The sequence below is a fragment of the Emys orbicularis genome, chromosome 23, assembly GCF_028017835.1.
Source record: "Emys orbicularis isolate rEmyOrb1 chromosome 23, rEmyOrb1.hap1, whole genome shotgun sequence".
In the NCBI taxonomy this organism is placed as follows: domain Eukaryota; kingdom Metazoa; phylum Chordata; order Testudines; family Emydidae; genus Emys; species Emys orbicularis.
Genome location: NC_088705.1, coordinates 5,926,920 through 6,048,815, shown reverse-complemented (window position 1 = coordinate 6,048,815; position 121,896 = coordinate 5,926,920). Strand labels below are relative to the sequence as shown.

The window sequence follows — 121,896 nt, the reverse complement described above, 5'->3', positions numbered from 1 at the left end:
GGCCCAGTTCGCCACAGGTAGAAGCACCTGTTAGGGCAAGCATTGACGGTGACCCTCCCTTACTGCAGCTGGAACAAGGGACCACCCAACCGGCTCATGAGGAGCCCTGCCTCCTGCAGATTAGACACCTCGCCTGGCACGCAGAGCTGGTCCTGGGAGCAGCCATTTGCCATTCTCCTCGGGGGTTTTTCCTTCTCGCCCCCCCGTGATGAGAAGGGCAAGACCCCCACACTGGGTATCAGCGCTCCTCCACACGGCTGCTTTTCAGAGCTTGCCTCCCAAGCCCCAGGGAAGATCACAAGCCTTGCAACTCAAACGGTGACTGCTGGGTGTCCCTCCCTGCGCTGGGGCTGGACTGGTGTCAAAGCTCAATGCGACGCGGCTGCGGCTCTGAGCACGGAGCACCTGCTACTGCAACAGCCTGAAATCAGAGGAGGGGGAAGTCGAGTTTCGCACATTTGTCATATATTTCCCCAAGGGGAAGTAGGTTATTTCCCTTGTGTTTTACAACTGCAATTAAAAGAATCAGCCGCTAACACCCGGGAGGGGGGGGGGGGAGGGATAATATACATTAGAAAAAGGAAACAAAATATTTTGAAGAAAAGTCCCCAAATGGTCTTTTTTTTTAAATAAAAAAAAAAGGCTAATTTTTTGTTTTCCATTTTTTCCCAATTAAACTTGAAATTGAAACATTTTCATTCCCCCCTTCCTCCCATCTTCTAGGGACAAAATGGGGGGTTGGGGGGGTTTGAATAGATTGAAAATTTCAAAAAATTTGGATGGAAAAAAATTCATGAAATTTTGTTTTCAAAAGTTTTCCCATTTTTGAGCAGCTCTAGAAGGAGGGGGGGGAAGGAGTGAAATGGGGAACCTTCCCCCCCGGAACATTTTCATTTTCTTTGGTAACAATTTCTAAATAACAAGAAAATCATTTCTTTTTGAAACCTGCCAAAGACAATTTGAAAGCTTCCCATGAAGTTTCTTGACCGTTTTCCCACCAGATCTAGCGAAGTTCCCAAGGATCGTGGTGGATTCTCCATGCCTGACGATTTTTAAATCAAGATTGGACGTTTTTCTAACAGATCTGCTCTAGGAGATATTGTGGGGGAAGTTCTCTAGCTTGGGTTATCCAGGGGGTCAGAGTAGATGATCCCTTCTGGCCTTGAAATCTATGAACGGGGTCATTTTTCTCCCTCTCCCCAGCTCCAGGGAATCCCTCCTCCAAGGCAGAATTGACCCAGGCTGGGAGGGTGAGAAGGGATCCACTAGAATAACAAAGAGATTAATAAGAGCTTGGGTGCGCTTGCATCTCTAGGGCTTTGGCTGAGACACTGAGGGGTCGTTCCTTGATTGAAAGAAGGTGGAAAAGTAGTGTTGCTTGTCAGATGGATTTTCTTATGTCCCTCTGCAGACTCCCCCATAAGCAACGTGCAAAACAAACCAGCCACCTGTTTGCATTCTAGACACATTGGTGCAGCTCAATCCTTTCTTATGGACAGTTAAGCGGAGGGACAGCTGTGGGACGTCCGTTAGACTCAGCTGTTCCTGCCCAAAGGCCCCTGGGCCTGGCTGGCATCCTGTCCCCAGTCACCACGCCGAGCGCTGTAAAAGGAGTCGTCCTCCCAAGACACCCCGAGAGGTTTCTGTTGCCCAAGAACAGCCTGGGCTTTTTTTGTAACATGCCAGGCGCCTCCACACCACATTGCTGGGCGCTCCGGAGATGCCTGCAGTGGTGAAATGAAACAGGCATCAAAGCATGCGTGAGTCGAACCAGTTGGAGGTCAGAGGTGGGCTGAGAGAGTTGTGGTGACACAGGTTCAAATCCTGGCAATCTCAATTCAAGCATTTCATCCCTCCCAGCCAGATACACCAAGTCCTGGGCAATTTAGCACACAGGCACCTTTCAGACAAGGGCTTAAATATATACTGACTCTTGGTGTTAAGTGGATGCTAAGATCCCATGGCACTTTTATAAAAACCTAATGGTTTGTCCCAGCCCAGTTATTACCATTCACTTTCTGTTGTGTGTGTTGCCTGCTGTCCTCCACCCCAGAGACAGCTGCATTTCAGTGGTGCTGATCCTGCAAAAGGCTCCTGGCAATCCCCGTCACCACCTGACGGGTTCAGTGAGGCTCTGCCCAGACAGAGCTCCCTGCAGGATCGGGGCTGTAGTTTGCAAAGCACTTTGGCAGGAAAGGCTCTACAGAAAGCATCAGACTCATTATTTCACCCATAATATCCCAACGCCCAAGCGCCTGGGGTGCACCACTCGAGTTTTCCACTCTAGGATGGCTCTCGGTTTTTTCTCCCAGTACAAGAGGGAGGCTATCGGGGTTACTTCAGGATACAAAATACCGTCACTCAGCCAAGTTCAGCCAAACAGCAAGACCGCCGTTCATCTTCAGTACCCTCAGCCGTAGGGGCAAGGCTTACAGCTTGTGAAACTAGCCCAGTGGAAATATTATTCTGATTCATCATCATATCCTCTACAAATGTTTTAAAAACTTAAACACCGACTGTAAACATTCAAGAGGGCCTTCTTTTATGAAGAAAAAAACCCCCTGCTGTCCGACCTGCGTGGGTTCCTCGGGGAAGCGCGTTTCCAAACAGCACTCTGGGAAATCTGAGCCAGCTGACATAAATCAGCATAGATCTGCTGACAAACAGCAGCTGAGGATCTGGACCTTTCGAGCCAGAAGGTGGGGAAGACCGGGAATGATTGCCCAACGTTTTCTGGAACACAGGGTCAGAATTCCCGGGCAGGCCTTAAGGTGGGATCAAACCACAATTGCAAATGCAAGGGGCAAGTTCTGTTCTCAGGAGCACTTCTGCCGCAGACACTAGCCCCATTCAAATGAGAAATTAGGCACAATTTTTTAAAATCGTGCGGGCGAGCAGCCATGGGAACAAACGACCCAGGGAAGAGGGGACTCGCGCTCTTGACATCTTGTCGGCATTTTTGGAAGCAGCTTTTGTCAAATACAAGTTACTGGACTCAGCACAGGGGTGAAATTTAACAGCCTATGTTATGCAGAGTCAGACTAGATGATCTAATGGCCCTTTTGGTAACTAACTCTCCCCCCCCCCCAACTTTCAACAGAGCTAGGTGGGTGTACAAGAGCCGCGCCTGCCCGTTTAACACTATCTATATGCTTTAGACACACACAATCCAGCCACGCTACAAGTACTACAATGACACAGTGGGCCGGACTGTTCACTGCCCTGAATGTCAGTCATTTTGCACCCCTATGAAGTGTGACCAGTCTGACTCAATAGTGTTTTCACAGCCCTTTGCACAGGTGCAAGGGAGCAGAACCAGGGCCTGTTTTTTTTCCCAACACACACCACACAATGTGTTTTTATACAGCTCAATCCCCTAATAACCTACTCAGCTTTGCTCGTGTGCTTTATATCTCCTCAGAAACAAGCAAGCGCATGTGGCCTTATCCCATGGGATTGTTAGAGTTTATTTCTTACACAGCAGTAAGTTATGCTCTTTGTATATCTCCAATTGCTTTGCAGGCTGTTGAAGCAGTTCCCACACAGTGATCATCCTTATCCCAGAGGGTGACCTTAGCACCAGACTTTTGCTTGGGGAGGGTCACATAACCTGTGCTGACGGCTTGCAAACCTCAGAACAAGGGCAGTTGTCGTAACAAACTGCCCACTGAGAAGAGAATGCTGATTCCCAAGTGTCAGCGACAGTGGCACGTTCTCTCGCTGTGTGGTTTGTGCTTAGCTAATCACTCCCGAGGAGGAAGAAAAGTCTAAATTGATCCTACAGACTCCTTGTAAAGAAAGAACCCAGCTAATGGTCATTTTTCAGCCGAGTGTGAGCATGAACGCGGAGATCAGAGGTAAAAGCATACATCACAAACCCTTCTCCCCCCCAGTGATTAAATCAGAAATTATGGCCAACTCAGAAGTCTACATGCTAAGTGCTTTCTTTTCCCTAGCAGGAGAGGCAGAAATAGCATTGGTTATCTTCTGCCAAACCCCGAGATCACATTCTTTTCTCCCTCCTCAACAGGAGGGACGGAGTGGTGCCATCTTGAAACCGATCAGTGTGTCCAGCTAATCAAATTACCCAATACCTTGGCAATGTGCAATGCCAGGTGCAAAAAGGCAGCTACATCTCTTCATTGCGGCCACAGCCATTAGCGTGCAAGGCAGACATTCTTCTATGATCCAGCCCGGCCATCGTTTTAAGTCTTGCTGTAACATTTAAAGTCATCCTCTCTTAGTTCCCAAGGCCAGAAGAGACCACTAGATCATCTAGTCCAGTGGCTAGTTTCAGTGTCTAGTATATCGAACAGTATAGACACTTCATTGTATGAAATTTAATTTGTACCGACTTCGCTAGTGCTTTTTATGTAGCCTGTTGTAAAATTAGGCAAATATCTAGATGAGTTGAGTATCCCCTGGAAGACTTCTGCATACCCCCAGGGGAATGCGTATCCCTGGTTGAGAACCACTAATCTAGTCTGATCTCCTGTACAACCCAGACCAGAGAATTTCATGCAGATATTCCTGTACTGAGCTTATTGCCTTGCTTCGCAGAGCTACCAAAAGGGATGTACAATTACCCAGTGTTGGATGAAATCCAGGCAGGCTGTGTCCTAACGACCTCCTGAAGCAGCTAATTCCACACGTGGACTGAGTAGAGGGGTGTTTCCTGTGATGGGCTCTAAACATACCACCCTTCCATTTACAGGAGGGGTCCCACGTTTTCTCGTAAGGATGAGGGAAGCCAGCTGTTTTCAAGTCTCCTCTAACTCTCCTTTCCAGCTAGATAACCTCACCTTTTGCCACCTCTGGCTTTACCCAAACCCCACCTTGTCGCTGCTTTAAAGCTGCCCTTGTTTGGGTTATTTTCGAGGTGTAGTTTTACAGGTGGGATGATGTTTTTCAGGCACAAGTTCCCAGCAGGACTTAACATTGTGCAATTTCTAAAGCACCTTTTTCTTCCACTGGAGTTCATACCAGCTCCTGTGCAATGGGGTAACATTTTCACTGAGCTGTCCGGGCAGAGTCCTACATCTTTCCCCAGAGGATGCTGCAGTTCACAGTGCAGAGATTATTTTTGGTAGTATACGTTTCCTTAGGTTTCTCCCGGTTCAATTTCATTTGCCATTGTGCTTTCTTAATCCTCCCTGCCCCCCAGCCAATGTCATTTGCCTGGAATCTCAAACTCCCTAGGCTTGTACTGCCCAAGAGAGTCGTGTGTTGCAGCTAAACCTCAGAACTGACTCTCCACTGCTCAAGTCACTAAAGGTGAGATATCAGTAGCACTCAGCATTGACCTAGCTCAGATCATTGACTTCAACGGGAGCAGAGTTAGGACAAGGCTGAGTGTTTTTGAAAACCCCAACTCAATGTATCAACACTGGGGGACCTCAGCATTCATGGTCCTCCACTTCAAGGAGCTTGTTTCCTATCATTTAAACCTCTTTAATCCAGGCTCAGACTGTGCTATTTACCCCAATCATTCTTGTCCTTTATTGGTTTTAAGAGGCCTTCTCAAAAGCCTTTTTGAAAAAAATCCAGTAAACTAGACCCCTTGAGTCAGCTCTTAACTTTTACAAGGTGCTGGGACACTTCAGCGAGGCACCATTTCCTCTTATAGAAGTTGTTTGACCTGAAGTGCTGTGCTACAGTATCCTTAATTACACGCTAATTCTCCAGCTGTGCTTCTTGGCATAAACTAAATGCTGCTCCTTTGTTTTGCCAACTGAGCTGCTTATGAAGCAAGTAACTTCTTTTTGCCGTCATCCCAAACACTTCACTTTCACGCTTAGCTGGGCTTATAATGGCCAGGACTGGAACAGCTATGCTGCTTGGGTCAGTTGCTCATGGTCACCAAGTTAACCAGGATGCTATCAATTTCCAGCAGCTTTCTTGGTGCAAAGATTATTGCAAGAACACACCTGGCCAGTGAGGGAGTGAGAATGGAGGAGGAACCCTCTGATGTGTCAGATGTTGAGTACAGACAGAACTGCCATCCACATACCTGCTGAATGAAGTTCATCTATGTAATTATATAGAGCACAGTACATCCACAGACACACGTACCAGGTTAACTTCCAATACTTCTACATCTCCTTAAGCAGGACACAGACCCATGCAAAATGTGCACAGTTGTGTGGTGCCCTCTAGTGGCCAATCTTTGGACATGAAGCATTTGTTCAGCTCAAACAAGTGTATGTGTGGAATTATTTGCTCCCACCTATTTTCAGGTGATTCTTCTAACAAAAGCAAATTTTTAAGACCGCTAAAGTTGACCCTGGATTCTTCAATCAAGAACACTGGTCCAAGTCATGCTTCAGCTGAGAAAGCTGTGACAGGTTACAATAAAAGCACCAATTTTAAGGAAGGCTTCAGCCCCCAAATGTTTAATTGTCTACACATTTAAACTTAATCAGAGGAAAGTCCTGGTTCATAAGGCCCAGAAGGTTTGGACATGCACCAAACCTCCTCTGACTCTCTAGGTCAGATCAGATCGGTCTTCAGGCCTATTAATTTGTAGCAGTCAAGCATTGAAACGACTGGAATTTTCTTTCTTTGGAGGCGGTTATCTCTGAAATTCCCATACGTCCAGGGCTATGCCTGAAGGCAGATGCCTACTCTTAAAGTTCTACATGCTAACTCTGCTCGCTGCACAGCTGAGTTTGAGATTGTGAGGAAGAAACAGCTGGTCTCACTGATGTTATTGAATTATAACTGGCCACAGTCCATTACAATCCAAGTGTTCCATCACCTAAACTGCTCAGATTACCTGCTGAGCACAGTTTTAGCCACAGTTCTCTCATTTTAAAAACTGGGTGAATTTGATGCTTTTAAAAATAAGAAATTTAACAATGAGCTACAGCCAGACAGTGCAAGGGAGAGATTCCTTCACACAGCTCTGCTCAGGCACCTCACACCAACCTGAGGCCTCTCCTGAGCAGAGTCTGCCAGTTGTAGCATGCTGTTAGCTGTGTCAACATCTAACAAGGGACCTGGTTAGGATAATCAAAATTGCGTCCATCTTTTGGACAAGATATAAACAGAAGTCCTGACCACATTTGAGCATAAGGTTGTATTTAATAAAAATGGAGCTTCTAGCCCAATTCAAACACCGACAATTACATCTGTCTCCCTAAGTCCCACCCGCCCCGTAGCTTCTACTGGACAAAGGGCATTCTTAACCTCTTGTACTGAGCTGTCATGCAGTGTTGCTATGCACAGTTAAATAGCTGTGTTCTACCCAGCTGCATTTCAGTGGTGGATGATATGATCACGGTGTATAGTTTGTATTCTAGTTTATGGAGTGTGTGGCCATCTTTTGATGTGAAAGGCATGATACAGAAGTAGAGTCATATCAGTTATGTCTCGCATTTGAACCACATCTCCAGGAAGCAAGATCCCATCTAGCCCTCCCCACCCACTGAATCCCTTTTCCTGCAGTTTCATTTCTCATGGCATTTTGTAACATTTTTACAGGACCAGCCCTTAAGAGCTTTAGTAGGAGGCTATCACCTTGTTGGGTTTGTGCTGGTTACTTTTGGTGCTCATACATATGCTCAGACACTGAGTAAAAGAAATGTAGATTATCTAAAAAGAAATTTATTGCATTTCATGCAGCTTATAATACATGCATTGACTGAGACTAGCGCAATGGTTAACAACTTCCCCCCCCCCCCCCACCCCCCAGATTTCCTTTAGTGTTTCTGGAATAGACTGGGACAAGTTAGAGCCTCTACTGTCCTTAGAAAATATGTTCATTGTAACACAAGGAATGTTTTATTCCCCCAGAAGCTGCAAATATCCAATGCCTAGGCTTACCAAAAACAGGGAGGGGGGGCGCGGGGAGGAAAATCTCCCAATACACTCAAGTGCACACACACACACACACACGCGCACACACACACACGCATACCCCTACTGAACTACCAAGTTGAGAAACCTTAGTCTAGCTCTATTCAGAGTAGAATACAAACAGAAACCTGGGAATAAAGCTGTTATGGGAAACAAGATGCAGGACCTTTTTACAAATCTGACCAAAGAAAAATGTTCTACATCGTTTAATAAGCTGCTATCGATTTCATTTTGTTTATTTTCAGTTTTATAGAGATGAACAAGCAGCTAAGTATGTTGACATATTGATTTCTGAAAAAAATAAAAATATTGCATCCTTGTCAGTTTCTGTTGGATATTTGCTCATACCCACCAGAGGCGGTGTATAGTGCACCAGAGATCAGAGCCTACTATAGGCTTCATATCAAGTACAGATACACAGAGGGAGACGTCTTCATCAGAGCCGGTCGGAATGGCAGAAGTCAAGCTGGTGTGTGTCAATTTCCATGCTGACAGAATACTCACTACGGTGGGCTAATTCAGTCCCCTGCCACCTGAGGCGCTTGTCCATCAGAAGTCTGATTGGTGGACTGAATAAACATGGGCTGGGTGATGTCCTGACCTGCAGGCATGGTCACTTGCTGAATCTGATAGAGTTGCTGGAAGAGGTTGAAAGGGGATGGAAAAAAAGGTAATCAAGTGTCAGCAAGATGTTCAACTATTAATAGCATGCAGCCTGTGTAGCCCTCAGATTTGACCAATGGTATGAATCCACACACAAAGCAAGTAAAATATGCTCAAAAAGTTGGAGCATGAATTACTCTAGGCCTTAAATACCAAAATGTGACCGTATAATGAAGTAATTTTATGAACTTCTGATGCCCAGTTGGAACCGGACAGACTTTGTTTTATATGTATAATGTTATGAGAGCTTGATCCCTGAACAGATTAGGACTGAAAAAGCTCCTACTGATGATTTAACCTTTTATAGGTACCAGAGTCGGTTTGTCAGGTTACTTCTAATCACCTTCATTTGGCACTCTGTATCCAATTATTGCTCAACCACTTAGACTTGAAATCCTATTACATATTCCAAGCAGACAGAACTAACTTTTGTTCTCACACTGGATACTATTTTCACAACTTGTCTGAACAGAGAGAGACAGTGTCCTCCAACACATTTCCCCAGCTTATGGCTCAGTTTGATTTATTGAGCCTTTCCTGCAACCTGGTTTGTATAAATAAGCAATTCAAGATATAGTTACTCCCAGTTTGCTCAATACCAATTTAGTAGTGATTTCTATTTTCTGTTAGTCTACACTCTGAAGTTTGATCAAGCTGCATTTCATATTAGCCCTATCTTCAACAAATTGTAATACAAAGTTTATTTATGGCAAATCTACCCCTCACTGGATCCAGTCTGATGTGTCCATTCAAAGAACTTAAAGAAATTATTCCATCTACTTCATGTGCAGCATTTACGACAAATGAATATAAAGAGTGTGCTAAACTATCATTAAACACTCCCTTCACACAGACAAATTGAGAATACACTGCCCTCAAGTTGTTCTACTTCAAAAAGCTTTCCAGTGACACACTGAGAGGTTACACACCAAGTGTCTATCCTTGTTTATTGGCTTAAACATTTCCTAGGATGCTATCTTAATAAGACACAACATCTTATTTCTAGTAGCACCTGGGATGAGATTGATAGGGCAAAAGTTAAATAGCTGATCTGCCATATTCTCAAAGAGCTGGGTTAATTTGGAGTAAATATAGCAAGATAATAAAAGGACTTCACATGAACTACAAGTTTGTCACAGTTCTCATGAATCCTGGTTGCTAGGTCCATTTTGGGAGTGGTAGTGACTTTCTAATCTCACTATCCCACTTCTTGTTAGACACCTAGTACTAAAGACCAAGAGCTTTCTTAGCTCTGACTTCATGGACACTGGCTCCTTACTGATCAGTCAATCGTCATGAGTTCTGAGATAGGTACCTGTCCATCTGTGAACTGGCTGAACTGCTGCTGTCCTTGCTGGACTTCTGTTTGTGTAATCTACAATAAAGAAATGACACGGGTGATCAGTGAGGGAACATACCTGCTGGGTCAACAATAAATTAACAATATTTTACCCTCCCACAGCACCTTTCACTGGTGGACCAGCATGCACTTTACAGGTTTTTTTGTTTTTTTTGTTTTAAATTAAGCTTCATAACATCCCTGTGTGGTAAAGCAAGACAGATTAAGGTCCTTGCCTGGAGTCATATCAGTGAGTCAGTGGAAGAGCTGGGAACAGAACCCACGAGTCCCATCTCTCATTACTTACCTCTGCGCTAAATTAGTCTCCAGTACAAGCTCACAGAAATGTCAATTTTAAACAAAACATATATGAAACCACACACAAAGTAGCATGGCAATGAATGCTAGTTGAGAACAAAGGGCACTGTTGGAGTCAATAATTAAAAAGCAATGCAAAGCAATCTCCCCTTACTTTCATAAGCAGTACATGGACACTCAGATTACAGATAGGAAGATGAGCAGTTCTTTCAGTTTTTGAGGGTGGATAAAATAAGGTTTAGCTACAGTTGTCTGACAAGAATATGAAGCATCTTAGCAGTTGTGTTGATCTGAGCTGTGCTGCTCTCATTGAAAACCTTATTGCCCCATCTCTGGAGCAGTTCTAGCTCTGAGGAGAGTTACTGCCCTGTCCTCCTAGTCAAAAGGAACTGAAGGAAGAGAAGAGCATAACAGATGAAGCATGAGAAGCATTAAGCTCTACCCCACAACCAGTGCAGGCTGATAACCAAGTCAATGGCTGAGTTGTAAAAGCTCCTCATTTAAAAAGTGGTGAACGTTTTCAGGAGTTCCAAGAGGTATCTTACATAACAAAAACAGAGATTTCTGGTATGACACTGGAGACTTCTGTCCAATGCACAAGGCCAACTATCCATTTAACATGCACAAAATGGACATGCCTGAACGTATTGGAGGCAACAGAATGAAAAACACATCTACTGACCCCTAATCTGGCTAGACAGTTGAGAACTCTGTCATGTACTCATGTGAAGCTGGTCGACTTCAAGTTGATTCCCTTTGTGAGTTTTTGATATTGAAAGAGCTTTCTTTGAGCGTATCTCCAAACTAAGGCTATGTCTACACTAGAGACCTTACACTGAGCTCTCTGTCTACATACTTAAAACCACCCCCAATGAGGGGCAGTGGCTATGTCGGCGGGAGAGTGTCTCACACTGTCCACACTGGCTCTGTCGGTGTAACTCATGTCGCTCAGAGGGGTTTTTTCCCCACACCCGAGCAACATACGTTATTCCGACAAAAGTGCTAGTGTAGACAAAGCCTAAATCTTTTAAGATTGAAACTTGAATCCTAACTCTGACACTGCTACAAAGAAGCACACACGTGTGTGTCAGGTAGATTCTGCCCTTAAAGACGAAAGGAAGAGATGAGAAATTGAGGGGAGCTGTTTGGTGCCCTTTTGCTCCTTCAGCTCACACTCCTTGTGGAGATATATTCGACAGATTTCTCTTCTTCTACCCAGCATTAAAACGGATTGGTTTATGTGGCACCTCAGAAGTGCATGGTATTTTGCAATGCAGGTAAAGGCAACATGTCCTGCTTCAGAGAGATTTTAAGAAAACAACACAGGGATAGGTAGAAGAAAGGAAGGATGTGGGATCGGAAAATGGGATCATTAGGAAGCTAATTGTATCTAGAGGGTAATGAAGCAGGGTAGCTCTCTTAATTTTTCAGATTACTAACATGATTAGTTTTATTTCTTGTGACTACAGGTGACTGGGCGAGGGTGAGAAGATAAAACATCATGTCTTATGACAGCCATATGCAGTCCTAGTAAGAGGCACTTGATCATTTGTAGTGCACTGGGAAAAAATCCAGGCGCTTACATTTTGAAAAATTTAAGAGCCATTCCTGAATGATCTGCCACTTCTCCCATATCTGCTTAGGAGCGCACACTCACCCACCCTCAGGGATGAAGAGTCTTTCTGCTAAGAGCCTGAAGCACGGATGTCAATAGACCTTCAATGCAAGAGATGTGCTTCTAACATTAAGATTGCTCCAAAGGACACAAAGAGATCACACTCGTGTCTTTCACTCTCGGCTTTGTACCTTCTCTTTTACCCTATGCCCACACAGCTTGCCAGCCCTCTCCTTTCATGAATCCTCCTTATACTGGTGATCTTTCCACAAGGCCTGAACTGTTTGTATCTTGTGGCATTAAATGGGCAGTGCCTGGGCCTCACCATAGGCCTTGTACAAGTGCTGTGAACATTTACATCACTACCCACATTTACATGAATGAGATGGTTACTCCAGACTTCCACTGTGCTGTTTTGTTTTATTTTTATTTATTTTTTTATGAATGCAGTAAGGCATAAAAATCAGGAATGCTGGAAATTGGAATCTCAACACATGGGAAGAATAGTTTAATAGTTAATGACAAGTTTTTGGTATTACAGTACATACCTGCTGTGCGTTGGCTGCAAGCGTCTGGATCTGTCCCTGGACTACCTGGGTGCCTGATACCGGCTGAGCTAAGCGGATATACTGCAGCTGGCCAGCATTCAGTTGAACCTAGAAACAAGGTAGGGAAAGAAAAATAAAAAACAGTGGACTGTGTAGTATGAAACACATAAACTTGCCTTCTTGTTTCCCCAACAGAAACCAGAGTAACAGATTATACTTGGAGGATTGAACAGATGCAGTGTTGAAATTAATAGTTACATGGATTCTGTCAAAGAAAATACAAAGAACACTTTACCACTGCAAATTCTTAACTAAAACTTGAAAGAGCCACCTTAGCATCTCTCTTTCTACAAGGGGAAAGTATTTAGAAAGTAGCACACTGAAGGTTCTGATCAAGTCTTAGAGAGCCCTTATATTTCCTTTGCAAATACAAAGAGTGATCAGGTTAGTTCTTCTGTCATACAAGTCATTCGTACAAATAAGAAAACTACTTTACTAGTGAGCAAGCTGCAAATAGTGACATTCCTATTATGTTCTTCCCATCATTTTCCTTTAGATGTTTGGTAACTTTTCACCTTCTTAAAAATGAGGGAACAACAGCACTGGCTAGAACCAGGAATACTGCAAAGGCTTCCAACACAATTCTGCCAGTGTACTTCAGTCCTGACATGACAAAGGCTGTAATATTATCATGCCAATGTTTTGTGCTTTATATTAAAATACAAAACCTTCAGTTTAATATAACACAAGGTGAGAAGTTTAAATGTTGGCAAGTCAGAAAAAAGTTACCATAGTAACATTAGTTCTGCTCTCTTACACATTCTGCATTTTTAACTATATTAACAAACACTGGAAAAGCAACACAAACGAAGCAAAACATGGAACACGGCTGAATTAATGTTACTACCAGAACTGCAACTTTTTCCATTAACCTACTTTTGAACATTTAATTCAGAATCTTAAGGTTAAATCGTTATATGCAGCTTGCATTTTAATTTACTTTTAAACAAGGGGGGCGGGGAGGGGGGGAATCAAGAGCCATTACAAGAGCATAAAAACTCCTTTGCTTCACCAGTGACGCTGGGAAGCTCTTGGAACAGAAATTATCGGGCTTGCAGTTTACACAAACTCTGCTGACTTCACCAGTTGTGTCCAGAAGCCCCAATATTACTCTTGAAGCAATAGCCTCTGCCGCAGTTCTAAACTCCATACGAACATAAACATTTCAATACACAATCTGTTTCTGCATTAAAATTTGCCTGCAGAGAAGGTTCTTTCTATTGAAGGCTTCCCACTTCGATTTTTAACTGCAATATTAATTTAATGGGTGAAACAGATTTGAAATACTTATGAAAAAAAAAAAAACAAAACTTATTTTTGGTTCTGCAGAGAACAAAAAGGGCCTAGAGCTCATTGACATCTAGCTAATGTGAAAATTTCAAATAGTAAAATTCAGCTATTTTTGAGATGTGAGCAAAACATTAACATTTACCTAAAACGTACATCTCCCACCTTTTCTCAAAGTTTAAGAAAAAAAAATAAAAATAAAAGCACAAGACAACATATGAGCTGAGATCAACAATGGGAAATTATAGCCAGAAAAACATTTTCAGAAGTTATAAGCAGGTGCAAACCAATGGGGTTATAAGGAACATTCTGATATCAAGCTTTTAATTACAGTGGGCACTACCAGTTTTATGACACCTTATATCAGAAATGTAAGTTTTTGTGCATGTGCAGTGAGAGACAAGAAGAGACTTTCAGTGGAGCCCTGAACATGAGGAGCCATTAAAGGGAGATACTGATGAGGCCACCAACAGGATAGGAGAGAGCTCCAGGAAAGCAGCATAGCGAAAGTGGAAGAGGCTAGAATAACAGTGCTGACGGCAGCATAGACTAATGTCCTATTAAAAACCATCTGAAGAGAGTGCATTTGTTGCTGCACTTTGTATTCCTACACTGTGGCCTGATAGATTATCTATCTGAAATATAGAATGGGTCTCTCTGTACAGTAACTGGTGCTTCAAGTCAGTGTGGATCCCCTAGAAGGTGTGCAGGAGCCTCACGTGCACAAGGCAGAGTTTTTTGGAATAGCAATGTTTGTCAGGGCCATGCATGCACCCTATCTTTCCTTATGTTCCTATGTGAGGGTAGAACCGTGACAATCCCTCAGTTTCCTCACAGGTCAAAGTGCACATTTCTGTGGACTCAAATGCAGGGATGGATGGCAGGGCATGGGATCCACAACCACAGTTACTGTAGAGTAACCATTCTCCCTCCTTTGAGGATGTGTCAATGTGGATCCCACTGTAGGTGATTAGCAAATAGTATCCTCCCTGGAAGGCAGGAGTGGGATTTTGGCAGTGCTAGTCAAACAGCAACTGCAGTACTGCTCTTCCAAAATCAGCATCTGACCTGGCTGCCATGTCAAGGGCATAAAATTTAACAAAAGTCAGTGAGTTGCTCTACCTTGCAGACCTGAGTCTGGAACATTCCTGAAGCAAACAGAAGATGCTGCCTGTGCCCTGGGGGACTGTGTCTTGATGTTTGGCGGAAGAGGCTTGCCAGCCATCTGATAGCTAGTAGAACTGCTCTGTGTGATCCTCTTGGAGATTCTTTGAGACGAGATGGCTTGGCCTTTAGATGGGCCAGAAATGCCCACAAAGTGGCAAGGATGCAGCCAGAAAGGTTTGGTTCCATTAAGGTAATAGAGCAAAGCTCTGGACACATCCAAAATATGTAACTTCTTTTCTCCCGGTGTCAAGTGCAGCTTCAGGAAGAAGACTGGCAAAGTGATCAACTGGTTCAGGAGGAAGTCTCAGACCACCTCAGGAATGAACTTGGGGTACGGTCTCAACAGTATCATGACCTATGGAAAGAAGTTAGGCAATCTGGCCATGAGAGTGTGGAACTCGCTGACTCTCTGATGAGCTGATGGCCACCAGAAAGACCGTCCCGATGGTCAGGTGGTATACTGAGCACTCTGACAGTGGCTCAGAGAGGGAGGTTCCATCAGTTTTAGGAGGAGGATGTTGAAATCCCATGTGGAAGTCAGGTCCTTAACTGGAGAGGAGAGAGAATGGAACCCCCTTTCTGTATGCTCATTGGGTCTAGCCACCACATGAGCTCTTACAGTTCTTGAGGGAGGACTGTGACTCTTCTGTTCAAGTGATGTCTGGATGGGGAGTATGCAGGCCTCAGCTGTAGCTTAAGGACCAAAAGTGAAGCCTGGCAAGCAGTATTTTGTATGTTCATACCCATATGTGGCCACAAGTACACCCCACTGTCACTGGGTTTGATTTTAGGTTGTTTTCCAGCAACTGAAAAAATCTGAATTTGTCCTCTGGCAGGTAGGCGCTGGACAATCAGGAGTTGATCACGGCTCTTATGGATTCTATCATTCATGATGATGTAAGGGATGACTTCTTATAGCTCACAAGGAGTCCCAGTTGACGGTACAGGGAAAAGGCTGTTACAGTCTCCTGTGGGGTTCTGCCTCTGATCAACCAATTGTACAAGTACAGATAGATGTGGATTCCATGCTGCCTCAAAATGCACTACCACTACTTGCTAAGCATTACTCTCAATGCCATGGAGAAGGGCTGAACCCTCTATTGGTAAAGGTTGAGATCTCTGGGAGTATCAGGTACTTGATGGTAGCTATAAGGAAGTATGCATTGTGATGGGGAAGCCTAATAATAATTAAAATAAATATTTTCTGCTTCTGTAGAGCCTTTCCGCCAGCAATCTCAAAGTGTTTCATAAAAATGCTTTATAAAATAAGGAAATATTATTACACCTATTTCACAGATGGCAAACGGACACAGAGATACTAAGTGACTTGTTTAAGGTTGCAGAATCAGACTCAAACAGAATTGAAATAACACGTTTTGCTGAAGTATAGGTAGTAAAAGACTTAAGGTTTAGGCAATAAGTGTTATATTAACGGTTTCCTAAGCATACCTAATTATTTTTTCTCCCAAGAAAAAATTCAGGCAGTGGTAGGTAAGTAAGTAAGTAAGTAAATAATGTATGTGAAAGGGCTGATGTAACAGAGTTTGATACAAGACCATGAGAGTGTTACACATTCCCCCTGGTGGAGTCTTACCGGAATTTGCTGGATTTCTCCTGTGTTGGTGATTATCTGCTGCATGACTTGCATGGTCTGCCCAGTTCCACTCTGAGCCTGCTGCGTTTGTCCTTGTGGCTGTGCCTGGACGATCTGTACCTGTTGACCCTCACCAACCTGCATCGTCACTGGGGTGGTCTGAATTCCAACACAAAAAGGAGCACTGATTGACTTGTCTGAAAGTAAGTGGAATCTCAGAGATTTACAGCCAGTAACCAGAGGCTCTTTACAGACCTGCTTTCAGCTTGTTGATATTTCAAACTCGACCTACTTCAGCATTGTGACAACCTGGAAAAAGCATATTCTCCTGATTCTAAGTCTACTGCCACCAAGAAATAGATAGAGTTAATTTTAGTTTTCAACAAAATCTGTATTGTTCAGTTTTAAACAAGATACCCTTATTCGCAGAAGTTCATGTGCATTTTTGCCAGCAGAGATCTATCTATCTTACGTACTTAACTGGCCCTACTACCATAGCATCTGAGCACCTCACAATCTAATGTCTATATCCTCAGCCCCCATGAGGAAGGGAAATAATATTCTCCCCATTTTACAGATGGGGAACTGAAGCACAGAGAGGCTAAGTGACTTGCTCAAGGTCATGCAGGAAGTCCGCAACAGAACAGGGATTTGAAAAGAGGTCTCAGGAGATCTAGGTTAATGCCCTAGCCACTGGACAATCCTTCCTCTACAAAAGGGGCCCTTCCAAAGAAGTGAACAAAAAAGAGCCACAATGGCACCTATATACCACTAGAAATACAGCAATATTAAATGTGTGCAAACATAAGAACAAAACTGTCTGGAAAAGTAAGGTTCCTGAGGCAGGCCCCATGTTAGCTCTTAAAATGCCCGTACTATGCCGTATATACTATACTGATGGTACTTTTAAAATAACATTTTCCAGCCTCAATGTGAGAGAAACAAGGATAAGAAAAAAGCCAGTACAAACCGTAAGATTTATGTAGTTAACAGCATCCATATAAGCACAAAAATGCATTACAGCTTCACTTCTGTCATGCAGCTGCCATCGCTCACTTCAGAATAATGGTCCAATTTAGTCCCATGAATCAACAAGTCGTACATTTGCTTTTGAAAATACAGGGACGTCACTTCCCTAGTAGGTAGGCCTATGCAATTCAGTATTTCAACAAAAAGTACTTTAGTTGCAATCCATGTAGTTCCTTGTTCCTCTGGGCATTTTACAGACAGCAGGGGAGATGTCAAGGTGCTTACACAATATGGAGTTATGACATCAGAAGAGGTTACTAACATCCTAGTGTGTAGCATCAATGCTGTTTTCCCCAAAGGCTTTCAGACACATCAAACATTTAATTTCCTCAAACATTTTGGATAAGGGAGAGGAGGATGCTACAAGATTTATTGGGAGCTTTGGTTGAGCAGCGACTGGATAGACAAGGTAAACACAATCCTCCACCCTAAATTATACAACACCCAAGACTGTTCAGCTAATCAAATAAACTAAGTGGCTTATTTTAAGACCTAAGAGGCATAGCCTCATACAAATAAAGCCCATGTATATAGATCTAATGTCAAGTGCTTATAAGTCCACACAGCAGGTACACCAGGCAATGTACAGTCATTAGCCGTTAGGATAAAATCCTGCACTGACAAGTGGATGATTAAATGACCAAATAAGTCCCTCTCCATCTCCATACACTATGGAAAAAAATGCCACTATTTCAAATGAGATGGAAACCTTCTGTCAATAGTCCTCTTGGTCTCTTTCAAAACAGTTACATAACAACACTGAAATTAATTGAAACTGTTATATAGGTTGTAAAACCAATTTACTTAGTGCAGAAAAAACCTTTCTAGCAAATCACCAGAAAGACATGAAGTTTTTCCCTCCTTCAGAGTGTTCATGGGAAGGTAAATACAGCAATTGCCCACTTGTTACGTTTTCAAACAAGCATCTATGTGCTTTCTCCTGTTCTGCCCCTGATACTTGGGAGGAGCACCCTGTGCAAAGCTACCTCATTATCCTCCTTCAAAACTCTCCTGTTCTGTGAGGCCTACAAAAAACTTGGCAACAATCACACTGCTGGTGTGCTGAGACCACAGCCTGTCATGCTGACCATATTGTCTCGCTTTTTATTTGCATCCCCCATCTATATCCACCTGTCGCCTTGTCTTATACTTAGCTTGTAGGCTCTTTGGAGCAGGGACCACCTTTCTGTTCTGTGTTTGTACAGCACCTAGCACAGCAGGGTCCTGGTCTTTGACTAGGGCTCCTAAATGCTAAGGTAACACTAGTTACTACTGGTAACATCCAGATGTGGCTTTTCATCCCCAGGGTACAGCGAGGCCTTGGCTGGCTAGGTAGAACTGTAAGCCCTCGTGCCGTGCCTGTTCACTGACCTGTCCTTGCTGAGGCTGAGCAATGATGATCTGTCCTGGCTGGATGGTAGTAGTGGATGTGGTGGTCTGTTGTCCCTGCTGTTGCCCCTGTACCTGTACTGCGGCAGGCTGTTGAGCAAGCGTGAAATAGTACTGGACAGGCTCAGCAGGAGTCACAGCCTGGCGCACCTCTTCCTAGAATACAGGAGGGGGGAAAAAAAGACTCTGCATTTTGGCTGAAATCCACTTCCATAAACAATGCTCAGTACAATGGATTCTTTAATGCTAGGTTCTAAACCGTTTAAGCCAAAGGAAAGTAAATTCAAACTGCCCTGTAAGGATAAATCAGATTGAAAATAATGGGTTTCCACAGACTTTTACTGAGCTACACAAATCAAAGCATTTCAAATTTCTAAGGTACAACGTGATCACCCATTTCATTATGAAAAGCAAATGAGCAAACAATTATCATAATTAAAACCCATGCAATTACAGTGCTTGGCAGTAAATTCCAGCAAGGCCTGTTATCTTAGCACAGTGCTAATTGGAAGTGCACCACGAAGAGACATACAAAAGCATCGCATGCCACTGAAGCCTGCTCCTTACCCTACGTGCTGAACACAAACCTCAATCTACCTCTTGCTGTGACACCACTGGGAGTTTTAAAAAGAATCTGATTTTATAACCAAACCATTCCAGAATTAAGCTATGTCTACACTGCATTTTCATCTGTAAAACTTTTGTCAGTCAGGGGCGTGAAAAAAAACACCCCTCTGTCCGACAAAAGTTTTACCGACGAAAAGCGCCAGTGTGGACACTCTCATTGGGGGTGTTGAGAGCTCTCTCTTGCCGACAAAGAGCGGCGACTCTGCGAACCTTACAGGGGCACGGCCGTAGCAGCACAGCTGTGTCCCTGTAAGCTGCGCAGTGTAGACATAGCCTTAGAACGATAGGACAAGTGATGTTGTTTTGCACGGTCTGCTTCTGCTGACAACTGAGATATCTCAGCTTTTGTCGAAGAACTGAAGATCCTGCTCTGGTCTTTTTGTTTCAAGTAAAGGAAATGCTGTACCTTTTCCCTGTTCTAGTTGATCTAAACATGGCCTTGGGAATATAGAAACAATGCTGATTAATGGAATTTCAGGAACAGAAGTAGGAATACTGGATATTATACTAGCCAGAAATGAGCTAACCCTTTAAAAAAAAAAAAAAACCCCACACATTTTAGCTCTTCGGAAATAAAGATTGCTCCTACACTTAGAATTAAATGTTGTTCCCCAGATGTTCAGTCCATGGCAGAAGGAGTAAACAACCCTCTCCCAGCTACCTTGAGTCCACAGCTGAGAGTGTAGGATGTTTACACGTGCTACAGCATGGCAGATTCCACATCACTAAAGCCTGTTGGACTCCCTGATATTAAATAAGGGCTGCCCATAGATCAGTATCAATTACACCTACTTGAGATGCCAATTAAAACAAAACAAAAACACCCAAGTGAAACAAGATCAAAGTGTATAGTCTGAACGGCTGAGGGCTTAATAATGGCATACAGAGTCTTTCATCTCTAAATTGCCTGTTCACAGTGATAATGACTGAAAGTTGTTACTATTGGATGGATTCTTAGAGACCTATGTAAAATGAGCCCAGTTCCTAATAAACATCACAGGGCTATAACTGACACTAAGTGGCACCTTTTTTTGGTCAATTTCAAGCAGGAGGAAAGGTTGAACAGACCACGGAAAACAAGCTGTCTTCTTCCATCACTGAAGTAGATTTCCTTCAGGTCAAAGCTGAGATACAGATTGGCAAAGAATGACATGGAGGAAGCATGCAATATTACTGACTCTAGTACCCTTACTGTGGATAGAGACAGAATCAGAGAGACAAGGGTGTGTGTGTGAGGAAGTATCTTTTATTGGACCAACTTCTGCTGGTGAGAGACATGAGATAAAGACAGAATTGTCAATCCTGCACTAAATAATATATATATTTGATTGAACTCTATAAAATGCAAGTGTAGTGTATTATCAAGCCCTTTCCTTAAATACACACACTCTTTTCCCAACCAAAACTAAAACATTACACAGCCTGTTGTAGCTAGGAAAGAAAGAGCTGCTGAGCTTGAATCTTGGTGTGAACAGTAATGTCAGCATCACCCAATGGTAATGCAGACAAAACATCCCACTGATTTAGTTTTACAGTTCCTCTTTCATGAGTGAATTCACTGGAGTATTTTAACTTGGCTTCCTCAAGCTCTTTGTGAGCAGTGTGAGGATCTTTGCTCTAAAGTTAGAACATATTCCATTTTGTTGTTGAAATCAAGTCTGTCCTGATCCAGTCATGAAAAATCCATGCACGGGGGGACAGCTGTAGCAGTTTCTTTACAGCAAACTACTTAGATCTCCTATTCCAAGGATTGCAACACTCAAATTCCTAACTGAGCTCTTGAACAACATTTAAATCAACTCTGCACCTCAATAAAGCATGCATTCTAGGTTAATGTTTTATAGTGCTCTGGGCAGAAACTGATTTAAATCTGAACTTGTTTAAACCAGGCTGTCTCTTTGGCTATGTCCACACTTGAGGCAGCATTGTAGAGTACAGGCACTACGCACATGGCTACATGCTGCAGCGAAAGGCTCTAGTGGGGTGGCACAGTGGAGACAGGCTCTGGCAATGGGGAGCTGCTGAAGCCTTTTCCCACTGCCAGAGCCTGTCACTGTGTCAGGGAAAGTCTCCAGCATCAGGATGCTACACTGCTAACAATATACACCCTGGGCGTATCTACCCTGGGGATTCAGGTGTGTAGGGCACTCTACTCGCCTAAACCTTGCCTCGCTGTCTACACTGCTAGATCTATCCAAGACAGCTGGGCATGCAGTGTTTGTACTCTACACACTACCACAAATGTAGTCATACTTTTTCTTTTAAATCCGTAACTTCAGTTACCACAGCAACACAACAGTGACAGTTTCTCCCCCAACTCTTTGATGTAATGAACAATAACTTGTCAGACAGTCTTAGCTGTGGCAGAGATAGACTACCAGTTTTAGCCTTAGCAATAAATAAATAAATGCAAGCCCTTCAGCCTACAGACAGCTACTCTTCAAAGTTGTTGAACTTGATGTGTTTTTCTCCACTGAAAATTCCTTCCCTACTTTGTCAATTATATCATCCACCAAAGCTCTCCCGCCCCTGAACATGGATTGCTAGTCATCCAGCAGTGTTCACAGAGGCAGGGAATATACAGGTGTTAGGTGTTAGGCTTTGAGAAATTGCAACCTATTTCAAAACAAATATTGATGTAGTTTCAGTTATTTATGCTGTGCAACCCGGATGGGAAAGCTTTGGCAATACTGATCAAAAAGAAGAATTACCATGGATTATACAGTAACAATGTTATTTGCATTTGGTGAGATAATGTACTATTGAAGTGACTTCATATTTTGGACTTAGGCAGATTACAAATATGACTTCTACAGAGGCTGCTTTTTCACGGTGAAGTGAAAGGTCAAATGAGTGAACAATGCTGTGTACATATTTTGGGTGTTTTCACTATGCTATCTGGATAGGGCCATAAAGGCACCACTGTGTAGAATCACAGAGTAGGGGAATTGAACGTGAACTCTTAGGAATCTTGATTGGCTTTTGTTATCTCAGGCTGTTACTCACTGCTTTTAGTTTCAACATGTTTATGCTGAACCAATTTTTCTGATTTTGCCAGGTTTCCTGAGATGCAGGCCCCCCATCCTCCAAACTGGCATGCACAGATTTTTCTTTGCTAGATGGCTCTTGTTTAGGGTGCATCTTTGAAAACCTGTTCTTTACATACCACAGTAGCAAACAAATTCGCTTCAGAGGAATCATTACTTTGCTATATTGTATAAGGATGAGCAGGCAGCTCTGTGGGAAGGGACTGAAGGAACCTGTGCAACGTTCTCATATGTGACATTCACCATGTGAGCAAATATATACAGAACATGGTCCCATCAAACATGTACAGAAATCATGGGAGGTTGCTGATTTTTTTCCCTATAGCAGATAATCTTCTAGGTCTTTCCTGAGTGAATAATTTCTAATAAGTGATGTTCTACTACCACTCTCAAATACTAGTATATATAATGGGATGAGGTTAGCAGCAGACCTTTTTCTGTTCACAAGAAAACCATGCTTTTCCAAGAAATGACAGGGAACGTGGTTGGGCCCAGATGACAGGAGGTCATCAAGAAAAGGGTAAATATGCAAGCCCAAAGGTTAAGGCTCTATGTTGAAAGTGCTGCTCTTTGTATCCAAAGTGAAGGAATTTTCTGTATATTACTCGCACTGGCATGTGAAGGTAAGCCTCCTTGGAATCAATGGATGACAGAAAATCTCCTAGTGATACATCTGCTGGGATCTACGTCAAAGAAAGCAGGCTGTTTTATAGCACTTCTGGGAAGTGTGAGAATAAGTTGGAGCAGAGAATTATAAGGGTTATCATGGACTTGCCACAAAGCTTTAGGCAATCTCAAACCTTCAGAAGTTGCAGTTCCAGATAAGTAAATCATTTGCTCCAGCACCTACAAAACATTGGACCTAATTATCCAGAAAGAAAGGAGTGACGAACTCCACACAATTTAAAAGGAAGTCAGGCAATGATTCCAGGAGCTACTGAACAAGGTACTGAATGAAGCATCATCTGTAAATCTAAGAATTACCTAGAAAGCTTTATGGCATTGGGTGTTAATCTAGCTGTTTAGTCTACCAGGCAGTTTGTAGAGAAGGGAGGTTCAGTAGTCTGACCGCTGGACCTAGATGAACAGCTACATATATCTACAGCTTGGTACAACAGTGGAGGAAAATAAGCCTTTTAGACAAAAGGTGATAAACTGGTCTAGCAGAAAGTTGGATTTCTGAAGCAGCAAAATTGGTCTTGAGCAGAGAAACCAGTGCTTCTTAAATACAAACCTGTTACGTTTCAAAGGAGGCCTGGTGCTCAGGATGACTGTGGCAGCCTGCCGCTGTAAACATCCGACTGAAAGCTCCCTTCTAGCACCTTACAGCTTCCAGTCAAGGATGTTTACAGTAGCAACGACTGCCCAGAAAAATGCAGAATGTGGTACTTCTACGGGAAGCAACATGTTTCCTTCTTCTCCAACAGCCTTGAAGTGTTAGCTCAACAGGTTTCTAGATGTTTAAGCATTCTTAATGTTAGCAACTTTTGTTATTTGTAACCTCTATTAGCAGCCTTGTCAACCAGCAATTACGTAGATCAGTCTCATACCAGTTTTCACTTTTAAATCAGTTACCAGTAGGTGCACAAGTTTTGTTTTCATCACATAACCTGCTCAAGCGACAACTGGACACTTGAAAGTGACAGAATGAGGAAATGCGAAAATGAAAAAAAAAAAAAGCTTCAATCTTTTTAATAACACCCCGCTCTTATATAGGGTTTTCATCAGTAAATCTCAAAGATTTAAAAAAAAAAAAAAAAAAAAAAAATTTACCAGGAAATATCATTACCCCATTTTACAGTTGGGAAACTGAAGCACAGAGAGGTAAATGGCTTGTTAAGATCATCCAGCAAGCTAGGAGCAGAGCAAGTGCTCTACCCACTAGGTTGTGCTGCCTCCCCATGGACATTACTTTAGAGGGGCCAAATGACTGCCTGTATAGAAATTATTACAAAGAAAAGCCAATTACAAACTTTTAAGGAGAAACGTTTACAAAGACAACAAATTTGTGGACTTCAGTGGTTGAAGGAATGTGGATCTTGAGCTCAGATTTCATTCAACGGGAGGAAGTTTCTGGTGTAACCACACACAGACACAACTGTGCCTACTGAGAGGATAACCAATGTTCCATTTTATACAATCCCCACTGGAGTGTTCAGTACACGTTAGATTTTAGATTTCTAAAATGTACCCAATTACATCTCTGAGGCACTGGCAACAGCAATGTTCACATTGAGAATACAGAAAAAACTAAATGTCTAAGAGATTGAAACAAATATTGAACACAAACCTACAATAAACTGTACTTGCCTTATGTTTGAACCTCACTTTATATTACTATTTAATATCAGAAGTATGTAAATAGTGGAAAAATCAAACTTATATGTAAAGAATAGTAGTAGCTGTTTTCCCAACTCACCTGACGTTTTGGAGGTTTAAGTTCATCCCTTGGAACAATATCGATGAGAAAGTCAAATTGATCAAACTTTGTAATTGCCATGGCAATATCATTCCTCTGTAACAATTCAAAAACAATGGAAATAATCCGTCAGTTTTAAAACTATCTGTTTGGTTGCGGAGTAAAATAAAAGTTGGGAATGCCCATCATATGGAACTGAATTCTCATCCTTGAAGCCCCAAATGGTCCCATTCACATAACTAGTACTATTAATTCAGAAACAGCAGAGGGCAGGCAAGCAGAATGAGAGAATCATGCAAACCGTGAGCCACCACACGCAATAAGATGATCTGTAATGGCAAAATTATCCCCTCACATCTCAGAGAGGAGCTCTCCCTTCGACCTAGGTAATCCTCCCCCCGAAAGGCAGTAGCTAGGTCAATTGAAGAATTTTTCCGGGGGTTAGGTCTGCTTCACTACATCACTCCATGGCGTGGATTTTTCACAACCCAAGTGACATAGGTTTTCTTAGAGTACACTGGCTCCGTGGATGAGGGAAAAGCAGTGGACATGTTATTCCTTGACTTTAGCAAAGCTTTTGATATGGTCTCCCACAGTATTCTTGCCAGCAAGTTAAAGAAGGCTGGATGAATGGACTATAAGGTGGATAGAAAGCTGGCTAGATCGTTGGGCTCAACGGGTAGTGATCAATGGCTCCATGTCTAGCTGGCAGCCGGTATCAAGCGGAGTGCCCCAAGGGTCGGTCCTGGGGCTGGTTTTGTTCAATATCTTCATTAATGATCTGGAGGATGACGTGGACTGCACTCTCAGCAAGATTGCAGATGACACTAAACTGGGAGGAGTGGTAGATATGCTGAAGGGTAGAGATAGGATACAGAGGGACTTAGACAAATTAGAGGATTGGGCCAAAAGAAATCTGATGAGGTTCAACAAGGACGAGTGCAGAGTCCTGCATTTAGGATGGAAGAATCCCATGCACTGCTACAGACTAGGGACCAAGTGGCTAGGCAGCAGTTCCGCAGAAAAAGACCTAGGGATTACAGTGGACAAGAAGCTGGATACGAGTCAACAGTGTGCCCTTGTTGCCAAGGCCAACAACATTTTGGGCTGTATAAGTAGAAGCATTGCCAGCAGATCGAGGGACGTGATCATTCCCCTCTATTCGGCATTGGTGAGGCCTCATCTGGAATGCTGTGTCCAGTTTTGGGCCCCTCACTACAAGAAGGATGTGGAAATACTGGAGTCCAGCAGAGAGGCAACAAAAATGATTAGGGGGCTGGAGCACATGCTTATGAGGAGAGGCTGAGGGAACTGGGATTGTTTAGTCTGCAGAAGAGAAGAATGGGGGGAGGGGGGGATTTAATAGCTCCTTTAAACTACCTGAAAGGGGGTTCCAAAGAGGATGGATCTAGACTATTCTCAGTGGTACCAGATGACAGAACAAGGAGTAATGGTCTCAAATTGCAGTGGGGGAGGTTTAGGTTGGATATTAGGAAAAACTTTTTCACTAGGAGGGTGGTGAAGCACTGGAATGGGTTACCTAGGGAGGTGGTGGAATCTCCTTCTTTAGAGGTTTTTAAGGTCAGGCTTGACAAAGCCCTGGCTGGGATGATTTAGTTGGGGATTGGTCCTGCTTTGAGCAGTGGGTTGGACTAGATGACCTCCTGAGGTCCCTTCCAACTCTGATATTCTATGATAAGAGAAGAGGCTGTTCTTGATTTAGTCACAGTTACACAGGAACTGGCTCAGGAAGTAAGTGCATGGAGCCACCAATTCACAGTGAACTTAACATAATACGTTCAATATCCTCTCAAAGGGATAATTACAAGAGGTAGTGCTATGACACTGAACTTCAACAAGGGGACTTTTCATTAGAATAGTCAGAAACAACCTGAAGGAAAAGTGACAATATTACAGTGTACCACCAGAGAGACTGTTTAAGAACATTTTAGGGTCGCAAAGTGAGCATAACCAAGCAGTTGGGGGGAGGGAGGGAAGGAGTTAACTAGGAGTTCTTAGGAGCATATTTGAGAAAAATGGTATCCCAAGTGATGTTAAGAGATCAAAGTTGACATGTAAGATGGCAATTAAGAGGACTAAGAGGAAGCGTGAAGAGCAAAGAGTTAAAAGATACAGGTGGACTGCAAAGTACATTAGAAGAAGGAAAGCCCACAGGAGAGTCAGTGAGCCTACCAAGATGAGAGGGTGGCATTGGAGACCAGGGATACTAAAATCCCTCCCCAAACTACTTATGGATTCGGAGGGTGATGCAGATATACATACCATGGAGTTACTCTCTTCAGGCATAGTGTCAGATTGAGGTATTTAAAAACAAAACAAAAAAAAGGAACTAAAAGAGTGAAATTGTGTAAGTCACCATTACTGGACAGCATTTGTCCAAGTTCTGAAGATACTCAACGACAAAGCAGCTGAATTTCTAACAAACAAGGTAATTTGTCATTAAAAACTACTTCTATAATAGACGACCATATGATGACCAAAGCTGCAAGACATCTTTAAAAATCCTGGGTCTGGTTCCAGGAATCATAGAAAAAGGAAGGGTCTTATTTGGTATTAGGAGAAATTCACTGAAGCTAGTATACATGAGCACAACAGGATTGAGATATTTGCCCTTTCTGATGTTACCTAGGATAAAAATTAGAAGGGCTATCAATCCTCACACTTCAACTTATCTGAGGCATTTGAGGGCATGTATCACCTTGGCATCTAAGTGCCAACAGTAGCCATGAAGAAAGTAAGGGAAAAAAAGCATTTTCATCTCTGTTCCACAGGTATAGTATATTTTAAAGGGGCACTGTTACAGCTGCAGGGTATTGCACCTATATCCCCTCCTCTGTGGTACACCCCAGGAGTTCCTAGTCAGGTATCCAGTCTCTAGCCATCACCTGTCTCTGGTCAGGGACCCTGTCTCACTCCCTTCTGACAGGGAGTTTTAAGGCTGCATAAGGTTCATATTTAGAAAGTAAAAGGGGTCAGAAAACACGGACTTGGCAGTTCAAGGTTTCATGGAAATAGCTCTCCATTACCTGCAGAGTCCTCCGCTTGTTATCTTCAGTGTGTATCCATGCCCGTAGCGTCAATTCTGTTATGAATATTTGAGCAGCCTTGGCAAACAGCACAGGAGCTTCAGCACTAATCATCTGTAATGAAAAATGTGCATTTCATTCACTCATCAATCAATGTACTACACTTGATTCTATCATAGAAGCTTGGTATCATATTAACAGATAAATAGTCCAGGGATGAATAAGATGGTAGTTTGGGAGATTAGGGGATTTCCACATTACATCTGAAGGCCATCTCATTGCAAGATGTGGAAGTACAAAGGGCTACCAGTTTTCAATCAAGCACTGTAGAGGAATACTGGTCAGTTACAATTTTCCTGATAAGTTTATTTATTGAAATATGAAGGTTATCAGATTTTAATTTTGCATAGCTCACTGGCTTACCCTATGCTAACACAAAGTTTTGGTCAATCTTACTCTTTAACAACAGAAGTGAAACTCCACTAACAATTCATATGATAACCTGTGAATGGAAGGCCTGTCTAATAGTTTCTTCTTTCACTTTGATGGAGGATAATCTATCCCAGCAGCTCTCACTACTTTTCAAGCTAATTTATCGTAGATGATATAATATGTATTGTGGAAGTTTAGGTTACAATTAACATTTTAGGGCCAAGTTTTCAGCACCTGTTTTAACTTTATGCTCACAAAACCCCTAACTTGCAGGAGCATATGGCATCAGTAGGTGTGAAACTGGGTAGTCAGTAATCTACTAAGCTTGCACATGAATCATTTTTATATGTGCAAATTTTGTTTGTGCAACGAGGGCACAAATTTAGAGGCCAGGTTGAGGCCTCATTTAAAAATCTAGTCCTTACAGTCAGAAGCTATCAATAGTCATTTACAAAGTGACTTACATACTAGGGTAAAGAATACAGGTAGAGTAAAAACGGATTGTAAAGATTTAAAATAAATAAATGACTCACAAGTCTCACCAAATTTCGTTTTCGTAACAGAATCTGGCTCGAATTCTCTTTCTATCAGAACTGTTTCACTTTAGCTACCTTTGTATTAGGCTTATTTCCCTGGATAATCTCCTTCCTGTTAAAAACTGGCCACCCGGAAACAATATTATTTACTTTCCATCTCCCTTTTCCCGTCATTACAGGGAATTTGGCATTAATTTAGTTAAGGCACTGAACTGAGACTCAAGAGGCTTGGATTCAATCTGGTTCAAAGTTTAAAAAATGTCTCTACGTTAACAAACGGAGCCAAAGAACACACCTTTTTCACTGAGCGTATTTAAATGTTAAAGTCTCCCAACCTACGGGTGGTATTCACACAAAAAAGGATGGAAGTCATTGGCTCCATGAACTCTCTTGGAAATTGGCATCCCATAAAAATCTTCTAATTTAAGGCAAAAAGATCATTGGATAAGTAACAAACAAACAAACAAAATCCCTGATATTTGCAGTAGGTTTTTTTGTTTTTCCTGTTATATGAGTAGATGTGCCAGATTTCCCCTTAGACCTATGCATGCCCTTATCCCCATATGGATGACGACTACAGAACTTGCCTCCATCACATGCCAAATAAATACTGATTTCTTAGTTTGCTTGTTTCAAGGGTTCAGATCTAAAATTTATGAAATAGCAAAGGCCACACTTCTGTGATAAAATGTAAAATATGATGTTTTGTACTAATATTTGAAATACCTTTGTAGGGCGGTTGCTTTTTTAAATGTCACTATGTTTATATTAAATGATTTTGTAGTTCTGTGAACGCAAAAGCCACAGAAATAAGGAGGAGATATGAAAACAGAGACAGAAGCTAGTCATTACTAGAACTGGGAAAAGACTGAAAGTCATCTGGAAATGCTTTATTCAAGACATGGTCAGGAAATTTGTTTTTAATGCAAAATGTACAAATTATGTGCCCTGCTATACAAGCTAGTTAAGTAATGAAAACAGTTGTCCAACAATGTATCTGAAAAATACTGTGAAATCTATCAAGCTGCTAACAGCTGCAGCCGCCACAATGGTGCAGTCAACTAATCTCCGTAAGGCATCCTGAGCACCTCTTCTCTATAGGTCAATAAATAATCTCCAGACTTTAATGTGTTGGGAGGAAGGATGATACTGTGGGTAAGGAACTGATTTGGGACTCAAGAGTCCGATTCAACTCCTGGCTTTCCTACAGCCTTCCTGTCTGACCTTTAGCATGTCAACTCTCTTGCCTTGGTTCCCTATATGTAAAATGGAGATATTACTTCCATTCCTCTCAGGGTTAACTCATTAATTTTTGTGAAGCACTTAGATACTGCGGTGACAGTGGCCATATAAGTACCTAGACAGAGAAGGCTGTATGAGGCACCTAACTTGGCCTACTTCATTTGACACACACATTTATCATTTTAGAGCACTCCTCAAAAAGAAACGATCACTCCAGTTTCTAGGGGGCTTTTCACAGCACGAACTGTGAAATTGTTCTGATAGCTGATGGGGTATTTTAATTCTTCTACAGATTTCAAGAACAATACGGTTGTTTTTCTTACATACACTGCAACCCAGAGAAATGACATCTATAGTGCTCATCAACAGGGTTCATAACCGTATGTTTTGTTTCACAGCGTAAAAGACCAAATATGAATTTACCTTCACATCTTCATCCAGTTTCATAATCTTCTTAATACGAGCCAGTGGGAGTTCCTGCACTCTGAAGTCTTTCTGCAGAGAGCAAAAAAAAGGAGACTTCATAAACTGTTCAACTACACATAATTCAAAACGAAAGTAAGAGATAAGTGATGTTCAGAAGAATTCAAAATTGGCCCTTTCTGCTTTAAACAGTGTATCTGTCTCCTCCTGTAAGAGGCAACGATTTTTATTCTCCAAGGTAATGTAACTACAAACACTTGATGTTTACCCTCTTATCCACTTTTCCTAGCCATTCAAATTGTTATATACTAGATCATTTCCCCCTCCATCTGCGGAATGATGCTGTGCAATAGATGGCATAGCTGCTGCCTGCAGTACAGGCGCTGGGCCCTGGAGCAGGCAGAGCAGGCCGCACTCCAAGCTCAACCTCATGGATCTTGCTCATTTCTCCCCCACCCACCCCCACGACAGACTGTGCAGAAAAAGGATAGCTCATGGAGGCGAGAGGCCAGGGGAAGACCTCTCCCCTGCAGGCTGGCGACTAGGGGGCAGCTGCTGGAGTTTGCTAGATGACTAGGAACTAGGAGGTTGTGAAAGTGGAGAGGGAGGACTGCACAAACCTGCCAGTGGGAAGCGAGAGAGAAGTGAGGTCTCTGGGCAATGTGTGTCAAGGGGAGAAGAAGTGGGGATCAAGCAAAGGAAACCAGGACCTGCATTTCTGTGCACGCGCATTTGAGGTGCATTTAAAGTTGAATTTTTAGCACACATTCGGCATTAATGGGAAGGGCTATTAAAAAAAAACCCAAAGACAAATAAAAACATGATTTGTTCTTTAAAAACATGATTTGTTCTTTAAAAACATGATTTTTATGCAAATGTCATGATTTTTTTGAGTTTTGACTCAATTTTTGAACTCTTGGGGTTGGCAAAACTACTAATTGACTTGGTACCGCATGCCATAAAATATAAAATTAACATGGCACACATTAAATGGTTAAAAACCGCTCACGTGACAGATCTCAATCTAAATGTCGACAAACAATCATCATCAAAGAGGTCCCACAGGGATCAGTTCTTGGCCGTATGATATTTAACATTTTTATCAACAACCCGGAAGAAAACAAAGCCATTACCAATAAAGTTGGCAGATGACAAAAATTGGGGAAGAGGACAGGTCATTGATACACAGCGATCCAGGTTGCTCAGTAAGCTTGGCACAAGCAAACAAAATGCATTTTCATAGGGCCAAATGTAAAGTTGCACATATAGGAACAAAGAACATAGGCTATACTCACAAGATGTGGAACTCGATCCTGCGAAGCACTGATTCTAACAAGGACTTGGAAGCTTTGGTGGATAATCAGCTGAACGTGCGCTCCCAGTTCAAAGCTGTGGCCAAAGGGGCTAATGCAATTTTTGCATGTATAACTAGGGGAATATCGAGTAGGAGCAGAGAAGTCGTATCACCTCTGTATTTGGCACTATGCGACTGCTACCTGAAAATTGTATCTAGTTCTGGTATCCACAATTGAAGAAGAATGTAAATAAATTGGAAAAAGAGTTCAAAGAGCCAGGAAATATGCCTTAGAAGAATGAAAGCCTCAAGGAGCTCAATCTATTTAGCCTAACAAGAGAAGGTTCAGAGGGGACTAGATCACGGTTTACAAATACCTACATGGGGAACAAAAAATTGACAATGGGCTCTTCAGTCTAGCAGACAACTGTCTAACTCACAAGATCCAATGGCTGGAAGTTGAAGCCAGACAAATTCAGATTGGAAATAAGGTACAATTTTTTTTATTTTTTTTTAAAACAGAAAGGGTAATTAACCACTGGAACAACTTCTCCATCACTGGCAATTTAAATCAAGATTGGATGTTTTTCTAAAAGATATGCGCTAGTTCAAACAGGAATTAATTTAGGAAAGTCCAATGGTCTATGTTATGTGGGAGGTCAAACCAGATAGTCACAGTGGTCCCTTCCAGCCTTATTATCTAGAATCTTTGAATTAGTTATGACTTCTGTGCAGATCTGTGAATCCTTTCCAGGAAATCTCATAGTGATAGAATTCTTCTCTAGGTCCTGCCACAGTTGAATAACACCTTATATTTGGTTATTTTTAGGGGGGAAATCTATTTTATTCCTGTAAATAAGTACTATGGCTATTAGACATTGCATATATTGTGTATTTATTTTGGTTTAAGAGAAGCATGGCATGTTGTCTGGCTACTACCCAGCTAAACAAGATTTAGGAATCGATTCTTCACCTTTTCTTTTTCCAAATTAAGCATCAACATTTTCACCAAGCCTCTTCTAACTTAATTCTGAAGCTGTAATGTATCATTAGTACTATTTTCTACAGTTTCTCCAAGATTAGGCTGCATTTCTCTGTGTTTTATGGGAAAAAAAACATTCTTAAACTGTTCCCCTTTTCCCCAGAATTCTAGCTGAAGTGTGCACACCACAAAAGCACAAGAACAGAAATAAAGATGGTCTCAAACAGCAGTCAACCAGAACAGTTTGTACCTCAGGTAACTGCTTTGACCCCCCCTCTACACAATACATGTAAATGAATTCTCAAATTTGTCCCAGTCCACATATGCTGCAGCACTCAGTGTGTTGGCTTTACTAGACATAATAATTTCAGTGCCTGATTACGTGCAGGGTGGCTAGATAGGACTGTTTTATAATTGTTTTTCCCCTACAGTCCTTATTAAAAATTTTCATTCAGGCAGAAGCTTACAACTCGGCATTCAACATTTTTCTAACTTGCAATGCAATAAATAGATTCACATGACAGCAGTGTTAAAAATTAAATTGCCCATACTAGGTGAGCTGTAGAATAAACCCTTACCACATGCAGATGAAGACAAACTATAGCTCTTGCACATAAGAGCTCAGTGCACGAAGGGATCAAAGTAATTAATTCTGGTCTCTGCATATAGATTGCTACATCTGTTTCTTGAGCTGAGACTGTATAACATGCTGAAAGGGGAAGCTTATCTTTAGACTACTGTATCAGGACAGGGTTCTTCATTTCAAATGGACCATCTTCAAATTGAGCCCTTTTGTTTTCAGCTAATTTAAATTAAAACCAGAAAAGTCGGCATTTAGGACAGACTACTGTAATGTCGTAGTAGAGATGTCAGTTGTTCTTGAAAAGGCATTTTTGTTATATGCCCTTATTCTCAGAGGCTTATCTTTTAAGTGGAAAAAAATCGGGCGGTGAAATCTTTCTTGTTCATTCTCAGCCTATAGACGAAATTTTAAAAAATAAATCTGACAAAATTCTGTTCAGCTCTGCGTTATTTAAGCATTTGAAAAGTGTAGGGTTTTTGTGTGTGTGTGTTTGTTAAATATTGTGCACTTTGTGTTCAGGTTATTTTTAAAACTTCACACTTGCCAAATTAATTCTTAAAGTGGGTATAATACCTTTGAAAGGAAAGTTTATCAAAATTCCACCCTCAGAATCACATCCATAATACCTGCGAACTTCAACAGGAATACGCTTATATAATAACGTAGGATAGAAAATCATGAACATATTTTATTTGAAAAATAGGAGATAACACACCAAGATGCACTGGTCTAGCTATGCACAAGCGAGAGCATGGGTATACTGAGCCCTAAACTGCCTATTACATTGATATTGGTGCTTAGATATCAAAGTGAGAAGTGTGTAGAAATATCATCGATTAAACTAAATTGGTCTAGAGAACATTGAATATTCTGAAATAAGTAATTACTGTAGAAGCCATAACTAAATATCCTGAAATTTGTGCATTTAAATTCTAACCAATAATGTTGCACAAGTGTACTTCTTCCTCAGTGGATTTCACAACTGTACAGGAAAACTGGTAGGGGAAAGGCAGAGGCCCTACTACCAGTCTGTTTCAAAGTGATGTAATCAGGTGAAGGAAGAAGCTAATGGATTTCCACTAAGGGTACGTCTACACTTACCTCCAGGTCCGACGGCAGGCAATCGATGTTCTGGGATCGATTTATCGCGTCTTGTCTAGACGCGATAAATCGATCCCGGAAGTGCTCGCCGTCGATGCTGGTACTCCAGCTCGGCGAGAGGAGTACGCGGCATCGACGGGGGAGCCTGCCTGCAGCGTCTGGACCCGCGGTAAGTTCGGACTAAGGTACTTCGAATTCAGCTACGTTATTAACGTAGCTGAATTTGCGTACCTTAGTCCGAAGTGGGGGGGTAGTGTGGACCAGGCCTAAGTATTGGGGAAACACCTAGCCCTGATCCCCCCAGATATACTTTGCAACAGAAAATTTTTTTTAGCCCTGGCACTAAAGCTATAAGTGTTGCTACTAGTGAAACTTAAAAGATATAAAATATGATTTTTTGAATGTACCAAGTCAGCAAGCAAGTTTCAAATAAAATATGACAAAATGTAAGCCCTATTCTGGAAACAGAAAATAAAAATCAATCTTCCATCTACAGATTTTCCTTAATTCTGGGAAACATCTTAACAGTGATATATATTGTTTGCTAGAATGTGGCAACTATGGAGCAAAAGTGTATACAAATTTAGAAGCACTGTCGCCATTTTACATTATGGAATTCAAACAGCAGTAAGTACATTCTGTAACACATATTCCCAATCACTTGATCGTCAGTTAATCAAAGGCAGCCAGTATCCTGATAGAATCCACAACCATTCATCTACATTTGTTTCAAAACTGCTTTTTTCCAAAGGTTTTGAATACCTTTGAAACCTTCTAGGAAATTAAGTTACAACCCTCTATATGAAACAGGTTTTGATTCCATTTTTCTCTCCCCTAAAAGGTTTTGGTTTAATCTGGAAAACTATTTATAATGGATTACTATTGTGTCTCCATAAACTATGAAATATGTAAATTTGATTTCATTATCGCTGACCTACATCCCAAATGTTGGTAAAAGCGTACATTTAGACAAATCAGCTCACTTCAGCTACATGATGATCATTTTCTAACCCCCCAGCTGAGCTAGGAAGCTTCTTGCATGGGGCCAAGTTCTGCCTTGAGATACTTATTCACTAATTCGACTGTTGACTCCAAAGGGACTTATCTGTACATATCTGAAAGAAGAATTTGGCCAAATGTAGTTGGTTTTTGAAAATATTTTACTATAAGACACTGAAGTAACAGGTAACTCCTGTTGTACTAAACATTTTCTTAAGGTTTTATCACATTGTCAAAGGACACTCTCTTACCACTGTTAGATTTCGAATCTCCTCCATGACCCGAGGCCAGAAAGACTGCAGGCTTTGCTGAGCATCACTACTGCCAGCGGCGCCAAAGCCACCATCTGTGGACATGGTGATAACTGGGGGAGGAGGAGGGGGGGAAAAAAAAGAAACATTAGTAGAGATGGAGGAGACAATAGAGTCAAAAAGTCCTAGAGTTTTTCCTGAATCACTTTGCAAAAGTCTCCAAACAAGACAAGACTATCAAGTTCACACAACAGTGTGTGAAACTACCTGTTCTCTCCAAAAAAAGACTCCAACATAGTTTCAAAGATCTGAAGGTTGGCAAGAAGTTAGTCACTCCCTTTTATTATTGGAATGCACACACTATAGTTCTATTAAATGTCTAGTCCAAAAAGGCTATTATGATGTCCACTGAAGAATTAAAAGACCACCAATATCTTATCAGATCTGAAAAGCCTGCAAACTTACTAGAGTAAACACCAATCAAGAACAGGGTGAGCAAACAGGAGGTCATCTCTATTTTGGCTTCCATCCACTATGAGTTATCTACACTAGTACTGTTTTTTAAAAATTAGAATCAACTTAATTCAACAAAATCAAAGAAATTGTTATGCAGCTACTACTTTGCATTAGCCCACACTACTGTAAATCACAAATTTTAAGCTGAAGGTGTCTACTTACCCTTTTTTGTATTTTATTAAACTGTGCTTGTCATTTGACACTCTAGAACTGAAGTTTGGGAAGCAAATTCTGTTAGACTTTAGAACTATTCAGAATCTATTTCATGGATACCTTATAAGAGACCAAACTGAAGATGTATGCTAACACTTGTAATTGTGATCAACAAATTTACAAAATATACAGCAACTAAATTACAACCACAGTGGAGAAGAATAGGACTGACAGGCAGATAGCTATACAAAAGTTAAAAAAAATATCAAAAAAAAAAAAATATCGAACTTGGGTTTACATGCCACTGAAATACTGGGCCAATCCCTGTACCCTTCACATGCAAGTACCTCCTGGAAGAAACTGCAAGATCAAACCCTGTATGTGCGACTAAAAAAATGTAAAAACAATGAGGAGTACTTGTGGCACCTTAGCCCACGAAAGCTTATGCCCAAATAAATGTGTTCGTCTCTAAGGTACCACAAGTACTCCTGGTTGTTTTTGCTGATACAGACTAACACGGCTATCACTTTGAAACCTAAAAAAATGTATAACATTTAAGCCAGAAGTGGCTAATGCTGGACAAGCCCAAATATGCTCTTAAAAAGCACTTTAATTCACTCAGGGTGAAGTGTGATTCCTCTAGAATTTCTGACAATCTAACAATCTTTAACACTCTAGCAAAAGAATGCTTAAGACGTGCTGTGTTTACACACTAGAATCATTCCAATTCTGATGGCATGTATGAATTACAGAAATGTAGAACACTGCAAGACAGAACTTGTTATTCCCCAGGCATAAGAAGTGTTTCAGGGAATGCCAAAGGAGTCACTGCTCACTTCCCAAATGAACAAAGAAATTAAATGTTATGCTAAATGTTCTCTTGGGTCATCCAAAGTCGCTTTGATGTTTCCATTTAAAAAAAGCCACTCCTAAAAGTTCAGTGGGTTGTGGGGAGAGAAACTATGCGCTGCTTTTCAAAAGACAAATCTCAACATATATATGTCTGGTGATATAATGGGAAAAGGCGTGGGGCAAAATTTAGAGCTGGCATATTAGGCACAATTCCCATTCACTTCTGATCCAATGCATATAATGGTTTATTTCTGTCTCTTCAAGCTGAAGGAGGAGCAAAGTAATTTTGAAGTTTTATGCGACGTGGTTTAGAATGTTGTCTGGGGGAGATTACTGTGGGCTTTAGACCCGTTGTGCCAAATACAATAATTACTCTTCATAAAAGAATATTGTTAGATAAGCCTACAGTAGGACATTCATGGCTAGTTAGGTACAAACTAACTAAACAGTATGCTCATAAATTCAGGACATATTGAAAGAAGTGCTGTGAATGGTTACATTTAATTTTTTTAATTTGTTGGGGTAGTTTGACAGGGTATAAATACCTACAAAAATGAGATTAACCTATAAATATTTGGCTAGTATCCACAAACTGTTGCAATAATGGTAAAAATCAAGGCAAAAGCAGTTACAAAATTTCTCTGGAAACAGAAATGACCAGCGGGTTATTCCGTAATTCTAACTGCAGCCAATTTTCATAATTAAGCCACCTATGAATGAAAAATCTTCAAATATTTAAAAGGAAAATAAAAGTAGATAAAATATTTTAACTAAGTCTTGTAACTGAATTCTGAATTTGTGCATCTCTGCTTTGTCACATGAACAGAAATATAGATTTAGGAATGCACAAGCTAATCCTTGAAATCTGCTCTGTGATGGCAATATGCTCTATGTAACTGAACTCGCATATCAATAACACTAAGACGGGACAGGGACTTTCCCTCAACTCATGATGCAATTCACTCAAAAGGCAAAACCAACAGTTATTCAAGCTTATGCTTCAAAGATGATTTGCATTCAAATCCATTTAATACCACAGTGAATTACAACAGCAAGAAACAGAAAAGCAAAATAAAACAAACCAAGAAAAAAAAACACCAGCCACTAGGAAAATATTTCTAAAACCTACATGGATATTACTCAATTGTTTTATCTAATGCTGACTAAGCCTTACAGAAATACTATGCAGTAGCTAGGGTGACCAGACAGCAAGTGTGAAAAATCGGTACAGGGGTGGGGGAGTAATAGGCACCTATATAAAGCAAAGCCCCAAATATCAGAATTGTCCCTATAAAATAGGCTACTGCTAGGGTGACTAGATATCCCGATGACCAAAATATGGATTTAAAAAAACCCCAAACAGTAAAAAGTTCTCACAAACACTAAAATCAAACCAGAAATGTTTTCATGATTTGCATTAATGAAAATACTTTAATTAAACACTGTAGCATTGCTTTTGTGAGTGAGAAGAACGTTAGTGATAACAGAAAGTGAAACTGACAATCTAATTAGACTGTCCAATCTCAGCAAAATTCTGAAAGTAAGTAAAGCGCAAGATAAGTAATACACCCAAGATAAGTAACACACATACAAATTTTTAACACCCTTCCCCCAGTTTTATTCAAGGTGGCATTTGCAAAAAAGGTAAAGAATAGATTAATATCTTGAAAGTATCCTTTTAAAATTGCTACTGCCATATAAAATACAGTAGAACCTCAGAGTTATGAGCTGACCGGTTAACCACACACCTCATTTGGAACCGGAAGTATGCAATAAGACATCAGCAGAGACAACCCCCCCCGCACAAATACTGTATAATACTGTGTTAAATGTAAACTACATAAAGGGAAAGTTTTAAAAAAAAGATTTGACAAAGTAAGGAAGCGGTTTCTGTGCTTGTTTCATTTAAATCAAGATGGTTAAAAGCAGCATTTTTCTTCTGCATAGTAAGGTTTCAAAGCTGACTTAAGTCAACGTTCAGTTGTAAACTTTTGAAAGAACAACCATAACGTTTTGTGCAGAGTTACGAACAACCTCCATTCCCGAGGTATCGTAACTGAGGTTCTACTGTATGGACTTGCTTTTATGACTCATTATTTCTGAAAGTGAAAGCTGTACCACATGAAGAAAAGTTGAGATTCCTGAATCTTTTCCTCTCAAAATAGAAATGACAGCTTTTGATGCAGAAAGCATTGAACATGACTCTATCAAACTGTATATCATTGCTCATATCAGTAATGAAAAGTAGTGCAGTTGTTTTGTTTTTGATTGAGAATCCACTCCAACTAGACTGTTCAAAATGACAACGAATTGGTGAATAAATTACTACATATTAGACAGGAAGGACAAGGAAATGTTAAAGTTACACTAATGAAAAGCTTTATCCTCTATTGTCTGCATCTGCTAAAGCAAGTTTTCCCTTGTATTCCATATATACCTATTGTACAAATTAGCACAAGATATTGAAAGAGCTCAAAACCAGTTTAATCTAGTCAGCTAGAATTTAAAAAAACCCTTAACAAGTTAAAATCATATCTTCAAAGTAAATAAATACAAGACCAATATTTCAGAATGCAGAATCAACAGCCTGGTGGTTGACTCAAAGATAATTGCTACTTTAAATAACTGCTTAAGATAATTATTAGGAAACTGCAAAGAGAAGGCAGTTTGAGGTTACTACAGAGCTATTAATAATTATCTCCAGTAAAAAACATACAGCCGGAAACATGATGCACCAATGGCTGATGGGTCTGTGAAGGAATGCTATGCTGATAGAAACTATTTAAAACAAACTTGGATGTCTGTGTCTTCTAGGCAGGTTAGAACATCTTGAAACATTAATACAAGCAGTCATTGGCATAAGAAAAAAAATAAAAATCATGTTTGACTTAGAAAGTCGGGCTGCAAAAGGAAAAATAAGACGAAAGCAGGGGGATTACACCGATCTAACCATTTTCCTTCAGTTTAATTAGGCCAAGAAAAAAAGAAAAAGAAAAAAAGAGATCAGTGGGGAGAAAACTGTCATTTCTCAAAATACACAACATTTTATCAAACAGATGAGTTTTGTACAATCTGCAGAACACAGATAGGTTTAAAGAAATAGTTTACAAATCAGGCTTGTAAGTGCTGGAGAGAGAGATATGGTTCTACTTCAAAGGATACAACATCTGCCTATGTCAGAGAAAGGATCAAGAAAAATATATTGATTTAGCTAAACTGCTATACAGAAACTGATTTAGTTAATTTTGTCCACACAAGAAGAGGACTGCACACACTGATTTCAATTTACAAATTCCTTATGTCAGACTTGATTTAAAGTAAATCGATATAAAGTAAACAAACCAAAATTAAAATGCCCACACAAGAAGACAGTTGCACTGATTTAACTACGTCAGTTTCTAGATCAATTTAGTTTTAACTGATACAAATTTATTGTGCTGACAAGGCCTAGGATTTCATTACATTTTGCCTCTCTTCCCTTGAAAACTCCTCTCTCTGGGATGTACTGCGAACCCTTGGGATCCTCATATTCCCTACTTTAAGCGCCTCTCTGCATTATCATTGTCACTATCCTTTTAGCACAGGACATGAGTGCACAAAAATGTCCAACAATACTGCTCTTTAATGTGGCCAGCGTAATCACTGCTGAAAAATACAAGGCCAAAACCAACCTCTGTATCATCAGGTTACCATAATAAACAACATTTTGCATTTATACCACACTTTTTCATCTAATGAACTCAAAGACTTGATCACCTTTACAAACATTATTAAATCTTACAACCAATCCTACGAGGCACAGAAGTTCTACTTATTCTCCAATTTATAAAATTGGGGTTATTTTGGAAAACGGCCATAGCGACTCAATGCTTCATTTTTTTTGCCCCAATTTTATAAAGGAAAAAATAATGAAGCATTGAGTAGCTAAGGCCGTTTTCCAAAATGTTCTCCAATTTTCGGTACCCAAATTTAGCACTACTGTAAGAGGGGTAAAAAAAAAAAATCAGGCCAAAGATATCTGCAGTTGAGCACCCAAGAGTTAGGCACCCAAATCACAAGCTACTTTTAAAGATTTTGACTTAAATACTTCAACCCAAGTTGCACAGCAAGCCAATATCAGAGCCTGGAATAGAACTTGATCTTTCTGGCAGCTGGTGCATGCTCTGACTTCTAGACCAAATGTTTGAATTAAAACCAACATAAAATGACCCAAAATAGTAAAAGGGACACACACTTCCACAGGGAAAAGGTTATAGTCTTGCAGCAGAAGAGGACTGTAATTTAATTGGAAGCTCTCAGTGTGAAAGAGACCCTTAAATTCAAAAGCAGTGTCAACAAGAACCACACGCCTCTGCTGACTAGCATCAACAGCATCAAGAGAAATAAAGAACACAGCATAATTAAAATAAATCACTAGAGTTTATGGGGGATGATAGGATTTTTATGATGCTATACTACATGAAACTAGAAACTTATTATCCCATCCCATGTTTTTGAAGAGGGATAAACTCAGACTGGGATGATCAAATTTCAGAAGACTAGAGGAAATTAAACAAAATTGCTTGCCCACGGGCTAATAGCTTCATCTACAGATCTCTAGATTGCATCTCATTCCTGTGTGAAAGGTTTGTTTTTTTCCATTTTGCATTTTAAAGCTGTATGTGAAAAACATCTGACACCTTAGAGACTAACAAATTTATTTGGGCATAAGCTTCCGTGGCTAAAACCCACTTCATCAGATGCAGTATATATAATACAGCACATGCAAAGATGGGAGTTGCCTTACAAATAGGCTACTTCCACCTGAATTGGCCTCATAAGCACTGACCCCCCTACTTGGTAAGGCAACTCCCATCTTTGCATGTGCTGTATTATATATACTACTTACTGTATTTTTCACTCCATGCATCTGATGAAGTGGGTTTTAGCCACGAAAGCTTATGCCCAAATAAATTTGTTAGTCTCTAAGGTGCCACAAGGACTCCTCGTTTTTTGCTGACACACACTAACATGGCTACCACTCTGAAATCTGACATACAGTAGCTCTTCTATTCATGAGGAAGACAAAACGTAGTGTTATAGTGAAACTCAATCTACTGAATAGTCACGGAGTTTTTGTATGTCTGAATAGCTGTTTACGGTTCTGCTTTTGCTCTTTATGGAAGCTTCATGTATATAACTGTGGTATGTATCCAATCATTCAAATCAGCTTCTGTACCAGATGACTGGAGGATAGGTGATGTAGTTACAGGCCAGTAAGCCTAACTTCAGTACCAAGCAAAATGGTTGAAACTATAGTAAAGAACAGAATTATCAGACACACAGATGAACACAATTTGTTGGGGAAGAGTCAACATGACTTTTGTAAAGGGAAATCATACCTCACCAATCTATTAGAATTCTTTGAGGGGGTCAACAAACATGTTGACAAGGGTGATCCAGTGGATTGAGTGTACTTGGAATTTCAGAAAGTCTTGACAAGGTCCTTCACCAAAGGCTCTTAAGCAAAGTAAGCAGTCAAGGAATAAGAGGGAAGGTCCTCTCATGGATCAGTCATTGGTTAAAAGACAGGAAACAAAGAGTAGGAATAAATGGTCAGTTTTCAGAATGGAGAGAGGTAAACAACAGTGTCCCCCGGGGTCTGTACAGGGACCATTGCTGTTCAACATATTCATATACGATCTGGAAAAAAGGGGTAAACAGTGAGGTGGCAAGATTTGCCAACAATACTAAATTATTCAAGATAGTTAAGTCCAAAACAGACTGCGAAGAGTTACAAAGGGATCTCACAACACTGGGTGACTGGACAGCAAAATGGCAGATAAATTCAATGTTGATAAATGCAAAGTAATACACATTGGAAAACATAATTCCAATGACACATACAAAATGATGGGGTTTAAATTAGCTGTTACCACTCAAAGATCTTGGAGTCATTGTGGATAGATCTCTGAAAACATCTGCTCAATGTGCAGTGGCAATTCAAAAAAAAAAAAAAAAAAAAAAAACCACAACAAAAAACAAGCTAACAATGTTAAGAACCATTAGGAAAGGGATAGATAATAAAACAGAAAATATCATAGTGCCACTATATAAATCCATCGTAAGGCCACATTGTGAATACTGTGTATAGACCTGGTCGCTCATCTCAAAAAAAGATATAAGAATTGGAAAAGGTACAGAGAAGGGCAACAAAAAATGATTAGGGTTATGGAACAGCTTCTGCTTGAGGAGAGATTAAGACTGGGACTTTTCAGTTTGGAAAAGAGACGACTAAAAGGAGATATGACAGAGCTCTAACATCTTGATTGGTGTGGAGAAAGTGATTAAGGAAATGTTATTTAATCCTTTCTCATAACACAAAAACTAGGGGTCACCCAATGAAATTAATAGGCAACAGTTTAAAAAAAAAAAAAAAAAAAAAGGAAGTACTTCTTCACACAACGCATGGTCAACCTGTGGAACTCATTTCCCAGGGGATGTTCTGAAGGCAAAAACTATAATGGGGTTCAACAAAGAATTAGATAAATTGATGGACGATAGGTCCATCAATGGCTATTAGCCAAGATGGTCAGGGATGCAGCACCATGCTCTGAATGTCCCTAGTCTCTGTTTGCCAGAAGCTGGGAGTGGACAACGGGATAGATCAGTCGATGACTGCCTGTTCTGTTCATTCCCTCTGAAGCACCTGGCATTGGCCACTGTCGGAAGACAGGATACCGGGCTAGATGGACCACTGGTCTGATCCCCAGCATGGTCATTCTTATGAATCTCTAAAATCATATATGGAGACAATAATCTCACCATTTCAAACTCAACCTGGGATTCCTTGGCCTCATTTCTGCTGAGAAAGTTATATAAACCGGACAATCCTGTGCTCCCCTACCTGCAGGATCTGGGTGCTTGCTTATGGGTCCTGGAACATCTCCCACTTTATCTAGCCTCCTCCTAATAGGCAGTACGAGTACTTAGCATGTATACAGCACTATAAATCTTCAAATCACTGTACAAAACTCACCAGTTAATTTTCATCAGACTCCAATACAATAAGATTTTTCCATTTCACAGATAGGAAAATATGAAAGAGAGGTTAGGCACCTTGCCCAAGGCTATAAAGTGAATTAATGGCAGAGCCAGGATTGGCCATCAGGAGTTCTTGGCTTGTAGTCTCATGTTTAATATGCTACTAGGCCAGGCTTTGAACTCTTCCATTCTTATTTTCTCACTTTTTTTCTATTTACATTAATGTTCAGTATCTTCATATAAGATTTCCTTTGTCATCTAATGTATCCAATGAGTTTTACTTTCTGAATGCACCGTTTTTGCATTTTGAATTGCGCTACTGTATTTTTGCATTTATGTTGTGAAGCATTAATGAAATGCTACAAATAAATATTCTAGTACACATATATATTGCATGATTTCAATGAAAGCAGCTTCAGGAATACAAGATTACTTTTATATCTGCATTTTGTTGTTGTCCTGTCACATTCTAGTATATCATTCCCAAGTAAAAAAGGAACAGGAAAACATGCCTGAGCTGAAAATGGTTAGTGCTCCAACAAGAAAGATCATTTTGCCTCAGGATGCTGTTGGTGTTACAAAATCCACTACTCACAAAAGGTCTTTCTATCAGGAAGCTCAGTTGCAGAAAAGGAAAAACAATGTAGAGCCCATATTTCATGCTATTGAAGAATAGTGCCTAAAAAGGAAGAATAAAGAGCATCTCGCCTACCACACAACACAAGAAACTGGAAGCCAACAGAATCAAAAATATATTTGCAGTATCAGAAAGTGAGCCTATATTTGTTTTGTCAACATTCATAATTATCTTTCTGATCAATATATTTTAAAAATGCATCAGACTAAAAGTCCTCAGACTACAAACTTCAAAATAGATTGCTGCAGTCTCCACAATTCAAGGGACAGATTCAGATATTAGATATGCAGAGCCCAAACTCGTGTATCAAAAAATCTGCTCTCCATAGTAATAAATTATGTCGTCACAGGCACTTGAGCATGACAGCATCAAGAAGAGGAACAATCTAGCAAGCAAGAAATATCCTCACAAAAGGGTACATGTATTTTAACAAGGTTTTAGTAAAGCACGTTTCTTTAAAGTTTGTCTGAGCATGACGATTGCTTTCCACATATGAACTGGGGAAGCAGCACATTACCCATAGCCAGATACCGCAGCAATTATATTTTAATTGCAAAGGCCAAATGCCCTACCTTTAACAAGTCACACTCAACCCATTGACTGCAGAATATAAACTGCGAGCTTGAAAATGAACGGCATGAGATGACATTTTACAGTCTCAGCAACAATAAGAATGTCTTAGCTGTACTGGGAGCTAGTTTCTGGGCCACTGATCAATAGCATTTGTTCTTCTACATGTGCGTTTGCCCTGCTCCAGTCCCAAGGGCTGACTGTGATCTTGCTTTGAAATCATCCTTTGAGAAACCATACCAATGGTCTGATAACTGCTTCCCAAAGTGCCTGAACCTGCTGTACATTTCTCTGCTTCAAGGCCTACTCAAGAGGACATATAAACTTTCAGCCTGGCAGCTGACCCACCTATCAAGAAATACTATCAAAGCCTCAAATGTATCCATTTACCATTCCAAATAACAATTTTTAGGACAGAGGCCAAATAATATAGCTGCAGCAAGCTGACAGCATAAAGATACAACAACTACAGTCACAGAAAGAAAATGAATCCTATGTGCTTGGGGGAAAAAAAAAAACAAAAAACCTCAGATTTTTAACTGGCTTTCATGGTGAGAGACTTCACCACCCAAACACATTCAGTCCCTGTCCAAGCTGGAGCACCATGCCGTAAAATGGTTGTAAAGCAAGGTTCTGGATAGCATTACAGAACTATTCTGACAACAGTTTTTAAACAATGGTGTAGATCGCAAGGTTAGTGCTGCAATGTGGACAGATTTGCTTCCAAACTAACAATGCTAGAGTCTATCAGTTCCATCCCTTTCTCCACTTTCCACTTAGTTGGGTCCTAGCTTGGACTATGTTAGTAACTGCCCGGCCTTGCCTAACACTAGATTTTTGGGGAAAGTTCTCCCTATTGCTAACACTGATGCAGATCCACAAGCAGCAACAGAGGGACCATTAGTGTAGACAAGGGCTCCAGGAGGCTACTGGCATTTTTAATACTGTGCTGTCTAACCTTGAGTGCTGTAGTAGTAGTGTGCTCACCCTCTCTAGTCTCACATACTGAAGCAACCAGCATGACAGACTAAGAGGAGACACTGATAAGAACCAGAGACCTGCATCCAGCTCTCCTGAAATGGAAAGATGGTCAAGCAAAAGACAAGTATCAGAGGGGTAGCCGTGTTAGTCTGAATCTGTAAAAAGCATCAGAGGGTCCTGTGGCACCTTTAAGACTACATGAAGACAGGGAGGTATTACCTGAAAGAGTCTTAAGGGCTCAGTGTTTCAGAGTATTCCATAAAAAGAATAATGAATGTGCAGCTTGGGTATTTGATTTGTAATGAACTAGGCCCCAATATATACAGTCATAGCTATGCATCACAAATGCTTTCCAACAGAAAGTAATTTGAATTGGTACAGAGGTTTGTTTCCACTTTTGATATATCCACAACTGGAAACAAAAAAAGGTCTGGTACAGAAAAAATATTTTTAACAAGTGGGGGAAAACATGTATTTAATGTTTATATATTATTTAAAAATACTTTTGTGGCACTGTAGAACCGCTTATTAATTTTGGAAACAAGAAGAATCTAAATTTCAACTAAGGCAGTGAAAACTTATAAACAGGAAACTACAATAAAGAAACACCAGTCTTGACTCTGCATAATTGTCAACATTAGTGGATACCTAGTCTCTTTGGACCTTTTATAATAAACACTAACTCTATGCATCAACACCTTGTTTTCCAGCAAGGCAGTGCTTTAACGGAAATCAATAAATGAGGGTCAACATTTGCATAGCTGATAACATCAATAAGTGATCACATGAGGAAAACATACTTCTCATTTTATCTAGATTTCCTATATAGAAAGAAAGAATTCCCTGAATAAGCAGAGTTAGGTCTCTTCAGGCTCTAATAGATCACATCTGAGCCAGTGTGCAGGAAAAGATCCTTAGTCTACTTTTAAAAGCATTCTCCAATTGTGTTTTAAATGCTTCTTATATCTTGATCCACATGAATTCAAGAAAAAAAGGACCAACATTTCTGTGATTTAAACACGCAGCAATATAAATATACTAGTGTAAGCAAGTAGAATCCTCACTCTACTATGAGCACAGTACACACACACACACACCACAAAAGCCCGTGCTTACCATTTTCCAGGGGTCTGACTTTACTGACAACTCAAACAACAACAGAATTAAACCTCAACCTAAGATTTCTCTTTAAGCACGACTGTTCTTAGGGTTTTCCCTGCAGGACCGCTATCTATCTCTTTCCAATTGGCTCTGATAGGCACTGCAACTATGTTTATACTCCTTGACTGGAGCTAACCAGACACTCCTGATCTAACTTCAGAGAGTGACTCAGTTACTGCTTTTCATACAGGCTTCTGGCACAGGAGCTTAGGGTGGCTCAGATGTACCCCAAATTCCTGTACAGAATCCTGTTACAACTAGCTTTTCGGAATATGACCAATTCATCCAAAAATGAAGAAATCTTCTGGGAAAGTGGAATAGCATGCTTTCCTATACAATCAATCAAAAAAAATATTGTCAGCAAACCTTAAGGTTCATATCAGACTGCAGGGTATTAATCTACCAGCTTTTAAATATCCACCAGAAATCTTGATATGTCCTTGGAAAGGATGCAATTAAGCTACAGTGTTTACAAAGGCCTCATTAGAAAGGTGGGTTGTCAGACCCCTAGGGATTTGTAAGTTTCCTTTCTAAACACCTTTTACTTCTTAAAGGTTATTTGCACAATAGTTCCTAGAGACCCCAACTTGCTTGACCATGATTCAGTGACATGACCCAAAAATGGGATTCCCGTTCTGCAAAATCTTTACAGCAAAATACAACAGAATGTTTTATATTAATGCTTATTATAATTATTTATTATTATTATGGTAGCACCTAAAGATCCAATCAAGATTGAGACCCCATGGTGCTGTACATGGCACAAACTGTCATCTCAAATTGTGAAAAGTAGCAATTTCTCAAGCTTTTCAAAATACTGAAGACTGTCTGAAGTAAACCTATCTACGTTGCCCAGGATTTAGCCACATTATTTCTATAAATATTAATCAGAATCACATCCAAAAAATGTGCACTGGACTGAAAATTTACACTCTAAATTTTGCATATGGTTGCAGCAATTCTGCATTACACCTCTACCCCGATAGAACGCTGTCCTTGGGAGCCAAAAAAATCTCGCTGCGTTATAGGTGAAACCGCGTTATATCGAACTTGCTTTGATCCGCCCCCCCGGAGCACTGCTTTACCGCGTTATATCCGAATTCGCATTATATCGGGTCGTGTTATATCGGGGTAGAGGTGTATTTGCATCATACTGAATGTCAACAAACCAGCTGCCATAAAAACAGGGTCTTCTGCTCTTAGCACTGGATTGGGAGTCAGGGATCCACGTTCTAATCACAGCTGATATGACCTCTTGAGTCCATAGACAAGTTACAATCTATTTGCCTCAGTTCCTCCATAAAATGGAAATTCCAGGAGTGTTGTAAAGCACTTTAAAGACAAAAAGTGCTAGTAAGTGCTAAATACAATTATTCTGGCATACACAGCAGCAGCAACAATGCAGTGATCCGTAAAGCACGGTAGATAATTTTGAAGCTATCTCCATAAAACAGTGCTGCAAAGATACGAACGTTTCCTCAGATGAACATGAACATATCCCACTGACTTCAATGAGGGCTTAATGTACGTATTCAAGGAGATAGCTTTTTCAAATAAAAAAGAGCACCTGCAAATATTTAACTGCTTCACACAAACCAACATACAGTATTTAAAAATACATGTTTCCTTCTAATACCTTTACATCAAGAAACTTCTATAATTCCTCAGTTTCATTTTAAACTTTTCCCCTTTTGAAAAAGTTTTAGATGCTTAAGTTGCTTGGATAATAAATACCTAGCACTATATATTTCTTTTTAGCTTCAAAACACTACGCAAACATTAGTTCCCGCAGCACCCCTGTGATATATTTTACCTATTTCCATTTTGGTGAACTGTGGCACAAGACTTGCCCAAGGTCATAGTGAGTTGCAGAGCCATGAACAGAAGTGAGGAATTACTAGCTTGCAGTACCATGTGTAACCCATTAAACTACAGTGGAGTGAGTGATAGTGCACATGTGAAGCAGAACTTAATTTGGCCATGTGACTCCTCCTGAAGTGCAAACTCTGGGATGAAGACCTGATCCTGAAAAGAATTATGCATATGATTAACTTCAACGTGTCACTAATCCCATTGAATTTAATGGAAATACTGATGCTTAAAGTTAGACATGTGCTTACGTCTTTGCAGGATCAGGGACCAAGACTCCACATTTGTTGTAGTAACCTGCAAAAGGAAGCAACTGTTCTTTAAACACTCTGGCAAGCACTTAAGTATTTGTCATATAGACCATAAACATAAGTAAAGTTACATTATGCGAAGAGATGTGTGCATCAATACCCAGATATCCAACATGTGTTGAATTTTGCATGTGAATTAATACACTTAGGGCAGCATTGCCTAGTTGTTAAGAGTAGGGGCCAGGACTCTATTGCCAACTCAGGCAATGACTTACTGTATGACCGTGGGCAAGTCAGAATTGCTATGCCTCAGTTTCCCCATCTGTAAAACTGGGATAATACTTATCTTTATAGAGCATTTTGAGCTCCCCATTTGAAATGCACTACGGGCAAAGTATTTCTATTACATAATATCACAGAACTCATGTTAAAGAACTCCACTGTCTTATCCATGTGACTTTGAAAACAAAATAACTGCATATATTATTTGTGATGCAAACTTATTTCTCTAATTTTAATCCGAGGGATGGTTCTCAGTTTTATTTACAAATTAGACAAACACACACACCATAGGGTTTATTCCATGATAGGACCACCAGACACCTTCAGTGCACTGAAAGGCATGAAACTGAATGCAAGAGACTCAATAACTGACCTTTTCTTAGTGCAGCACACGACTAAAGTGTCATAGTGACTGTAAAATGCTCAATTTTAATGTTTTTAAAAGGTGATCCATTTAAAAGTAAGCAAAACTAATCTGAATTGCTGTTTGTGTCAGTTATTTTAGTTTCCTTTCTTCCTTTGAACCAGAGAGCACAAGGTCACAGTTAAGATTTGGTACTTTAAAAGTTAAACATTTACCAAGATTTTTTGTGTTTTCCCTTTGCACTCAATCCTTCCCAGGTTTGGTTTCAATGTTGGCAAGATTTTTCCCCATACAGAATAAAAATGGATTCAGAGGGCCTTTAGATAGATAAAAAAACAAGTGTTAAGATATACCTTGTATATATAAATTTCAATATCAAATGCTGAGAAAAGATGTAAAGGACTCTTTAATAATCTGAACACTTTTTGAATAAGGTCTATTTCACATGGTAAAATACTACGTACTTTGTATACATTAGAACAACATCCCAAATGGTGCAACTTGTCTCCTAACTTTAATCTCGTTCACTCAGGGAATCTAGTATGAAATATGTGCTATATATTGTAGTTTTATAAATTTAAATTGTTGTATGTAGCAACAAAGCTTTGCAAACCATGAGTTTGCCAGCCCAGCCACAACAAAAATTTACTCACTTGCTGTTATTATCCACCTCATGATCATGAATAAGTGAATGATATTTAACTTACCTATCAAAAAAAAAAGTTACTTGGCCCAAGGAATAGAACTGTGAAAGGCTGATGTAGCGTAGTTTTAAATTTAACTTAAAAAAGCACTGCCGAAATAAATGTGACAACTTCTCACTCCTCAGAGACCTGATGTGTCTTATTCAGATTTGTACAGAATATGCTGATGAAATTTCAGGGCTGTTATTTGGCATCAGTGAGATACAAATTAAGTGGATTTGTCACATGTCTAAAAATATTTTAAATAGTTTATCTAATTTCAAGGACTGAAGATGATGAGTTTTGGCACATAAATATATTCTCAGGATCAAATATGTGGCAGCAATACATGTCAGCATACATTTCAAACTATACTTATTTAGAATGTGCCCTGGGCTGGAACATTAGTAACCTCAATACTCAATGGTATTTTTAGGAATTTTGTGATTTACACCTACATTATGCACTATTTTCTACATAACTTTAGGCTACTATCTGGTAAGTGTCCAATAAGCATATAAGTGAAAATGAGTGTCCTTCAAGTACTAATATTTTCAGATACATGGTTAAAACTGTTCAAAAATTAACAGAATTAAAAGTTAGTTAATGAAGCCCTTGTAACTACAAAAATAATAGTGTACAATTTAACAACATCAACAAAAAGCAGCATTTCATAAGGTCTTGGAAAACCCAAAAGAATAATTCTCTTAGCCCTGGAAGATTCCTGAAACCAATTCTACAGCTAAGAAAAAAATAAAAAAAGATAACTTGGGCTTCCTGAACACACTTTAGTTCCTCTCTCTTTAAAACATCAAAGAACAGAGAAGATACCCTCCTGCCTCCTACCTCCACTCAAAAATTAATAGTGGCTCTATGAACCCTACCCTAACTTCCTTGAGAAAATCTTTTTAGGCTCTCAATAGGAAACACTTCAGTGTGAAAGCCAGCAACACAGCTCTCATTTGTGGGGCACCACCTTTGGAACTTGCTGTCTCTTGACAGTCCAAGAAAGCCTGGATTGGGTGATATCTGGCCATGACCTAAGAAGTTTATTTAGCGTTTGGTTAAGTTTTGACTTTATTTTTGCTGCATTTTGTATTTTAAACAGCAGGGATGACTGAGCATTATATATAGATTTCTCACATGTAGTCCTTACTCAGGCAAAATACTCTTAAAACAATGTAGGATTAGACCATATGCTTTTTTTTGGTGGGGAGGAGGTTAGGGAGGGGGGTTGTGTGTGTGTGTTTTTTAATGTTAGCCCTCACATCCTAGAGTTATTTATACACAACACATATGAATATAGACAGGTTTTTGAATAAACAAATCACATAGACTCACATACACTTAACTACCATTAGACAGCCAAACAATGTAACTGGCTGAAAGACCTAAGCCAGTTGAGTGCTATTTACCAACTATTTAGTAGTTGCATCAGACAGGGTTCATATAGGACACTGAGCTCAAACACAGATGCTGCAGCAATTTTGGGGCAAAGTTGTGATTTAATCTTAATGCAGCACTAAGTGCTACATATGTCTTTGCTCTTCTGTTGCATTTGTAGGACCAACCATCAAACTGCAAATAGGGGGGAAAGGCAGAAAGAACAATTCAAAATAGCACCCAACTATCAGCAGACACCACGTATAAAAATAAGTGATAGAAAGCAAAAAGTCTCCTTGTAACTATTTAATGCATGCATAATTATGGATTTGAAATTTTTATTCTTTTTCAGGTAGAAAAGAAAAAATAATATTTGCATGCTTTTTGTTGTATAGCAGCTGTGATTTTTTTGGACAGGAAGGTTGTTTATTTTGTATATGAAGATTGAATAAAGAAATATACAGAAAAATTATTTGAACAATCTTTTAATCCATGTGCTTTGTAAATAATAAAGAAACTGTGTGAAAAATGAAATTAAAAACAGCATATCCATCCTACTTTTACATGAGGAAATACTTGAGGAGTCCATTGCCTCAGTTTTGAGGCCAGCAGATGTTGAACTGCTAGGGAGGTTGACTGGATAATCCATTAAGTCTTGTGAATTTCTAGCTTCTACAATTCTGTCCTATAAACAGCACAGTATACAAGTACCACCAATCTTCACCCTACACAAGTCTGTGTCATCTTCAGTGAACAAAAGAAAAAGAAGACTACTCAGACTGACCCAATTTTATACGAAGTGACCAAGTAGGGCAGGAAGTTATAAACAGACTACAGAAATCCCTCAGACTCAACAAAGACTCCTGAATAAGAGACACCTCAGGATGGCAAGAGAATTCTCTTATAAGGAACAATATCCAAAAGATAACTCCCAATAAGTTTTAGTATCTTGGAAGTTTGTTCCTGAAATCAATGTTCTTCTAACAAGTGCTGACTACACTTTCTGACACCTGGAGGCACCTGGAGGCACCAGGAGATTAATTCACTAATGTTTTGAGAAACAACATTTAAAAAAATGGTACAAGAGACAGAAACCATACACATTTCACTTTCTTACAAATCGGCTAAGTGCTGAAATTGGCAGAGGTTGATTCACATGACCATAGAAGTTAAAATATGGATGCTTTACCACAGCATGAGACTCGAATTTTCAGCCCTTTGGTTGTAAAGTGACTTCCAGTGGATAACTACACTCAATCATTCTATATCCCACTGCTGCTTTTTCAACCTGTGGACAATAGTTTTCCCCACTATAAACTTCAACTCCAAAATTCCACAAACACACACAAAATCAATTGCAATAACAATGGGAAATATATATATAGGTACCTCGTTTAAACTAAAAACTGGCTTCACCATCACGTGGACTTGAAACACAAAAAATGAAATCTGTTCCTCTCAAACTGAGATCACAAACCTACGTTCCTTGGGCACCTTAAACTCTCAAAGAAACCAATAGGAGTTTTGGGTGAGCACAGAATACAGGATTAGGCTCCTACTAAATTTACTGCACTGAGTAAATTGGGGGTAAAAGTGCATCTCCTTCACTTCCTGCCCTGCACAGTGGTGGGGAAGAAAGCGATAGAAACTGGCCCCATTTGTAAATAAATCTCTTACTAGCTCTACTGAAACACTTTTATAGTTCTCCAGGCCTTCTTGACATAGTTAAATAAAGATTCATCTATCTTAATGCGGGGCGGGGGAGGGCTAGCTCAGTGGTTTGAGCACTGGCCTGAGCATTGGCCTGCTAAACCCCGGGTTGTGAGTTCAATCCTTGAGGGGGCCATTTAGGGATCTGGGGCAAAAATCTCTTTGGGGATTGGTGCTGCTTTGAGGAGGGGGTTGGACTAGATGACCTCCTGAGGTCCCTTCCAACCCTGACATTCTATGATTAATTAAGCTCTTAACTTCTGGCAATGTTAAGCAATGATGTGTGTAGTAGTAAGAACTGGACATTAAAAAAGCACATTTGGTAAGGATTTCCAATCTTCTCTTTACAGCGTGTGCACGCATACACACACACCTTCTGACCTCTGCTCCAAAATTCAAAATGGTTCAATGCACCTTACCTTCATTTCTCTGGGGGAAAAAAAATCTTAATCTTCACAGGGAACACTTCACAGTGTCATTCATTCTTTTGCTTGAAAATGTTATTAATGATCTTCATAATCACAGTAAAAGTCCATTGATTCTGGCTGTTAACCCTGTACAAAGCTTTATTACTACTACTGTTCACATACAAAAAGGGACCCTCCAGTACAGACAATTTTGGCTAATGTTAGGGCTGGTCTACACACAAAATTAGGTCAGTTTAACTACATTGGTCAGGGTGTGAGAAATCCACACCCTTGAGTGGCACTGTTAAGCCAACCTAAGGCCCTGTGTCCACATTGCTACGTTGACCTACCTACTGCCTCGTGGAGGGGTGGATTATCTACACTGACAGGAGAACGCCTCCCAACAGTGTAGGTAGACTCTGCACTGAAGCAGGGCAGCTGTTCTGCTGTAGTGTTTTAAGTGTATACAAGCCCTTAGTGTAGTGCCCCTGACCTTATCACCTTCTCTAATTTGAAACTAGCATGGATGCAACCCAGAATTAGCACTAATACAACCCAGAAGTCGAAGTTGAATAGGCTTTGTCTGCAAACAGAAGACATTATTGATAGGTGTGATTAGTTTAAATTCAAAATATATATTTTGAGTAGTTAGTATCTGAAGACCATGCTAATCACAGACCTTTTATTCTTGACTCTTGGTAAAGTTTAATTCCAGCATGCATGCCTTTATTGCCACAGTTATTAACATCACAGAACAGTCATTCTTTTTTAAGATCCAGAAATAATGTTCTGGCCTGTTTTTCCATCTCCCACACAAAAATAAGCTACAAACATAACTACTTCGGACTTTTAGAAAACCATTTCCATGGCCAACAATTGAAGATTAGAAAGAAGATAAAGAGCATCAGAATGGGAATACTGAATCTGTGTCATGCAGTTCACTCATGACAATGCAACGACTGTAATGCCAGGGAGATTTAGAATCTTTTGGTATGGGTGGGGAAGAGAGAAGGACTGCGATGTAATTTGGATCGTTGTTGAAAATGATTTCTAATTTAGATCTACAGCCTATTCATGCCAACCTCAATGTTCCCAGACAACGGAAGTAACTTCATTTTTCAACTTAGATGCTCTTTTCCAGTTCAACGTGGTATAAACAAACTTTGTCCTTCATTCTCTAAACTCGGAGCAGCAGTATTTCAAGGTCACTCTTCCTAGCGAAGGAAGGCCTTGCTCCAGCAACTTTCACTGCAGCACCATTTCGACTGCAAGAGCAATAAATAAATATGGAATACAAGTCTTTTATTCAGTTTGCCATGCAAATCCTTTACACTGAAAAACTTCTAAGTTAAGCACTCTCTCATTCTCGGTTTCCATGGCTGTCCTTTGCAGGACTACAGACCCTGTAAGACTGCTCTACTGCAGGAACATTCCAGTGACCTTCAGTCCTTAGTTGCAAATAAAAAGGAAAACAAAGGGCTGCTTATACTTGTCAAGTGTTCTGTTGATGTTTGTACAAGAGATACAAGGCTTCATTACTCCCAGAACTGAATAGTTACTGATTAGCAACCTATGTGCTAATGTTAGGCTTCATATCCCCTAACCTAAAAATGTGGCATTATCTGCAAGGGCAACAGAATGTGCTGCACTTACTATGACTTTCACATTCTGATAATAGTAAGAGTACTACAATTTTAAGAAGGCTGTATAAGAAGTGACAGATATTTTGTAGTACATGCTATCTAAAGAGTTATGTTCGTGGTCTTCATAAAGGATGTGATTTAAAGGATTAATGTATCTCCTTTTCAGTCAGGCTCTGAAGACATTATGAATATCCTGCAGTGAGAATGAAGACAGCAAAATTTTACCCATCCTTATACAGCCATTTTAAAGAAGCAGTACTATTCGTGATATACAGGGGGAAAGTTATGGAAGAATTTAACTTTATGATTCAGGGCCCTGAATATGAAATCCTACTGGACAGTAAAGCATATTTGTATACAAATTCATAACAGTGTCACTGGTGCTCTCTGTACCTTTAAAGTAAAAGGAAATGTGGAGAAAAATTCACTCAAAATATTACATTTTCTTCTTTCTTCTATGAAAGCTTCAGTGCACTTGAACAAAGAAAAATTATTCTGAAAAATAGTTCGAGCTTTGAATCTCCATATTCGTTGTTCAGAATAAGTATTTTATCACTGTACTTCTTTGAAAATTAATAGTTTCTTCATTCATCTTCCCTTATCTCTACTAAACTAGCAAAATACAGTTGAAGGGCATGCAAAATCCAAACAGAACAAGGTACAGTAGGTGCAATGTAAGGTATGCAAGGAATGTAAAGTGGCCATTTTCTGAGACAGTTCAACTTATCTCCTCTCCTTAAAGCTAGACAATTTCTGTGATTTCCACATAAAACAAAAATTAAACTTACCAGGAATTGCATTAATTTTACAAGCAGTTAATTATCCCTCTTCAGACAGGGAGAAGCAAGTCACTCCTATCCATCCCCCACCAAAAAGGAAGAGGAAACAAAGGCAGCAAGAGATGCAGAGAAATGGTTCTGGAATGTCCAATGCAGTTCATAACTGAACAGCTGCCCTCCCAGCAAACTATTCGCCATTTTTCTTTGTCTTTCAGCTGACCCCTGCCTCACTGAAAAACTCCCGAGTCGTCAATGAAACACTGTGCAGCCTCCTTCCACTTTAACAGTCAAAGGCATTCAATCTAGCATGCTATTTGACACCAAATCTTGCCTCTGCTGCTGTCTTATTGGTTAAGCTCCTTTATCTGTTAAGCTCACAAAGTCTGGATTGGCTGCTCGTGTCATCACTAACCTCCATTGTACACTTCCTGTTTTAAAGTTACCTTGAGATGCAGAACAGGGGTCAGACACAGACTTCAAACTAGAAGGAAACTTATATAAGGAAATATTTAGTAAATATACATAATACAAAAACTGACAAGATATTTGTATCTAAAGTAGTCGCTCTTGCATGTCTGACAGATTTCCTGACACTAACGTACAGTCATACTATTTCCCACCCCAAGGATTTCTTATTGGCTATCTGAGGTCCATTTAAAAAAAATAAGATAATTTAGGGGCTTTTGATTGGCCAGATAGGTTGTCTGTGTAACATCAATACAGTACCATATAGCAGTTAATCTGAGAAGACAGTAAGCACACACTGGAAAGTTACTGTGTGAAAACAATATAGGCTTTTCTTTATTATAAGCCAGGAAAAGCAAGCCTAAGACAATTAAACTAACTTTAAATTTAATGTAGCAGAACTGAAGTAATCTATTTGAGCCCTAGTCTTAATTATTTGCACAAAAACCTTTTATAGTTTTCCAAAACAGATCTGACATTCTAAGTAATTCTATTTAAAAAAACAAAACAAGCTAAGACAACTTTAAGGTTGAACAATTAAGCACTCAAATCATGAAGTGCCACAGTTACAGGTTGCATGTGAACCCTTAACTTTGTGAATGCAATAAGATACAAGGCATAACTACATTATTATATATTGTACTGTTTAAGAAAATGTACACATTTGCACTTGCATGTACATTCTCTTTTCATCAGCAGCACATAAATGCAATTCAAGAAATGAGGCAGATTACTGAAGTTAAATTAGATAAATACATAGGTGACATATGCCATTAATGTTCACTGAGAAATATAAATAGTTAAAATACATTTTACTTAATGTGTAGTATGTTATGAATGGTTCACTGTGTATCTTTCATTAGTGATTTTCATGGACTGTGTGGCGCTCACAGGAGTAGCAGCCAGTAGTAGAATGTTACACAGGTAGCATAATTGTAGAAAATTATGTTGTATTTGAAAAAAAAAATTTATCAAGTAGAAATATTTGGCTACACATCACAAAATGCCCTATCCCATGAACCTCATGAAGATCACAGTAGAAAGCACTTCTTCACATACTAGATGTTGGTAGGAAAGAACCACTTTGAGTCTCAGGAGCTGTGCTGATTTTTCCTCCAAGGCATGAGTACCTTATGTTGCCTCATGAACTTTACTGCTTCACTTGGGGAAAGGGTTCCATGGTACTTAATTCACCGTTGACCTTACAAAACACTTCATGAATGAAGCAAGTATGCCAACAGAGCCCTTTACCTACCTACTCTAATTATTTCACTCTGCACATGTTAGCTCTGCACACATGTGCAGCATGACCTTCGTTAGCTTTGAGTTTATGAATTTAGCACAATTAAAAAATGTTCTGTGCTATCTCAGTACTCAATTTTCAAAGTCTGTTAAGGCAACCAAATCAAGATCATTTTCCAATGGAACGCTTAAAAAGGTAAGTGTCAATGAAGGCTATTTCCATGCCATATTTCAAGAGTCTAATATCAGTCATTTTTGATGTTCAAACAAGGGTTCCAAGTATTGTTTCTACAACAGGTTCCCCTGCTCTCAAACATCTAAACTATTTTTGCTCTTAACCCCACCCCCCACACACTCTCCCCCAAAAAACACCTCTCTAAAATAAAATCATCATCACTTTCAGGCAGAGAAAAAGCCTGGAAAAATTTAGAAAAATTTAAAACAACAGAGTTTAAAAGTAACTGAAAACATGTGCCTAAAATGGAAATAAACCTTTATGCCAATCAAGCCACAGAGGCTGCTATATTTCAAGGTCAATGTTCATACGACAACAGGTCTAATCCAAAACCCACTGAAGTCCATAGAAAGACTCCCATTGACGGCAGTGGGCTCTGGATCTGGCCCAAGGTTTGTAATAACGGACTAAACACAGAATGTTCTCATACATATACTGAAGTAGGAATGTATTTTGTGCTTTGGATAGGGGATTAGCAACATCTAAAGCAGCAACGTATCTATTTTTTAATATCAGGTTTCAAACAAATTGTATCCCAAAATGCTTTACACACTTACAATAAGTATTAATTTATCTTTCCCTCCACTATTCTATGTTAAGAAGCATAACAAACACAGAGACAGTACTAAAAGATTAAGTTAGACCCAAACAGCTGATAGAAATAAATGCATTTCAGAAAATATCTACCCTAATGGCATATGAAATATTAGTAACAAAAGTTCAATCTTCATAATATTGTTCTTAAAAATCTCTAAAAATCTAGTAATGCTTAGATTATCTAACTGTAACATTACATAGTCTAAGGGCCTTATTCTGATCTGCTGGACAGATTGTACATGCTTTATTCTTATCATGAAATCAAGGGGAGTAAAGCCAATACTGAGCACTTTTGAAAAATCCCACCTGAAAGCTAGTAAGGTATGAAGATTCTGGAAGACAGCAAGTAAGTTGCACGTTTCCACCTCTGACTGATTATATGGCTTATTAGTTATCTTGGCTACTGAAAGTTATCATTGCATGCTTACAGATAAGAGTTGTTTTTTCAGAAGTGACACAATCTACTGCAAGGTATTCAGATATACCATTTAAAAAAAACAGACAGTGACACTAAAGAGACTAATAGATAAAAATTTCTGATCTCAAGTGCATAGAATCAAAAGGTAGATGAATCATGACATTCTGATGGCCTATGAAGCTGGGAAGCTTGATCATTGTAAAGAACTTAAATTTACAGCATACACAACATTTTCCTTTCTAAATTTAATGGCAGTACAGAGTTCTGAATGAACAGGTACTAGGAATTAAAATTCTTTATTTATTCTGTGCCTCAGGCACAGACATTGAGCAAGCTCCCACCATTGCCCTCCCAATGTTTAACTGGAGGGGGACCACCTTTAACTAGTGTTCTGTCTCTGTCCGTGTTTGGCTTTACGACCAAGACTGACATGGAGGTGGCTTCTGCGATGTGACAACTGTCCTCAAGTACCTGAATTGATGCTTCCAGGCCATTGCAAATAGATGGCCATCAGATGGTGCTGATGCTCCCTCTTAGTCATTAAGTGTTTGAGATGGATTTGAATCAGCAACCTAGAGATGAAAGGCTCCATATCCAATTATCAGAGCCCCTCAGTATTCTAGTCCCTCCCAACTGCTTAACGTACAACAGGTGGCTCACAGGCATAAAAACTGTACAACAGAACAGAACTAATTCCAATACTCATTGGATAAACGATGAGATAGGATAACTGTTAACAAGAATCTGAAGGGTTACCAAGGAGAGAAACAACAAGGAGTCCGGTGGCACCTTAAAGACTAACAGATTTATTAGGGCATAAAGCTTTAGTGGGTAAAAAACCCACTTCTTCAGACGCAAGGAGGGAAAGGGATTGTTTAGAATTAGAGGGTGTCCACATGAGCTTTTTTGCCCCAAATTTCCCACGGTTGGTCCCAATCATTCAGCACAACAGGTGGGAGTGTAAGCACAAAGACGGCTCCAGTCACCTGCAAGCATTTAAACAGTGTTGTCTAACCTTCTCTTACAGGTCCACACGGCACAGCATTTAAAACACCAGCTGCTGCCAGTGCCTTGTCTACACCATTGGTGATAGCAACTGTAAGAAAGTTGGCACAAACGAGCCTAGTATAGTAAAAGCATTAAGAGTCATACCAGGATGTTACACAGCATGGGACAAATACTGGTAGAGAACGTTACTGAGAATGGGACATAATATTTCAGCAGCAGTTGCACCAGTGCCAAAAACAAAGGTAAAATAATGTCTCTACTCCTATTTGAGATTCCCCTATTTATGTAGCCAAGGGTTGAATTAGCCCATTTAGCCACAGCCTCACACTGGGAGCCTGTGTTCAGCTGATTATCTATGACCCCCAAATCTTTTTCAGAGTTACTGCTTTCCAGGAGAGAGTTCCCCACTATTTAACCATGGCCTACATTCTTTGTTCTTAAATGTATACATTTACATTTAGCCATATTAAAATGCATAATACTTACTTGAGCCCAGATTATCAAGCGATCTAGATTGCTCTGTGTCAGTGACCTGTCCTATTCATTAGGGAATCACAGAACCATAGGGTTAGAAGGGACCACAAGGGTCATCTAGTTTAACCCCCTGCCAAGATGCAGAATTTGTTGTGTCTAAACCCTCTAAGACAGATGGCTATCCAGCCTCCTTTTGAAAACCTCCAGTGAAGGAGCTTCCAATACTTCCCTAGGCAGAAGCAGTTGAGTCTATTTACCACTCCCCCAATTTGCATCATCTGCAAACCTTATCACTGATTATTTTATTACTTCTTCCAGGTCATTAATAAAAATGTCAACAGCTTAGGGCCAGGAACCAATCCCTGCAGGACCCCAGTTGAATCACACCCATTCTATTATGATTCCCCATTTACAGTTACAATTGGAGAGAGTTATCAGTTAATCCATGTCATGTATGCCATCTTTTATCATTCTAGTTTTATAATCAAAATGTGACGTGCTACCAAGTCCAATGACCTATAGAAGTCCAAGTATATTACATCAACACTATTACATTTATCAACCAAACTTGTAATCTCATCAAAAACTATAAAATTAATTTGACAGGATCTATTTTCCATAAACCATACTGAATGGCATTAATTACATTATTCTCCTTTCATTCTTTATTAATTGAGTCCCATATCAGCCACTTGATTATCTTGTACATGACTGATGTCAAACCAGTAGGCCTATAATTACCTGCGTCATCCCATTTACCCTTTTAAAATATTGGCATAACATTAGCTTTCTTCTAGTGTTCTGGAATTTTCCTGGTGTTCCAAGACTTATTGAAAAATCAAATTAATGGTCCAGCGAGCTCCTAAGCTAGCTCTTTTTAAACTCTTGGATACAAGTTATCCAGACTAGCTGATTTTAAAATGTCTACTTTAATAGCTGCTGTTTAACATCCTTCCAAGATACTAGTGGAATGGAAAGACTTATGATATGTCTTTTCCCCCCCCAACACAAAACAGAAATATTTATTGAACTCTTTTGCCTTTTCTGTATTATTGATAATTCTACCATATCCATCAAGTAAAGAATCAATACCATTTTTATCAGGATTATTTTGTTCCTAATATACTTTAAAAACTCCTCCTTATTGGCCAGAACTGCTGGCCACAGATTTCTCCTTGTGTCCCTTTGCTTCCCTTATCAATTTTCTACCATATGTAGTTTCCAATTTATTTTCATTTCTATCAACTTCCCCTTTCTTCCATTTATCTCTATTTTTTTAAAATATATACACTTGCCTTAATTATCCCTTAAACCAGGTCAGTTTTTTAACCAATACAGTTTTCTTCCTTGATTATGGGATTACAGATTTTTGGGCATCTAATAAAGTATTCTTAAACAATTCCCAATTATCATTCACATTTTTCTGATTAAATTCTTCCTCCCATAGGATTTGGCTCATAATTGTTTTCAGCTTTCTGAAGTTGGCCCTTTTAAAGCACCAAGTGTGTATACATCACTACTCTGGCCTTGATTCTGTCTGCACACTATAAATGTGATCAAGTCATGACCAATTGTACTTAACTTATTCATATTTAATTCTGTGATAACGTCCTCTTTATCTGTCAAGACAAATGTAGAGTTTCCCCCATGTTGGATGCAACACATTTTGAGTTAGGAAATGGTCATCTTTCTTATAGTAAGGTCAGAACTGCCCAAATGACTAATTCAGTCTAAATGGCCAAGTGGACACAACTTGCTAAAGTTTTGACCATCCCTTCTTTTATAGAACAAAAATAATAATAATAGTAATAAAAAAATGCAGATTTGATTCTGCACTGTGGTCTTTTGTCCAGACTTTGTACCTTAAAGGCATATGAATTAGAGAAGAATCAGCTTTACTTAAAAGAGCTTAAGTATACACATTAAAGAGAAGCCTCTTTAAACAAGGTGTGCCAAGAACAGTCAATAGAACACCTGCCAAATATAGTTACTCCACAACACAAAACTATTTCCCCCCCAATTTATATAAGCACTTTGCACTGATTGGTATAAAAATGGGATCTGAGCAAGAATCACCACACGGGAATGTGTTTAAAAATCAATTGCTTTAATTTGATGATTTTTCATTGTGAAGACATTTCTAGTGGTTTTAGTTGTTTTTAAGGGTTTCCCGTACCCCCCATAAAGGTTAAAATATTGGGTCAAACTTTGAAAAGGAGAAATGCTCTTGAGAGCCTCAGATGAAAGATGCCATAGATGGGCAAAATAATTTGGCTAATATTTTGTGGTTGGATATCATCCCCCACTGGGAGTCTATCCTTGCTCAACTTTAGAGAAACTGGGATACTATGGGAATGTATTTCAGATGCAAAGTTTAATAACTTGAGGTTTTGCATGACAATCCTGGAAGACATTCAGTACCCATCACTCATTGTCACAGGAGGTATAAATCAAGCTTCACTTAGAAGCCCTCCCATCAACCTAACAGCTGGATTCAGCAAGTAAGCTGCAGTTAAGTGATAAGAAAAAGCCTGATCTTTCCCGTATCTCACACATTTGCTGTACAAGAAGCAGAATACACTATTGTGTAGGGATCCGCTCACACTCACTGGAAAAGGAGGAGAAAGTGCTTTATAAACAACGTTATTATTTCAGTATGTATGGGGCAGGTCCTCACCCCCAAGGGGACACAGGACTCCACCTGCTCCACTCATTTGAGTTGCCAGGCTGTGCAGCCTCAGAGGGTTCATTTCACCCCTTTCTCTAACCCTGCTTAGCTTAAGCCTCCATCCCACCACATACTCCCTAAACAACATGTAACGCTCCCCCTTGACCTTCTTCCCACCCAGGGCATCCAGCCCCACTAGCACAGATCCTTTCCCTACACGTCCCTTGCCCGCCCCAGGCCCCCTCCCCCAGCCTGCTAGGCCACCGTACTACCACCCCACACCCAGCTCCCGCCCTTCCCCCATCCCGTCAGCGCGCGAGGGAAAAGGGGGTTCGTCAGTTTCCTGTCCTCTCTGCGGTCCGCTCTCCCACAACCAATCATCACGATGTCCTCACTGCCCGCCTCCTCGCCACCAGCCAATCGGCGGCGATAGTGCAGCTCGGCCAATGGGAGCGGCACGGGCTGGTGGAAGAGTCCACCGTGAGAACCCCCGCATCGGCCCGCCCCCCTGACCGGATCCCTACCCCCCTCCACTCACCAGCCAAGCCAGCGCCGCGACCTCCACCTCCTCTGCCCGGGGCACCGAGGGGAGGGGACCCGCTACCGCTCTGCCTCCCGCCCGGCTGAAGGGAGAAGGGAGGGGGAGGTGACTAGGAACGGAGCGAGCGCGAAGCGGGCGAGAAACAAGATGGCGGCTGCTCCGTGAGGCGGTGGAACGGACGCGACGCTCCGCCCCTTCCCCCCTCGGGCGAAACACTGCGCCTGCCCGTGACTGGCTGCTAGGCCTCGCGAGATCTCCGCAAGGGGGAGGGGATTGGGGGTGGTCCCAGGCGGAGGAGGGGCCTGGGACGGGGAGTCCAGGGAGGTGGCTGATGAACCCCGGAAGCTGAATAGTACATACGGTCTCCTCAGCCGCCCCGGGACCTGCATGGGGCATAACACCCAGCTTGGAGGGGGGCCACCTAGTCCCCACCCCGGAGGGGGGCCACCTAGTCCCCACCCCAGAGGGGGCCGGGGCTCTGCACGCTCACAGGCGTGGGGTGGGGGCTAGAAGAGGGAGGCCATGGGAGGAGGCGCCCTGTAGGACAAGGGATCATTGATCTGGCTGAGGGGGTAGGAGGAGAACCCAGGAGTCCTGACACACGCACCCCCCCCCCCCCACGCCCCTGACCTGGCTGGGGCATGAGAGGAGAACCCAGGAGTCCTGACACGCCCCCACGTCCCTGACCTGGCTGGGGCATGAGAGGAGAACCCAGGAGTCCTGACACGCCCCCATGCCCCTGACCTGGTTGGGGCATGAGAGGAGAACCTAGGAGTCCTGAGCCTGACACCCCCAAACAGGGGCTCTCTCGATCTGCGTTATCTTTGTATTAATATCTCTCTAAAGCACACTTAGAGAGATACTAGCCTAATCAATCAGGTTTTCAAGAATGCAATATTATGAGACCTTTGGCTACACCTCTTTGGGACCTTTGGCCTATGGTCAGTGTTTATGGGTCATAAGCTTCCTGAGTTAGGAAATATTAATACAAAGATTTTATGGGTAGTTCAGTAGATAGTGCAGGAGATTGGAAGTCAGGACCATCCAACCAATGTGCTTCAATCTTGCCCTGGAAGAACCACATCTAAACATGATAATCCATTTTCCATGGCTCGTTCAGTCTGTGACCAATCTGCTGATGTTTCCAAGTAGTGTCAGTTGTGATCCTGATAACTGTCCTAATTGGACTGGTCTGAGACAACTAACTCATTTCACATGGATCTCCAATTCACCATCACGTGGTAACTTTCAGCTATCACACTTGGCCTGGATCTGAATCGCTGACCCAGAAGCAAAAGTCTTTGTATCCCAGTTCACTGAATTGTCCCATTCCCCAAAGGCCCCTCTCTCACTTAAACAGAGACTGGCTCAGGGGAATATGTTATGGCTGAATGTGACTCCTGCTGCTCTTGTGCCTATTGAAAGGTAGAGCCTGAAAAATTACTATCAATGCGGCTCTGTGTGTTTATTATCTCTCATTGATTACCAGATAACACACTCCGTTTACTAGTCGAATGATGATTTTCCTCACTGCCTGGCCATGTAAACGTCACCTGGATGTGAAAGTCAATCTGGGTTTTTCCTGGCTCCTATCCCATAACTAGTAATAAAGCTGCAATCAGAACTGTGCTGCTGTCTCTTGTGTCCTTCCACATAATCATAGGTTTTTCTAGTGTTGGGCACATGATATGCTTGGTCTGTAGCTTTGGTGAGATCATCCATGGTGCACAGTTCCTCAAGAGCCAGCAGACCAACAGATGTTCTGTGGTTTGTGTTTCACCGCGGTCACATGTCTCTGGATTGTTGGAATAACCCCACTTCCGCATACTGACTCTTGACCTGCCAACTATTGTTTGGAAGTGATTTAAACATCTCCAGGTAGACCAATCCTTTGTGCATTTTGATGTCCTTGTCAAGTATCACAAACTGTGTCTACTGTGTTTTCAGTTGTGTAGCTGTTGGTGATTTTTCAAGCACTTCCGTTGCAACCTAGGAAGCTTTTCTGTGATTTCAAGCGGCTAACTGCTGTGGTGTGGTCATGTCTGGTATTGTCGACCTGTCTTAATCATTCCATTTTGCTTGTGACTGCTTTCCTGATATCCGGTGGAGTGATACCACTATCATTACAATATAACCAGAGCTGAGCTGACAAATACGATGATTATATTATTTGTATAGCATTGTTATGAGAGTCTTTGTGTTCAGTCTTTGTGCCCTCTCTGCTAAGATTGCCCAAAAGGGTATCCGTTGAGGCGGTGGCAGTTTGTGACGTGACACCAGTTTCTCTAGGAAAAGTACTAAAACCAGAATATCCATCGCTACCCCTGTATGATTTGATTTCTGATTCAAGCTTCCCTGCGGGGCTAATAATATAATATAGAGAGATATCCTATCTCCTAGAACTGGAAGGGACCCTGAAAGGTCATTGAGTCCAGCCCCCTGCCTTCACTAGCAAGACCAAGTACTGATTTTGCCCTAGATCCCTAAGTGGCCCCCTCAAGGATTGAACTCACAACCCTGGGTTTAGCAGGCCAATGCTCAAACCACTGAGCTATCCCTCCACCCCTAAAGTGGTTGCTCTGATATGGGAGGTACACTCTTGCCAATGTTTGCAATTTTTATAGAGTCTTGCGATATTTGGTGTTTTTCTTAAAGCATCAGCTCTTGGATTCATGTGAATGCATGAGGATCTCAGCTGTGGTTTATTAAAAGGAAGTTTGTAGCCCTTGTGGTTGCAGAGAAAAGCTTGGATATGTGGCTCATGTGCAGAGGACAAATACAAGTGAACTCCGAATATATTATTTTAAAGATCTCATGCTTTTTAAGCCAAACTCATTTTTTGAGAGCTGACTCATGATCTTTGAATGCTTGGGGTGGCACTATTGGAGGTGTTTACTGCTATGCAATGTTGCATAACCCATCTTTGTTTATAAATCCATCAGCCAACGCTGCTGCTGCTGATTTTGCAACAAGGTGCAGTTATAGATCAAAACAGCTGTTTTTCTTGTGAGCTGGAGGGCAAGATGATATAAGGAATCTCTGCCCATTCCCTCTGTGCTCCTTCCAATTTATTTTAATTGTGGTCTGATGTGCGAAGCCAGCGATGTTCTGTTTCCTTCCCAGCTGCTTTGTCAACAGCAACGAACACATCACTGAAGTGGACCTGGCTCCCTGGAAAGGATTGTAGCCTTCTGCCAACAGGTCTCTGTGCTAAGCTGACTGCAACTTGGAGGAGGCAAGGAAAAGCAGAAATGAGGCTTTTTCCGCTTTCTGTCTTCTTGCTGATAGTTGTGTAAATATTTCTTCCTGGTTTGTCGATTTCATACTGAACAACATCGGTTACCCGCTCAGCCACCTCTTTGCTGTATCAGCAGCCAAATCCAGGGTAACTTTACTGCAAAAACGACACTGATTTTCAGAAGAACTGAGCAGAGGGTGCGCTACACGGCTGAAAATCGTGCATCCCTGCATCGGAAGTTGTTTTTTCCTTTGTTTTTTTACCTCCCTTCTCCACACCACTCTGCTAACTGCCTCACAAGGGGGAATTAGTCCGAGTTTCCATGATCCTGCAAAGAGAGAAAAAAATAAACACCTGCTGTAAGGTATTAATTTGGCTTCATACCAGAGTATCTGACTGCATGTGAGCCACACTGCCTTCTGCTCACGTGTGTAAAAAAGATAGGGCCAGTTTCTGATATTCCTTAGTCCATGAATAATACCATGAAAGTCAGTTGGATCACATGGGAAGTAAAGTGCTACCTAATCTGAGTAAGGGTGTCAGAGTCTACCCCTCAGTGTGTAATTACTGTGCCTGCCTTATTGTGCATGCCACTGGAGCATATTGGTCACATATTGGGTACATTTTTAAAGGGCTTTTGGAAATTTTGTCCTTCAAGGTGACCTGAAAAGAACCAAACTCTTTTTTCCTTTTCAGTATGTGAAAAGGATCCCAAGAGGTAACTTTCCCTCCTGCATGTTTTTTATTTTAGAATAAAAGATCACACCATGTCTTCCTTATCTTTTTTTCTGAAAGACTCTTCAGGGGACCAGAGAACTGAACAGAATCTCAGTCCTCAGTTGGAGGGGCAAGGGGGGCAGTGTTTGAATCACAAAGAGAACTTTTCTCCCAAGGCTCCATTAGGTGTCTGAGCTAAATGGGTGTGAACAAAACACAAGGTATTTAAAACAGTCTGACTAAAGATCCCTCCCCCTCTCAATTGCTCAGATCTCAGTCTCTTATCACATGTCAGAATCCCTCTAGTTCTCTAATCATCCACAGGGCCAACCATCCAGAGCAGACTAGACAAGACCTGATATGATTAATGTTAAAAACAGTCCCCAACCAAGCCCAAACTTTCTCTCCTCCCAGACAACCCACTTGTCAGGCCTTCTTCATGCATCTGAGAGGGAAAAATCAACCCACCCCCGACCTAACTGTCACCTTTAGAGTAATTTGGAGGTATTTGGGACTCAGCTGTGTTGGGACTTTGCAGTTTTGCTTCTCACCTCCAGGTGGAGGTATACAGTAGCTGATTATCTGCATTTTTAGCGATATCACCCTGTGAAATAAGGCTGTGTACAAAGAGCAGTCCACTCAAAAAAACAACCAACCATCCAAAAAACCTGCTACTGAATCAGGGCTGTTTAAATAATTATTTCCCAGTGCACAAACAGATGCTCTGTAATAAAGAGTGGAACAGTTAATGGAATAAGTTTTGTTCGGTTAATGCATTCTCTGTTCCAAATCAAAACACATTTCATATAACAAAGGAAAGCCTAATCCCTGGTAAAGCAACACAGCTACTTCTGTGCAATATGATTTTATGACTTCCAGGTTTGTAGTGAAGTCATTAAAACCACCTATGGTTTAATATAAGCACTGTAAAGTGTAACTACTAGCTGAGACCAGCTTAGCACAGCTTCTTTTGTATGGAGGGACACAGCTCACAGCTAAGGACATTTCCTATTGTCTCACCAACAGAAGGGCAGGGAGTAACTCCCAGCCCAAAGCTGGACCAGATATCAGATCCCATTCAGCTCACTTGATACAGCTGCTGTCTCTGACTGGTACAAGGATCCAGTAGCATGCATACAGGATGGGGTTGTTTCAAATGCTCTGCACAGCAGAATCAGGACTGCTAGCAAGCCAGGTCATAGGCGGTGAGTTATATGGACCAGTGGTGCCCTTGCTCCAGCAATATTCAGGAACGTGGGCCTGGCGCCACCGATGTTTGGGCTTATATTTTCAGAGCCGTCCCGTCCATAGGATGGATGGGGCAACTGCCCCAGGCCCTGTGCTTTGGGGGGCCCTGTGCTTCAGGTAGATTTGGGGTCCAGGGCAGCCTGGGGGATTAGCGGGGGGCCTGGTGCCAGCTGCAATGAGCGACCTGGCCCCAGTTTGCCCCCACTCCACCCCTTCCCCCAAACTCCCACCCCGCCTCTTTCTGGCTTCCACACCCCTCCCCCGAGCGACAGAGTCCTTAGGTGAACAACAGGCAATCATGGAGACTTTGAAGTAGACCTAAGCATCACTGGTAATTAACTACACAGATTAACATAAGGCAATTTATCCATTAGGCAGTTTAACACAAAATTTAAAGAGACATATAGACAATGACATTATTTCACCCAAAATTAATCTAAATGTTAATATTCCCTTTTGATCTCTTAATCAATAGCTATAGTGACAGACAGGAACTGTCTGTTTACATGGGTAACATCTAACAAGATATAAGTAGACACATACAATTAGTATCACCTTTAATTCTCTAGCAATACAGGTTTGCATTTCAAATTTCTAGCCTATCTAACATGGAATGGCCCTAATTACCATTTACGTACTTTTCTAACATGTCTCTAAAGGTTGAATCTGTGTCATTTATCCAGCAGGATGCTGAATGCTTTCTGGCCATGAGTCACACTTTGTATAACATTCGTTGCAATTATGTAACAGTGGTAGCAACAATGATTTGCATGGTCATACTCTAATCCGATAACGTCACAAGGCTGTGTGCCCAGTTAGCAGCACTGCAGTGTTCCTTTCACCTGCTTTACCTTCACACTTGTGCTCGCTGGCATAGAATACAGGTTGCTGAAAGGCCTTGGAGCACCATAAAGCACTGGAATCCTCTTACATATGCCTTAAAAGAATAATCCCATTAAACAAATGCCTTTTCTCCGCATCACACCAAAACACCCAGGAGAGAGTGGCGTGGATCCGACACCTCTAAGAGGCTGAGCTCCTTAAAGAGCTAATAGAAATTAGAGATGGGAAAGAGACTTGATAGGCCCCATACTTCCGGCCAACACAGGATTATTTCCCAAGGCTATGTACAGCCCAGCTGCAAATGACTCAAGCAATGGAGCCTTCCACCACTTCCTTTAGTCAGACTGTTCCATGGTTGCGTGGATCTCAATGCACCAGATTGTGACAACTTTACAACACCGAGTTGTATCTCATCCTGCAAGAACTCCGAGTGATGTCAAGAGAGCTACTCGCAGGGTTTGCTATTCAATGAGTAAGGGACGGTCAAGCGCAAGTCTTTGGAAAAGTTACCTGCTCTTCAGCCTAAATTACAGCTGTGTGGGAAACTCCAGGATTTCAAAACTTGTTTTGTTCTGAATCGGAAACAAATTTTGAAATTTCCTATGAAATGAAATTTCTGAAAAAGCAACTCATTTCAGGTAGATTTCAGTGTTATCAAAATAAAACGTGCTGTTTGACTTCAGTTTTGATATAATTTTTTTACAGTATAAAACAAAAAATCAAAATGAAAACCTGTTGCAAAACAAACAAACAAAAGAACATTTCAACCTTATCAAAATGCCCCCCTCCCAATTTTTTTCCTATCCACACATTCCTGAAGGAACTTTTGATTTCAACAAAACAGCATTATTCCATCTGAATGAAAATGTTCAGCCAGTTCTGCTAAATATTCGTATGCTAATCTGACTGGTCAAAGGGGCCACCTTCAAACAATTCTCTCTCCTTAGTGTTTACATGTATCCTTTAAATGCTGCTAGACAGGCATATCCCACTTTCGCTATGGTTCAGCCACGCTTGTTGTATTTAGTTCTTATCGATCTTTCCTCGTATCTCAGTCCTTCCCACTCCTTATCCATTACCATCAGCTATCTAATTTGACATCTATGGTTACCCCCTAGGTTTTTCATAGCCTTACCATTCTCCTACTTTTGCTCTCCCATTGAGAAGCTGTGATTTGGATTATTTTTTTCCCTGGGTTATATTAGTTTGTCTTTTTTCCAGGCTGAATCACATTTCATTTCTTGCTCATATTTCTAATTTCTTCTTCTGGGTCCTCTACAAACCGTTGCCCCTTTCTGTGCACCAAAGATAAAGGGAAAACAATGTGAATTCACAAGCGCTTTTAAAACATGGCAGTTACACCAACCCCAAGGTGGCACTAGGCATAAGCAGACTAAGCAATTGCTTAGGGCCCTGAGCAGCTCAAGCCCCCCCCCCCCACTCTTTGCTTTTTATTATGTGTTGTGCATGGGGGGAGCCCCCCAAATATTCCTGATTAGGGCCCCCAATAGGCTAGCACTGTCTCTGCACCAACCTCTGGCTATAAAGCCACTTAGAGCCCAATCTTTCACACATTTACTACAGATTATACTCCTATGGTGAGTTGTCTGAGTGCCTTCAAGAATCTTATTGCTGCTCATTAGTATTTGTACTTAAGGAGACAAATGAAGCCCTGGCATGAAATCATTGAAGTTACACCAATTTACAGCAGGGATATGATTTTTATGCTGGTCTAATCCACGGATGGGTGACAGTCTACCAGCCCTCTACCAGCTGAGTTCCCCAAATAGCCCTCACAATATATAAAAGCCCAGTCCTTCTTAAACAGTCGGCTTTCATTAAAGCAAACAACTACAACTATAGATACAAATAAACAAGTTCCACACAACTTGAGTTCCAGTTTGGCATCACTTGTTTACCAAGCAACCACACCTTGTCTGGAGCTCTAAGGGACACAGAGACATCTAGTGGCTGATAATATATTACATCTCAGATCCTTTATGCAAGTTTGACAGGTCCCCAAGCTTCACAGCCTGGGTGTGGGTTTGACAAGGTCTCTCCCAGTTCAGTGCTTGCTTTCTCCCAAGACACATCAGTGCAGGTTTGATAGGCTCCTGGCAAAGTGCTCCTGATAGACCTTAGCGTGTGCTTCCCTACCACGGTTTTAGGAACCCTCCCTATGGCCTTGGAGAGAGATGTCATGTTCTCCATGTTATTTTGGGGAGTGCCTTCCAATACCGCATGGGTTTAAATTTCAGATTTGGCTCTGAGATGCCCAGCTGGGCCCTTCACTATTTCCAGCCCCCAGGCCCCATCCCCTCGCTCGCATCCAAGTGAAGTAACTGCCAGGAAGGGCTGGTAAGGATTTCTCACTGGCAGGGGACCCATTCACCTGGACATGTGACCTCACAAACTGGAGTTTCACCTGGTGTTCACAGCCTGCTCTGGTTATTTATCTGCTCAAGTGGCGGAGGGGCAAGGTACAAAGGACAACATGTGCCCCCAATGAAATGAAATAAAACAAACACAGGCAGGGATGGGGGGGGGGGGGAAGCAGGTGTAGCCTTATGGAGAGGATAACTCTCCGCACTGACACAGGGAATGGTTTCTTGGCCTAGAACTGCAGGTAGGAATGCACGTGGTCTGACTCCCCGCTTTGTCCTGTTTGGGCGATACGGCTGCAGGTTCTGCATCTGAAGAAGTGGGGTTTTTTACCCATGAAAGCTTATGCCCAAATCAATCTGACTCCTCGTTGTTTTTGTGGATACAGACTAACCCGGCTGCCCCTCTGAGGTTCTGCATGGACATTGAAAAGTATGTGGTGACTTACCGCCATCTAACTCCAGCACAGACCCGACCCTAGTGTGACAGCAGGCCCACTGAGATCAATCCCCAAAGTGCTAAGCACTTAGGAATTTAACCTGGGCCAGTGGGCACCAAAGCTGCCTTTGGGTGGAGAGACCGACGCTGACACCCTGTGTGTGTCTTCAAAGAGTAAGGGGCTGAGACACTGCAGTGACAAGTGTAGAAGAAGAAGGGGAGCACTGAGGCGGGTCAGAAGGAACCCACATGAACCTCCCCGCCCCCAAGAATTACCTATCCCACCTCCGCCATCCCAAACTTTGGGGATTCCGCTAAAATGGGACCTGGATGTGAACTGGGGCTGGTTTTCTCCAAAACCCAGCGTGTCAAAACAAAACACACACACCTGCTTTTGTCCCTACCTGTATGTGCTGGGGGTACAGACCCCACCCCGTGGCAGGCAGGGAAAGGGTTAATCCCCTCCTTCAAGCATAGGTGCTGGAACTAGAGGTGCAGGACGTGCGCACCCCCCGCGCCCTCTTACTTGAAGTGGTTTCCATGACATACAGGGTTTGCAGTTCGGTTCAATGGCTCTCAGCGCCCCTGCCTTCTAAGCAGCTGGAGGAAGGGGAGGGCAGTTGCCTGCCTCGAGTGCAGGGATCTGCGGGGCTGGGCCAGCCGTGGGGGATTCATTACCCCCTAGTCACCTTGCCAGCGGGCTGTGCCGAGCGCGGCTCTCTAGGAAGAGGGGGGAGGGGGACCTGCTGCGCCTGGCTGGGAGTTTTCTTCCCCTTGGGAATTTGGCTGGAGGGAGGCTGGGGCTGCGGGAAGCCTGGGGGTGACACGCGGCCCTTGCGGGCACAGCCCTTTTTATAGAGGGCTTTAAACTCGCCCCGGGGCGTGGAAGGGAGCTCCGGGCTCAGGCAGAGAAGCCGGCTGAACAAAGCGCGGGGCGTGGCAGGGGGTCCCCGCTCTCCCTCCGGCCCGGCCGCCGGGTCCAGCCGCGGGTGCCGGGCCAGCCGTCCCGCTAGCGAGCGGAGCCCAGCAGCGCCCTCCCGTCCGGGGTCCAGCCGCGGGTGCCGGGCCAGCCGTCCCGCTAGCGAGCGGAGCCCAGCAGCGCCCTCCCGTCCGGGGTCCAGCCGCGGGTGCCTGGCCAGCCGTCCCGCTAGCGAGCGGAGCCCAGCAGCGCCCTCCCGTCCGGGGTCCAGCCGCGGGTGCCGGGCCAGCCGTCCCGCTAGCGAGCGGAGCCCAGCAGCGCCCTCCCGTCCGGGGTCCAGCCGCGGGGAGCGGGTCCGAGCAGCCTCTGGGAGCCAGGTGAGTGGCGAGCGCTGCCGGGCCAAGGGGGAGACCAGCCCGGCCCCACCTGCTCCTGGGGGCCCGGTCAGTGGTTGGAGTAGGGCGGGGGGCCAAGACCTCTGGGCTCTATTCCTTGCTCTGCCCCCTTTCTCCCCCCTCCCCCCGCACTCTTTTGGGGAGCCCCTTCGCGGCCGTGCCTCGATTTCCCCTTTCCTGCAAAATGGGGAGTGCTGGCAAAGCATCCAAGATTCCTGCCTGGAAGGGCCCATGACAATGGAAAGTCCGAACTCCCAGCATAGCTGGGCCCCCAGCAAGGCAGGGGGTTAGTCGTCACCAGCCACCTTGGGTCCGGCCTTGCCAGGGCTGAGCGGTCCCTCCTCTGGGGAAGGTGATGGAAGTGGGTGGCTTGAGCAGCACCTCTCTCTTAGACTGCCTCTGGGCACCACCACCAGCTGCTCTGAGTCGGGCAGGGGAAGACCCCTGGGGAGGTGCATTTGTGTGGGGCATGAGGACAGCAGAGGAAGCATTAGACCAGGGACACGTGTGTGTTGCCATTCTTAAAGGGCCTTTGTTAGAGCTGACTTCTTGGGGTGGTGCGTGAGAAAGAAGCAGGCGACCGGTTGGTGTATGGGCAGCTCAGTCCGGCCTCCTTGAAACTCCTGGGTGGAAAAAGGACCAGTAAAGCAACGTTCGAGGAGTCTGGGCTCTGCCCAGGTGAGGGGGCTGTTGGGGTTGAGGGTTTTTGGCTACACCTAGTGACCTCCCCTGAGAGGGTTCGAGTTGTCGGCATTGGGCAGAGTGGGTGTGTCCTGCCCACTGTCCCTGTTCCCAGCCCAGTGATCCCCTACCAGTTGGTAGCCATTACAGAAAGGAGAAGATATCCAGGCAACGCTATGGCTGGTGCAGAAGCACCGGTCTGCTGGAGGGCTCTCTAGTATCCATACCCTGCAAGACGCTTCAATAACAAACAAACAAAAACCCAACAACACACACACAAAAAGCAACCCCAACTTCCCCTTCTATTCCCAGTTGTGTCGGGAGTTTTTCCAATTGGGATTCTGCCCCATCGTGCAGCTGCACCCAACTTCACTAAGTCCCATTCCCTGGCCTAAAGAGACCAAGCATGCAGCTCCCAGTTCAAGGAGCTTTACCTCCCGTGCCCTGATCTGTGACTGACTGCACAGGGGTGTGACTAGAGGCAGTCACTTTACACCCTCTAACTTACTCTCTGTCATTTTGCGGTTGCTCACCTTGCCCAGAGACTGGACGCGTCTATGTCCCCTCCTGGCTTTCATGCGCTAGCTGCATGCGGTTGGGTTTACATTCCCCAGGCTAGAAGAGGCTTATTGAAAATGTCTCTGTTCCTATTACCCATTAAACCGGCTGAAAGGGAGTTGTGTCAGCTCCCACCAGATGAGATGTAAGGGAAACACTTGTGGAGCAGGCAAGTTTAGAGCGGCACCCTCAGGGGAGGGGACAGTCTCCTATTATGGCCCGATCCTGCCAAGGAGTGAGCGCTGAGCACCTGCCACGGCAGCCTGTAGGCGGTGAGGTCGGAGATGCACAGGGTTGGACTGTATGTGGCTGAATTTTAGGGGATGCTCTTTGTAAGTAAGTTCTGATGGGGTGGGCTCTGGAGTATCCTTTTTTCTCCCTGTGAGAAAGCTGGCTCTGGCCTTCCAAAGAGACTCCCGGATCTGTCCTGTTTGTCTCTCTGGAGATAAAAGAACCCTGGCAACAAGCAAGGGGTTAAAATCCTGCCCAAAGGCAGCCAGAAGCCCTGCAGCTGCTGCTTCCAGCCATCTTCCAATTAGGCTTAATAAGACAGTGGCAATCCCTTAGGGGAAATGTGGGCAAGACTAATTGGCAGCAGCAGACACACCATTGCCTGGAATGCTGGGAATATAAACTAGCAGCAGGGGGAGTGTGCCCACCCCAGGAGCGGATTGGGAGGAGTACACGCCCTCCTCTCCCGCCGTGGCTTTGATCCAGAGCTGTGGGAAGCTTTGGCCTTTGTATTGAGATCACATAAGATGCTTGTGCAGGAAGCTTCCGTGTAGATGGGTTGGACACATTTCTACATTCAAATGGAAAATGGTGCCCCCTGTGGTGGGATCTAGGACTCCCCCATGCAGGTTCTCTTCCCACCTGACTAAACAGCCACGCCAGCTTGCTTGTCTCATGCCTACATATAGATAGAGCTCTGCAAATCTGCGGCTATCCGCTTCATATCTGTGGATAGTGGATCAGATGCAGATACAACCGTGCAGGGCTCTACTCACCGGTGGCGCTTGGCCCGCGGCGTCCGGTTCAGGCAGCCCGGGGGGCGCAGCGCGCTCGGGGCCGGTGGCCAGTGGCTGGGCGGAATTGGGGCTGTCCAGTACCCGCTCGCCATGCCACTTCCTGTCCAGCAGCTTGGGCCCCTCGGACAGTGCCAGCATCCTCACCATGGCATGGCACCACTGGCAGCGCTCCCAGTCCTGGGCCTGGCCCGCTAGCTCTGGGGCAGCAGGGCCTGCCCCCCACCATGGGGATTGGAGCGGGTGGGGCCCCAGTGTGATGCCACACGGACTGCTGAAGCATTAGTTCCTCACTGGGAGCATCACTTCTGTGTGATGGTGGAGCCCTGGGGGTGGCAGCTTTGTTGCAATTAGAGCTGGGCACAGTAGTTGAGTAGCAAACAGCTTATCCGGCAAATTTCATTCCTTCTTATGTGCACAAATGACATGTCAATACTTCGCTTCCCATGTATTTGTTTGTTCAATGCTCTTTGACAAATGACTTATGCAAACATAGGGTCGCTGGGGCTGCGCGGTAATTGGTCGCTTTAGTCACATGCATTGTTTTCGCACCCTGATTGGCGGACTCCTCCTAGACAAGAACTTTCAAGATGGCTGCAGGGGTGCTTGCACTGGTGCAGATGTGTACAAGAATGAGTAACGCTGCGCCACGGGTGCTGCAAAGACAACGCTTCCTGAATGAAAGTTTGTTGGTGCAAACGGTGGTGAGAAGCAAACAGCGGCGCTGCAGAGACCCTTGGTTCTCATCTGAACGTTGGAAGAGTGTTGCTGTATTAGCCTAGCTCCCGTGAGGATGTTAACGGGAAGGCTGGGCGGAACCTCCCAGAGTGCTCTCTGCTCCCGATAGCTGATGAGGAGGAATTTAAAGTGGTCCTTCAAGGCCGAACAAAACAATTAGCCCTGAGTTGAATTGCATCATTTGGTGCATGGGGAATATTCCATGGGCCTGTGGTGGTTTTATTTAATTAGTGCTATGCAAGAACATAAACCAGCCTGGCCTGCAGATCCCCTCTCGCCAGGGGGAGTCGATGTCTCTCTTCAGCTTCAGAGACAGAGCATTGGCCTCACCCCCCAGAGTGCTGCTTTGTTTTGAGCTGAGAAAACAAGGATTCCAAGAATCCTTACCTCTGTTGAAGGGACCAATTCTGCCCAGTGAGCCCAGATGCTCAGGGGAGCCGAGGCCCCTTTGTGTGGCTCTGGCGAAGCAGAGGGATCTTAAAGTAAGTGAAATCTGTCTCCTAGGAATGGGTGGTGTGCTGGGGCTTTCCAGACCAGGGGTCCCCAATGCGGTGGCCGGGGCATCTAAATGCGCCCGCGTACTGGCCAGTGGACGAGCATCCACCGAAATGCCGCCGACAAGCAGCGTCATCCAACAAGCAGCGTCATCTGGATGTCGGCGGCATTTCGGTGGCGACGCCTATTGACGTTGCCGTTTGTCGGCGGCATTTCGGCGGATGCTCGTCCACCGCCACGGTCCTCTGTGGCTCGTCGTCTGGCGCCCGCCAGACAAAAAAGGTTGGGGACCACTGCTCCAGACAGTGTAAAGCTGATGGAAACTCGACGCTGGCTCAGCTCCCAGCATAGGACCTTGGTGGAGAATCAGGTACCTGGAATGCCCTGTACTGTGGCTCTTCTGCTTCCCAGGGTCCACATGGGTTCATGGAAAGCAGCGTATTAGATGGAGCAGGCTCAGGGCTGTTCCAGGTTACACTGGAGGTGGGCAGGAAGCATGAAAGTGGCCTTAAAGTCCCTGTAGCCCCCACCACTCCTGCAAGTACAGGACCAGGGTAACAGAATCAGGCCTTACTATTTGTTCACTTGATTTGCCTTGGCACAGCCATATGGAAACCATCACGTTGTACATGATGCATTTAGAGTGTTATGAACATGTCTAATTTTCCGGCTGATTAAAATCCAGGTAGTGTGGCGCCATGTACTCAAAGCCATTTCAGTGCGCTTAAAATATTGTGTCACACCATCTATCTTAACGAGCAGGGAAACCAGCGAGCTTAATTGTTTTAAAGTGATTTAGCACTGCCGTGACAGCCGTGGTGCTGGCCTGTTCTATCCATGCTGTGAGTGCAGTGCAGGCTCCCCTACATGACTGGTCTGGACGGGCGACAGGATACTTTGTCCTCTTGCTGGGGCAAGTTGCAAATGGAAGAGACCTCTGACCCCACCCAGCTCCAATTGAAGCCCACGACAGAACTCCCTATTGACTGCAATGAGAGCAGGAGTACCTGGACCCACATTTCCCTTCACCACCTGTGAGACCGTTCTGTCCTTGGCCTCTGCCAGGTTCCCACTGCGACTTCTTGTGAGTCTCCCTAGCAAGAGGTTGCCCAAGAATCATCACCAGTCATCAGCTGATAATGCCTCCTCCTGGTCACTAGTGACTTAAACTGAAGTGGAACAGGCAACCCTGAGGCAAATAGCTTTATATCCATTTACCAGCCTCTCATCTAACTCTTGCAGGAACAGTTCTGAGCCACTTGCAGAGTGGTCACAAGTTCTGGGCCATTAAGTATCCCCCCTCCCCCTCTGCTTCCATGTAGCAAAGGCAGCCCTCCTTCCCAATGTCTGCTCCCCCCAAAGACAAGATCTAGACTTTTCTTCCCAGAAGGAGCGAGGTCTCAGGGACACTTAGTTATTTGTTTGCGTTCGGCACGTACGGGTAGCACAACCCCAGAAGCAATTCTCTCCCAGCCGGCTTCAATACTCCCAAAGGGAGGCGAGTCTTGTTGATGCTGCTGCATTGCTCTAATGAAGCATGAGCAGCTAGTCTCACATCAGCCAGAGCCTCAGAAAACTCTGCACGTTCTGTTTGAAAAACAATTCTGCTTGCCTGGATTTTTCTGCTCCCTGGGCTAGATCTGTTTGTCAGTTTCCCTTTCTGAAACGGTGGGGTTTTGTCTTCTCCATACCGTAAAGCAAAGAGCGGCTGCTTTCGAACAGGCTGGGAGCCATGCACATCAGGATGTACTAAAACAGTAATATTGTGGTAGCATCTCGAGCCCTCAATTAACGGGAGCCCCTGTTGTACTGAAGTGTTGTACAGACACAAAGTGACAGTCCCAGCCGCAGAGAGCTTGTAATAGTCACCTTAGGGATTTAAGGGGTTAGGCAGAGAATATAAAATGATTCATCACACTGGAAACATCTGACACCCTCACCCACTGTCTCCTAGGCTGTGGAATAGCCTCCCTAGGAATGAGATATAGACCAGGGAACAATCCTGCATGGATAGACTGGATGATCAACAGGCCTCTGGACCTCTAATCTCTACCTTTTACACGTTTCATGAGAGCCATCTCATCCAGCTGCTTCTCTGAACCTCTGGGATCTTCTAAGCCACTCTTGGAAATCTACTTTCTCAAGCAAAAGTTACTGGAAGCCTCTTGTCCCTTAATATAGAAGAATGTTCAGAACTTTGTGCCATCTTCCAGCTCCGTGAGGCCGGTGGCTCCTGGTCTCTCCCATTTAGAGAACAAACCAATCAGCTGCTGCTGCTACACAGAGTTGAGCGGCAATTAACAATTAAGTCCTCGAGGCCACCCCACAGATGTGTAGACTCTTTAGATGGATCCCAACAGTAGTCCAAAGGCAGGCAAGCAGGGGATATAGGCTGTGGGGATGCTTCAGGGAACAAAGGAATCACTGGATACCTTTTTGAATCCATGGCCCTTGCAATAAATGGGATCAAAGTCTACACTTACCCTCAGGCTCCTGGGACCTGCATGTCCACACAGCAAAGAAAAAACCCATGCCAACCAACTCGGGCTTGCGGGGCTCAGGCTGCAGGGCTGTTTCATTGCAATGTAGACATCCGGGCTTAGGCTGGAGCATGGGCTTTAGGACCCTTTGGGGTGGGAGGGTCCCAGAGCTCGGGCTCCATCCCGAGCCCAGAAGTCTACACAGGCTTGTTGCGTGCAGGTTCCAAGCTGTCCAAATAGGGGGAAGATCAGGCACTGAACTGCTGTCCCCACCTTGGCCCTTGGGGTGCAGGTGGTGTCCGGTGCCAACTTATTTCCTTCACCTTCATGCCTGCTGCTGGAGTGGGAGCTAAGGCAAATCCATGAGGTGCCCTGTCCCAGTGCCCACCTGCTTTCTTTTTGTTTGATGGCAGCCCTTGCCATGCCTAGACGTAGACTGTCCAGCCCTACACCTGCCATTTGGACAACGGCCGCCTCTGGGGAGGAGCACAGCAGCTCTGTAACCGCCACACAGCAACGCTGCGAGTTGAGGAGGGAGGTGAAGAGGAATGCTATATCCTATAGACAGTATTTGGTCCTGCCATGCGGGCAGGGGACTGGACTCGATGACCTCTCGAGGTCCCTTCCAGTCCTAGAATCTATGAATCTATGAATCCTATATCCCCAAACTGGAGTCTGCCCAAGACCTTTACAGCTTTTGCCCCTCGTGTTAGATGCACTTGACAGCAGAGTGATGGTACATAACAGGACAGAAACTTGACGGGGACGAGGGGGTGGTGGTCGCAGGGTAGGTAGGGAAATCGGATGTTATTCTCTGCAAGAAATCCAATGCTGGTAGGAGCATCCGAGAGGCAGGAAGCTAGAGAGCATCCCTTCCCTCGAGGAAGCTGCTCCATGAAATATTGATAGGATTTGCACACCGCAGCCTCTGGAATGGTGTGAGCTGCATTGCAGAGCTCAGAGCCCTGCAGCAGCACGAAGCCAGGGGCTGTTGGCTCTCCGAGGAGAAGCTTCTTTTGTAGAACTCATTTATGCCAAGGGGATTCCGTGCTGGCTTCCACCCTGCTGGAGGAAAGCAGCCCCTACCCCTCCACCCCCACTGGCACCCTTGTTCCTAGCGCTACGACTCACCACACGGTGACAGTTCAAGTACTGAAGAGGCTGGGAACTCTCTTCTACACAGCGTGGGAGGGACTGGGTGGGAGCTGTCGACAACTCTAGGGACCAGGTCGCTTGGGGGCAGCAGTGGGATTCACTGCTTCACACCTTCCTGAAAGCTGAAGTTGGTAGTGACTAAGAGCTCCCACTGCCCGTTAGCTGCCATCTCTTGTCTTCCTCCCAAGACAGGCCACAGCACTTGGAGGGGGTTTCTATGCCTGTGCCTTCTCCACTAGAAATACACCGAGACAAATCTTTAAAATAAGATTCAGCCCCTACCGAAACAAGACACGCCACTGCACATTCTCCCCCTGGGGAGAGCGCGAGAGAACATGTGATGTGCAGTCACGTTGCTTAATGTGATCCCTGAAGGCACTCTGATACCACAGTGATAAGAATGTGTATAAAAGAGAAAAAACTTGTTCGGTTTGCTCAAGGGGGCATCGTGGATGAAGAACAGAGGCTCCGCGTGGGTGTTAGACTTTGTGGCCCTTTTCATGTGACAAAGGGTCCTTGGCCAACATAATTCTTCTTGCAGTGTTGGGTAACACGCCACACCTCCTGGGCGGACAGCCGGGGCGTTGAACTGATTCCCGTCTCTACTGGGACATCGGTAGCTACCCAGGGCTGGGTAGTTGACCGTGTACTGCATGCTGTAGCCATCTGAACCTTCGTGTCAGGCCCTCCTACTCCAGAAGCACAGGCCCCCGCCGCTTGTGCTAGAGAAGAACTTCCTTTAGCAGTATAGGGGCTATGAAGCAGTTTGGATTCCATTCAGTCCCGGGCAGCAGTGCCTACGTACACCCCAGCCAGTTCATTAGTGTAGAGTTTGCAGAGCATTAGACACAATGAAGGTGAACTATTTAACATTTCCTTCCCTCTGTGCAGTGGGAGAGCATTTGTGTGATAAGCTCAGTCTCAGGAGCAGTTTTAAGGAGGCACAAAACCAATGGCCAAGGGTGCCCCCAGTTTGCAGGACCATGGGCTTGAAGGGAGGGGGTGTCTGAATGGAAAGGGAGTGAAGACAGTGAGTGAAGGAGGTGGGAGGAGGGCAGAGATGAGGCCCTCCAAAAGCAGACCTGCTGAGACGCCCCCAAACTCAAACCCTCCTCCTGCAAGCCCCAGATTCGGTGCTGCACTCCTCTTTGCAAGCTGACACAGGTGAAGTCCCAGCCAGTTTACCTCTTCTTCAAGCTAGCGAAGGAAACCACAGACCAGTTGCTTTACTGGGGGAGCTTGGCCTTGTGTGACGGCTGCTGGTTATTTAGACATACTAGGCGTGATCGTTCCACTGTTAACTTTGTCATGGAAGGGATCAGCCCAGCAACCGGAGATGTTGCAGTGGGGGTGGAAGGCGGACAGCAGAAGTCTTCCTGAGATTAAACACATGCACACCCCAGGCAAGACAATACCAGCTACTGCAGGGTCCTGCTGATGGGCCACGGAGAGCCAATCCAAGTAGCAGAACCAATGCACCCATTGCATTATTTCTATTAGAGTGGCAGCTGGGGCTCACAGTGCGCTAGCAGGGCCGGCTCTGGCTTTTTGGCCGCCCCAAGCAAAAAAAAAAAAAAAAAAACCTGCGGCGTGGCCGGAGCGCGGGTGCAGGGGGACCGGCTGGGGGGAGGGAGCGGGCGGGAGAGAGAGAGAAGGGGGCGGCCAGGGCTACAGCAGGGGCGCTGCCACGTGGCCCCTCCCGCTGCGCCGCCTCCTGCCGCCTGCCGCGAGGGCTCTGGTCCAGTCGGCGGGGAGGGAAGGAAGAGGACGGCCCTGCAGGGCGCGATGGTTCTCTGCGCTGCCGCCCCCTACAGGGCAGCCGGAGCGGAACAAAAAAAAAAAGCGGCCGTGCCGCCCTAGGATTGGGCAGAATGGCACCTCGAACAATCTGCCACCCCAAGCACCAGCTTGCTCAGCTGGTGCCTGGAGACGGCTCTGTGCACTAGGCACGGCACAGCACTAGTCCCTGGCCTCTAGACCTTGCAGTCTAAGGGACGCAGACAAAGAGCAGGAGGGGAAACCGAAGCAATGTCGCCTGCCCACGGTCACGTAGCAGAGCCAGGATTAGAACACAGGTCTGAATCCCAGTCCGCTGGCCCGTAGCCTCTGCACCCACGAGCCAGTATAAAAGGCAGGTTCCGCAGCCAGAGTGAGGCCAGATCGTGCGCTACCTGCTAGAGGGATGCCATGTCGGAGCCTTCTCGTCTCCATTTGATTGGCTGCCCCACAACTCCGCCCCTACGCTGAGGCTGTAATGAATGTTTCTGGAGCCCGATGGAGCGTTTGATGCTGTGACTGAGCCCCGGGAGGCTCGTGCGATGGGCGCGTATTTTATGGAAGCAGGTCATGAATAAATAACCGTGCACGGGAGTCAGCTGGCACATGGAAACCACTCCGCACACCTCACGGTGCCTCGGAGCAGGAGATTGCAAGCGCTCTCATGACGCAATCCATAATCACATTCTCCGTCGTCTCCACTCAGGGTGCACTGAGACCCTCCTTGCAGCCCTATGGCGCGAATTATTTATTGATCCTGATTGCAGCTTCCATTAGGCCCGGCGCTCTCTGCCTTGCCTTTGCCCAAGGATGGAGAACGCAGCGCCGGCTGAGGAGGAACACAGCTAGGCAGAAAGCACAGGCTTCCCATACTGCCTGTTTTCCCAGCTCCAAGCAAGGCCCTAAGTCCAGTGGCTTGGAAACAGCTTCACGATGCTCAGCCCTTAAACTCAGACAGGGCCTGAAGTATCAAAGGAAATCAATATTAAAGAAGCCTTTGCTAAGACAGCAGTGGCTTAGTTTTCCAATGCCACGTGATACGTTCATGTTCCAAGGCATCGCCCGCTGCATGCACAGACTCTGTCGAACCAGGGAGGAGCAGGACTTATGCAAATGTTAGATGGGGAGAGGGCTTCCTCACTTTACTTTGTTCCGCCATGGAGCTGAAATAGCCAGCTCTTTGCACCCTGTAACAGACGGCTGGAGGCCCTGCCGCAGACAGACCGTGGGCTTTGTGGCTGCCATGGTGGTAAATCCACATGCACATGCCGATGGCGCTAAGGCGTATGGAAACATGAGCCAATCCCTGCATTCCTGATCTGCAGCTCATCTTTCCTTTCTGAGCATTGCAGGAACCAGTTTGGCCAGGAGGCTCTGAACATCTCACAGTAGCTGTAATGGAAGCCTCCCTTCGGTCCACTAGCTGGATTCCATCCTCGTTCCAGCGTTAAGGAGAATGAGTTGCTATAGGAACAGAGAGCTCTCAGTCACTGGCCATTTTCACACCAGGGACCCAGGATGTGCTCTGCTCATCCACTTAGCAGCGAATTCAGATAGACTCAGGCCCGTGGTGGACAGCGAGCATAACTGTGGACGCAGCGAGAGCAGCACAGTAGCAACGCAGACCAACTGTGCGCTCATGCTTCTGTCCCTGTCTGTTTACATGCAGCATCCACTGGCTTCCCAACCCGGCGTGACTCCAGATATTTCCAGATAGACCTAATGGCTCGAGCAAGTCCAACAGCCCATGAAGCTATTTGGAGCAGAACAAGAGGACTATAGGAAGGGTGCAGAAGAGACTAAGGCACCATCACCATTGGGCAAGATTCAAATCTAGACAGTGGTTAACGATGGCCCTCAATGGGCATTGAATTGGGTGAGTCACATAAGTGAGTGTCGCTTAATTAGCCTCTTGCAAGAGTAATGGATCATGGAATATGGACTTGGGTCAGAAGAGCTGTGGCCAGGGCAGAATGCCGGGAGAGAGAAGTGAAGCAACACCATCTACCAGATAGTAACCGTGTCCCCAACCCCAAGAGTTCACAAGTCATGAGTTCTCCCTCGCCCCCAAGTCATGATGGGCTTAACAAGCATGAGATTTAATTCATTTTAGGATCTTTATATCTGCTCTCTGGTTTTGAGCTTTTTTGGGGGTGTCATGTTTTCAAGCTTTTCACTGCAAGCAGCGGGTAGATTCTCACATAACATGACTCCAGGAGTTGGCACTTCAGGAAACACCCCCAATATCACAAGACTTGGGATAAAATCATAGGAGCTGGCAAGACTAACAATAGGCAAGTTTAGCTACTTTATCATAAGACCTTTGCATCTAATTTTTTATTATTCTGGTCCTTCATTTAGTCCCTACTTCAGCCAGTGCCGTGTGCTTTCCCAGTGCAGTCCTCAGCTTAAGTGATCCAAAAAAAATCCATTGGGTTGCTCCTAATTCCCTTGGGCAATACCATTCCAACGGCTAATAGATCTCAATTGCCAGGGAGCATTCCATAATATTCTGTTTAAATGATCCTTCAGATGATTTTAGTCCCGTCCTACTCCTTGTTACATGAAGTGGGTGGATGTCCTGCTTGGGCATAGTTGGAGAAACAGCTTCTTGCTTTTGGGAGCAGCTGTTTCTTGGGTCAGCCCAGGGGAGAAGCTACCCTCAGCCCTGCATAAACAGGGCATTCGAGAGGCTGAAAGACAAAGCCTTCATATACGCCGGCATTACCTGTATTTCAACACAGCTGTGAAGAGAGGGTTGTGACTAAGTCCTGTTATCATGATTTATTCTTGTATTTGTGGATAGAATATTAGTAATTGGTGCTTTTGCCTGGGTAGCAGCATGGGTCCCATGTGATCTGGCCACAACCAGGGCTATTTTTGGTAGTGTACATGGAGTGGGCTAACAGCAGCCACCGATACGGCTTGATCTCTATGCAGGGGAATCAAAAAGAAGGGAGATTTTTCTTTGATAAGTTAGGAACAGGTTGGGGGGAAGAGTAAGGGAGCATTCATAAACAACCACTATGCTGCTTCTGTGGATTTTAGAGTCATAGTCTGTCCAACACTGATTTGAGGGAAAGCAAAAATCGGGCATGATACGCCTGGACTTGGATTCCCTGCCAGTCTAGTCGTGTTTCCAGCTGCCTCTCCCCTCCCTTTTCAGAAGTAAATTCTAACAACCCAATCAAGCATCCGCTGCCTAGCCCCCTGCACTGCAACATTTGGGATTAGCAACCGGCACCATCATTTGCATCCTCCCATTCAATTGGGTGGCACTTTTTGCATGATTTAGAGGCTACCCAATTAGAGGGCAGCATGCAAACTGCAGACTTAGCTCTTGTTTCTATGTCCAAAGTTTGATACTCCAGCAGAGCAGCACAACTCACCCAGATTTAAGTTACTAAATAATTTCAGGTGGATTTTAAATGCTTCTTTTGGGGAAAGGCGCTTACTGAAACACGGGGCCAAAAATCTGCAGTCCTTTCTTAAGCTCCTATTGCAATTTTGCTCAAGAAAGGACAATGAATTTGGAGTCTAATACACACACACACACACACGTCTTAATTTTTAGGCAGAAGCAGCCACTACAGCTTGTATGAGAGAAGATTATTTTCCATAAAACTTAAATTAAGGACCTGATCGAAACAAGTTTCATGCACCCAATTTGTGAGCAATTAAGTATGCATGTCTGGTAATTGCACTTGCAAGTTTTTAAATTCATCTGCATTCAGTTATTCACCTTGTTGCACAGTTAATTGCTTGCTCAAGTTTGCTGAGCAATTGCTCATCTAACTTAAAAAAAAAAATCAGGTCTGAAAGTGTCCAAATGTGGTTTGTCGGACAGGGTTCTGGAAAACTCAAACTCATGTGGGCTCCTGAGTTTTCACACAAAATCAGTGTTTCTTACCTTCTAATCGAAGCCATTCTTTACATCCCATTAAGAAATGGCAAGGACCACAGACTAATAGTTCTTAGAAGATATGTCTACACTGCAATTAAAAACCTGTGGCTGGCCTGTGCCAGGTGACTCGGGCGAAGAGGCTGTTTAATTGCGATGTAGACATCTAGGCTCAGGCTCCAGCCTGAACCCAAACGACTACACCGCAGTTAAACAGCCCTTTAACCAAAGCCCCGCCAGCCCGAGTCAGCCAGCGAGGGCCAGCTGCTGGTGTCTACTTGCAGTGAAGACGTACCCAGAGCTTTCTATTTTCATTCAAATTTGAAGATTGTTTTTTTTCAGGGTTTGCACGATTCTGGTGCTCGGATAGTGTTCTGGATTCCCCCCCAGCTTCAGTGTCCCTTATGGGCATTTTAGAACCCTGAAAAAAATCTGTTCCAAATTTTAGGATTTTTGCCCCAAGTCTCTTGCTTTGAGTCCTACAATCTGTCTGATCTGTGGACACTGAATTTACGCTCATGCTACAAAGGTCTCACCACTTACCCTGTCCAGTAAAGAGGGGCCCAAACAAAAACCCACAATATGGATGTTGCGTTCCTCTGTGGGTAAATACTTAAATAGTCATTGGGAGGGAGGGAGAGCATGAGACTGATTCTGTAGTCCAGTGGTAAGGGCCCCCCCCGGAAGATAGGAGAGCCTAGGTCCAGTCCCTCTGCTTCAACTACTCCTTCATTGGGTATCCACAAGCTTCAACAAGAGAGGCTGAGGGAGCCCTGCATCAGAACGTCCCATAGCTCAGTGGTCACCCCCGTCTCCTGAGAGGTAGGAGAGCTCTGTTCAAACCTTTTCTCCCCTCTCTGCCGGATGGGGGAATTGAACCTGGGTCTCCCACATCCCAAGTGGGCGCGCTTACCCCTGAGCTAAAAGTTCTACGGTGGGCTTTTCCTCCTGCTGAATTTTAAATAGGACCTGATCCACTCGGTGGCCCCTGAGCACGCTAACTGGATCAGGCCCCACACGCAACTTAGGCATTTGTCTACCAATCTTCCCCAATTCGTGAATTGCTGTGGGGCTCATGGGGGAAGATAGGTGTCCGGCCACCTAGAGGGAAGCTGCAGTGCACGTGCCCAGAGGCAGGAACAAAGATGCCCAGGGAACAAATACTTAGCTGCTGAAGGAGTTTAGGTGCCCCCCCGGGGGTCACTGGCGGGACTTCTGTGGGTTGCAGTGGAGCCAAAACTGGGACATAGGCACCCAAGTACCTTTGTGGATCTGGCCCTAGTCTCTCTGTCTCTCAATTTCCATCTATAAAATGGGGTTAATAATACTTCCTGTGTCTGTTTAGATTTAGAAGAACTTTGGGGCCAAGAATCTGTTATGTGTATATACAGCATCTAGCGCCATGGGCCCCGATCTCAGCTGGAGCTGGATAATTATTATTAATAAGACAGGAGGAGCTCTAAAGCAAATGATCAGAGCTTTCTTATTCCCCACCCATCCCAAGTAGCGATGGGCTTAATCTGCAGCAAGGAAGATTTAGGAAAAAAACTTTCAAACTAGAAAGGTAGTTAAGCTCTGGAACAGGCTTCCAAGGGAGGTTTTGGAATCCCCCCTCACTAGAGGTTTTTAAGAACAGGTTGGACAAACCCCTGTCAGGGATGGTCTAGGTTTACGTGGCCCTGCCTCAGCGCAGGGGGCTGGACTCTGTGACCTCTTGAGGTCCCTTCCAGCCCCACATTTCTATGATTGTGCTTCTCCTAGGATCACCACCCACCACCTTTGGTTCAGCTTTGCTTTCTTCTTATCCTGAATCAGGCATTCCAGCTCCAACGCACCCCATGAAAGACAATATTCAGCTCAGGCTCCAGACTTTTCCCAAGTTTATGGGAACTGGCTCTGACTCTTTCACGTGTCCCCATTATAAAAGGTTAAGGGCTGGATGTGGGGGTCAGAATCCAGGTTCACCAAAAATCAGGAGTATTTGGCCTTGAACCCCATCCCTAGTTACACTGTTGTGCTATTACAGACCCCAAACAACGTCTTTGCATCCTGACGGGAGTGAGGGAGAGAAGTGGGAGCCCAAACCTGGAATATGAGGAATAAGGGGGAGAGGGAGGGAAGAGATGACATGTTAAAGAACCATCCTCTTTCTCCCCCCCCCCGCAAAAAAAATATTGCTTGCGAAATAACTGTGATGACTGCTCCTCACATGCCTAGCATCTCACTTCTGAATTTCTTCCCTACCCCTGCTTTTGGCTGTGAGGAGAATTGGGTCAGGGAGGTAACCATGGAGATGCTTAAGCAAAGAGTCTACAGCTCCGCTCCTGTCTCTCTCCAGAAACCTTTAAAGATTAACTAGATTGTCATCTCCTCGCACCAGGGATGGGATTTTGGGTTTGAATCATTTGGGGCAGATTTTTTTTGGGTGGGGGATAGAAGAGGTGGGGTGTGTGTGTTTTGGAGAAGAAGCAGGGGTGTCTTTTATTCCTGTTATACCTGGACGCCGTTGGCGGACTCCTCTATTTGGTAAGATGCATCATTTTCTTATTACCCCTTTTCCTTAAAGGTGTGTGCACGGGCGGAAGGAGAATGGGGAGTAATAGCTCCATTTCTCTTCTCCGGAGCATTTGCAGAGGTGAATATTTAATCAAATGCAACAGGGAATTAATTTTTCCAGACAATTGTGCCTTTGCATGTTGTGCATCTGCTAAAGCACATACAGGGATATTTCTTTCGGTCTCTCTGTGGTCTCTGTGTGTGTTTCTATTAAAGTGACAGATCAGCAGGAGAAATGCTACTAACATGACATGTTTCTTTCATTTTGATTGCCCTTATTTGATTTCCTGCTATTCCATATGTCCTGAAGCGATTTTTGCCAACGAAAGCCCTAGCACGGATTCCAGTCTTTTGCAGAGAAATGGAGCTCGTTTACTGGAGAACTTCTCAAAATGCTTCATTGGTTTTTTTTAACTGTAAGAATGGTGAAGGTCACTGATAAGCAACCAGATTAGGTTCTACAAGCCTGGTATCCATCTCCTCTTTCTTTTCTTCTCCCACCCTCCACTGTCTTTTTAGAGCAGCGATTCATGGCAGAGAAGGAAGGAAGCTTTAATGTAATCTAATCACTGATTGAGCACTGCAGTAATTTACTCTAAGAATGTTTAGTATTTTGCAATAAAATAAATACATATAGGAGGGAGAAAGGGAATTGGAAATTGCCTTGCAACCTCCTACTTGGTTAAAGTGAGTGTGTGAGAGAGAGGGGGCGCAAACCCCCCAAGTGCTGCAGATTTTGGACCAAGGATATTCTTGTGGTAATATGTTACATTTGACAGGTTGGTACCAGTCAGAGCCTATGGCTTCTGTGTATGCTCCCCAGCTACTCAGGATCTGTTCTGTAACCAAGCTTGTCTTGGTACAGCAGACAGCACGTCCTTCCAGTTCCCACCCCGGACTACCCGTTCTCCGAGGGAGCCATAAGCAGATGGGGAGAATGGATAGGATAGGGGTAAAATTAAGGACAGGGTAATGAATACCCTTCCTCTAAGCTCAGCAATACAAGAGCATGCTTTCCTTGTCCTTTGGCATGGATTATTCTTTGTGTGCTGTATTGAAAGTGATCCTATTAGCGCTGAGCTATAATGATCTAATTTGTTACCAGCGGAGCTTAGCAGTTCTCAGTGGTGGAGGAAAAGCAGCATAGGGAAAACAGCAGCAGGATCCTCTGTGTTTTTCTGGCTTTATACTGTAACTCCTAAGGATTCTTAGCTTTTTAGCTGTAGTTCTCTTCGGGATGATGAAATGGAGGTAACAGGGAACCTTAGAACCCCCTCCTTTATCTTCCGGACTCAGTTTTGAGCCAATGCCCCAGCATGTTGCTACGGGGCACTGTGTTGGTAGGGGTACCCCTCTCAAATGACATTAAAAATTATGACACATTGTGTGTGTGTACATGTGCGTGTGCAAAAGCTAGGGTGTTGCCCTTGTTAAATTCCAATTGGGTGATTGCATTCTGCTTTCCCCAATTCTCCGCTGCAGTACCAGTTGAATACTGTATTGTTTACTTCCCTGTGGTCCCAGTCCAGCAAAGGCTCACACGTATGCTTAACTTGAAGTACATGAGTAGTTCCCATTGAAGTCTTTGCAGGATTGGGGCCTGGTTTTTGTCATGTTGCTCCCGGGTGCTGTTAAACAGCTATTGTGCTCCACACCAGAAGCAGTTGCATTTCAGTGGTAGGCAAAGTGATCCATATTTTATAGGAATATGCGATCATGAGATTTATATACACTCGATTTATAATTCAGGAGTTTGTTCCCTCTCACCACTAAACAGAAACATTCTCATAGTTTCAGAAAAATTCAAGCTCTTCCAACCCACTACATGGGAACACTTCCATGCCACTGGAGCTAGGCATCACTTCTGTTGTGCATTATTGGTTTCAATTTTACAGATGGGGAAATCAAGGCACAGAAAGGGGAAGCATCCTGCCAAAGGCAAGAGAGGGAGCCAGTGTTGAAACTGGGATCAGAGCACTGGCCTCCTGGTGCTTTAACCACACAACTGAAGTGCCTCCCTGTTCTAGGAACATCATTACTGGGAATTATTTGATTGCTGTAGCCCGGGGTGGGCAAACGTTTTGGCCTGAGGGCCACATTGGGGTTGCAAAACAGTATGGAGGGCCAGGTAAGGAAGGCTGTGCCTCCCCCAACAGCCTGGCCCCTGCCCCCTATCTGCCCCCTCCCACTTCCTGCCCCCTGACTGCCCCCCTCAGAACCCCTGACCCAGCCAGCCCCCCTGCTCCTTGTCCCCTAACTGCCCCCCGGGACCCCACCCCATCCAACCCCCCTGCTCCCAGTTCCCTGACTGCCCTCCTGACCCCTATCCACACCCCCGCCCCCTGACAGGCCCCCCGGGACCCCAAGCCTATCCAACCCCCCCCCGTTCCCCGTCCTGACCACCCCCCCCCGAACCTCTGCCCCTTATCCAGCCCCCCGGCCCCCTTACCATGCCGCTCAGAGCAACATGTCTGGCAGCCATGCCGCCCGGCCAGAGCCAGACACGCTGCCCGGCAGGAGCGCGCAACCCCACCACCCAGAGCGCTGCCCGCGCGGCGGCATGGCTGTGGGGGAGAGGGGACAGCAGGGGAGGGGCCAAGAGCTAGCCTCCCTGGCCGGGAGCTTAGGGGCTTGGCAGGACGGTCCTGCGCGCGGTAGTTTGCCCACCTCTGCTGTAGCCCCTAGGAGCCCCAGTACCCCATGGTGCTGGGGCCGTACAAACACTCAACAAAAGGACTGTCCCTGCCCCCAGAGAGCTTAGGGTGATTCTCCCAGAGCAATGGTAGAAGCCCTGTCACTGGTAAATTACAGCCCGCCTCAGTCTCAGTGATTGGTGGAGCCGTATTAGATATTGGTGAGTATTTGGACATCCAAGGCTTCCGAGTGAAAATATCTGCCCATCCCCAACATGTTACGAAGTTTAGCATGAATGATCGCTCCCCTGAAATGTCCTATCAAGAAGTGCATTGTTCTCCTATGGAAAAATGTCTGCCATCCAGGTACGGACGGAGAAACCATGCCATTCGGTGTTTCTACGGGACCTAGCACCATGGGGTCCTGGTGGTCCATGACTAAGGCTCATAGGGGCTACAATAATACAAACCACTAATAATAATAATAATAGTGCCGTGTGACCGCAGTAGACACCCACACATCTGGCCTATCCACTAACAGATGACTGAAGACAATAGTTCGTGAACAGTCTCCGGGGTGAAAATTCTTGATACAAATTACATTAGTGACTAATGAACAGTCTGAAGATCAGCATCAATTCACTAAGGAAAAAGTGGGGAGGGGGCAAAAATGAACAACAAATATTCATCGTGCCGGACCCAGCAAAACACTTAAGCGTGTGCTTAACTCTAAGCACAGGATGCACCCCAGTGACCGCATTGGAGCTACTCCCCATGTCGAAAACGAAGCCCAGAGTTAAGTGTGGTGCTGGATCGGGGCCTTCACAAAGAATTCAACCAGCTCTGCTCAAGGCATTTAAATCCCTGGGAAATAAGCCGGCGGGCAACAGCCCCCTGGGGAATGGGCTAGCTTGGCCACCTAGGTCTCTTCCATCTCTGATTTCTATGCTCCAGTAAAATGAAGGGTTTGTAACCCCACAGAGCAGGGCAAGGGGAGCCCATCAGGATCTACCCATCCCAATATCCTGGTTAACTTGGGTGATACACCACCTGATTTCAGCCACGATCCATTGTGCTCCTTCAGCATTGCCAGGAAAAGAGGCCATTTGCAAAGCAGTTACTGCCCCCCAGAGAGGAAACGAATGACTCAGCAACAGCACCTGACAGGCTTGAAGCTTCCTGAAGTCCTGAATTGTAGATTTCCTTCCCTGCCAGCAGCTGTTGCCCCCTCCCCCACAGAACCCCGGCTAGGGAGGTGTCAGGACACAGGCACAGGACAGCGAGGCCCCTTTTGAAAAAGCCATGGCCAGGTGTCCGAGCAGATCCTTGCCATAGGTTTCAAAGGGATGGGAAGCTGTAAGGCGGAACCCTCAAAAGACTATCAAGGTTGTGGCCATTCCAGGCTGCCTGGCAGCCAGAATCTCTGCATGTTGGGCACAGAAACCCAGGCCAAGATTTACCTGCGGCTCTGCAAAGGAGAAAGCAGAGCTGATGAAGTCTGCGCTGGCGCCAGACAGGTAAAGGGCTCCCCCATCTGCTGAATTAACTCGCAGAGAAGAGACAGAAGAACCCAGTCTGGAGTTCTGCGGTCTGGGCAGTCTCCCAATCAAGTCAGTTCTCAAATAAGTAGCGCCACTGGGTTGAATTCTGCTCTTGCCTACACCAGTAGATTTACCCGAGAGTTACACCAGTATAGTAGGGAGGACTTTGGCCCTCTAGTTTGCACATACAAAGTACCTTTTACCCATCTTATCTTAAAGAGCTTTGCAAAGGAGCACCACTATTTTACAGGGGACGGGGAACGGAGGCACAGAGAGGTAAAGTGACTTGCTCCAGATCACATGGTGAGTCAGTGGCAGAGTTGGGGCTAGAGCCCAGCCCTTTGCTCTGGCCAGTGTCTGTGCTGCCTTCTCTGTTTCCATATTGGGTATTGCCTGTAAGTTTGAAGGGATTTTTGACAGAGAAATTGCAAGTGAGAAGTTTATGAGCAGCAGCTTGTTTTTTCAAGGGTCTTGAGCACGGTCATTTCAGTGTCGTCCTCTCTCTTGTCACATCTGAAGGCTTATTGATAGTAACCCCTTGCAATGGTAGAGCAACTGTCTTCTGAGGATCTTAAAGCACTTTGCAAACCTTGCGCTCATAGAATCAGGATGGGAAATAGCTTTAACATTTGCATATAGAGTTGTTGCTAGAGCTGAATTAATAATTGATTCAGGGGTCAAACCATGAAAATCGGGGGGGGGGGGGGGGAAATGCTTTGGTTTGAACTGAAACTGATTTTTTTTTCCTGTTTTTCTTTTTCCTCTCCAAATTGAAAAATAAAAATCATTTGGGGTCAACCGAACCATGTTAATAGACAAAATGAATGTCTCATTTGGAGTCCTTTTCAGCTGATTCATCCCTCTTTTTAGCTAGCTAACTTTCTACATAAAATGCTGTTTTGAAATGAAAAATCATTGCAAAATGACAGGTTTAAACTTTGCCTGAAACTACTCACCAAATGCAGAGACTGTCCTAGATTGGGACACAGCTTGGATATGCGGGGTCCAGAGACAGGGTTGAGTCAAGGAGGATGCCCAGGTCATGGGGCCTGTGTGGTACTGTCCATAGCTTCACCTGGAGTTCATCTTGCATCTTGCCTAGGAACTAATAAAGTAATGGGAGCGCCTTGGCAGAAAGGGGAGGGAGAATCTGGCCCAGGAGCAATAAACGTCAGGGCTAGGGAGCTCATTGTTGAGTCTCAGGGCTTTGAGGTGCAGGGGGTCTAGTGACCTGGGAGCTGGCCCTAAATAAAAGGGCGGGAATGAAGCTGAGCCTGGGAGAAGGAGATGGAGAGGATTGGGAAGTGCGATAGGCAGAACCAGCAGCAGCGGTGCACATGGGAGGGAGCTTACACAGGGTCTGGAAAAGGAGTAACTCCATCCATGGGAGGAGATGGATTCCGCTGGCGCTGGGGCAGAGGGCAGGCTCAGAAGGGGATCTTTGTAGAAGCGTTTTGGGTAGGATGGAGGGGCGGGAAGGCCAGGAGGTGAGCCTGAACGCACTTGCTCATTTTGTGCCAGTGGGGGTACCTCCAATAAAAGGGGACCTCTCGTTTGTGATGGTCCGTGGTAGCTCCCAGAAGCTGCACCCTATGTGATTCCCAAGTGCAGCAGTTCTCAGCTTTTCTCATCCCATGATCCGTTGTTACAACCAACCAGAGTTTCAGGACCACTCTCCCAGCTAGTCATAAAGAAAGGGAGGTTGAGAGCCCATATCCTCTGCTACTTACTAGCTACAGACCTGATCCAAAGCCCGTTGAAGTCACTGGAAAGACATCCGCCAATTTCAGTGGGCTCTGGCTCTGGCCTGCCCTTCATCTGTAAGGTCAGAAAGTGATATTACAGGGCACTTGTAAAACTGACATTTTTATTTGAAAGACCTCATTTTGAGCACTATGTTCTCTTTCAATTTTACCCTGGTGCTAAATATTGCTTTGGCAATTATGGTCTGCTTAGCAAACAGCAGCCCTGCCATGCTCATCTGTAGAGAAGGGGAGGAAAAGCGACTTGCTAACCTGTTTTTGTGTGTGTGTGTCTAATGGTGGGTTAATAGTCCGATTCACTGCCAAATCTGCTAGTTGGCAGCTCAGGGCTCCTTTAAAAAAGGGGAGTCAGGAAAGGTATACGTATCCAAATTTCCCTGGGGTTGGCTGAGTCTTGGAGCTGAGCATACACCTTTTTTAGTGGCATTTGCATTTGTTTAAACTCTCCACGAAACTTCTATTCAAATTCTGTGTTTAGAAAGTCTCTCACCACAAGTCTAACAGAGAGGAGGTATCCCAACAAGGGAGCATGCCGAGTCAGAACCCACAGCTCTAGTCCCATCTCTGATACAGATGACCTTACCCACCATGTGCCTCAGTTTCCGCAAACAGGAAAATGAAGATGGTCCTTATCTCCCGGGGTGGAGGTGAGGATGAGTTTTGAAGCCCTGTTGAGATTCTCAAATGGAATTTGCCTATCAGAGGGCTAATAAAGAATAATTACTTAATTGGAGCCAAAAGCACATCCTGGCTCTGCCACTGATGTGCTGTATGCCCATGGACAAGTCACTGGCCCTCTCTGTGCTTCTGTTTCCCTTCCTACCCTTTGTCTTTAGGTTGCATGTTCTTGGGGCAGGCAGTGCCTCTCACTACATGTCAGATAGGTACAATAAGAAGAGTAGGCCCCTGCCCCTACAAACAGGCTATAGTTCCAATGAAATAATGCACTTACACAATTTGCACAGCAATTGGCATCCTGTTGGCATAACAGCTGGACACCCAGGGCTAGGGTCCAGTCTCAGCTACTTCCGATTTATCCCAGTGGTGTTTACTCTGGAGTTGTGACCAAGAGCAGAATTTGGTGCCCAGTCTAAAATCCCTATAGTACCTTGCAAAAAATAAAATAAAATAAAAGTGCCTCGACATTACTAACCAGAGCTGGGCAGTACCCGAGTCTCCCATCTCTCCACTGATGCAGCATTCCAGCAGCAGAGCAATCCCAGAGGACCACACGCAGGCATAAAGTCAGTACTTGCTTAGAGCTACCGCATGAAACACCAGCGCTGCTTCCTGCAACAGCTGGGCAGGGCAGAGACAATGAGAAATCTCTCCCCCACGTTTTGACCAAGCCTGCATCTGCTGTACACCCCCAAAGGAGAGATGCAGTATCTCCTTTAGGCATAAGATAGAATGGCTAATTCTGTGTCATTCTAACAAGGTTTGACTTTATTTTTTGACCTTAATATATTTGTTGGCTTGGAATTCACATTTCTAGAGGCCATCATTAGCCCTAGCATGCAGTTGACACAAGGGAGGTCCTTAGTTTGTAGTAAGGACAGAAGACACGCAGGTACTTGGATGCCATGGTGACGAGCAGGTGATAAGAAACTAGGCAGCTGAAGTCAATAGGGGCTCAACTCTTGTGAAAAATCAGGGCCTGGGATTCTAAATTTGGGCACCTGAAAGGAGGCTGGGATTAAGTGACTTGCCCAAGGTCATGCAGAGTCAGTGGCAAAGCTGGGAGCAGCACCCAGCTCTCCCCCGTGCCTTAACCAAAAGCCTCTTCCATGAAGACACGTCTTCTGCCAGCCCTACTGACTTCAGTGTGGTCGCATGGGGCTAACGGAGGGCAGAACTGGGCCTGTGCAGAGGACAACTCAGTTTGGGCTTGGAGGGCTAAACTCCCAGAATGGATCCTGGAGGTCAACACAACGGATTCGGCTGACATGGATGAGGCCAGAAAAACGCTGTTACCCCTATGGGCCAGGCGTCTGGCCCCTGGATGAGAAACCCATCTACTTTCCTTCCCCCTGCACCAGTGCTTGGATCTTCAAGCCGTCACATAAAGGCCCCTCAGGAAGAGCCTTTTATTACTTGCTGTAAGCGCCATGGGGCAGGAATGGGCTTTGTTCTGTGTCTGACTCTGAACAGCGCCTGGCACAAGGGGGTCCTGGGCCATGGCCAAGGCTCCTACGGGCTGTTGCAATCCAAATCATGATGGGAAGGTGGCAGCAGGTAGGTGCGGTGAGGGACTGGCAGAAAAAGCGTTAACAGGGAAGTTTCCCCCCCAACACACCCACTGCATGTGAAATCTCTTCAGCACAGAGCTTGGCGATCCTGTGACACTGAGTCAGTGGCTGGGGGAGAGAGGCAGTTTACGTGACTGTGTTCCTCTTCTGCCTGTGTTTCAGGCACACGGCTGGCACCACTTCCCAAGCAAACCCTTTAATCTCCTTCTCGCACCTACTGGAAGGGCAGCAGGCTGGGGGTGGAAAGTAGCTGCCTGAAGGTAAATATTGAAATGCTGCCCTGCTCCGGGAGCGGGCTCTAATTAGTGATATTATGACTAATCGCCCGGCTTGTCTGCGAACCTATTTACATCCCTTTATAATTGATAAATGTGTGAGTTCAGGCAGAGCGGCGTGACAGCCCAGCCCCCCCCACCCCCAGCTCCCGGTAAGGTCTCATTAGCCCGGCAGGCAGACGCAGGGAGCACCAGCAGGGTCGCCCCCTCCACTGCCACCCACGCACTTCAGGCTCTGCATGAGGAGGAGCCAGGCAGGTGTGGAAGCGTCTTTATTTGCCAGGATGGAGACCTGTGTCCTTGCAGCACCTATGTCACAAACGAGCCAGGCGGCCGCGAGGGGACGCGCAAAGGCCCAGAGCCAGGGAGGGATTGATGCGTTTTGTGTGGGAGCGACACATGCTCAAAGCTTGCAACCTGGATCGGGCCCTGCAGGCGAGGTAGGCTGGGAATGTCCTCCTCCACGGCTTTGAGGATCATGCTGCGGCTGAGACGGGAGAGAGGCCTCCAGCCGCCTGCCTGAGGCAGCAGTGCGCACACCCGGAGGCGGAAACTTCGGTACCTAGGGGAACTTTGACAGCGGAAATGTAGGCACTGAATGAGTTTAGGCACCAGTTGCGTGGAAGCTTTGTGGAGCCCAATGGCACCCAAATCTCAGACTTAGGGGCCCAGATCCACTTAGGTGCAAGTATCTCGCTGAAGCAGCATTTCTGAACAACTGCTCCACTGACCGGCGCCAATCCCGGAGATCTCCCTGACACAGTTTAGGAAGGCAGCAAGCTGCTCCCTGGTATTGAAAGGTTGAGAAACGCTGACCTAAAATATTTATCTGGCTCCCATCCCCATAGTATCTGGGCACCTTACCCTCTTCATTGGATTTATCCTCGCCCTATGCCTCTGGAGAAGGGAAGCAATAATATACTAGTACAGATGGGGAAACTGAGGCACAGAACGGCTAAGTGACTTGGCCAAGTCCATGGCAGAGCTGGGAATTTAACCAAGGTCTCCCCAAGTCCTAGGCTTGTGCCCTAGCCCTGGGAACACCTTTGTCTATTACAGTAGAACCTACAGGCCCCAAATGAGATTGGGAGCCCACTGGGGTGGGCACAGATGGATCGCAAGAGACTTTTCCTGCCCCAAACAGCTCAAACTATACAGGCTGGACAGCTGTGGGGTGAGAGGGGAACTGAGGCACAGAGAAGGGAAGTGATGTGCCTAAGGCCACCCAGCAGATCAGTGGCAGGGCTGGGCCCAGAAATCCTCTCTCTAGTCTGCTGTCCTCGGCCCTGCACTGTGCTGCCACATCAGTCAGCTATAAAACCCACAGGACCATTATTGGGGGTGTAAACTGGTGCAGCCAGTTGTCATTGATGGCTGAGGCAGAGTTTTCTAAGACACTAGGGGATTTGGATGCTCTGTTCCCATTAATTGTAATGGCAAATGGATGTCTAAGTGCTTTCATGCCGCTTTGAAAATCTCTGCCTGTGTTGGCTGCTGTTCTCTGAATTCCCTCCAGTTTGTCAGGCTCTTGGTCAACGAGGTGCCCGGGATTCAACAGGTGCAGCTGTGCCTATGCCAAACGCAGGGGGCTGGGGAGTTCCCTCTGCTGGGATTTTGCCTTTTCACATGTGCAGCCCAAAGGATTACCAGCTTGTAATGCTGCAGATCCCGTTGCAAATGAGGATGTGAAGTGCAGACTCGTTCTCTCACCTCGGACTCTAATGGCCAAGAGAGCCCTGCCTATCTCCCTTCTATTAAATACGGGATTTTACCCCAGATGTCGCATATACTGCACTGCAAACAATGCACTTCCAGATGTGTAATTAACAGTGAGAAATGGGCCAGATCCTCCGCTGGTTTCGCTCAATGGAACAAGGCCAACTGAGGGTTGTGGGCATCATTTTGGCAAACCCACTTGCAATGCTCAGTTAGGTAGCAGAGATGGGGAGGGGAGATGGTGCAAAGCAGAACCGTTTACCCAATCTCTGAGCCTGGATAATTTGGAATAAATTTGGATAATTTGGCACCTGGATCTTGAGGATGGGGGGGGCCAGGGTGGTTTGTTTGCTTCTGAGTTTGTCCTGAAAAGTAAATGTCTAATCCGACCACAATACAGGTCTGCTGCGGGTCTGGTCCATATTATTCACTGACTGGGAGTAATAGCAGGCCCCCAGTGCATAGGAGATAAAGCAGTTAGAGGGTGTAAGTTGAAGCAAGATTGTTACTTTAAATTTACACCTTTCCCCACCCCCGGGCACAGAAATTACAACTTAACTCCCTGACGGCTGAGTCGCCGTTGCCCTGCACCTGGACTCATCATGCACACCAGCACAAAGCGGGGCTAAGACCCAGGCATGCTGATTTGGTAGCATTTTACCCCCCTTGATGTAATTGCCAACACGAGGTGCAGGGCACTAGTGAATCAGTCCTTGGAGTCCATGATGCCCACTTCCCATCATTCCCAAGCGGTTCGCCACTGCCCCAGCCAAGCCAGGTTATTGTACTGCTCCCCGGCAACAGACAGCGTCAGCTCCTCAAAGGAAAACAAAGAAAGTTGCTGAGAAAATCAAATGCTGGCAGTCGGCATTAAATCGGCTCACCATGGATGAAACTGCAGCTTAAAAAAAAAAAATACAGCTGCTCCGGGTAGGTCTATGGAACGGGATAGAGAGCGACTGGGGGCACCTGCATCTCTCTGCTCGCCGGTGTGCCCAGTCGCTTTCATCCTTTCCCATTTGCGGCTGCTTCTCTTGAAAGAGAAACATTTTTCCAGACGCTGCTTCTCTTTATTATTATAAAGTGGCTTCACTTGGCAGGGAGTTAATAATTTACCTTTCCCTGGAAGATGGATGCTTCCATCCCCTCGGAGTTTAAATATTCATGGGGCGGAAGAGAAATATCCATTAGGATATCTGGCAGCCATTTCATACCTTACTCAAGCCCCACTGCTTTGTGAATGGAAAGCCAGGCTAGGAATGGGGGCTGAAGGCAGCATGGCATTGGGGATAGGATATTGGGTTGGGAATCAGGAGACCTGGGTTTTCTTCCCAGGTCTGCCACTGGTCTTTGCTGCATCATTGTGGGCATATCACTGCCCCAATCTGTGCCTCAGTTTCCTTATCTGTAAGATACTGACCCCACCTTTGTAAACCTCCAAGGGAAGCTGGATGGTTTAGGGGATTAGTAAACTAAGATAAGGAGCCATTTCAGACTAGATTCATAGGAGTATAAAGCCAGAAGGGGCCACTGTGATCATCTCATCTGCCCTCCTGTATAGCACAGGATTCCCTGGATTAACTCCTGTTTGAACTAAAGTAGATTTTAGAAAAACGTCGGATCTGGATGTAAAAATGGCCAGGGATTGGGAACCCAACGCAGTTCATGGTAAATTGTCCCAGTAGTTAACTACCCATGTCAAAAATGTGTGCCTAATTTGGCTTCAACTTGCAGCCATTGGATCTGGTTATACCTTTGGCTGCTAGATTGAAGATCTTCCCCCCCTACCCCCCCAAAAAAAATGTTGGTTCTCCCTAGAGGTACTGGCACACTATGATCCAAGTCGCACCTTAACCTTCTCTTTGATAAACTAAATAGATTGAGCTCCTTGAGTCTCTCACGAGACGGCACGTCTTCCCATCCTGTCATTATTCTCGTGGTTCTTTTCGGGGCTTTCTCCAACTTTTCAACAGCCTTCTTGAAGTAGGGACACCAGCTCTGAACACAGTACCCCAGTAGCAGTTGCTCCAGTGCTAAAAAGAGAGGTAATAGAACCTCTCTACTCCTACTTGGTATTCCCGTTTATACATGCAAGGATTGGACTAGCCCTTTCAAGGTACAAGGTTACCCCAGGAACTCCCGTTCAGCTGTTTATCCACTATGATCTCTAAGTCTTTTTTCAGAGTCACTGCTTCCCAAGATAGAGTCCCCCATCCTATTGGGGGTGACCAAATTCCACAACCTCCTAATGTGGACAAACCTATTGGAAATGAGATCGCACCACAAAAACCACCCCTCCCCCTGGGCAGGGTTAGCGGAGAGGCCCAGGAAGGAGTGAGCTTTAGAAACAAACAAACTCCTCTTTGCCCCTTAGATGCAAATCTTCCAAAATAGGGGGCAGTGTGGGGGCTGGGAAGGGGAGGTAGGTGCCCATGTTGTGTCTGTTCTGGAGAGAACAAGGACATTAGTCTCCAGGGCTGTTTGTGTGGCACCTTTCACCAGTGGGAAAGTGAGTTTGGGGTGAAAATCACCTGTGTGCAGAAGGGCCAGAACAAGGCCTACACACTACATAAATCTATTTTGAGGGCTCAGAGTGGGACAGAAGTGGTGCCAGGACCAAGTGCCTAGTCCTCTGCACAGGGAGGAACTTCACCCCTAGGAGAGAAATTAAGAGGTGTAGTTTCTGCCAAATGAACTCAAATAATAACCAGCCTGATCTGTCTGCTCCAACTCAAGGGGTAGGTCTCTGGGTGTGAACGGAACAGGTTTGGGCCTGCGCTTGCAACCAAAACGTCACATTCCTAAGTAGCACCACTTTGTGGATTCCTGAGCTCTCACTCGCTCCCTTTTACCATGACTTACAAATATTGTGGTGGGAATCCCCAGGTGGCACTGTAACATTGTCTTACAAGTTCTCTTTGCTGAGGTGTGAGCACTGCTCAGTCTTGGCAGACATGCTATGTGGTTAGTTTATTGATGGGGTTTCTCTTTGGGGCAGCAGTTGCAAGCAGCAAGGTGTGAGTTTGCTCTCTGCCTTTATCTGTCTAACTGGAGTTGATTCTTTGGGGCAGAGTTGGTCCCTGGGAACTAGACATTGGTATTGGGCTGAGACTGGTGGACGAGGGAGTTGCCTGCATGCTGTTTGTGACCATCTCTGTCCAAGGACTGGTGCATATAGGGTGAATAAACAAGTTTCACTACAAATACATCCGGACACACTGATTTCTCCTCTAATGGGAAACTGGGCTGCAAGACTGCAGACATCTGAGACCACTCAGAGGGGGGTGACAAGATCTGTACCAGAGTGCAAAGCAAAGCTCCAAGCTTAGGGACCCATCCTGACGTCCTTTCTTAGTTTGCTGCAGTATCAACACTGTAGCCCCTAAGTGTTCTCAGCTCAGTGGTAAGTTAGTGATTTTCTAGAAACACTGTGGCTGAGATCCTGATCCTATTTACAATAGCGTGAGGAAGGGTCACTCTGTGTAAGGCATCATTTCTCCAGTGTAAACAACAGGAGCATTTGGCCTAAAATATGCCGTTCTCCTTGTGTGTGCATGCACATCTTTGTGATTGCAGCTCCAAAAGTTAATTAAAACAGCAAAGATGTTCACTGCACCTGTGCAAAGACCCATTTAATCAATTTCCACTGTGTAATTAGGTTGTTTCTTTGAAGTCTGGCTGTATGCAACATTTCAAGTTATTAGGATTTGAGCAATTCACACATCATCAATATGTCACAGTAGCATCCTGAAGCCCCAACTGAGATCGAAACTCCCCTGTGCTAGGCACAGTACACACACAGCCCCAAAGAGCTTACAGTCCACGCAGACCAGATGGACAAGGGATGGGAGAAAGGTGCTTTTGAAAGCTTTACTCAATAATTCTGCCTAAGTTCCACTTTCAAAAGTGATTTAGGAGCCAAAGTTTTAGTTAGTCTATGGGATTTAGACTCCTACATCACTTAGGGCTTTTGAAAATTTTACTTCTCTGATTTACAGATGGGGAAAACGAGAGCCAAAGAGATTAAATGACTCACCCGTGGTCACGCAAGGAGTCTGTGGCAGAGCCAGCAGTTTAACTCAGGTCTCCTGAGTTCCCGTCTAGTGCCTTAACCACAAAGCCATCCTTCCTGTCTTCCATGAAGCAAAAATAGTCTTTGGATAACTAATCCAACCCCCCTCCATCCGCATACACCCCAGTGACAGCTCAGAAATGGCCAGAAGGATTTTCCTCAAACTTTGATAAGATTCTCTTTTGGGCTAAATTCCAACACGGAAAGTTACAGCTTGGAGAGTAATTTTTAATTCTCAGAAAGCTCTGAGCCGCTGACACCGGCGGGTCCTATCGCAAACAGCACTGAAACCCTGGGCCCCAATCCTGCAATCGGATCTGCATGGGCTGGCTCCTGAACTCCTGTTATTCCTGTTGACTTCACTGGGACTCTGCAGGATCAGGGCCTCAGTTAAAGCGGTCGTGCACATATACCCATATTATTCTGCCTCCCCCCATGACTTCACCTAGCTCAGAGCCACTGAACGCTGTCAGCTGGTTTGAACACTAGGGCTGGCTTAGCTCATCAGCCCAGCGTGGATTAGATTTAACGGTGTCTGGTAAATGGCATTTGTCACAGAAATACTAAAGCATGGAGCGGTACACACAGAGGGGATTTTTAGTAAAGCAAGATGATTGCATTTTCAAGCAGTAATGGGAGTTTCTTTATGTGGTAGAGGGTTGGGGGGGTCATTATTTTATGTGTTTCAGAGTGGTAGTCGTGTTAGTCAATATCAGCAAAAAGAACAGGAGTACTTGTGGCACCTTAGAGACGAACAAATTTATTTGGGCATAAGCTTCCGTGGGCTAAAACCCACTTCATTGTGAAGTGGGTTTTAGCCCACGGAAGCTTATGCCCAAATAAATTTGTTCGTCTCTAAGGTGCCACAAGTACTCCTCATTCTTTTTATTTTGTGTGTGTGTTGGTCTGGTCTTGATAATTAAAGCCAGTCTCTGCCATTTCCTACCTCCTTCCTCTCTGACCTTTGGGGGCGAATTTGGAGAATGGTGGTACTTATGAAAGTGAGGAATTGACTACAGCCAGCAGTTATCCAGGAAGGTCTCTCCCCTACCCCCTCAAGCTCCACTGATGTCCTTCAGTCATGACCTGTAGCCCCCTGCTGTTCCAGCTCCCCACCCCCGCTCTGCCAATGCACTTCACGCCTGACCTGTAGCCCATCTGTTATTCCAGCACTGGGCTCCTCCCCGGCCATGCCCCTCACTCGGCCATGTGGCACCCTTTGCTATTCCAGCCCCAGACCGCTCCCAAGTGTGAATTCCTGTGGTGGTGCGTGTGCTGTGGGCAGCCTTCCGGGGGCTAGACCAAACCAACGGCGCTCATTTCCCCTGTGATGCAAGGCAGTGGAGCGGTGCCCAAGTCTCCAGAGATGAAAGGCTCAGATTTCTACACAACCCTGCCTCAGGATGCTCCCTGATTACTGAATTCTGTCCGCCTACGCGGCCCTGAAGAGGGCTCAGAAAGCCGGGTCTGGAACTCGCAGGCTGGGAGATGCGGCCTGCTATAGAGGTGCCCAAAGGAAGCTGGTGTGGCACGGAGGGGTGGCTGTGATCAGTGTGCCCTGGGCAGCAGAGGTTAAGGGAAAAGGAAGTGGTTTCCCCATCAGCTCTCTATGAACAGCACAGCAGCAGCAGGTCACACCTGCCTTTGCAGGATCCATTTGTGTTAAGCCAGAAGCACAGACCCAGCTAAGACGTAGGGGTGGGGACTTGTGCACAAGGCTTCACAACACACTTCAGTCAATCGTGGCTCCCTGCAAATACAGTTGTCAGACCAGAGCGCCCCACCTCCCCAAAAGACTCATTAGCAAAACCTTCATGCCTCCCACAAATGCACACACACGAGTTGCTTCCTGTCCTACTGAAATGTAGCCACTTCTGGTGTGGAACAAGGCTACTGTTTTATCAGTGCACAGTAACTATACCATTTTTTTTAGGGGGGGGGGGAAGTGTTGCAGACATGAAGCAGGATGCAATTGGGCTAGGACACTGGGTTAACAGCAGAATCTGGCGGGGGGTGCGAGGGGGGTCAGCCGGATTACAAGAGGCCATTAGTGATGACTAGTTGTCAGGGCCTTGGTTTTGCTTCTTGCTCAAACGACATGAATATAGAGGCTGCACTGAGGTAAAGTCTCTGAGCCTGGGGATTTCTTGTTTACAGCCTCCCTGAGACTTGGCCGGTGCCCCCGCTTCGTCCCCCTGGGGTGCGGGGGCTCAGCCTGGTAGCATGCCAAGGTGTACTTGGCGCAGGGCTGGCGGTTCTCACTGAAGTGCCGAAAGCGCCTGCGAAAGCCACTTCCCCGTATTGCAGGTTTTCATTCTCCCCTGACAATTTGTCGCAAAGCTGCTGCAGCTAAACGAGCTTACGGGCGCACAGTCCCTCGCCCACCCCCTGCTAGCCCTGTGCAGGCTCCTGCAGCCAGTGCCAGGCCTCCCGCCCCACTCCGCACATCCCTGACACGGAAGGTGATGGGATCAGAACGCCCTGTGCTGTGGTGGGGGGGGGGGCGGATTCATACTGTGCCCTTAAACCTAAGCCAGAGCGTGTTGGGGGGCAGCTGTAGGGAAGTTAAGAGGCAAAAAATCCCATCCCACTTCCCCCACCCGCCCAAAATGCTGGGCCAAAGCACAGCCCCGGATCCGTTTCTCGAGCCTCTGAGCTGGACTAGCAGCTGCAGCCCCAAAGCCGGGGGCAAAGGCCACAGGGGCTCCACCCTTGTGTTTGCTGTGGTTCCTGCTTCCCGCTAGGCCGTGCTAGGAGGCCATAAAGCTTCCCTTTGCACGCTACCCACGGGACTCTTGCCTCCCCGGCATGGCTGCTCTGGCAGCCTTGACGTGGGCTACATGGGATACTCCAACCTAGGCCCAACATCACTTGATAATTGGCCTGGGACACTTGGCGTTTGGGAGCCTCTGACTTCCTTCCAGAGAGGAAGGCTGGTCATGTGGTGAAGGCTCAGACCTGGGTTCAGTTCCCTGCTCTGCCACAGAAGCCCTGCGTGACCATGGGCCAGTCACTTCATCTCTGTGCCTCAGCTCGGCAGCTGTAGGCCAGGGAGAGCAATCCCCGTTCCTTGTCTGTTCAGACCGAGCTCTCTGGGGCAGGGACCGTCTGTCAGAGATGCTACAGCAGCACAGTGGGGCCTGGTCTCGGCTGGAACGCTAAGATAGCGCTGCGGCAATGCCTGTTCCAAGTTATGTTCCATGAAGCCCCTGAAGCGTTTCCTGTGAATGGGGCTGCACCATGTTGGTGTTTTGCACATCCCTGAGATGACGCTCCCGCTCCCTTCCAAGCTGTGTCGTGCTGATGTCACTCTCCTGATCCGAGCTGACACCCCTGGGCCAGCGTAACTGATTTTTCTTTGCACAGTCAGGTGTATTTCATCCAAACAGACGGGGGATGCCCCCAGGCTGCAGCCTCCCATCCCCAGTACTCGGGAACAACCCAGCTGCCACGTGAGTGGAGAGCGAATAACAGACTTTCCCCTTTGTCTCCTTTTCCTCTCCCTGCAGCTGACCCCGCCCAGGAGCCCCCCCAAGACGGAGAGCAATTAGCTGACCATGTTTAACGGGGAGACTAGTTCCTCCTCGGCTAAAAATGTGGTCCGCAGCTCCAGCATCAGCGGCGAGATGTACAACGTCGAGAAGAGCAATGGGGGCAACCCGGACTCGGCCAGCATCACCTCCAACAAGAAGAGGCGCTCTAGCCTCGGGGCCAAGATGGTGGCTATCGTGGGGCTGTCCCAGTGGAGCAAGAGCACCCTGCAACTCAACCAGCCCGGTAAGAGCGGGAGGTTTGTGCTCGCTTCGGGAGATCCCTCGTTTCCTGCCCAGCTCCCTGTTTATCCTTGGCAGCAGCTCTGCAGTGGGCACAGTCCCATCGCTCCTGCCCAGCTCGGGATCAGCTGCTGGCGCAGGGCACGCAAACTAAGCTGTCGTTACGGCTAGCACATGCTCAAGCCACCTGCCCTTCCCTCCCTCTGCCAGAATGGTGCCCAACTGCTACGTGTTTAATGAGGGGAAATCCTGCTCTGTTCCATCCCCTCTGACCTCGGTCACTATCCATGGGGGCAATGCAGGAGGGATGCTGGAGAATGGACCCAAACGCACCATTTTCTCTTGGTCACCGCTGAGGCTTTCGCACCTGTCCTTGCAAAGGGCTGAGACACGCGTGGTGGGAACTGAGGGTTCTGGGGACATTCTAGGTCCAGCGTCTTAGAGCCTGATCCAAACCCCATTGAAGCAAATGGAGATCTGTCCATGTACGTCAGCGTGTTTTGGATCAGCCCCCCCGTCCCTTCTGCTCCAATCCCATTGCATGAGACTGGGGGTAAAATTTTCAAAGAGAGTGTCTAAGGGGAAGATGTCCCTGGTCACAGAAGGAGGTGGGGCATCAAACTCCCATTGATTTTCAGTAGCACTGAGGTGTCTAACTGCCCTTTGTGCCTTTGAAAAGCCTTCCCCAAAGTGATTTAGGAGCCTACATTACATTGACTTTCAGAGAAATTTAGGTTCCTGAACGCCTAAGTCACTTTTGAAAATGGGACCTATGGTCCCGATCCTCCAAGGTATTTAGGCACCCAACTCCTATGGAGAACAATGTAGGTGCCTAAGTACCTTTGAAAATCAGACTGTTCGGCTCTTTTGAAAGTTTGACACCCCCTCTCGCCCTCAGCACCATCCTTAGTAGTCCCATCTCCTTGGTCTGTTGCAACTGAGCTTGAAATGAAAGGTAAGAGGAAGGAGTTGGATGGAAGAAGCTAGGGGCATTTCCCCAAAACCCTTCCAGAACCTACACTGGGAAAGAAATGAAATGAAACTTCTCACTTGCATTAAAGATGGTGATAAATCAGCCCAAATGGCCTCTCCTTCCAGCAGTGGGACAATGAATGGAGACTACATGCAGATCACTGGTTTTTAAAACCACATGGTAACGTAGACAGATCCAGTGTCGGGAAAGTCTGGAACTCTGACCTTTCTTGGTATTAAAACCAAGCTGGGGATTGTTGGAGGCTTAGAGTTATGGTTACACACAAAAGTTGTACCGCTTTAACTATCTCGGTATAGCTGACGCAGTAGCTCTCCGCAGTGTGAATATAGTTGCGCTGGCAGAGAGGCGCCTTCTACTGGTATAGGCTATTCCCCTAAATGTACCAGTATAAGGCATCTTTATAACAGCACAATTGCATCCATGCTAGTCATGGCATTGATCTAGCTATTTTGTTAAAGGGCTGGGGAAGGTGCAGACCAGGTTATGTCATCTAAATGGGATCAGGGCTCCAGTGTTCTAGGCTAGTGGCTGTCAACCTTTCCAGACTACTGTACCCCTTTCAGGAGTCTGATTTGTTTTGTGTACCCCCAAGTTTCACCTCACTTAAAAACTACTTGCTTACAAAATCAGCCATAAAAATACAAAAGTGTCACAGCGCACTATTACTGAAACATTTCTCCTTTTTACTGTATAATTATAAAATAAATCAATTGGAATATAAATATTATACTTACATTTCAGTATCTAGTATATAGAGCAGTAGAAACAAGTTATTGCTGTATGAAATTTTAGTTTGTACTGACTCCACTAGTGCTTTTTATGTAGCCTGTTGTAAAACTAGGCAAATATCTAGATGAGTTGATGTAGCCCATGGAAGACCTCTGTGTACCCCCAGGGTATATGTACCCCCGGTTGAGAACCACTGTTCTAGGCTCTGTACGGACAGAGTAAAGGACAACTCCTAGTCCAAAGAGCACTATTCATGTTAGCTCTGAAGAGTTTTGTGCCCCATAATTAAGGCTGCATTTCTGTTGAAAGCTGACTTTTCTCCAAAGTGCTTTAAAATTCCTGTGCAGAGGCAAATGGCCTATGAAATTGCTATGGAGCATTAGGAGCTGGGTAGAGTTTATGCTGCAAATTGGAATCCCTTGACCAAATGACTCAGATAAATTTTGGGCCAAATCCTGAGATTTTTGCCCTCTGAGGGTGTAGAATTCAGTGGGAACTTTGCCAGCATAAGTCCTGAGTAAATGGCTCAGGATCTGGTTCTCTGCATCTAGTTGCAGTTGTTTCTCCAGGAAACCTTAATATAAAAAGTGCTAGTGGGAGGAAGATGCTAATTCAGAGAAAGAACTAGTCAAATGTCCTGGCTATGGGAAGTTTTAAGTACTTGAAATAGAGCTTTAAAAAAAGCTGGAGAGCCCATTTTAGCCCAGGCATTTTCTCTGAGTTATTGCTTTTTAATTTTGGTTCTCGTTGGCATTTCATGGTTCAGTAAAGTGTGTTCTATAGGGAGAAGGAGTTAATTTAGAGCCGGCAAGCCTTGCACATCAGAGATGTTTCTGAAGGGTTATAATTATCCCAGAAAGCTAAGCAAAGAGCATCCAAAAAACAAAACTGGGCAAAACTCCACCCAGAGACAACAGACTCCATACCTTCTAGGGTCCCCTAGGACTGAGTGAGAGACAGTCTAATCCATGCAACAGAACAAATGGTCTGGAAGCAATTGACTCTAAAGGCAGCCCCCATTCCCAAAATAAATAGGGTTGGGACCAATTTTTCACTGATGTCCTAAATGGCAAAATTTGTCAGTGCATCTGTGCTGCACCCATAGAACAAAGAGCCAGCACACAGCATCAGCACCACTTAAACCCCCTCCCCTCTCCAATCCCTATTTTGAGGGGGGGTCTGAAATAGCGCATAGACCTTGTCCTGGCCCCTCATTCAAGCAATTCACAAGGCCCGCTGAACAATGCAGCCCTATGGGAGCCTTCCAAACGGGTAGCTCTGAACCAGTGATACTCACACACACCACCCTTCCTGAATAGCAGGCCCCATTTCACAGATGGACTCTGCAAGGTTGTTTTCAGAGATGGAAAAAAAGCTGCAATTGACCATGAAAGTTAGTAAACAGGCTGGGGCGTGGGTGTGCTCCAAGAGAGCCAGCCCTTTCCCAATAGACCCGCCCCTTCAAAAGGGCCAAGTTTATACTGGTCCAGAATAGGCCTGCCCGCTGCAGGAGCAAGATGGGAGAGTTCACAGTGGGGTCCAAGAGTTGCTCCATGAGCACACTGCAGTTTTCAGCACCATGGACAAGACTCAGTGACACACAAGGCTCAGCAAGTTAGGCAGGCGGAGGGGCTTGCAGGCTTTACTATAGAGAGCTTCCGGGAGGGCTGCTGGAATCTAGGTCCAGATCCTTACAAGTATTTAGGCTTATGGAGCCAGGCCTTGCTCCCTAGGAAGAGTGCATGTAGGGTTGGGTTGGTGGAGCCCATGTGCAGAGGGGGTCACCAGTGGGAGGTTAATCATAGAATCATAGAATATCAGGGTTGGAAGGGACCTCAGGAGGTCATCTAGTCCAACCCCCTGCTCAAAGCAGGACCAATCCCCAACTAAATCATCCCAGCCAGGGCTTTGTCAAGCCTGACCTTAAAAACCTCTAAGGAAGGAGATTCCACCACCTCCCTAAGTAACCCGTTCCAGTGCTTCACCACCCTCCTAGTGAAAAAGATTTTCTTAATATCCAACCTAAACCTCCCTCACTGCAACTTGAGACCATTACTCCTTGTTCTGTCATCTGGTACCACTAAGAACAGCCGAGCTCCATCCTCTTTGGAATCCCCTTTCAGGTAGTTGAAAGCAGCTATCAAATCCCCCCTCACCCTTCTCTCCTGCAGACTAAACAATCCCAGTTCCCTCAGCCTCTCCTCGTAAGTCATGTGCTCCAGCCCCCTAATCATTTTTGTTGCCCTCCGCTGGACTCTTTCCAATTTTTCCACATCCTTCTTGTAGTGTGGGGCCCAAAACTGGACACAGTACTCCAGATGAGGCCTCACCAATGCAGAATAAGGGGAATGATCACGTCCCTCGATCTGCTGGCAATGCCCCTACTTATACAGCCCAAAATGCCGTTGGCCTTCTTGGCAACAAGGGCACACTGGCTAACAACCAACCTAGGCAGCAGGATCATACTGTGGAGGTGATTTGGGTTGGCAACTCGCCTATTTGTCCTGGTGTGTGCGCCTGTCTTTCCCAAGCATGCACACAATCTCTGTGGGGCAATAGATCTCTCTACCTGCCTGGCAGACCCCACTCCCTTCCCCACCCCTACAATCTCTTGCTTCTATCCCCTCCAGCAGGGAAATCTCTTCACCGAGAACCTGGCCTGAAATTCCTTTACAAGAAAACCTAAAAGTCACAGGATTGACTGTGATTAACAGGAGCTCCGTTGTCGTGGTTTTCTCCCTTAACATCCAGGGAGCTGTCTATTAGAAACCACCACTGTTTGGGCTTAGTCCAGCACCCACATCAGAAAACCACACCACACCTGGCACTATCTTGAGTCCCCTGATTAGTAGCTTCAGAGGAGCCAAGGGCCACAGAGAATGGCCTGACCTCCTGGGCAGGGTAGGGGCACACTGAAGGCTGTGGAGTAGTTTCACTCCTGCTGCCTGTGCTTTACCTGCTCTGGGCTGGAGAGAAGACATCACTATCCAGGGGTGTTGATTCAGCACCTTTCACCAGCACTACAAGTTCTCTACACCACACCCTGCTGCTTGTGTTTTTCCTTTAAGCCCCGAGGGTGCAACAAATTGGAGGGAGGAGGGCCGTGGATGCCTTTACTGGCATCCTAATAGTATAACCGGCTTTGTCGATAATAAAAAGCTTTAATCTTTCTGAGCACTTCACAACTCTTAATGTACTTATCCTCACAGCACCTCTGTGCAGTAGGGCAGGGCCATTATCTGAGAGACTGAGTGATTTGGCCAAGGTTATTTACAGGGAGTCTGTGTCAGAGTATGGACGTGAACCCAGATCTCTCAAATCCTAGGCTAATTCTCTAACCATTGGGCCATCCTCCCTCTGCTTCTTTGACAGGGCTAATCTCAAATCTAGTAATGAGGCCGGGGAAAATAGGCTTGGTGGGATGCACACAGCTGGAGAACCTGTGTTCTGCACTGATCGCTGTCTCAGAAATGCTATGGCAGAAAGAGGACGATTCAGGTTGGGCATCATGAATGGGCAAGACTTGCCTAGGAAGAGGCTGGAAAAAAAAATTGGGGCTGTTTATGGTTGAGAGAGGAAACAAACCTATTGAATCCTTTCCTCCTCTGCTGAGATCACCAAGAAAGGGAGCCACTGGAGTTTTGCAACAGGAAGACTTGGAGCTAGATTGAGATCCTAGCAACTCATTTTAGATGAGGGGGAGAGTCTGACAGCAACAACTTTTACTCTCCCAGCCTGGGCTGGGTTTGATCTTGCAACCTTAGTGAGAAAGAGTTCTCTCTCATTAATAATTCCCCAGCTCAGCCAGATGCCTAAACCGACCCCCCGACCACAGGGGTTTGAGAGTCCAAATCTCAACTCCAGTTTTGAATATGGGCAGTATGAGTAGCCCAAGTCCCTTCTGATGAACCACTGAGCTGTAATTGGGGGATTTCTCTTCCCCTATTTACTGGGGGAAATTCTCTGGGCTGGGTGGTGCAGAGTGGCCGACTATGATCATAAATGAACCCTGAGAGCTGTAAAAAAAAAAAAACTATGAAACTTTAGCACATAACCCAGGCTGAGGCCTTTTAGTCAGTTTTGTCTGTTTCTTAGCCTAATTCTGCTTAAAAACTGCTTAGATTAAAACAAAATGAAATAGCCCCTCAAAGAATAAAGATGAGTTCCTGCATCCCATTGCTCATAGTGGCTAGCACTCGCTCGTGGGTGCATTCCCACGGGAATCAAGGGTGCTGTGTGTCTGTACTAACCCATGTGAGTAAGGGGGCAAACCCTGGCCCTAAGTTAGTTGAACAAATGTGATCCATTCCAGGCAACAGCCATGGTGCATCTCCAAACACACACTAGACAGAAATCAAGTTGTTGGGAATGGCAGTTCCTGGCTGCCTTTCTCCTCCATTCTATTCCTTGCCATCCATCCCACTGCCTGCCTCCTCCTGCCATCGCGTTCTGACCCTTCTGACTCTTGGCTCTAGCCAGGATGTAATTGGATGGAGAAAGGGAGATTTAGTTGATCAATTAATGTCACATCCCTGAGTATAGATGGTGCCATCACTGTATCACAGGCACCAAGCCTCCACTATATTTCAAGGGAGATAATTATGGGTAATGAAATTTACCAATCCGTGCTGGAAATATTTCAAATGCCAGAATGGCAACAGGTGCTGGAAAAGAGATTGTCCTCCTGCATTTGTTTGCTCATAGGAGTTCTAACTAATTAAATGGAACCCCCATAATCGCCAAGTCCCCTTCCACAGCTTTACCCATCCCACTGCCTCCTCCCCAATGAATTTCAGGGGTGTCAGGGAGCAGGGGGTTCATACCACAAACATAAAACCAAGGCCAATGATTCTGAACCTGCCTGCTTACAGTCTAGCAGGCTGAAACTCAGCTGTCTCTTTAAGTTACTTCTGCCCAGCTCTGCCTGATCTGGGAGCAAAGCCTTTCAAATAAAGAAAACTTGAAACAAAAACCTTCATAGGAAAGGGTCCTTTTCTTCCCCGGGTACCTTGGCAGGGCTGCAGCTTTCCAGGGTTCCTCCATGGCTTGAGGCCAAATTGGTCTGGACTCTATCTCCATTCTCCTGGCTCAGAAGAGATTAGCCAGCAATTCTCTCCCCCACCATAAGGGGAACTGGCAGATTATATACCGCTCTGCTTCCCAGAACTTGCCCTGATTGGCTGAGAGAGAGAGAGAGAGAAAGAAGCCTTGCCCCACCCCACACTAAAAGGCTCATAGTCCTGGGCCCTAAAAGGAACAGTGGCCTCATTTTTCCCCCCAGACGCCAACTGTTATCCCTGGATCATTTCCTCTCTCCCAGCATCTGCCTCTGTTGTTCCTTTGGCCTCTGCTTGCCCCAGAATTCCTGAAACATGGTAACCTGGCCCCGAGACTTCCCCATGTTGCCTTAAAAGGCAAGCATACCCCATTACTCAATGCCCTACTCATTTTAGGTAGGAACCTCTAGCTTCCTATTGATGTCCGTGGGATTTGTGGGTGAGCGGCACCTCTGAAAGTCAGTTCCCTTTTATTTAGGTGCCTACATCTGGAGTTAGGAGCCTAACATTGGGTCCCCAAGTTAAAATAGAAAGTTGGCCTCACTTCATATTACAGCTAGTTCGTAGAGAGTGAGTATTTCCAGAGACAACTTTTTAAATGAAAGATTTCCCCTGTTTTTCCAGTTTTGTTCATAGAAATTTTCCGTCTTTTGAATGGAAAAACTGAATTTTTGGGGTCAAAAATCAGAATATTTCAATGGAAAAAATTTTTTTTCACAAAGAATTCATCCCATCCCCCTTCTACATATAAAAAAAGCCCTTTTTAAAATGGTCAGAAAAATGTTTGAGTTGAAAAATGTCACCAAGCTGTACCTCTAAGAAAGACCAGACACATGGGGCCTGGTTCCTCACAAAGGCCCCGGCCTGGGGGGCGTTTATTCAGAAAGGAAGGATGGGTTAGTGGTTCGAGTGTTGGACTAGTGTCAGTTGCTTATTCTGCCAGACTTCCTGTGGGACCCTAGACAAGTCCGTTGGACTCCGTTCCCAATCAGTGATTGGAGAATAGCACTGTCATACCCCATGGGTGTGGTGACCCTCAATCCCTTAGAGAGAGTGAGGTGCTCATATACTATGATAAGGGGGCCGGAGAAAGCGTAGAGAGCAATTTATCAAAGCTGCCCAGACAAAAAAAAAGGAACCAAAAGCCCCAGGTACAGGCTGAGTTCATCCCCAACCAAAGGGACTTGTCAAATCCAGGTCCGCCTCTGCTTGCAGGAGAGAGATGGCCAGGAAACCCCATCTGTCTTTGTCCAGCTGAGGGGAGGCCCCCTCTGTTAGGTTAGCAGGACCCAGCTGCTCTTCCAGGCTTCCCTCCGGGTATTATTTGTATTTCAGTCATGCCTAGAAGCCTCCCTCAAGATCAGGGCCCCCGTTGTGCGGCTGGGGAGGAGGTGAAGAACTCGGGTCTCCCGAGGTCCAGGCTAGTGCCCCATCCACTAGGGCAAGCCAGGAGAAGCTGCTGTGCTTTTTTAATCCCAGCCAGAGGACTCTCCTTTCATATCCTGCAAGTTTTGGGGTGTGCAGTCAGGCCCCGTGGGGGGCTGGCCCCCTGTGAGCTGTTTTCTCCCCCCTGGACAGTGGCTGGCACTTTCCCAGTGAGTGGGTGATGCAGATTGTTTGTGGGCAGGTGGTATGTGGACCTAGGCCCACGTTTATTGTCTAGTCAAGGGAGCTGACTCATGAATTATCGGCATACAGGCACTGCCATATCAGATCAGCCCAGTGTCTCATCTACTTTCCTGCTTCTGACATCGGCCAATGCCTTGCGCTTTAGAGGAAAACAAAAGAGGAAACAATCTCTTTCCACTCCTAGTCCCATAATGCATCTGGCCAGTGGTGCAATGCAGTATATGGTGGGGAGGAGGGGGAGGGCAGGTTCCTTCCTGACCCTGTCAGCACTCATTGTAGGCCCTGGAGCATGAAACTGGTTTGGCCCAATTGTTATCTTTACTTGTATAGATACAAATAGTAATGGTTCAAAATATGGAAGGGAGCATGGTCTAAAGAGCGGAGTAGGAGCCAGGGTTCTGCTGTGACCAGGTTTAGGAGACCCTGTGCGGTGGTTCCAGGCCGCTCAGGCTGAGCATGTCAGCCTGGGAATTAGAAGACCAGAAAGCGCCACTGGTCTGTCTGTGTCCAGCAGCCTCTGCTGAGAGGCCCCTATAATCATTACAACCACATCCTGTCTCCTCTCTACTACGAAGGATGCTACAGGTTCTATTCCAGGCTCTGCTACTGACTCACAGTGTGACCTTGGGCAAATCACATCCCCGCTCAGTGCCTCGGTTTCCCCATCTGTAAAAGGGGGATAGTGGTACCAATCTATTTCTCAGAGAGATTGCGAGGCTTGGTTCGCACCTGTTTATGAAGAGCTTTGAGACTCGGATGAAAGGTGCATAGAATTAATATGGTGGGGTGTGGGGCTGTGTGGCTTGTGGGGACAGACAGACAGATGGGGGGGATCAGCCATTGGGCAGGGAGATGGAGGGGGGCATATTGGTTTTCATTTGCTCTGTACATGGAACTGTCCATGTGTTATTAGGCCTGGTGGTCTCCCCCTGGCTCTGAGTAACTGGAGCCCAGCGCAGAACTGGCTACCCGCCCCCCATGCACCCATTGGTTTCACTGAGGTCAGGGTCAAATTCAGCCCCACGGAGGCTCCACCTTGCACCCCTTGGGGGACCGCACAGCCATGGCCTCTTGCCCCCGGGGAGGGGCCCTCCTTTGCTTGCCGAAGAGGCGGCTTCTCATCCCTCCCTAACCCCCCCCATGTACTTTTCTCCCCTGGCTGGGGCAGGGGCCCAGGTGCCCGATGAATCACTGGCCGACCCTGCGGGTGGCTGAGGGACGCCAGAGCGAATTAGCATCAGCGCGGGGAAGGCAGAGCATAAACCAGCTGGGGGGGGGGGGGGGGCTGAGGGGAGGGGTTGCCATGGCAACCTGTGACTGGCACATGAAGGTGGTGGGGGGAAACGCATGTAAAATGCTGAACAGAAATAATCTGGGAGCACGAGGGGCCGCGGGAGCCTGGCCTGGCCTGGCTTTCTGCCTCCGCGGCGTCCTTGGGCTTGCTCTTGATTAACCCCACCTGGCCGCCTTGCTTTTTCTTTTGCGGGGGTCTCGCTCTCCCTGGCTTTCTCTCTCTCTCTCTCCCCCCCCCCCCCAGGCTGCAATAGCTAAGGGAAAACTGAGCCCCAACCCCCCCTTTCCTGCCCCTTCTCCTGAGGGTTGGGCAGCGAGGAGTCCCCGCATTTGGAGAGGCCAGAGATCAAATTCCCTGCTGTTGTAACCCCATTTGCACCAGCAGAATATGGGGCCTGGGAGACTGAGGCTTTGTCTGCAGCTGGCAGCGAGCCCCCCCGCAGGGGTAGCCAGACTCGTGCTAACTCGGCTGAGGCCAGCGAGCCTAAAAACGGCGGCGTGGATGTCGCGGCTCGGGTGCCACTCAGGCGCTCACGCCTCCCCCTGCCCTCTGGGTCTGCGCTCAGGTGGCTCCGGCAGAGCCAAACCCTGACGTTCCTCTCTCTACCTTGCAATTCTGCAACCCAGTGGCACCTTCCGGCCATGGATCCTCCCACCCACCTTCCCGGTCCCCCTACTCCTCGCCGCTAAGGCCTCGTAACCCCACTGCAGTAAAACCAGAGTCTCCCGGACCTTCGGCCAGCTCGCTACGCTTCCCGTTAACAGAAGCACGACTCTCCTCCCTCGCCCAGTAGGGGCACCTCTTCCTCCCCCCCCCCGGTTCAGCTGGTGGCCCGGGTGCAGGGCTGCCCGATAGGTCACGGGACATGGCTGGTTTTGTGGCAGAAGGACAGCGGATGTGCTCATCGCGATGAGACGAAGCGTCGTTTGACTCCCGTGCCTTTTCTCCTGGAGGTTCCAGCCATTCCGTGGAGGTCGTTTCGCTTTGTGTCGTGCCTGCCCCCTCTCAAACGCACTGAAGCATGTGAATAATCCATTGGTTGCAACGGGGCTGTTCCCTGCGCGTAAGGGAGGTTGCATCGGACTCTTCGCTCCCCTGTAGCATTTCCCCCCCAAGGAGTTCAGCGCTTTTTCGAGACCCAGATTGATTTCAGCTCTCACTACCTCCCGGTGGGGTAGGAAGGTACAACCACCCGCAGGATATAGATGGGGAAACTGAGGCACGGGGCAGTGCAGTGACTTACCCCAGATCATGTACCAAGTCACTGGAAGGACCCAGGATTCCCAGTTGCCTGCTTTGCTACACCCCGCTTCCTTCCATCTGGCGTTCAGGGTACGTGGCCCCATCAGGCTGCTGATTGCTCATGGCTGTCGAGCTACAGGAGGGCCAAGCATGTGAGTTGGGCACAGAGAGGAGGCGCTCTAGGGCTCCCTGAGTTCCCAAGAGCGTGGAGGAGTGAGAAACAGGACAGTGTAACAGAGGAATCCCAGCATGCATAGGGCTATGCCGGCTAGATGCCTAGCCCAGCCCTGCAGCTGCCACGACAGCAAAAGACTCACCACCCCTGGGCACCTCACTGGGTGGGTACGATGCCGCCTTGCCCATGCAGAGGGCAGGGGTGTGGGAGCCAGGAGGAATGACGCAGGCAATCGTCCTGGGTGCTTCCAGGCATGTTCTCCCTAGCACCCTCTGTCCCTGGGAAACAATACGAATCAGCTGAGCTCGGCGGACCAAAGCAAGGATGCACTGGTTGTCTACGCCAGTGGTAAAGGCTTGGCACCCGCCCCCTGTGCTGGGGTGAATTTTACCCCAGATGAAAGGCTCAGAGCACCCCCTACCCCCCGCCAAAGTCAAAAGAACTGTGGCATAAATGCAGGGCCCAGCCTTTCCAGACCGCGCCTGCCTGCCGGCACCCGTGTGACCCTCTGGATAGCGAGCTGCCCAAGCAAGGAGAACAGAGCATGCAGCCCCTGGGTGGCTGCTCCCAAGTTGGCCTGACAGCCTCTCAGAGCCGGATAAGGATCCAGCCACATCCAATTCCGAATGGGGGTGCCACGGCCTGCAGAGCCAGCGCTCCCGGCCCTGCGGCATCAGTGAGTTTTCTCAGTGGCTCCTCCTGTCTCTTGCTTCTCCAATCGATCCGTGTTCCTGCCTCTCTCGAACCCAAGTCCACCCCAGCAGAGGGGAGCGCTCTGTGTCACTCCGATAGCGATAGCTCAGCAGGGAGGAGACTCTGGGGCTGGCTGTAGGGGGTCCCACTGCATTGCAGACAAAATTACCATGGCAACACTCGCCAGGAAGATGCTGCACGGAGGCAGAATCAAACTGAAAGGGAAGAGGCGGCGGCGGGGGGGGGGGGGGATATAATCAACTCCAGGCTTCTTTGGGGTGTCCTCTCCCATCTCCCTCTCTGGCCCCGCTGCAGGCAGTGGGTTTCACTCCCCTCCTCCTGTAAGAGTTTACTGGGGAGAACTGGCTCTACATTTGCTTCCTCTCAAAATAAAATAAAACTGTCATCCAGGGAGCAAGATTCTCCCATATTCAGTGCTGGGGGGGGGTGGGGCGGGCCCAGGTCCGATAACAGGCCCCTTCTCCAGCCTTGCAAAATTGCCCTGACAGCTGGCCAGCCCAGGTATAAAAATCTCTTCACCTGCCCTTTGCCTTGGTGACAGTGGAGTATTGAATGGTGTTTGACTTGCCCATCAAAAGGAGTTACTAGCCCCAGGCAAGTAGAATTTTGCAAGGTACCGGGCTCCGGCACCAATGTCTGTGTCTGTTTATTTACGAGCTGGATCTGAACCTTTGCTGAGACTGGGAAATGTTCCCCCGTGTTTTGGCGTCTTTGTTCTTCTGCGTGATTAGGGTTCAGGTGCTGGACTGGAGCGGCTCTGCACAGACCTGTGTCTCAGCACTTCAGTCCCCCACCAGTGCAACGGGGTGATAATCCTTCCCCGCCCCGCGGATGGTTTGCGAAGAGGCGCTCGTTGTTTGTGTGACTCTCCGGGATGAGGGTGTCAGGGCCACATACATACCGAAAGAGACGGGTAGTCAGTGCCAGGCATACACAGGCTGTTCTGATGAGAATTCCAGCTGCTAGATCTGGATCTTGACACCCCCCCCACACACACACACCCCCCAGGGTTTGGATCAGGGCTTTCAGTTCAGCCCATTATACTCACCATTTGCAAAGTTTAGACCTGGATTTCGGACGATTTTGGACACCCCTCCGGCTCCAGCGATTTGGTTTAGATCCAGCTTGGCTTTTGCCCAACGCCAAAGTTTCTGGGAGTTTAGTGCAGCATCTGAACCAAATGGGGGACTTTTGGAGGTTCCCCATAAAACTCCAGGGGGTTGGGAGAAGCCATTGACTGCAAGGGGGGTCAACCCAGCAGCCCTGGCTTTTATATGCAGAAAAACAGTTGTTGTGGCACAGGTGTGCTGTGGAGTTTTAATAGCATGTGGGGGGGGGGGGGGGGGGAGAGCAGAAAGAAAACAGTTGAGAATCCCTGCTCTAGTGCAGGTATAATAGTGACAGGAGTCAGGAGTGCAGACACCTGGTGCAGGGTTTCCTGCTCATTGCTCCAGGTGAGAGGAGTTAGTTCATGATGGCCTCACTGATTGGCAGACAGGGAGGGGGCTCCCCGGGACTGGAGGGTCCATGCTGGGGTCACACAGGGAGGGGCCTCAGTGGGGATAGGGCAGGTGCTGGCGGGGTCTGTGCTGGGCTCACGTTTGCTCAGGCAGCGACACCTTTCTCAGTGAAGAGGCGAGTGAGGACATGAAATCAGCCTGGATGGCTTTTTCTTTCTTTCTTTTTGCAAAGGTTGCATAAATCCCAGTGAATAATTTATCAAAGGCCCAAGAG

At 45.1% G+C, this 121,896-nt stretch overlaps 2 protein-coding genes across 2 annotated transcripts in view; one reads left to right on the top strand and one right to left on the bottom strand.

Annotated features, from left to right (window-relative positions):
- Nucleotides 1-8,291: 8,291 nt before the first annotated feature.
- Nucleotides 8,292-64,852, bottom strand: NFYC (nuclear transcription factor Y subunit gamma). The gene is made up of 10 exons (XM_065421632.1): nt 64,759-64,852; nt 35,850-35,962; nt 30,640-30,711; nt 28,007-28,120; nt 24,960-25,055; nt 18,849-19,022; nt 16,449-16,607; nt 12,341-12,448; nt 9,836-9,895; nt 8,292-8,495 (listed from the first exon to the last, which is right to left on the bottom strand). The coding sequence occupies exons 2-10, from the start codon at nt 35,952-35,954 to the stop codon at nt 8,376-8,378; spliced, it is 1,008 nt and encodes a 335-aa protein (XP_065277704.1). The 5' UTR covers nt 35,955-35,962; nt 64,759-64,852; the 3' UTR covers nt 8,292-8,375.
- A 43,260-nt stretch (nt 64,853-108,112) lies between these two features.
- The window catches only part of RIMS3 (regulating synaptic membrane exocytosis 3), a 23,950-nt gene continuing 10,166 nt past the window's right edge, over nt 108,113-121,896 (top strand). Inside the window, exon 1 of the mRNA XM_065421823.1 lies at nt 108,113-108,332. Within this exon, the coding sequence (XP_065277895.1) occupies nt 108,113-108,332 (220 nt within the window). The remainder of the gene's footprint in view (nt 108,333-121,896) is intronic.

Coding starts and splice junctions, on each gene's coding strand:
- NFYC (XM_065421632.1), bottom strand. CDS start 35,954: ATGTCCACAGATGGTGGCTTTGGCGCCGCTGGCAGTAGTGATGCTCAG. Junction 25,056..28,006: donor ACAAGCGGAGGACTCTGCAG/GTAATGGAGAGC, acceptor GAATTGTTACAG/AGGAATGATATTGCCATGGC. Junction 9,896..12,340: donor TTGCAGCCAACGCACAGCAG/GTATGTACTGTA, acceptor TCTTTATTGTAG/ATTACACAAACAGAAGTCCA.